At 39.2% G+C, this 137037-nt stretch overlaps 20 protein-coding genes and 2 long non-coding RNA genes across 36 annotated transcripts in view; 10 read left to right on the forward strand and 12 right to left on the reverse strand.

Annotated features, from left to right (window-relative positions):
* The first annotated feature begins 5976 nt into the window (after positions 1-5976).
* On the forward strand, positions 5977-12894 carry LOC116188343 (eukaryotic peptide chain release factor GTP-binding subunit ERF3A-like). 2 transcript variants are annotated; one of them, XM_031517629.1, is made up of 19 exons: positions 5977-6187; positions 6676-6717; positions 6856-6927; positions 7413-7466; positions 7609-7704; positions 8334-8445; positions 8668-8713; positions 8844-8915; positions 9193-9255; positions 9387-9541; positions 9657-9721; positions 10663-10813; positions 10985-11090; positions 11167-11302; positions 11422-11486; positions 11587-11751; positions 11904-11976; positions 12069-12141; positions 12266-12894. In XM_031517629.1, exons 1-18 carry the CDS (start codon positions 6184-6186, stop codon positions 12122-12124), a joined length of 1533 nt encoding a protein of 510 aa, XP_031373489.1. In that variant the 5' UTR covers positions 5977-6183; the 3' UTR covers positions 12125-12141; positions 12266-12894. The 2 variants fall into 2 exon arrangements, with proteins under 2 accessions (XP_031373489.1, XP_031373490.1); XM_031517630.1 differs by lacking the exons at positions 6676-6717; positions 6856-6927.
* Positions 12895-12961: 67 nt separating this feature from the next.
* Positions 12962-13817, reverse strand: LOC116188888 (probable glutathione S-transferase). Its single transcript, XM_031518346.1, has 2 exons — positions 13476-13817; positions 12962-13397 (listed from the first exon to the last, which is right to left on the reverse strand). Exons 1-2 carry the CDS (start codon positions 13815-13817, stop codon positions 13032-13034), a joined length of 708 nt encoding a protein of 235 aa, XP_031374206.1. The 3' UTR covers positions 12962-13031.
* A 2172-nt stretch (positions 13818-15989) lies between these two features.
* Positions 15990-21059, forward strand: LOC116187685 (cyclin-dependent kinase D-3-like). 2 transcript variants are annotated; one of them, XM_031516576.1, is made up of 8 exons: positions 15990-16354; positions 16706-17004; positions 17106-17214; positions 17704-17829; positions 18056-18291; positions 18552-18872; positions 20443-20583; positions 20668-21059. In XM_031516576.1, exons 1-7 carry the CDS (start codon positions 16250-16252, stop codon positions 20498-20500), a joined length of 1254 nt encoding a protein of 417 aa, XP_031372436.1. In that variant the 5' UTR covers positions 15990-16249; the 3' UTR covers positions 20501-20583; positions 20668-21059. The 2 variants fall into 2 exon arrangements, with proteins under 2 accessions (XP_031372436.1, XP_031372437.1); XM_031516577.1 differs by having other exon boundaries at positions 20693-21059.
* A 1205-nt stretch (positions 21060-22264) lies between these two features.
* LOC116187683 (protein DETOXIFICATION 16-like) lies at positions 22265-25593 on the reverse strand. 2 transcript variants are annotated; one of them, XM_031516574.1, is made up of 8 exons: positions 25115-25593; positions 23947-24491; positions 23766-23852; positions 23486-23542; positions 23164-23402; positions 22923-23041; positions 22705-22791; positions 22265-22606 (listed from the first exon to the last, which is right to left on the reverse strand). In XM_031516574.1, exons 1-8 carry the CDS (start codon positions 25577-25579, stop codon positions 22547-22549), a joined length of 1659 nt encoding a protein of 552 aa, XP_031372434.1. In that variant the 5' UTR covers positions 25580-25593; the 3' UTR covers positions 22265-22546. The 2 variants fall into 2 exon arrangements, with proteins under 2 accessions (XP_031372434.1, XP_031372435.1); XM_031516575.1 differs by lacking the exon at positions 25115-25593 and adding an exon at positions 24877-25098.
* Positions 25594-38000: 12407 nt separating this feature from the next.
* Positions 38001-40573, reverse strand: LOC116189526 (putative pentatricopeptide repeat-containing protein At1g77010, mitochondrial). Its single transcript, XM_031519219.1, has one exon. The coding sequence runs from the start codon at positions 40381-40383 to the stop codon at positions 38335-38337; it is 2049 nt and encodes a 682-aa protein (XP_031375079.1). The 5' UTR covers positions 40384-40573; the 3' UTR covers positions 38001-38334.
* A 5827-nt stretch (positions 40574-46400) lies between these two features.
* Positions 46401-49417, forward strand: LOC116187193 (beta-1,2-xylosyltransferase XYXT1-like). Of its 2 annotated transcripts, none has more exons than XM_031515824.1 (6): positions 46401-46705; positions 47189-47281; positions 47385-47429; positions 47522-47596; positions 47692-47754; positions 47858-49417. In XM_031515824.1, exons 1-6 carry the CDS (start codon positions 46567-46569, stop codon positions 49060-49062), a joined length of 1620 nt encoding a protein of 539 aa, XP_031371684.1. In that variant the 5' UTR covers positions 46401-46566; the 3' UTR covers positions 49063-49417. The 2 variants fall into 2 exon arrangements, with proteins under 2 accessions (XP_031371684.1, XP_031371685.1); XM_031515825.1 differs by having other exon boundaries at positions 47864-49417.
* Positions 49418-51393: 1976 nt separating this feature from the next.
* On the forward strand, positions 51394-53403 carry LOC116188235 (T-complex protein 1 subunit delta). Its single transcript, XM_031517452.1, has one exon. It carries the CDS (start codon positions 51564-51566, stop codon positions 53166-53168), a length of 1605 nt encoding a protein of 534 aa, XP_031373312.1. The 5' UTR covers positions 51394-51563; the 3' UTR covers positions 53169-53403.
* A 345-nt stretch (positions 53404-53748) lies between these two features.
* LOC116188236 (WAT1-related protein At3g18200) lies at positions 53749-56280 on the reverse strand. The gene is made up of 7 exons (XM_031517453.1): positions 55515-56280; positions 55284-55346; positions 55075-55191; positions 54741-54984; positions 54454-54612; positions 54210-54361; positions 53749-54029 (listed from the first exon to the last, which is right to left on the reverse strand). The coding sequence occupies exons 1-7, from the start codon at positions 55706-55708 to the stop codon at positions 53855-53857; spliced, it is 1104 nt and encodes a 367-aa protein (XP_031373313.1). The 5' UTR covers positions 55709-56280; the 3' UTR covers positions 53749-53854.
* Positions 56281-57742: 1462 nt separating this feature from the next.
* On the reverse strand, positions 57743-60618 carry LOC116189154 (probable protein phosphatase 2C 8). 2 transcript variants are annotated; one of them, XM_031518697.1, is made up of 10 exons: positions 60259-60618; positions 59931-60039; positions 59558-59594; positions 59407-59451; positions 59220-59272; positions 58966-59106; positions 58726-58809; positions 58488-58592; positions 58334-58381; positions 57743-58075 (listed from the first exon to the last, which is right to left on the reverse strand). In XM_031518697.1, exons 1-10 carry the CDS (start codon positions 60552-60554, stop codon positions 57965-57967), a joined length of 1029 nt encoding a protein of 342 aa, XP_031374557.1. In that variant the 5' UTR covers positions 60555-60618; the 3' UTR covers positions 57743-57964. The 2 variants fall into 2 exon arrangements, with proteins under 2 accessions (XP_031374557.1, XP_031374559.1); XM_031518699.1 differs by having other exon boundaries at positions 58488-58577; positions 60259-60617.
* A 930-nt stretch (positions 60619-61548) lies between these two features.
* Positions 61549-65619, forward strand: LOC116189362 (uncharacterized PKHD-type hydroxylase At1g22950). The gene is made up of 9 exons (XM_031518998.1): positions 61549-62081; positions 62739-62786; positions 63186-63362; positions 63467-63617; positions 63823-63909; positions 64145-64269; positions 64658-64776; positions 64853-64964; positions 65131-65619. The coding sequence occupies exons 1-9, from the start codon at positions 61758-61760 to the stop codon at positions 65164-65166; spliced, it is 1179 nt and encodes a 392-aa protein (XP_031374858.1). The 5' UTR covers positions 61549-61757; the 3' UTR covers positions 65167-65619.
* Positions 65620-66751: 1132 nt separating this feature from the next.
* On the forward strand, positions 66752-71969 carry LOC116187636 (nuclear poly(A) polymerase 1). Its single transcript, XM_031516492.1, has 13 exons — positions 66752-66933; positions 67026-67750; positions 67846-67923; positions 68087-68194; positions 68593-68655; positions 68749-68910; positions 69010-69123; positions 69393-69455; positions 69559-69888; positions 70261-70425; positions 70518-71360; positions 71482-71555; positions 71674-71969. Exons 2-13 carry the CDS (start codon positions 67634-67636, stop codon positions 71717-71719), a joined length of 2163 nt encoding a protein of 720 aa, XP_031372352.1. The 5' UTR covers positions 66752-66933; positions 67026-67633; the 3' UTR covers positions 71720-71969.
* An 831-nt stretch (positions 71970-72800) lies between these two features.
* Positions 72801-74687, forward strand: LOC116187637. The gene is made up of 2 exons (XM_031516494.1): positions 72801-73082; positions 73840-74687. Exons 1-2 carry the CDS (start codon positions 72921-72923, stop codon positions 74398-74400), a joined length of 723 nt encoding a protein of 240 aa, XP_031372354.1. The 5' UTR covers positions 72801-72920; the 3' UTR covers positions 74401-74687.
* Positions 74688-86434: 11747 nt separating this feature from the next.
* Positions 86435-89927, forward strand: LOC116187580 (UDP-N-acetylglucosamine--N-acetylmuramyl-(pentapeptide) pyrophosphoryl-undecaprenol N-acetylglucosamine transferase). Of its 2 annotated transcripts, XM_031516371.1 has the most exons (5): positions 86455-86816; positions 86917-87747; positions 88545-88653; positions 88792-88927; positions 89312-89927. In XM_031516371.1, exons 1-5 carry the CDS (start codon positions 86743-86745, stop codon positions 89425-89427), a joined length of 1266 nt encoding a protein of 421 aa, XP_031372231.1. In that variant the 5' UTR covers positions 86455-86742; the 3' UTR covers positions 89428-89927. The 2 variants fall into 2 exon arrangements, with proteins under 2 accessions (XP_031372232.1, XP_031372231.1); XM_031516372.1 differs by lacking the exon at positions 89312-89927 and having other exon boundaries at positions 86435-86816; positions 88750-88891.
* A 347-nt stretch (positions 89928-90274) lies between these two features.
* Positions 90275-92505, forward strand: LOC116187581. The gene is made up of 4 exons (XM_031516373.1): positions 90275-90612; positions 90708-91103; positions 91478-91889; positions 91992-92505. The coding sequence occupies exons 1-4, from the start codon at positions 90363-90365 to the stop codon at positions 92194-92196; spliced, it is 1263 nt and encodes a 420-aa protein (XP_031372233.1). The 5' UTR covers positions 90275-90362; the 3' UTR covers positions 92197-92505.
* An 80-nt stretch (positions 92506-92585) lies between these two features.
* Positions 92586-93899, reverse strand: LOC116187582 (reticulon-like protein B9). 4 transcript variants are annotated; one of them, XM_031516377.1, is made up of 5 exons: positions 93695-93890; positions 93429-93609; positions 93140-93320; positions 93011-93080; positions 92586-92930 (listed from the first exon to the last, which is right to left on the reverse strand). In XM_031516377.1, exons 1-5 carry the CDS (start codon positions 93798-93800, stop codon positions 92761-92763), a joined length of 708 nt encoding a protein of 235 aa, XP_031372237.1. In that variant the 5' UTR covers positions 93801-93890; the 3' UTR covers positions 92586-92760. The 4 variants fall into 4 exon arrangements, with proteins under 4 accessions (XP_031372237.1, XP_031372238.1, XP_031372234.1 ...); XM_031516378.1 differs by having other exon boundaries at positions 93179-93320; positions 93695-93881; XM_031516374.1 differs by having other exon boundaries at positions 93140-93609; positions 93695-93899.
* Positions 93900-96832: 2933 nt separating this feature from the next.
* On the forward strand, positions 96833-97434 carry LOC116188462 (non-specific lipid-transfer protein 2-like). Its single transcript, XM_031517842.1, has one exon. The coding sequence runs from the start codon at positions 96897-96899 to the stop codon at positions 97173-97175; it is 279 nt and encodes a 92-aa protein (XP_031373702.1). The 5' UTR covers positions 96833-96896; the 3' UTR covers positions 97176-97434.
* Positions 97330-102216, reverse strand: LOC116188461 (kinesin-like protein NACK1). 2 transcript variants are annotated; one of them, XM_031517839.1, is made up of 14 exons: positions 102059-102216; positions 101536-101788; positions 101347-101436; positions 101161-101261; positions 100901-101017; positions 100735-100816; positions 100568-100635; positions 100404-100463; positions 100193-100317; positions 99788-99986; positions 99599-99703; positions 98460-99509; positions 98043-98365; positions 97330-97944 (listed from the first exon to the last, which is right to left on the reverse strand). In XM_031517839.1, exons 2-14 carry the CDS (start codon positions 101771-101773, stop codon positions 97617-97619), a joined length of 2886 nt encoding a protein of 961 aa, XP_031373699.1. In that variant the 5' UTR covers positions 101774-101788; positions 102059-102216; the 3' UTR covers positions 97330-97616. The 2 variants fall into 2 exon arrangements, with proteins under 2 accessions (XP_031373699.1, XP_031373700.1); XM_031517840.1 differs by having other exon boundaries at positions 101536-101818; positions 102059-102197.
* Positions 102217-108103: 5887 nt separating this feature from the next.
* Positions 108104-111426, reverse strand: LOC116186992 (protein SAR DEFICIENT 1-like). 2 transcript variants are annotated; one of them, XM_031515560.1, is made up of 6 exons: positions 111084-111426; positions 110807-110882; positions 110073-110691; positions 109303-109463; positions 109017-109190; positions 108104-108640 (listed from the first exon to the last, which is right to left on the reverse strand). In XM_031515560.1, the coding sequence occupies exons 1-6, from the start codon at positions 111209-111211 to the stop codon at positions 108497-108499; spliced, it is 1302 nt and encodes a 433-aa protein (XP_031371420.1). In that variant the 5' UTR covers positions 111212-111426; the 3' UTR covers positions 108104-108496. The 2 variants fall into 2 exon arrangements, with proteins under 2 accessions (XP_031371420.1, XP_031371421.1); XM_031515561.1 differs by having other exon boundaries at positions 108498-108692; positions 111084-111423.
* A 7489-nt stretch (positions 111427-118915) lies between these two features.
* On the reverse strand, positions 118916-119946 carry LOC116188662. The gene is made up of 2 exons (XR_004152280.1): positions 119131-119946; positions 118916-119049 (listed from the first exon to the last, which is right to left on the reverse strand). It is a non-coding gene; the product is annotated as an uncharacterized LOC116188662 (long non-coding RNA).
* Positions 119947-120051: 105 nt separating this feature from the next.
* LOC116187027 (protein SAR DEFICIENT 1-like) lies at positions 120052-124257 on the reverse strand. Of its 4 annotated transcripts, XM_031515604.1 has the most exons (6): positions 123878-124254; positions 123607-123682; positions 122896-123514; positions 122122-122282; positions 121837-122009; positions 120929-121500 (listed from the first exon to the last, which is right to left on the reverse strand). In XM_031515604.1, exons 1-6 carry the CDS (start codon positions 124078-124080, stop codon positions 121479-121481), a joined length of 1254 nt encoding a protein of 417 aa, XP_031371464.1. In that variant the 5' UTR covers positions 124081-124254; the 3' UTR covers positions 120929-121478. The 4 variants fall into 4 exon arrangements, 3 of the variants coding, with proteins under 3 accessions (XP_031371464.1, XP_031371463.1, XP_031371465.1); XR_004151963.1 differs by adding an exon at positions 120052-120392 and having other exon boundaries at positions 121356-121500; positions 122896-124257; XM_031515603.1 differs by having other exon boundaries at positions 122896-124257.
* Positions 124258-130936: 6679 nt separating this feature from the next.
* LOC116187328 (protein SAR DEFICIENT 1-like) lies at positions 130937-134645 on the reverse strand. Its single transcript, XM_031515984.1, has 6 exons — positions 134400-134645; positions 134138-134213; positions 133419-134037; positions 132480-132640; positions 132228-132377; positions 130937-131403 (listed from the first exon to the last, which is right to left on the reverse strand). The coding sequence occupies exons 1-6, from the start codon at positions 134519-134521 to the stop codon at positions 131320-131322; spliced, it is 1212 nt and encodes a 403-aa protein (XP_031371844.1). The 5' UTR covers positions 134522-134645; the 3' UTR covers positions 130937-131319.
* A 1349-nt stretch (positions 134646-135994) lies between these two features.
* The window catches only part of LOC116189331, a 1347-nt gene continuing 304 nt past the window's right edge, over positions 135995-137037 (reverse strand). The window contains exons 1-2 of the long non-coding RNA XR_004152378.1: positions 136974-137037; positions 135995-136158 (exon numbers count right to left, since the gene is read on the reverse strand). The exon at positions 136974-137037 is cut by the window's right edge and continues 304 nt beyond it. This is a non-coding gene — a long non-coding RNA (uncharacterized LOC116189331). The remainder of the gene's footprint in view (positions 136159-136973) is intronic.

Here is a 137037-nt window from a genome sequence, read left to right on the forward strand (position 1 = left end):
AATTTTGTACAAATTCGTGCAATGCACTGATCTAATAATCTAATCTAATACATAATGTAAAGTAGAATTCATACATTAATTATGCGTTAATGTAATAAAATATAAATAATTAAGTTTATTTTCTATCAAAAGTCAATAAATTTTAATTTTTTCATCTAAGAAATGATTCGTATTAAAAAAACTTGAAAATTTTATTCAATAAATATAAGTTTTTGCTATAGAATTTGACTTTCTAAAATATATTAAAGAGACATTGTATATAGTTTTTTGCTCTTATTGATATTACATCAAATTTAGTATTTACATCAATAATAAAAATAATGAAGAAATTCATATCTATTATAATTTATTTATTTTGCCTTTACTTTCGTTATTGAAAATGTAAAATATTAATAATTTTATTAGCTAATTTACATATGAAAAATTATATGAATATCTACATAATTTTGCATAATAATTTCATGTAAGTATCTATGAATTGTTTAAAATTAAGTATCTATAATTATCATTAAAATGTAAACATTGATTAAAAGAGATTAATTTCATAATAGTTTATTATGTATATTTATCTGTATCTATTTATTTGTTATGCATATTTAAAAAGTTTAATTAATTAATTATATTTAATGGGTTTAGATTAGAAAAATATCTTGGTAAAGAAATTAAAAGTAATTTCTTCATCCATACGTTAATTTTAGATCCTTAAATTATGCATACAATCTTAAATTTTTTATTAAAATTACTGCAAAAAGAATTTATCAATAAAGCAATGCTTTGATTATAATATTCACCTTTTTAAAAAAATTAATATAAATTTGAATAGATTGAGTATATCACAAACTTGTGCATTGCACGGGTAATAGGTTAGTACATAAACGAGCATTAAATATATTAATATAAATTATTATTTTACTATTTTATGAAATGTTAACCAATTCTATTTTTGTTCTCTAGAAAATGATTCATCAAAAAAGCAAAATCTTGAATTTTTTTATAAATCGAGTAAATATAATTATGATTATAGAAGTTCGCCCTCCAAAAAATTTTAAGGAGATCTATTGAAATAAAATATTTTTAGGAGATGTTTTGTATAGGTTTTTTTGCCCTTCTTAATATTACTACAATTGAAGTATATATGTAGTTTTAAAATTGATAATGTAATAATTAATAAATTTATGTGTATTATAATTTTTTTGATTTCATAGTTCATTGCTGAAATTTTAAAATATTAATAATTTTTTAGTATCTAATTTGCATATGAAAGATTTTTTGAACATCTATTATATTTTCATTATGATATCTATCTATTTATCTATCTGTCTATATTTATCATGATACCCATTTAAAATTAGCATGAATAATTTTTTATTTAATTATGCAAATTATTTTATCTTCACTTGAAAATACATTGTGTTTATTAGAAAAATCACTTCATAAAGGAATAAAAAGTAAGCTTTTCATCATCATATTTTCCATATGTTAATTACATTATATGAAGTTACACATATATTTTTCAACTAGAGTATAAACTTATGAAAGAGCAAGCATTTCAATTATATTATCCAAATTTAAAGTGTTTTTTGATACAAAATTGAATCGTAGAAATAAACCAAAAGCATGTGCATCATATGGGTCGTATACTAGTTAATAAAGAATTATGGAAAAATGTGAGGAAAAACAAAGATTATCAGATAACTAATAAGAGCATAATTTACGTAAATAAAACGGGTTGAAGTATTCAGATTTGATCATGTTTAGTCAAAGGTACTTGAGCCATATATAGGCATTAGTGGGCCAAAAATTGGAAGCCCTAAATAGATTGATGTAAATAGGCCTTGGTGGATGGGGGCCTAAAGCGAATGCTTCACTCGCCTAGAATATGGGTCGACATTGTTCTTCGCGACTATTGCAGTTCCTTTCATCGCAACGGCATACTCTCAAGTTACTCTCCAAACTTAGTCAAAAATTGTAAATTATGATAAACATCGAGTTAGCAATAAAGGAGAAAATCAATAATATTAAATGCACTATTGCAAATGATTTAAGCCACCTTAAACTAACAAAACCCCAATCCCATTTAAACACGCTGACCGAAAACATCCCAAATGATTTTACGCCACCTTAGTCAATAACATCTAGCCATCCAATCCCGACATTTAATTAAACTGATCTCTCGGTCAAGGAAAAATTATTCACCCACTATTATTACATTTCTATCATAAGCATGAAAATAAAAGTGCAACACATGCACATATACTTTAGTGGGTGCTTTTGTACTTTTGGAAATCGACATATCGGAGTTTAGCAAAAAGTCGATTTTATGCAACTCAATGACAACTAAGAATTGATTTTATTCATACTGCAGTGCATAGGGATACTTCAAATCATTTTTTCGCATACAGCAATGCATCATCATACATGAAATCAATTTTCAATCGTCATGGAGCTGCATTAATAGATTTTCATCTCCCTTGCTCCAGCTCTTCAAATTCAAACTTGACGATTCTCACATGCTCACATTCCCACCAGATCATTAATCAATATAATTGATCCTGCAACTCAATCCATCATAATCTACATCATTGATCATGAACTTGGCACATTCTTCGAGTAGAGGCACCCAAAATCACACACATAGAGCCGAAAACACAGACATAAAGCTATTACTAGGACTCTAAAAGTTTTTAATCACAAACATCGAACTGAAAACATAGACACTGAGCTATTAAGACTCTCAGAGTTCTCGCATATAAGACATAGAGTCGAAAACACGGACATAAAGTTCTTGCATATAGAACATAGAGGTGAAAACACATATTTAAAGCTACTAGTACCATTAGAGTTCTCACATATGCTTCTCAAATTCTATGGTTATCGCATACTTGGTACTCGCACATAGGGTGCAATAGTGCTGCCTCTGAAAAATAAAAAAGATGAGATGAATAAAGCAATAACAAAGTTCAAGCAGTTAAGTGCTTCTCACGAGATCCTTCATGCAGTTAAGTTAGTTTATGGAATGGACAAAAGACAAACCTCAAGCAGACGTACCTTCATGCAGGTGCATGGGTCGATGTAGCATTGTTTTTTGTGTATTTGCAGAGTATGCGCATGAGTTGAAATAGAGCCTGATTGCGGCTTAAGCAATAGTCTGGCTCACAATGGCACAAGTCGAGAATGTAGGGCAAACCTCAGTGGAAACACAAACAGATCCTTTTTAAAGAAACCCAACAAGTTAGCAATATGGCTAATATAGAGTAGAGCGAAAATCAAGTCAAGCAATATTCTACAACTCGAAGAGCAATCCACCCGATTTTTAATCAATTCAACAATCTAAAGTCAAGTAATCCATATCATTAATCAATACAAAGGAGCAATAAACGAAAATCCACTAGATCATTAATCAATCTAATTGATTTTCAACCCACTATAATCTACATTATTGATCCTGAACTTGGTACATTCTTCAAGTAGAGGCACTTAAATCATAGACATAGAGCTGAAAACACAAACATAAAGCTACTACTGAAAACACAGACATAAAGCTACTACTAGGACTTAGAGTTCTCAATCACAAAAATGGAGCTCAAAACACTGACATAAAACTATTAGGATTCTCAGAGTTCTCGCATATAGGACATAGAATTGAAAACACAGGCATAAACTATTAGGACCCTCTGAGTTCTTGCATATGCTTCTCAAACTCTATGGTTACTGTATATTTGCACCCGCACATAGGGGTGCAATATTATTGCCTCTGAAAAATAAAAAAGATAAGATGAATCAAGCAATGATAAAGTTCAAGCACTCAAGTGCTTCTCAGGATGATATTTCATGTAGTCAAGTTAGTTATCGGAATGGACAAAAGACAAACCTAAAGCAGATGTACCATCATGCAGGTGCATAGGTCGATGTAGCATTGGTTTTTGGCACATTTGCAAAGTACGCGAGTGAAGATCGCCGCGTCCCTTCCGATGTAGTTGTCATACGCTCGCTGCAAACTGAGCGGGATCACGGCTTAAGCAATGGTCTGGGTCGCAACGGCACAAGTCGACGTTAAACACCTTTTGGTCCTTTTTAAAGAAGGGATAATAGCGCCATATAACCTAACGTTTGAAGGAATTCTTAGTTCTAGTCCAAACTTGATTTTTTACCCGAGATATCCCAACGTTGACGTATTGGTTTCAAATCTATCCCGACGCTAACTTTCCGTCCAAAATTGACGGAATTGCACACGTGGCACGTTAATTTTGTAACAAGTGTTGGGATAGATGTGAAATTAACGTGCCACGTGTGTAATTCCGTCAATTTTGGACGGAAAGTTAGCGTCGGGATAGATTTGAAACTAACACGTCAACATTGGGATATCTCAGGTAAAAAATCAAGTTTGAGCTAGAACTAAGAATTCATTCAAACGTCAGGCTATATGGCACTATTAACCATTTAAAGAAAGCCAACAAGTCAACAATATGGCTGATATGAAGTAGAGAAATAAATCAAATCAAGCAATATCCCGCAACTAAAAAAAAAATCACCGGATCATTAATCAATCCAACAATCTAAAAGTCAAGTATTTCATATCATTAATCAATCCAAAGCAGCAATAAACGAAAATCCACCATATGATTAATTAGATCCTACAACTCAATCCATCATAATCTAAATTGTTGATCATGAACTTGGCACATTCTTTAAGCAGAGACACTCAAATCACAGACATAGAGCTGAAAACACAGACATAAAAACTACTATTAGGACTAGAGTTCTCAATTACAAACATGGAGCTGAAAACACAGACACAAAGCTATTAGGACTCTTAGGGGCCGTTTGGATTCAGAGTTAAAGTTACTTTAATTTTGATTTTAATTGTGGAAAATGACAAATGAGATGCGATTATAAATTTGACTTGAGAAACGTGTGTTTTTGTTGTGCAGTGTGTTAAGTTAAAGTTAAAGTTAAAATTTTTGAATTAGGAAATGTATATTTTTGTTGTGTAGTGTGCTGAGTTAAAATTAAAGTTAAAGTTAAAATCAATTGTCTTTGAATCCAAACGGGACCTTAGAGTTCTCGCATATTTGACGTAGAGTTGAAATGAAAACACATACATAGAATTCTCACATATAAGTCATTGAGCTGAAAACACAGACACAAAGCTACTAGGACCTTCAGAGTTCTCACATATGCTTCTCAAACTCCACAGTTGCCGCATACTTGCACTCACACCATATATAATTAATTATATACATATAATGTAACTTTTATTTTCTATAATCAACTTTTCAATATAAATTTAACATCATAGGAGATTTGTATCGCAATAGTCTAATAATATATTAAATTTTTTGCTTATAAGTTTTAGTTTCGTTTATAGATTGTACAATTAACCTATCACTTGAAAATTAATTTTTTACAAATAAATTTTTTCAAATCGAGGGCAAAAATACCTACATAAATTAATTCAAGAAAGTTTCTTTGCTACTTTTTAATTTTTTAAATAGAAATAAAATTTTATAGATTATGACTTTTTTCTTACAAATGAATCCTTAAATTTTAATTTTTGATTTATCCTATGCCAGCATATCTAATATATATATATATATATATATATTTGAATAAAATTTTAAAGCTTAATATTTCAAAGAATTTCACGTAATATTTCATCTTACAGAATTATTATATTTCTAGTAAAAAGAAATTATAAAATATTTTCATTTAAATTCTCTCTATTTCAAAAAGTTTGTTTCATTAATTCATCATCATTTTATCATTATTATAACATAATAATATTATTATTACAAACTCTTATATGTCGGTAAGCGAAAAATTCTTTTTGGGACGTTTTACTATAATTATTAAGATTATAAAAAAGATTATAATGATTTTAAACGCACTACAATCTAATTAGAAATTCAAGATCTAATTCCTTTACAAAATTAATAATAATCCGCGGTAATAACGCCTAGTTGAAAATCGGTGCTCTCATGCACGCCTAGAAGACCAACCCGAACAGAGCTCCCGTTCACGGAAGTTCCGAGCGAGGGTTCTTCGGCTTCTAGAAGTAGAGTTTTGTACGTCTCGCACACAAGCTGCCCACCGTAATCATCATCCACGTCCCCCTCCTCCTTCCTCGCTACCAGCGGCTGAAAACCCTAGCTGTCCTTCACCTTCAGGTCTTCATCTTCCGCCATGGGTACGTCTCTCCGTCGCCGTCTCTATTAGCTTGTGCTCTTTCTCTCTCTTTCTATCTATCTTTTTTTTTTTGTGTGTGTGTTTTGGTGGTCCTATGGAGTCAATTGGGCGGTGGTTTTAACAGTTTTGATCTGAAATTGATGATCGCTGATGACATGGGAATCCTCGGATAGGTTATAGCTTCCGAGCTTGATGCCCTGCTGTTTGAGGTATCGGATGGATGTTTGGATTCAGCTACTGGATGAGGAATTTAGCTTAGTCGTGCCTGTTCAGCTCGATTATCGTGCTGTTTGAAGTATTTTACTCTTATGTAAGGATAGTAGTCAAGCACATAAGTTGTGTGGAACTTGAAAATCGGAACTCCGTCGTTTTTGCTGGACTAGATTCTCGTGAATGTTAAATAATGGAGCTAAATCTTGCTGGGATTTGTGATAACGCCTGGAAGTAGCTGGAATTAACTTTGTTAAGTTGCTTTCTCTTCAAACGTAGATCTCGAAGAAGAAATCCGCTCGCTGCAGCTTGACTCCGCAGGTACTTAGGGGGGGGGGGCGGAATTTCCTTTGCTTCAATTCTTTCATTTGTGGTGCAAAAACGAGATTGTGGATGTTTCTTTTTCCATTTTCCGTTTTCAATTGTTTTTTCCTGGATGTTTGGTTTGAGTCTTAGCAGAAGATTGTAATGGGGTGGTTGCTCCTGAAGATCCCAAGCCCGAATCAGAAAAGGTGGATGAAATTGATGAAGGTTCGTGATTGAATTGGTTGGCAGTGTTTTGTTGCATTCGGCTGTGCTGTTTTGAGCTTTTAACCCAATTTCATGGTTTGAGCTGAGGGAGGTTTAGTTATTCTGCATTTTCCTTTTATGAATATATCCAATTTATCTCATATAGTTTGTAGATGGTAGAAGAACACAGTTCATTATGCAGTACAGTCAGTACAATGTATCCATTGATTGTTGTCATTGGATGTGGGGACATCTCCTTGCTTCCGCCCTTTGCATATCTGTGTGTGAGAGAGAGCATGAGTGTGTCTTTATTTGTGCCTGTTTCTTTATCTTTTAGTTTTTTTTTTTTTTTTTTTTTTTTTTCCAAAAACTGAATCAGGTTATCAAGTGCTTTTTATCCTATACTTTTATCTTGTGAAACAATTGCCCTGTTTATTTATATGACATTTGGAAAAACCGCTCCCGAGAGAGCACATACTAAGGAGTTTGCCTCGGGGTTGTCTTAGGTATGAAGGAACAGATCGCTGCGACCTCACAGCCTGTCCACAGAGATTTAAAAGGTGCCGATTCGAAAATCCCCACTGTTTATTTTGTATATGGCTCTTCTAATCATCAGTATGCTTTTCTCCATGCGTAGAAAGGAATTTCTTTTGTTTTTCTTTAATTCAGTATGTAACACCTTGCTTGTACTTCTTTATATAGGGAAAGAAAAAGAAGTCATTCCTGCTGTTGATGTAGAAGATGACAAAGAGGAAGAGCAGAAGAGACATCTGAATGTTGTCTTTATCGGTCATGTTGGTCGGTCACTTAAATTCTAAGACTGATTTTCTGTCTGTTGATCCATGAGTAACTAATTTCTCATAGAAATTGCCAAATCATGGATTACTTGCAAGTTCTTTTCCTTTCTGCATCTCTCTGTTTCTCTTTTGTTGCTCATCTTTTGTACCATTGCAGCTTAATAAGAATTGCTTGCTGGATGTGTTGACTCTGAAACAACATTGGCCAATCTTTTACATGTCATGCGACTAGGCGCTGCCCAAAAAAAAAAATGGTGGTTAATAAGGGAAGCCCAGTAAACATTTACCTGTTGGAAACAAGAAAGTACTAATGAGACTGGGGGAAAAAAAATCTCAAGTTAGAATTCTTCCTGATACTAGATTTAGGTAAGATCAGTCTCATGAGTCAGATGAGATTGTTTTTACTGAAGCAATTGGCTCCCCCCATGGGATGCCAGTTGATTAGTCTTCATGACTTTCATTTTGATTTGGCTGGACATAAATTTTTAACAATCTTTGGGCAAACCAAATGTCCATGGCCCTCTGTGCTCAATTAGTTTCAGTGCATTTTTCCTTCTGTGTTCTGCTTTTTCCCCCAAAAGTGGGCTCTTATGTCTTATGTTCCATTTGTTCATCATATCTGGAGTGCAGATGCTGGAAAATCAACAACTGGTGGTCAGATACTCTTTCTTAGTGGTCAGGTCGATGATCGTACGATTCAAAAATATGAGAAAGAAGCGAAGGACAAAAGCAGAGAGAGTTGGTGAGCTTCATTTTTTTTCCCTTACTTTAAAGATAGAGATCTACTTTAGATATAAATAGCTTTATGTGTGAGTGCTACATAGCTTTATGCATCACTACTTGGAAGGTTGGCAATGCATGGAGATTGCTTTACCTCTTTCTGTCTCCTCTTATTTGTCTCTGCATGTTATGGCGATTCATTAGATGAATAGCTAACGCGACTAACCATTATCACTTTTTTCAGGTACATGGCATATATCATGGACACAAATGAAGAGGAGAGGGCTAAGGTATTAATCAGCTCTAATGCATCTTCTGTTTGGAAAACCTTTCGTTTTTTTTTTTTTGGTGTCCTAACTGTATATCAGTTAGATTTAATATGTATGAGTTTCCTGAAAAAATATATTTATGTGATTGCAGGGGAAAACAGTTGAAGTTGGAAGAGCACATTTTGAAACAGAGTCAACTAGATTTACCATTTTAGATGCACCGGTGAGTGAGAACTTCAGTCACGCTGTAGGAAGCTTTCTAAAGTCTGAAATCAGCCGCTTTTTCACTTTTAGATGTTCATTGTTAAAATCAAGTTACATTCTATGGAATAAAAAATCATTAATATATCTCTAATTGGGAAAAGTGAATGCTAAACTTGGAAACAGCAAGATGTCTGATATAATTCTGATTTGCTCATCAGTGTTTTTAAATGCTAACGACATTTTTATGCCCATTTTGTTTGAATCTTTCTTCATTTTTCTTCCTCTTACTTCTGTAGGGCCATAAGAGCTATGTTCCTAATATGATCAGTGGAGCATCCCAAGCAGATATTGGAGTACTTGTAAGCTGGTCTAATTTTATTATTTATTTGTCTTTTTCTATCTTCTGTCTGCAAAATGGACTACTCTCTCTATCTCTATCTCCCCCACCCCACCCACCCCCAGAGGCTGATTCGTGTCTGCATTTTTCCAGGTAATTTCTGCTAGAAAAGGTGAATTTGAGACTGGATATGAAAAAGGTGGACAGACTCGTGAACATGTCCAGCTTGCTAAAACGTTGGGTGTGTCAAAGCTGCTAGTTGTTGTAAATAAAATGGATGATCCCACTGTGAATTGGACAAAAGAAAGGTGATTCACATGCATGCACTCTCTCCACATCTTTCGAAATGTGGGCAACTTTGTTATGCTTTTTTGTTTAAAGCATGTTTCCATAATCTCTTGTTTCCGCCCTTTTTCCTCCCAGGTATGATGAAATTGAATCGAAAATGATCCCTTTCCTAAAGTCTTCCGGCTACAATGTGAAGAAAGGTAAGGGCGAACTACTTTTTAGTGTCTTAATGAAGTGCTTATGCAATATTTTATGGTTGCTGAGCCTCAAGAGATGCTTGCATTTATGTAATTTCAATTGAAGTGTTTACCAATTTTGCCTAGTTCTTTTCAGATGATACTGGTAAAATAGTATTAACCTTAGAGGATTAAATTCCTGGACTTTAATGTATATCAATTTTGTACATAAATATATCCTACTATAAAATTGATCCATCTCTCTATGGAAATAAAGTGGGCTCTTTATTTGAAAATCAGAAATGCTGGTCATACTAGCGCCCCCCCCCCCCCCCCCCCCCCCCCCCCCCCCCCCCCCCCCCCACTCTCTTTCAATAATATATATGCAGGAGTTTCTCTAGCTTTACCATTCGAGAACACGCAGATTAATATGATTCTATTTGCTGTGGTGATTGCCTTTTCTAGCTTATCTTGCTAAATAATAGCTGGCAAGGCTGTGTGAGGGACTAATATTCCACCCCCCACCCCCCTTCTATAAGTTGGGTTCAGAACCTTCAGAAAGCTTGATTTTATTCTCATTGTGGTTTCTGAATTTAAATTCATAGTAATAGGAAAGTTACCTCTTATCCTTTTTGGCCTTTTCCCTTTGGTAAATTGGACGTACAATCAATGGCCAGATATTTCATTGGTGCATATTTTAGCCATTGCTTCGTATGATATTCATTTAAAAGATTGCTTAGTGGGTCCCATACTCTCTAGTTCCCAAAACCAAATTTCTGCTCCGTTTGTCTTCTTTTTGTATGTTGGTATGATATTTGCAATGGTTGAATTGTTATCCCAAAAGCTGTCTGTTTCTGCTTGAGTGCGGATATTACTTTTCCTGGCTCCTCCTTTGTTTTTGTACAATTTTTGTTTGCGTGCAATATCTGATCTCTTTGGTGAATGGATTTAAATTTGAATTACAGATGTCCAATTTCTGCCAATATCTGGCTTAATGGGTACAAATATAAAAACGAAAGTCGACAAGGGTATTTGTCCCTGGTGGAATGGACCATGCCTTTTTGAAGCGCTTGATTCTGTTGAGATCCCTCCTCGAGACCCTAATGGTCCCTTCAGGTGTGATGATTTCTTGTCATTCTTTTTGCTGTTTCTCACTATTGTAGATGTTTTGGTAAATAGAGTGGTTCCTATTTTACTATTCTGTAGAACAGAAGAATCCCCACAATCTTCCTTATGTTGTAGCTATGTTAATGTTGTCTTTTTCATATTTGCATCTGTGCTTTGTAGGATGCCCATCATTGACAAGTTCAAAGATATGGGAACTGTTGTCATGGGCAAAGTCGAGTCTGGAAACCTAAGTGAAGGCGATTCCCTAGTTGTTATGCCAAACAAGGTGATTAAAGCTCTCCAAGAAAATCTCTGCTTCATTGATTTGCTTGTTCTGAAGAATATTTCCGCTCCTTTTGCAGGCTCAAGTGAAAGTGGTCGCTGTATATCGTGACGAGGATAAAGTTAGACGTGCAGGGCCAGGTGAAAATCTTCGGGTTAGAATATCAGGGATTGAGGAAGAGGACATGTTGTGTGGATTCGTCCTGTCTGGCATTGGTATGTGTCAAAACATCTATATGTATCATGCTGATTGAGAAGATTGAAGATTCACTAGACTCGATAGTAATTTGTTTAGGGAATTAACTGATTACATGTTTTCTTAAAAAATTCTGCAGCAAAACCGATTGCGGCAGTAACGGAGTTTATTGCCCAGTTGCAGATCCTTGAGTTGCTGGAAAATGTACGTCCTGTCAATAATCTTCCCATGTTTCTTTGTATACATCATATGAAATTTTTTTATAGTTGTGTGTGTAATGTACTGAAGTAGAGATCTGCTGCAGGCAATTTTCACTGCTGGCTATAAGGCTGTCTTACACATCCACGCTGTTGTTGAGGAGTGCGAGATCGTTGAGCTTAAGCAACAAATAGATCCGAAGACGAAGAAGCCGATGAAGAAGAAAGTTCTCTTCGTGAAGAACGGTGCTGTTGTTGTGTGCCGAATTCAGGTTAGTTCCTTAAATCTAACAGAAGGGTTGTTAACAGTTTTCCGTGATTCGCCTTACTCCGCTCCACTATAATCCAGCGACAATGAATTACTATTACTCCTACGTCATTGTTTTCCTGCGTCAGTAAATCAACCTTACTATGACATTGTTAGGTGAATAACATGATATGTGTGGAGAAATTCTCTGAGTTCCCGCAGCTGGGAAGATTCACTCTCCGTACAGAAGGTTATGAGAGATGGCCATCAATCTAGACTCAGTTGAAACTTTTCATTTGTCAAATGCTGTATACTGACATTTTGTATCACTCTTTTCCACAGGGAAAACAGTTGCAGTGGGGAAGGTCACCGATTTACCTTCAATTGCTAGAGTCTAAACAATTTTGGCTGATAGGTGCGGATTCCAAGAGAGCTCATTTTCTTTTCTCCTATGAATTGTCAGCCCTTTCTTTCCACTTCCGCCATGTTAGTCTTTATTCTCATTCAAGTCTTGTTTCCTTTTTCAATTTGACAAACAGAGCTTCCTGTGTAGACGAAAATCTCAGTGGCTGCAACGGGATGAAGGTTGTTACAGTGTCGTCCGAGTGTTGGAAACCTATCGAAATTGTCCATGGTAGAGCTTGTTATATTATTATGTTCATGATACGGTGCCGAGCACATACCTGAGAACCTGTCGTCTGAGTTTCCCATGGTTTGACCGGGTGGGGGGGTGGTAATGCCAAAGTCTTTCTTATAGAATTATTGATGATTGTTGCTCTCGGTCTGCCGAACTGACCTGTCATCGGATTCTTTTCTTCCTATTCAGTGCTTAGATAAGATATGCATGATCATAACTTGAGGTTTACGAGTCTATCGATACAGTTTTGCCATACTTCTTTGTTCTGATTATTGAGCACATTTTGCTTGCCAAGGTTTCATTTCTTTCTAGCAATTGGATTGTGGAGATGCATTGTGAATGTCTGCGAAAGAGACTGAAAGATTCGAGAAGTCCTTGTTTGATCGTGAGCCTCAGCGTTTATGTACTTTGGTGCTGCTTTCTGATTTGTTTTTCAGATTTCGGTTTTCCATTACCGAAAACATTGTTGTCTTTGGTTTTACTAGTTTGTATAAGAGAAACAAGCACACAGGTAAAATTTTCCTGTCTTCATCCATTAACATGAACGTCCAAACGGAACTATGGCACGTCTTATTCGATTCATAGAACAATGACTGCATAACTGAATTATTTAGGAAACTGTTTTCCTGGAAAATCTGGAACATAAAAACCAACTTAACGTTGTTGAGTCAAGGCTTGTTAGCCGCTAAGGATCGCAGGTAGCGAAGGCCTCCGCTCAGGTGGTTTACTATTTCCTCTCTTGGAGGAAGGGACTCCTTGATGACAGTGACATCGGCAAATTTCCGAGTCCACTCGTGGAGTGAGGGGAACTGCCCAGGATGGAGCAGCTTCATGCCTCCGACTTCCTCCATGACTCCAAGCCACAGCGGAAGCCACCCTGCGACAAGGTCCAGGTACCCGATCTGCTCTCCTCCGAAGAACTTTTTCCCCATGATATGTTCCTCAACAAGTGCAAGGGACTTGAGAGCAACCTCTATCGCCTTCTCCTTCTCCTCCCCTTCTGCCTTGCACGCATCCCAAGTCCCGAAAATGACCTAAGACCACAAAGAATAGGATGTGTTAAAGCTCGTCGAGCATGAAAGTAATAAGCGGATTGCACCCGTAACAAGTACCTTTTCGTCGAGAAACTTTGCCCAGAAACGGGCCTGAGCCCTCTCATAGGGCTCAATCGGGAGGAGACGAGGGCAGGCCTCCTCACTCCACGTTTCATCAATACACTCGAGTATGACCAAGGACTCGGAGACCGCAGTCTCACCGTGAAGCAGCACAGGGACCTTCTTGTGGACCGGGTTCGACTTCAGGAGCAGCTCACTCTTGTTCATGAGGTTCTCTTCGGTGTACTCATACTCCACGCCCTTGAGCTTAAGGGCCCACTCGACCCTCATGCAGAAGATGCTCGCCTTCGACCCGAGGATCTTCACCTGTGGATGGTGACGACAATGATCGCCTGCCATCTTCGTATTTGTTTTGATAGAAATGGTTGAGGCTCAGAACTTCTCCATTGAGTTTTTTTATAGTGTTTCATGGTAAACTCATTCACGGCATTGGCATTGCCATTGTCAAAGTAAAACTATAAACAAAGGGGGACGAATGAGTTACACTATTCGAATATTAAACGAAGATTGTGTTAATCTATTCTTGGGTTCTCACGATGAGCAATTTCGCTTCTCCTGCTCTCGGAATTTTCAGATCGGTGATCATTGTTTCAACCCTATAAAATTTCTTGATCGAAATCTACGGAAGCCGTAGGGTTATAAGGATACATGTACACTTTCATTCCTCTCGACCGAAATTAGTTCTTAAGTTGTAAGTTGGTTGAATATAAAGGAAACGAAGGAATAGGAGGGGGAGGGAGAGAAATTGTATTGGAGATTAGAATTTTCAAATATTCCCATGTAAAATCTTTCCCTCTCCATTTTCTTTTCCTAGTACATACTTAAATATATTTTAATCAATAAAAAAGAATGTAGTGCACTAATGTATGTATTAGCCTAACAATCAAGAGAGTTCATATTCGATATTTATTATAAGGCCATCAATATCCTTTTATTAGCCATTAACATTTTATTTCGTTGTACTAAATTAATAGAATAACCTTCTATCCTAAAAGATATCTAAATCAAATGTCAAAGTTATAAAGAGTTGATTAATAACGAATCCTTCTATAAAAAAAATAAAGAATTCATTCATTTGTTTGAATTTTCAAAGGTCCTTTATAATTAATGAGATTGGGAGAGAGCAGCCCTAGATTGACTGGGCATTTTGTCAAAACTAAAGTTTGTGCTAGCGATATATTACATGTTTCTATTATCAGAAGAAAATGTTACTAACAGCTACAAAGGTCTCGTAATTTAATATAAGGTAAATTTACTTTTTTTTATTGCTAAGAAAGAAAAATTGACATAACTAACAGGGATTAGTTCAAGCGGTTCGCCGCTTGTTCCACTTAAATAAGGTCTTAGGTCCAAATTCTTGTGAATGCAGAGAATTCACGCTGAAAGAACTTTATTCTTTAATGTCAATCCAGCTCGATTAGATTAATCACACTCAATTAGCTTTCGAATATTAGAGTTCACATCGAAAAGAAGAAGAAGAAGAAGAAAAACTGGCATCCATTGATCAGTTCATCGAGAGAGAAGGATGGAGAGGAGAAAAAAATGGAAAGTAGGTTTAATTATGTTCCCATACAAAATTCATTAATTAATCAATTAAAAATTTTCAAGAATGGGTAAATATGAAAAATAATTTTACAAAATATCTAATATATATATATATATATATATATATCAACTTTCAATCTATTTTTAGATATATTACGAATTTTGTTTTTTAAATGTATAATCACGAACTTTCATTTAACTCCCAAATCTATCAAAGCCTCATTTTCTTCAAATTTTCAGTTGACACACGTCGAAATATATCAAAAGAAAAAAAAAAGAAAGTACTTATACTAAAGCTTCTTTTTTATTTGAAAAAAAAATAAAACACCCCCCTTGATAGTACCGTGAGCGGATAATTGCTAGGGTTGGTGGCCTCACCAGTGGCCATCATCTCCCAGTTTTAGGTCTAAGGTTGTTGACGACCTTATCCAAAGGTCGGTGGCTACTGTTGAGATCACCACTCTAGAAATCACTCCCTCCCGGCAGTGCCGGAGTGGGCATCTTACTCTTTTTTTCTTTCTAAATACTATTTTCACGGGACAATGCCATGTTGACTAAAGACGGAAAAATCAATTATTACTTCAGTTATAAGACAAAAAAAAGAAAAGAAAAAGAAAGTAAAGCCGTGACGAGTCTCAAATAAAAATGGAAGTTCATTATTTTATATATTTGAAAAATAGTTCTTAATATATTCGAAAATAACGCGAAAGTTCTTACTTTTATTTTAGGCATAATTTATTCTTAAAAAAAGGGAGAAAAAAAAGCCCGAAAAGGCCATCTTGTTCTAGAAAGCCCATAGGTGGCCCAACAAGAGGGTCGTATGTGGAGGCTCAAAAGCCCATGAATTATTTCTCAGCCCATATTTAACGGCCCAGAATTATATGGTTCGGCCCATTGCAATCGAAAATATTTGCCAATTTATTTATTGGATTTTTTGGCATTGAATAATTAATTTAATGGATTGACAAAATAGACGTTGCCTTTGCTTTACTCTCTCTCTTCTCTTTCTTGTTGACGCTCTCTCAACCTCGCAGACACAGAGGCGCAGATATTCGCTTCACCTGAGCCTATCAATGGCTTCCTCGAGCCGTTAGCGCAAAAACCCATGTCCCAAAACCTCTTCTTTTGCCGGGTTTTCTCGAGGAAGTGGTAGAAGCGAAACCTCGAGAAATTCCGTCCTGTACAGTAGTTTCTTGGGGAGAGGTTGGAGAAAGCAATCGATAGGGATGACAGAGCTGGATCTGTCGAAGAAGGTCGCCGACAGGTACCTGAAGCGCGAGAAGCTCGGTGAAGGTACTTATGGGGTCGTTTACAAGGCAATCGACACCAAGGTGAGTTCTAAAAGATTCTTGCTTGAGGTTGTCTTTTGTCCTGATTCTGTTTATTTCTACTCGTCTGCTTCGACCTCGAGCTGGTTAGGGTTGTAGGAATTTGTGAGTGGGGATGAAGACTCCTCAATTGCTCTGTTTTCAGTGGAAGTGAGAGTTTATTAGACATTCCACGGTGAATGAAGGTTACTTATACTATAATGTAATGGACATATATGCATATTATTTGGTTCAGATGGTCTTTGTGTTCTTGAAGAATTTCACTTTCCACGTGAATGGACAGTGTCAGTTTTGAGTTTTCGGCTCATTCGTGATGGTTGTCTTAATACTGGAACTAAAAGATGGTACCTGCAGACTGGACAGGTGGTGGCAATAAAGAAGATTCGGATTGGGAAGCAAAAGGAAGGAGTAAATTTTACTGCCCTTAGAGAAATCAAGCTGCTTAAAGAGCTTAAAGATCCTAATATCATCGAGCTCATTGATGCCTTCCCTCACAAGGGCAACTTGCACCTCGTGTTTGAGTTCATGGAAACTGATCTTGAAGCCGTCATTCGTGATCGAAACATATTTCTTTCTCCTGCTGACATTAAGTCCTACCTTCAAATGACCCTTAAGGGGCTTGCAGTTTGCCATAAGAAATGGGTGTTGCACAGGTAATTCATTTCTATCTGTTTTGACGTAAGGCGAATTATCTGATTAGACCTCATAAGAGTATATTATCAAACTCTTCTCTTTTTTTGTGCTTTAATCACAGGGATATGAAGCCCAATAATTTGTTGATAGGACCCAATGGACATCTGAAACTAGCTGATTTTGGTTTGGCTCGAATTTTCGGGAGTCCAGAACGAAGGTTCACTCCGCAGGTATGATTTTGCTGCAGGCACCACGCTTTATGTGTTGCTAGTTTTTCCAATTTTATGGTGGTAATGGCGTCATTATATGGGTGAAATATCTCGAAGTTGTATGTTATGTTCGTATTGATACATGTTGAAAAAGGTATTTAAAGCACCTGGTCGGCTGGATCATCTGTTGTACTGTGAAATTCAACCAGCAGAAGATCAATAATGCCGTTGCTTATTTTATCTAGATCTTTTCAGATTCTCTGGTTACCTGCTTTATGAGTCAGTCTTCAAGCAACTTTCTGCTTGTTGTGAATGACTATTGAATGAAAGATTGACATGTTATAATGGGATATAATGATCGATGGTGATCTTCCCTTTTTCCCCCTTTGGCTAATCCGAGCACCTATGATGTTACAAGGGAATTTCTTTATTTCTTTAATCTTCTTGCGTATTTTCTGTCCGATAAACATGTGTCATTTCTTTAACTAGTTTTCTGTGTAAATATAATAGGTTTTTGCGCCGTGGTATAGAGCACCTGAGCTCCTGTTTGGGGCCAAACAATATGGTCCTGCTGTGGATGTTTGGGCTGCAGGTTGCATATTTGCAGAGCTACTCTTGCGAAGACCCTTTTTACAGGTGAATCTTGCGATTTCTATTCTTATGCTTTGCATCATGAGTGTGTTCAAATGTGAAATTAGTGCTTGCTTATTTCTTAACTTCATTATTTTGCTTTCCAACTTTTGGCCTCATAGCATATCTGCATGTCTGAGTGAGATCTATCTTGTCTACTTAATTTAAAAAGTGTGGGTTCGTTATCTTCCTTTAAATGCATGATTTATGTTGCTTTGAATTTATTGAGCAGGGGTCGAGCGATATCGATCAACTGGGAAAAATCTTTGCGGCTTTTGGGACTCCGACGTCTTCTCAATGGCCTGATTTAGTATGCCTACCCGATTATGTGGAATACCAGTATGTTCCAGCACCCCTGTTGCGTTCACTGTTCCCGATGGCAAGTGATGATGCTTTGGATTTGCTATCGAAGATGTTCACATACGACCCAAAATCTAGAATTTCGGTGCAACAGGCGCTAGAGCACAGGTATGTGGCAAGGACTTTGTAAGGTGTGACTAAGCCAAACTAGGCTCGAGCTACTTGGGTTTGACTAGAGAATTTTTTTTTTCAGTTTAATTTCTAAGCTTGAGCTGAGCATGCTCGGCTGGAGAGCCTCTCGAGCTTGATTGAGCTTCCCTTATGTTATTAAATGATCTTCTCTCTGGCTATGATTTGCCTAATACGCCATTGGAAAATCAACACTTATAGCTAATTTCTAGTCTTGTTCTTATCCTTTTGTCGTTTAGGTATTTTACATCTGCACCTTTGCCCACCAACCCAGAAAAGCTTCCGCGACCTGTGCCAAAGCGGGAGTCTGTGAATCCTAGAGTTTCTGAAATAAGCTCGAGAGAGGGCCCCACTGTTCTATCCCCTCCTAGGAAGTCAAGGAGGGTTATGCCCGAGCGAGAAGGAACTGAAGGAAGTGCTTATCAGAGCGATAAATATGGTGATCATGGGAATGATAAACTGGGCCCAGAAGATACCGGTGGTAGGAGCGACCAGGCTCCTATGTCGCTAGATTTTTCGATTTTTGCGGCTAGACCCCCAAATAGACCTACAATTAACAGGTAATTGGAAGTGCAGATTTCTGATTGGGAACTCTGTAATTTACATGGAAATGAAGTAATCAAGATCAATTTTTATTCTCTTCCACGTTTTTCTTTACACAACTACATCTTTTCTTGAGTTATATATGTGCTGTGTCCTTTTTATATGTGCAAGAAATCTTAAACTTTGATGGCGAAAACAGTAAGAAAAATTCCTTTCTAAGGGTGATATTAGAGAACTGGAGCATTGGAAGACTTCATTTCTCTTTTTCAAGATAAGAAAAGTAAGATTAAATTTCAATTTTGGAAAGACTTCACTATCCTTACTAAATCAACTTCAAATTGGATTCAGGACTACCTTGACCTTGGACTTTCAATGTTTCCATAACCTTTTGTCTTTCTCAGAGAGGAACCAAAATCGCTAAATGAGATAGTTCTAAGTCTCTAGCACATGGAAAGCCTATCAAGTTTTTCATATGGAGATGATTGTTTAGGCTAGCTGTATAGATATGAAAATGATCGTTTCAACTGCAGTTGTTCTAGACCATTTGCTAACAAAATAAATTTGCTACTTTTTCACAGCAATAGCCTTCATGTCTCATTTTCTAAGATGTTTTTTCTTTATCTGTAGCAGCTTGAGCTATCACATTCCCATTTGCATTGCAAATTTTATCCGTTCCGTTGCAAGGCTATGGGAAGCACACTTGTAGAGGGAACATAGTCTAGTGATGACATCTTGAGGTTACCCATTCCCAGTCGTCATATCAATATATAGAAAATGCTCAGTTTGGTAGGATCTTAGGCGACCTGTTTCTTTTTTCTATGTTTATAGTGCATGATCCTTTGGGTCATTTTGATGTCATATCTATGAGTTACTGGACCCGTTATTTCTGTGGTGTGATTTAGTGGAGATTGAGTCTTAACCAATTCTAAATGAAAATAGTGGAAGAGATTAAATGCTATGGGTGGACTAAGGGGCACGTGTAGATTGAGAAAAGTGCAGGTTCCATATGATTGCAAAATATTTTTCTAATCACGTGAAAGTTTTATTGGGTACTTATCCAAAAATAGAAAAGGTCTATGGAATCTCTTTTGGGTAACGTATATCGATAGGGGTTTTGCATCCCGTTGACCATTTTGGTCGCCACGTCTGATGACCATTATGATATTAGGAACGCTGGTACTACTTGATAGATGTATCATGTGTCTTTTGCGTGACGTCCTGTTTTGTTGATAGTGAACATTTTTTCAAGATCAATGAATCGATTGTGGAAATGCTTTTTATGAATTATAATCAAGGCTTTGGTGCCTTCTCTCTCTCTCTCTCTCTCTCTGTTTCCTTCTACATGATAAAAAAAATGTTAGACAAGTTATCGTGTTTCTGTAGAATGTACACTCATTTGGTGGGATGGCGTAGTCACTGTGCTCAGGATGCGCACAGCAGATGTCTTTCTATATTCAGAACAATATTTAATCGGACTCTGGCATTGATGTTTCTGTGAATCTCGACATTTTCCTATCTCATTTTTTTTGGTAGAGCTGTCTTGCTGGAGATTAATCCAATTCTCTCTCTCTGTGTCTCTCTTAACAGCGCGGACAGGACCCATCTGAAAAGGAAGCTAGATCTTGAATTCCAACATCCTGATTAATAGGGATCAATTAATTTGTTATAATTATGCAAAAGATTCGCCGATACTTCTAACGAACTATCGGCACTGCTCACATTTATGAGGTATGCAGACTTTGAGATTGCCAAACTTCATTCAGTATTAAATTGAGTTCCCTTTGTTGATTGATTTTCTGTTCTAAAATTTAGGACACTTCCATTCTTTATGAAGCAGAAGGCATTCGTCTTTTTTGGATTGGAGTATGGACTTGAATAATCGTGTACACACAGTGTGAAGCTAAGAGCTAAGCAGTGACTTCCTTTTCCATATTTTTGGTGACCTGCAAAACAAATCGGCGGAAACCCAAAACTGTTTCCTATATCATCTTGTCTGTCTTGTCATTATAGTATCGATGTTTGCAACTTAATTGGCTCAACTTTTCCTTTCTTAGTACCAATTAGGCTTCTATATAGTGTGAGCTATGTTTCACAGCTTTCACTTTGAAAGGGAGACAATGAGATTGCTTAATGACATTCAATGCCTTTGTTTCTTGACTGTACATTATGAGTGACTGCAATGAAAATTCGTTCTCTTATTTGCCTGCTGATATTGTCAAATTCTCTGATTCCGATCATTTAGTCGCCAGTCTCAATATTGAATTTGACTAGTTCAAGTTATATCTTGCAACTTAAGCCCTCTGTTCCGGGGGGTTGAAGCCTGCAGAATGCAGTGAATGGTAGGGAATGCAACTGGTGTTTTTCCCCGGTCGTCATGGCGAAAGCTTTTTCCTTATTCAATGGAAACCGAATCTGATAATTGTTGCTCCCAGTATGAACAGCAAGCTCAAGTTATAGGCTGTCTCAATAGAATCGAGCCGAGAATCAATAATTCTGAAACTCAGGAAACATCGGCAATGACTATGTTCCTCGATCCGGCAACCATGGAGTCTACTTCGGTGAACACTCTGTATTTCCAAGTAAGTAGATTTATGATGCTGCTTCTGCTGAGACTGAAGAATTGTGCTCTCTCCGTAGCCTTCTTTGCCCAAATACAGAAATTTTGACAAAAGGATTGAAAGATGTTCCGGAAGATGATTGGAAGTCTTACTTCCTGCTCCCAAATTGGTTCAAAGAGTGATGAGAAGAAGAGCGGACACTTGCACGGTGAGGGCGCATATCATCTCGAGCCACAGACCCTGTCCAAACATCTCTTCCAGTGAATCTTACCGACAATCGCTCGGGCTCGAAATAGTGTTGCATGGGAAAGAATCGATACTGATCTTTTACTTGGGTTTTAAGACGACACAAGGAGAAATAGATTTTCACCTTTCCGCTGAATTGAAACACGAAGCCCGGCAGGATTGCGCATGGAATCCCGACTAAGTAACACGCTCTGAGATTGACAAACACGCCTTGCTTTTGCGACCCGCAACCTCTAGCACCGCCTACGCCTACACCAAATTTGCTTTTCTCGTTACTTCCGTCGAAATCAAACAGAGATTGAACCCTCTGATTGAATGGAGTGATCATTTCCCTCGAGGGATCGGACTGATCTTGTTCGGACTTGAGCTAGAAAATCAAACCAGATCAAACTGGTTAAGTTGATGCATCTCTAATATATATGGTGAACTATAAGCACCCTGCACATTTACTAGGTATATACAGATTCCAATGCCGTGTAAAGAGTATGTTTCTCGTTTTTTTTCAACGACCATTACATCGAGTTCCCGTGCTGGTTATGTCCTGCTGTAAGAACAAGATACCGATATTCTCAATGAAGCAGAAGATGTCTGTTTTACTTGGATTGAAAAAGTATGGACGAAGTGATTGCGTGAATGCTGGTGAAGAAGAGGCAGAAGATAGCATTGATGTTTATATCCTGCATTTAAGAGAATCTAGGAAACATACTTGAAATCAATCCTAATGGATCGGCCCGAATCGAATTGTTCAGAGCCACTACCAGTCGATTAGCATGAACTTGCTGGAAGCAAAACAGGGGTCAGATGGATCTTATCGGCTCTAAAAATGAGAAATACACGAGCCTATTCGTCATTCTATCATTCAAGTTTTGCAGGTTCATTTGCTTGCTTCATGCCACTCCCTCCACCGGGACGACGGACTCATATACTCTCTCAATAGCCTTCTCTGCCTGCATAAAGGAGAAAATTTAGGCTAAAAGGGAACAGAAACAAAAGTACTTCGGTTGAGATTTTGTCGAATAAATTGGAAGGAAGAACCGAGCCTTACTTGTTGATCCCAGTTGGTACGAATGGTGATGAGAAGAAGTGAGAGCACTTGCACGATGAGGGCGCATATGATCCCAAGCCACAGTCCCTGCCCAAAACATTTGTCAAAGTGAAATTCCATAGAGGATCCCCCGGCGTCAAAATCACGTTATAAAAGAAAAAAATGATATGGATAGCGTTCTCTTCTCGTGTGCTAGAGAACATGAGAAGGAATCTCACCTTACCACCGACATGTAACACGAACGCCAGTAGAACTGCAGATGGAATCCCAACTATATAATATGATCCGAGATTCACATAAGCTCCAATCTTTTGCCACCCGCATCCTCTAGCAGTACCTGCTGAGAAAAGGACTGGTCATTTCACTCGAAACAGAATAATTCAAATTCAACTGCTGCCATTTCTCGGTATAGGGGAAAAGAAAGATGCAAGAAAATGAATGTCAGCGAGAGAAATGGACCTGATAGGACGCATTGGAGTCCATCTAGGAAGTTCGAGACTGCGAGAATTGGCATCATGACAGCAACGTATTTCACTACCTCTTCTTCACTGCTGTAAGCATAGCCCCATACGTTCCGTATCAATATTAGGATGGTTCCGAGCAAAATGCCCTCTGTAACAGCCATCCCTAGGACTACACGAACTGCCAAAATAGCAGCTTGAGGTTTCCCCTCCCCAAGCTCGTTTGAGACCCGGGTGCTGCAGATTAAACGTGGTTTAGAATTAGAAATATATGCATATCAAAGGAAATGTACAGTTTGTACATTGTTCAAAGTACTCACCTCACTGCACCGCTTAGGCCAAATGGTATCATCCAAACTGTTGCAGCAGTGTTGAGACTGCAGAAAGTTTTCGGTGCTTGTCAGGAATTCACAGATGGAATTGACAATGAAATGTAACAGAAGCAGATGGAATGAACAGAACGTAAAAACGTGTTATGGAAATCGGTCTCTTAGCAAGGAAAAGATCGAGCACTTCTCAGGGGCTTGGATTTTTACGGAAGCTGGTCTCTTAACAGGTTAAGAAAAATGAGTTTCGAGGTGAAAGCCAGACAAGATTAACCTGATGGAGAGCACCGAAGTCTCCAAAGTCGGATTAGGGAGGAGGCCTGAGAGCAGAACCATCATTTCAAATGACCACATCTCTAAGCTGCACAGAGAAGAACGCCCAAATCCGAGTAAATCTACAGCAGTAGCCACTGAAACGGCTACAATAATTTTATCTATGGATATTGAGACCTTACCACACCATAACCGCTGAAGGGATGGCCAGTCTGATGAAAGTAAGAACATTGTGCAGGGCTTCCTTAGAGAACCCGGTCCAAGTCTTCGAGCAAGAAGGAGAGAACTTCACATAAATCGCCATCAATAGCACATTCAACCAATAAGAGATAGAGTTTGCAACGGCAGCTCCTCTAAACCCGAGACCCGACTTGAAAACCAGAGCCCAGCAGATCAAGATATGGAGAAGAGTGACAACTCCCGAGCTTATCATCATTGGGAAGACGATGCTCTGCGTCTGCAAGAACTTCACAAGGCACTGGAGGAGGCCATAGGCGAAGAGACTCGGGATCATGAACCTGGCATAAGTTCCGGCTACTTGTGCTATCTCGGTTTCCTGGCCGACAGCGACTAGGATGGGCTCCGTGTTTGCCCAGATCACTGCGAGGGGCACACTGACAAGCAGTAGGATGGCCATGGCACGTTGCGTGTGGACCCCGAGCATGTGGTACTGCTTTGCCCCGTACGACTGGCCACAGAAAGTGTCCAATGCACTCGCCATCCCAGTCTAATGACAGTGGAAAAATTCGTCATACGAGTGGAAATCGAGCATCCAACATAACGAAATGATTGCTTTAAGCCGTATAAACATTTAACTGTTTAATTAATTGCACTGATCTACCAAATCCATAACTTCGAGTTCTGATACCATGTTATAACAGCCAACCTCGAGGGCTCGGTTCTCTATCCATAGAAACACCAAATGTTGCATTCTTAGCGTCTACAGAAACCTTAAATAACGAACTACAAATTGGCAGCAAACAAAGAGTTCAAAAGATTAAGAAATGAGGTTGCAAATTCAGGTCTAACATCATTGTTCGCAATAAACACCGAGGCTGTAAAGTATCGTAACTTCCAAGCCGTTCAAAAGACAGATGCTGCCGAAAGCTTACCGGTCGGAACACAACACAGTTATGCAATACTGACTGTGTTGTAAGGATAAATCCTACTTGAAGAGAATTACAGCAGGAAAACTTCCTTTCCCCGAACAAACACGAATAGGTTCCAATATTTATATCGATGGTGCGGTTTGTCATGTATCATGTAACCTAGCTGAAACACGCAGTGTCTGCAAGAGAGAAATGTCGCGGGTGGCCATTAACAGACAACAGATAGCAAAAGCCAACCCACCAGTAAGCTAAAGCCAGTGACGGATGCGAAGGAAGTGGCCATAGAAGCGCCGGAGAGGGGCAACTCCCCGAGATGGCCGACGAACATGACCGAGATCATCTGCAGGCAGTACAGCAAGAGGCTGACGGATATCAGAGGACCGGCGAGCCATAGTTGCTTCTTAATCTCCTCGAACACTTCCCCTCTCCCAACTAATAAACAGCAGACACCCTTCCCTGTCTCTGCCTTGCCATTTGACCCCAATGCTCTCAGGGCATCATCGTCTTCTTGATGTTGGATCAGTGGAGAGTGAAGAGAAGAACCCTTCTGCTCGTCACTCTCCATTATTGAGCTCATGGTTTGAGGAAGAGGAAGACAAATCAATACTGGCCTAAGGGACATGTCTATATATATATATAGATTGGAAGGATTCCCTTCCTTTTTGTCTTCTTCTTCTGCTGTCCATGAAATACTTACAGAGTCCATATCAACAGATTATCTTCCTAACCAGGAACTGCATTGGTGGCTTAGAAAGCTCTACCTGAACCAAGCCGAACTGAATCAAATCGAATCCGATCATCAAATGACATTTATATATGCGGATGCTGTAAACAAGAGCAGTTACCAGTCATCGCATGCATAAGGGGGGTTGGCGAGATTATCGTGGTTTGGGATTGTGAACATGCGAACGGGACTTCTCGACCGTTGTTTTAGCATATGATTGATCAATGATTTGGTGAAATAATCAAAGTTGGATTGGTGGTTCGGATGGTGCAACTCCTTCGGTTAAAAATCAAGATCGAGTCACCATGAAGCATGCGGGATCAGCGAATGTCGCGGGTCATCTGCACGTCCATGTGTGGCCGAACTTACTATCCCGTGCTAGCGGGGTATTCATAAGTATAAATTGTGTGACTAGTAGGGCGAAGTCCGATCCCCGGTTAAAGTAGTAATAAGTTAAAAAAGTGATGATAATTATTACGTGAAGGGCAAGATCTGGTGAGGCGGCTCATATTTGGCCTTACATGGGCAAGAAATGATCACATCCTTTGACTAGAAATGGAGAATATACATCTTCCAACAAATACGCTCTAATAATTATCGTATATGTCCCACCTCATGCAAAATATTCTTTCTTTACTTATCAGATTTTTGCAACCTTCTTCTCTTTGCTGTCTATCTCTGTCATTGTCTCAACACACACACATGATTATGAAATGTTTATGTTTATACAGTGTATATATACATCTTCACATTCAAATTGACAAATATATTTGATCAGTTCTGTATGAATATCGAAGATCAGTTAGTGAAAACTGTGTGCGCCGGATCTCCAGGTATTGTTAAGGGTTTCATTTCTTCTCAGAATAATTATTGAAATGAACTAAATTAGGAGATAGCTTGATTAAACCTTTGATTTTGCACATATGGTCATTATTACTTAGTAGTCAATTGTAAAGTCTTTTGGGCACTTGCCATGATGAAGCTCCTCAGAATCCACGTGTTTATGACAAAGATCTGCCCTTGATTTTGTCTTCATGCACAAACAACAAGACAAATATCATTTACTAAAAATCAATACCCTGATTAAGGACTTTTTTTTCCTGAATAATTAAAGAATATATATATATATGCACTAGTACTCATGCACCCGCTTCACGCGTGCGCGATTGCTTTCGGGTGTTTGAGTAAACTCGAATATTAGTTTAACAGTCCAAATCGTCGTTATCAAGCCTAGGAACAAACTGGTCTATAATTGAATTCCATGCATCAATAACTAAATCCATATGAAATTGAACAAACTAAAGAAATTGCTAGACAACAACGCGGCCATCTTAGTCGTAATGAATAAGTCGTGATGGTCGCGTTGTTATTTAGCAAGTTCTTTAATTTGTTCAATTCATATGGACTTGGTTATTACTATGTGAAATTCAGTAATGCAATGATTTGGACTTTTAATGTTACAATCGAGTTTGTTCCTAGGCCTGAAAGCAACGATTTGAACTGTTAAACTAATATTTGAGTTTGTTCAAACACCCGAAAGCAATCACGTCCGTGCATGAGGGCTAGTATTCATTAAAAAAAAATTGAATTAGAGGCTCCAGTGACAATAAAATAACCCGTCGTCCTCATATTTTTCTTTTTCATTGATGCACCATTGCCGAAGTTGATCAGCTGAGCAAAGTTTTTTTTTTTGTATAATAAAATAAACTGGGCGAAATTGATCGGCTGTGGAATATTGTCACTTCGCTCGTGCACAATTACTTACGCATTAGATGAAAAGCTCAAGTGTTGATATAACGTTTTAAATTGACATTTTAAGTTGTTTTAAAGTATTGGCCTAAATTAGCATTTATATATGAAATAGTTATAAGCCACACGTTGACCTATTACTGTAAGCTACTTGCGTTGAAGTGAGTTTTTTTCACTGTTTCGTAGAAATGTTTCGTGCAGTGCATAATTTAGAGCATGAGTTTAATAGCTCAATTGTGCGCACTATAAACTCTTTTTATCGTTTTGAACGGAATAATGAACTGCATTAGTAGTATTTGAGTACTTGATCAGATAGCACCATGATGATTATTGAGTCATGAATGGCTAAGAACTCCCATACACGATTTCGGAATCATCGCAAATAAGCAAAACTCATGTCTATACGCAGGAATAATCTCAAATAAGCTAAAACTCATCCTGCTTTCGTTCCGCTTTAAACAAAAAAGAGAAACATTTTCAAGGGGCATTGGGACATATGAAACCCAAACCCAACAACAAAAAATGAAACATCATCCATATAAGTCCAGTTATAAATCAGAGCAAGGTTCTATCAGCTGGCGAGATGAAAAGGATACATGGAAATCTTCCCATGTATGCCCCTTTTTCTTCCACTTTGTTTTTCTCGGTTTTCTTGTACAGGAACAAAGGTATTAGAATGTAATAATCACTTATGTGCAAAATCATATTAATCTTATTCAGCAAAAATAATAATAATCCTAAATGACCGGTGATCATTAAAACTGAATTTTTTGGCAGTGCACCTATGCTTTGAGATGGCACATCATGTCCTCGACATTGAGGGGAAAATTACTCGGGTGATATAAAACTTTTTATGCTGTAACGCGGACGGTATAAAATCTTTTTTTTTGTAACAATTTGATACAAAACGTATCAAATTATTTCAATCAAGTCCAACTCGTCAATTTTCGCCGACGCCGTGAAGACTTTCTGACGTGGTGCGTTACGCGACAAGCTGTATCATACGTAAGCTTAAATCTTTTAGCATGATATAACAAATGAGTATAAAACTTTATTAAGATATAATGAATTGGTACAAAACTTTATTAAAATGTAACAAATTGGTATAAAACTTTTGATGTAATGAAATGATACAAATAGCGGAACAAATGAAACAATGTTAAAGTAAATTAACCTGCTTTAAAGAAACTTGACAAGCACAATATGGATTGCTTTCCTTTTCAAAACAGCAACAACCCATGTAAACTCAGCAACAACATAGTATGGAATATCATATCTGTCTCTCACCATATTCAGTAAAGAACTCTCATAACTAAATGACCAAGAGTTATCAAGACAGTTATACCCAATCGTAATAATAAAAGGGGTAGATTATTTTTTCAAATCTCAACAAGAGGAACATTAAATAAAAAATATATTGCTCCCTTAAGGTCCTCTTATTCTGAAATAGTGTCCCCCTTTTGTTAAAGATTTAAAGAGCAATTGAAATTTGAAAAGAACAATCTGCCATTTTATTATTGCGATTGGGTGTAACTGTCTTGGTAACTCTTGGCCGTTTAATTATGAGAGTTCTTTACTGATTATAGTGAGAGGCAGATATTGTATTCCATATTGTGCCATTGTTGAGTTTACATGGATTGTTGCTGCTTTGAAAGGGAAATCAATCCATATTGTTATACTGAAGTTGCTTTAAAGTAGATTAACTTGCTTTAATATTGTCTCATTTGTTCCGCTATTTGATCATTTCGTTACATCTTAATAGAAGTCTTGTACCAATTTGTTACATCTTAATAAAGTTTTGTATCAATTTGTTACATCATGCTAAAAGATTTAAATTTACATACGATACGACTTGCTATGTCACATACCACGTCAGAAAGTCTTCACGGCGTCGGCGGAAATTAACGGATTGGATTGAAAATTGTTACAAAAAAAATTTATATCGTTCACGTTACAACTTAGAAAGTTTTGTATCACCCAAGTAATTTTTCCCGACATTGGGCATGCAGCGTTCTTCGTGAGACAGCTCATAATCACTTCGGGGCCGTTTGGATTCAGAGTTAAAGTTATTTTGATTTTGATTTTAATTGTAGAAAATGACAAATGAGATGTGATTATAAATTTTACTTGGAAAATGTGTATTTTTGTTGTGTAGTGTGTTGAGTTAAAGTTAAAGTTAAAGTTAAAGTTAAAATCAAATTTTTTTGAATCCAAATGGGCCGAATCATTTCTCATAGTACTGCGTAAGAGACCATTGGACACGTAAGGTTCAGAAATGGAAAGAAAGCGCATAAGCCACATTGGACGAGTGCAACTTTATTAGTAGAAAAGCAGAGTGTACAGGTCTTTCCAGTATATTCTTTGTGCTCTCATTCCATGAAGAAAGTTCAGAGTTATGCTAAGACAAAACAATATGGAATAAAGTATGTATCTGCAGATTGATGAGCATAAGAACAGTTTAGGGCCATCAAAGTTGAACTTATGCAGAAAGGACTACCGGAAGGTAACTTGCCTTTGATAGGAAAAAAAGGCACTGGGATCATATGCAATATGAGTGAAAATGTTTTTTACATACTAATTCGTTAATTTATAAAATCCACAACAAATAAGATAACAACATTAGCACTTTTTAGCACATTAGAACCTTCATAAAGATATGGAAGAATATTTACCGAAAGGTAGTGTACTGAAGCAATGGTGTCATCCTGGCGGTGAAGAGGCGGGTGTTGTTGTTGTATGGGCAGTGGAAGGCTGCCGGAGGAGGCCAAAGATGTGAAGTTACTCAACGACAGGTACTACCGGCTGTTGGGAGGAGGCCAGCGTCTGCTGTGAGGGATGGGATCTCAAAAATTCTAGACAGTAATTAGCACCTGGAACGAATAAATGTTAACGTTAGCACATAAAGAAAAACACGCTGACAAATTATCTTGCAAAATACAGTAAATAAATAATTATATATCCCGCACAATACCTTTATCCTCTCCACAGTTTAATAGCATTCCATTCTCTCCTTTGAACTAACCAGTTTCAAAGTAGATGTTAAAAAGCAAAAATTACAGATTAAGTGCAGCAAAGTGCAGTTAATACATGTAATAACAATAAAAACAATGAAGACTTTTAGCAATAGAACATGAATGCCAAATCACTCTCTAAATCGTTATTCTTCAGTCACTGAGACTCAGATAAGAGGTTCAAAAGTTTGCCGATGATGTGATATTTAATTACGCATCCGAGCAACCCCAATTCACTAATCCATAATGGTTATAGTTCAAAATTCAGTCGTGGAACTCCCGATCAACTCTCAAAAGAAACCATGTAGACAAAACTTATTAAGATAGCAAGCAATCAATCTGAAGAGAATGCTAAGGATTAACCGTTTATGAGAGGGGGAAAGTAACTGCAAGCACCCGCAGAAGATGCGAGCTGAAATTCATAACAGCCTTTAACCTTTTATCTCTTTTTTTTTTCGGTTGATAGGGGGCCGAAGCCCGAGGACAAAACAAAAAGCAAATATACAAATAACTAAATCGAACAAAGACGGGGTAAGGCAGCCCCAATAATATCTCCAGCAAGTAGAGCTCTAACTTCCGGCGGTGGAATATGTTGAATGTGTAACCCCAAGGGTAGGCTAAGTGACCATCGTGCCATCCAATCCGCTACAGAATTCTCTTCCCGATACTGATGACTGACTTCAACCTGCCAGTCACGCTCAAGCCACGAACGAATCTCCCGAACTATGGTTCTCAATTGTGGTGCTCTTGGCCCACTACCAGCGATGAGACGAGTGACTAATAAAGAGTCAACTTCCAATAAAACAAGCCGATAACCGAGCTCCCATGCCAGCTCCAATCCTGAAAGCACTCCCCATAACTCCGCCACTACTGCCGTTGCAATCCCAACATTTCTCGCAAAACCTGCGATCCAGACACCATCCTCCTTCCGAAGGACTCCTCCCGCTCCTGCTGGACCCGGATTCCCTTTCGAGGCTCCATCCGTGTTTAACTTGATCCACCCACGTGAAGGTCGATTCCAACCCACGAGTTGCCATTCCCTAACAGTTCTGCGAACTACAACCTGATCCTGCCATCCTACAGAGAAGGACTCGGCCGCCCGAAGAATGGACACATGCGCATCTTGCGGCCTAGAAAAGGTTTGGTCAAAAATTGACTTATTTCTCCACGACCACATAAGTCAGCAGCCCACGCCAAACACCACTGCCCATGAGATACCCTTCTGATTTTTTACCTTAATACTCAAATTTTGCACCAGCCAATTATTCAAAGGCACAGAGAAGAAGGATTGCCACATGGAGCGCGGTATTAGCTGCTTCCAGACCGCACAAGACAAAGAACAATCTCGTAGAACATGGAGAGTATTTTCCACAGCAATATTACAACTAGCACACAGCGAGGATGAAGCTAAATTTCTTTTTACCCGATGTTCATTTGTAAGCAATCGGTCATGCCCGGCGAGCCAGAGGAACGAACGGATCCTTTGTGGTCCATCCCACTGCCATATAATTTTCCACAAATTTTCTGGGTGTAGACTAGATCTCGGGCATAGTAACAAATACGCAGATGAGACCGAAAACGAGCCTGAAGCCTCCTTCGACCAAAACAAGAAGTCAGTCTCCATGCTAGCCTTCGGTGGCACCACCGCTGCTACCTTCAACATCGAAGAGTGATCCAACCAATTCGAGAATACGTTCCAATTCCAGCTGCCACTGACATCTACAAAATCCGCCACTGGTCGGCCTCGCAGATCTGCGGGCACCTCCCTTCGCGACAAATCTAATAACGGTCGACAATTAGGAATCCAACTGTCCTCCCAGAACCGGGCCCTATCACCACGATTGATGGCCCACGTAGCACCTTCTGAAACCTGATTCCAAGCCCGCGCAATTGCTTTCCATAGCCATGAATCTTGGGGCGAAATCTTTAACTTCAAACCCTCATCTACACGCCCCACATACTTCTGTGTAAGTACCCGTACCCAAAAAGCCTCCTTTTCAGTCAATAGACCCCAACCCAATTTAGCCAGAAATGCGTCGTTAGCCTGCCTGAGTCTTCGTAGTCCCAAGCCACCTTCGACCACAGGCCGTGTAAGGGTCTCCCAGCCTACCAAGTGAAGCTTCCTTTGATCGGCCAAGTGACCCCATATAAAATTCCTGCAAATACGTTCTAATTCATCACAGATTGATGCTGGGAATTTTAGAACCTGCATTGAATAATAAGGGATGGTTTGAATTACTGTTTGGGCAAGAGTGATCCTGCCTGCTAATGACAAAGATCTACTCTCCCATCCTTCTAATCTAGCTCGGACCCTCTTAATCACACTTTGAAAATGATCTCGAGTGACTCTCCCTACGATTAAAGGCACTCCCAAATATCGCCCTAACGAAGGCGCGACCACAAAACCACTGGCTTGCATGATTTGGGCTCGCAGATCAGGCGGGACATTTCGTGAGAAGAACAACGACGACTTAGCTGGACTGACCTTCTGCCCCGAAGCTGCACAAAATGCATCCAACACGTTCTTGATGACTTGTACTTGCTCCATCGAAGCCTCCGAGAAAAGCAACAGATCATCCACGAACATTAGGTGAGAAATTGGTGACCCATGCTTACCTGTTCGAATTGGTCTCCAAATCCCATCCCCTACTGCACTAGAAATCAAATGCGACAACCTCTCTATACAAAGGACAAAAATATAAGGAGAAAGAGGACAGCCTTGCCTGATTCCACGACCCATGTTGAAAGACTCCGTAAGCTCCCCATTCCACAGAACTTGCATCGAGGCCGTCGTAATACACTGTAGGATTACTCGTCTCAAATTCGAAGGGAACCCCGCAATAGCTAAGGTGTCACGAATGAAGTCCCAACTCAGTCTATCATAGGCCTTTTCAAAGTCAATCTTGATCGACATGAAGAGTTTTTTCCCTCGCATTCGGCTCATGGTATGAACCAGTTCTTGCGCAATGACAATGTTGTCTTGAATGTGTCTCCCAGGGACGAAGCTGACTTGATTCGGAGAGATCAAATCCGACATATAGCGTTGCAGCCTATTGGCGATCAATTTCGTTACAAGCTTGAAGGCAACATTACACAAGCTTATCGGTCGAAAGTTATGCAGCGTCTCTGGCTGAGGAATTTTTGAAATAAGCACCAATAGAGTATCGTTCACTTCAGCTATGGACCGTCTGTTCTCGAAGACATCCCGCACAAATTTAATGACTGCTTCAGAGATAACCGACCAATTCTTTTGGAAGAACACCGCTTGGAAGCCATCGGGACCCGGCGCCTTAAACGGATCCATATCAAAGAGAGCCCTGTAAACTTCTTCCGGTGTAATAGCTCTATCAAGATGCTGTAGCTTATCATGTAGAACAGCAGGAAAACCATTTAGTAAAGTAGTAGGCCGTATGTCATTAGATGCCACATATAGTCGCTGGAAGTGTCTAAGAGTCATACACTTCAACATAGCCTCGTCATTGATCCACTCCCCCTCGTCATTTCGTAGGATTTCAACTCGAATACGTCTACGCTTCTGGACTGCTTTGGCATGGAAATATTTTGTGTTTCGGTCTCCAAGCTTCACCCATTCCGATCGAGACTTTTGATACCACATGATTTCCTCTTGTGATAGCACCTCTTCCAGCTCAGCCGACAACTTTGCCTCGAGCCTCGATAAGAAAGGATTCGTTCCTCGCTGAAGTTTGGATTGTATCCCTAGAAGGCGAGCCATCAACTTCTCCTTTCTCCGATTAATCGAGCCGAACGTGTTTCGATTCCAAATTTGTAGCTGCTCTCGACAATAAGTTAGACCCCCAGGTAAATCAGTGACGTTGTGCCATGTTTCACGAACGAATCGGGGGAAGTCCTTGTGTAAATGCCAGGCAGCCATATAGCGGAAAGGTCTTCGCCCTTGATGACTGCCCCGAAAGCCAGTTGTATCAAGCAAGAGAGGATGATGGTCTGATTTCAGTCGGGGCAAAACACGAACACTACAATCAGTAAATGTCGTACGCCATTCCACATTACAGACCGCCCTATCCAACCTCTCAAAGACCCGTTCATACCCAATTTGTACAGGGCCGTGCCATGTGAAACGTGGTCCGCTACTCTCTAGATCCATTAGTCCGCAATTATCTAGTGCCTCTTGGAAGTGGGCTGCCGGGATTGGATTGAATGGAGCTCCGCCCTTCTTTTCTGACGCATCGAGAATCGTATTAAAGTCTCCCAATACAACCCATGGTCCTGTGATACCTGCTGAAATGGTTGAAAGACAACTCCAGAGATCTCTCCGATTCATTATAGAAGGACTAGCATACACGGCCGTAAACTCCCATGTGCGATCATTCTGAGAAATACGACAATGCAAAGCCTGTTCATGGCGGTCATGTACTGTCACCTGTACAACATTTGGTTGCCACCAGACCCAGATGCCTCCCGAAAAGCCTTGCGCCTCAACTCTTTCAACCGAATAATCCGAGAATTTCCGACATACAGCATCAGCTTTAGCTCCACTGATTCGTGGCTCAACTATTACCACAATATTCGGTCGGTGGTCACGAATCATCTCCTTCATGACCCGAACAAACCTGCTACTGCCTGCTCCACGACAATTCCAACAGAGGACACGCATTAAAAAATTAATGAATATAGGGTACTGAGGTTTAATACCTCAATTATCCTGAGGGCTTTGGCCCCTTTCCATGGAGTTATGCAATTCCTCCGTTAACCGAACTTGGTTAACTATTGTCCCCCCGACCTTCGTCGCATGTGTTGCCTCCTCGACAACCATAATTTCCTCCACTGTATTAGCCTCATGCGGCTCCGAACCAGTGTCCATTGGTGCCAAAAACAATTCAGCTTGAGATGCTGCTACCCCAAGGGTCGGAGACATAGAAGAACTTTATAATGGAGAAACCCCACTCACCATGGGATCTGGGGCCATATCTGCTGAAATACACCAATCCCCGCTTCTATCTTCTCCGCACTGGATTGAAGTGTCAGAAGTAGCTCGATCAGCACCTTTCGATACCTGGGTGAGCTGAAGCTGCGAGAAAGGGGGAACATTTCCGAAAATAGCTGATGGGTTGAGCTCAGGGGCTTGGCCCGATGGAGGAAACCCCTTAGCTATCTCAACTCGGGGTGTCGCCTCCCCAACTTGGAGGCCTGCAGACTGGGCATCCAAGGTCCTGCACGACCCTCATGAAAATAGTGACTTTGAGTTCCCACTGGGCTTTGCCGCTCGTACTTTTGCCTGAGGCCTAACAGCTACTGTTTTTGCTTTACCTTTAACAGCCTTAGAGGTTGAGGCCTGGGCCCTAGAGCCCACACCCTTAAATTGGAAATCTTGACAGCCTGTTGACTTCAACTCACCACTAGTCCTCACCGTAGACTTTCCTGCATCAGATCCAACCCGCTGTCCTCCTGCCACTTCCCTATCTGAAACCGCAGAATCCTCCTCCAACACACGAAATCGTGATCAATGGCCTTTATCCCGCCCACTTCCCTTTCCGTTACTATCACCCTCACCCTTGTTTCGCCGGGAATCGCGGGGCTTCTGTTTTGGCCGTTGGACAATCATCCATGGACCGGCCGCCGACTGCGTGGTCAGAGCTGGCGCGGGGACCGGCACTACAACTTTTGGTTGTACCTTTGCCAGGACAGATTCCTGCTCCGCCACTTGCTTAGCCAGCTCTACTCCTTCATTAGTTCTCGTCGACAATGGTGTCACCCGATTTTGTTGTACAAGCTTAGGACAAACTTCCTGACGATGACCATAACAGCCACACTGGAAGCACACCAGATGGATGCTCTCAAAAGCTGCCTTGTACTCTTCCCCATGGATTGTGAACCGGGACTTAAGCCTTTTGTTTAGATCTACTTCAACACAAAAGCGAGCAAAATTTCCAATTTCCGAGGAGGCCGTTTCACGATCTACTTTAACAATTCGTCCAATGTAATTACCTATCTCAGCAAGACTTTCATCGTTGTAGTATTCCATGGGAAATTCGGGGACACGAACCCACACCATTGCATGATCAATAGTCGCCTTTGAAGGGACGAAGTTAGGCCTCCATTGTTGGATTGTCAAATAGTGCCCGAGAATGGTCCAGGGGCCACCCGCTATAACTGCCTCACGGTCCGCCTTGTTTGAGAATCTCACCAAAAAGAAATCGCTTCCCAGGCTAATTAGCTTGAAAGACCTCTTCCACAGTTGTGTCAGCCTCTGCTTAAGATACTTGTACCCAACCCTTTGTCCCAATACCTTCACAATCAATGATCCCCACCATGGAGCGCGAAAACGTCTGAGTTGTTCCTTAGAAAACCTAATATTCGGGCAAAATTCAGAGCCCGGATCAGCTTCCTCTTCCTCGCTCGAAGGTTCTGGTATCTCCTCAGGCATTTCCATCGGTATCTCCTCTGCCGCCGGCATCTCAACACCTGCCTGTTTTACCCCCAGATTCCCCTCCCCAGTTGGTTCCTCTGATTCCATATCCATGTTGACCTCGCCATCTCCTGCCACGACGGCGCTATAGGATAGTTTTCGCTTCCCTTTATCATTAGCCAAACCCTTCTCTATCCCCTCTGTAGTGTCTGGTGTAATGCCCACCTGGCCAGCATTAACCTTTTATCTCTTGATATTTACTTGGGAAGAAAGCAAAAACAAATTTGATTGAATGAATCTCTACGTTCTGTCGTGCATGAATTAATAATAATAGTAAGGTTGCGCAGCCAAGATTTCTATGCGAATCCATAACATTGGTAAGATTATCACGTACAATGAGTTTCGCCATTCTCGTGCAGCCGAGACTGCCTAGTTGTTTTTCTTCTACGGTGGGAGGTAGCTACCGCATGGTCAGTGATGGCGGGCGACTCGGTTTTCCCATATCTTTACCGTTCGTCTATTCAATGGAATGTCTTACGGGAACCGACTGAACATCTTATCGTCTATTCAATGGAATGTCTTATGGGAACCGACTGAACATCTTATCGAAACCGAAACTTGCTCGACCAGAGCCTTTACATGAGTTTTCCATCTCAACGTATATTGATGGTATTAGGAAGTAATTTTCTTAAGACTGAGGGCGATATATGCTGTTTAATGAGAAACTATCATCTCTCTGTGCCCAAATTCTTCGAGTAGTAACCGACATATACCGATTTAAACGGTTCGGCATTTATTCCTCTTAAATAAGGTTACGTGTTTGATTCTTATGAACGAAGTAAACGGGACAGTTTTTACTCTTTCATGAACATACCCAGTTTGAACTGAATTAGTCGGGAATCTTTTGAACTTCCGGATACTAAGGCGAACTCTGAAAAAGAAGTGGTGGATCAAAAGGATCAGGCCCATCCAAAGACAAGGGCCCATAAGCACCAATTGAGTCCACTACAGAACATGGCTCCTCCTCTAGGCCCATGGGCCTATAAGAAATGGGGGAAATGAAAATTACACAGACGAGAAATCGAACGTTCGAAGTCGAGGGCAGTCCCACTACACAACAGCTATCATTACTCTTAACTACTGTTAGTTGGGACATTGTTTTCGAGACTGAATTACATTTTGACTAAATTATGTCAAGATGGGTCAGTAGAATGATTGATAGTCACCAGCACTCGTCCCTTTCAAATTAGGTGCTGTCGACACAAATGCTAAATATATATATATATATACATAAATTCAAGTATTAGAGATAAATTTACATTTAATTGACTATGTTACGTAATTGATCTGTGCTCCGATAGGGCTGTAAAGCAGCGCTACACAAGCATACTGTATTCTGCAGGCTCTCCATGCTTTGTTTGATCGAACCGACAAAATATATACAGAAATTGGCCTGTATCTCCAGAAAGATGCATTATGAGAGAAATTGTCAGCTCGATCCAACAGACGGCGAGCTTCCTCGGTTTTTGAGAATGTGAATGTAAATGTTAAGAATGTATATGGTATATTATCTGAGCAGAAGCCTCTCCGGTTCAACATTCAGCCCAGCTGAAACCCGGACTCTTCTGTATTCGCATCCCTTTCATCACATCTCTCACCATAGCCGATCTTTCCCAGTCCCCGGACTCTGCAAGCATGGCTGATAACTGGACGTAAGCGCTTGAGTTCTGCGGATCAAGCTCCATAATTCTCTCTGCCACCTTCTCCCCAAGAATTTTATCCCCGTTAACCCCACAACCCCTCAGCACTGATGACCACATAGTAGCATCTGCAGTAAAAGGCATTTGTTCTAGAAGACTCACCGCTTCGTGGAGCCTACCAGCACGAGATAAGAGATCCACCATGCAAGAGTAGTGCTCAAGTCCATGATCAATATAATAGTCCCGTTTCATCACATCAAACCATTTCTTTCCCTCTTCGACCAGTCCACAGTGATCACAGGCGGACAGGACTCCCGTGAAAGTAATGCCAGTGGGTCTCAAACCAGCACATGTCATTTCATTGAACAAACTCAAGGCTTTCATTCCGTGACCATTTGTGGCATACCCCATGAGCATTGTATTCCAAGGGACTTCATCGGATTTTGTCATTCCATTAAAAATCTTTCGCCCAATCTCGACAAAACCGCCCTTGCAGTAGAAATCAATGAGAGAGGTTGAAACAACTGAATCAGACTCGAGTCCAATGATGAAAGCTCTGCAGAAGATCTGCTCCCCAAGATTGAAAGCAGAAATACTAGCACAGGCACTCACTCCACTAGCAAGACTGAACTTATCCATTTTCAGGCCCAACCTATTCAACTCGCATAAAAGATCCAATGCTTCAATCGAACACCCGTTCTGAGCAAAGCCTGCGATCATTGAGTTCCAAGAAATCAAGCTCTTACAAGAGATTGAATCAAATACCCTTCTTGCGTCTTCGATTTTCCCAGAGCTGGAGTATGCAGTTATCATGGTATTCAGTAAGATGGTGTCATCGTAAGCTCCAAGCTCGCTAAAAAACTTGCAAGCATCGTTAGGGCTTCCGCATTTGTGATACATATCTATAAGAGCACTAGCAACAACAATGTCTTTCACGAACCCCATCTTGGTTCCATGAGAATGAACTTGTTTGCCCTGTTCGATGAAACCTTGACTGCTGCAGGCACCCAAGATAGTGGCCAGTGTAGAGGAGTCTTCGGAAACTGAAGTCTTACGCATTTGATTAAATAGAGCTAAGGCTTCGATTCCCTCATTATTATAGACATGGCCCGAAATTAGAGAATTCCACACGACTGCACATGGGTTAGTAGCCCTGTTAAAGATTCGTCTTGCCTCCCCCATCCTGCCCAAACCAGCGTACCCTGAGATGATTGCTGACAAAGAGAAGTCATCAGGATTATGCAAAGAGTTCACAACTCGAGTTGCACTATCCAAGTCTCTGCATTTCACGTACAAGTTTATAAGAGAACTAGCCAGTCCTGAGTCAAATTCGATACCAGAAGTAAAAGCACGAGCATGGATTTGCTTCCCGCTTTCAATATCTTCTCTATCTGTGCAAACTCTCAAAATCGTTGCAAAGACAAAGGAGTCAGCTTTTCTCCTTTCCATAGGATCGAAAATCATGTCCCTGAACAGCCTAACTGCCTCTCCATAGAACCCATTTCGCGCATAACCGTGAATTGTGGAATTCCACGTGACACCGTCTTTCCTGGGCATCTCATCGAACAAGGCTCGGGCATTAGCAAGATCGCCTGACTTGATAAAACCAGAAATAACTACATTCCACGAGAACTCATCCCTGTCTGGCATTGCTCTGAGCAGCTCCATCGAACCTGTCAAATCCCCTGATTTCGTGCACCCTTCTATGAGTGCATTCCAGGTGAAGCGGTTTCTGTGCGGCATTTCATCGAACACTCTGCGTGCTTCGATCATACCGTCGCACCGGACATACCATTGAAGGAGCCGGTTTGCAACCGTGACGGCTGAACTTAAGAGGCCATTCTTCAAGAGGAGGGGGTGGAGCTGCCCGACTTGACGGATTGAGGGCCGTGTGGTGCAGGACTGGAGTAGGCGGATACAGTAATGGAGATCTACGTCCATGGCAGTTTTCGCGCTATAGAGAAGACGAGTGGCCGATTCTACGGAGGTTGAGGAGGTGACAGTGGCCGGAACTGGCGGCAGCAGCCACTGTTCGTAGGACGCCGCCTCATTGGGGCGGTCGGATTGAGGCAGACAGAGGCGGCATTTGCCCGTTCACAGTTCGACCGTGGTGATTCCCGAAATGACGTGGCAAAATGAATCCTAAAACTTTTTAGATTTTGCTTTTTTAAGTTTTCATCCTAATTTTTTTTTTCAGTTCAATTTTATCCTCAATGTTACTCATTTTGTTCACTTTCATCCTACCATTTATTGGAAAACATTGACATAATGTAAAGCCATAGCGGTTTTCAAGTAGTTTGGTGCTTATTCCCGTTAAATAAGATTTCGGTTTCGAGTATTATAAATTGAGAAAATTTATACTGTGAAAGTTTTATCATTTAGTGAGGCGATCCGATTGAACTGGATTAGTAGAAATCCTTGAAACTTTCATATACCAAAGTGCATACTAAAAAAAAAAAAGAAACTTGAGAGGTCTTCAGGGCAAGGGGAATAGTTGGCAACCACCAACACCCTGTTCAAGGTCACCCGCCACCAATGACGAGTGGACCAAAATAAGATTCTAGATATGTGTTTGTAACTCGTTCCTAAATTATATATACAGTTGATCGAAAAATCAGGAAATAAGTATTGTTTTTTATTAATAAAGGTATTATGTGTAACGAATATATCACGTGGCACCGTGTTACTACACGTAAAAAAAATTGTTTTTCGTCACGAGTAGATTTTTCTTTTATACTATTTCTAAAAACCAACTGAGGAAGTGAAAAATCTTTTATTGACTTGTCCTGGTATGGATATAACACTTTCTCCTTTCGTTGAGCTTTCTATGGATATTTGCAAATGCATGCTAACACAGGAGATGCAACCAAACCTAGGAGGTCCTATTAAAACTGATATCCGGACAAGCAACCAAAGTATACGAGACACAAGAAATCAGTAACACTACAACACAAATGATCCATAGAAACATAAATTAGAGACGAAAAAGATCCATACAAACAACCCATTAATTATTTTGTTTTCAAATCTTCACTTTTAAAAACGAAAAGGATATATATCTCTGTACATTGTGTTATTTGTCTCTAAATCTTTACTTTCAGGAACAAATAAATTTATGTCTCTGTGTGATATATCATTTGTCTACAATTAATTAAAAAAATTGTTGACTTAAAAGGAATATGTTTAATGTATGAGCAACAAAGAATAATTTATATGCTCTTAAAGTGTATAAACGTATAGAGACTAATATAGAATTGGTAAATTAAATTTGAAACTTTATTTTTCAAATGTAAAAATTTACGAGTTAAGAAAAAAGAAGCGTATAATTAAATATTTTTACTTTATTCATTTCAATTTTTATCTCTTTCATCTTTTCTTTTAAGAACCATTTCTAGTATATATATTTTTCATCCGGTCTTCTCTTCAATGCAAGTATTTTTTCTCGTCATGCTTGACATGTTCCTCTTGATTCTTTCCCCTCATCGCCATATCTCTCTTCTCATTCTCTACTTTAATTCGATGACCACTCATCCAAAAAAAAAACAAAAAACAAAAGAAAAATCGACGACCATAAGAATTTCTGGCCTTTCCACTTGACGAATAAATTATGAAAATTCTATATAAAATTTTTCGATATAATTTCAAACAAAAGTCTGCCAAAAGTTTTCCTTTAAAAGGATAAACTCTCACAAAATATTTGATTAGGATAAATATTATTATTTCGTAAGTTACTTAAAAAAATCAAAACTTATAAATATAAAATATCAATGATTTATTTAGAATATAAATATTATTGTTAAACTGTAATAAATAATAAAAGTTACAGATTTAGACAAGTAAGGAGTATCGGTACATTAGATAAGGTGATGTTATATTCAAATGGAGGTTGAGGGTTCAAATCTCTCTGTTGTAGGATTAATTGCTTTGGTGGATTGAGTTGGTTTGTCTGATTTGGGACCCGCCACTCGATTCCGTAAAAAAAAAATATATATATATATATATATATATTTTAGAACTTTATATATAGAAGTAAAAGATATATTGAGATAGCTACATTTACTTCTAAAAAATATATAGAGATACTTTTTTTTTTGGTTAGTTACACCAGAGATACAAAAAGTTTGCAAATATAACACTTTGATGCGGCATGAATTTTTTATTAGGATTTAGTACAAGACATTCGAATTTGTAACAATCAGGTATTCTTCGTCATATGCCGTCTAATGCCGTCATGATTTGCTGACATGACTATCTGATGTGTCAAAATTCTAATTAAAATTATATTAAATATTAATAAAAAAATTTTAATTTGATAAACAAATTTGTATTTAATAAAAATAAAAAAGAACTGGAAACCTGATAAAAAAAATTTTCGTTCTTGCTCGTGCACCATGTCCCAAATCTCCGTCCATCATCTTCTTGATATTCCAATTTTCGTGGAAGTTGACCCCCCCAAAAAATGTTCCTTTCCAACAATTTCCACAGAGATTGTGGAAGTGGGTCGAGGCGGGAGATTCAAGAACAAGAAGCAGCGAGATGAATGGAACGGAAAAGAGATCTGGACGCGGTTGGGTGATTGAGATTCAGGAGGGTTTATCGGAACAATGTTTGGCGTAGTTTTAATTCTCGATTGTTTGGCTCATTGCTCGTCTTTACGTTGTTTTACCATGATACACAAGACATCCTATGAGGCGGACGTCGTGGCAACTCGAACTAAAGTCGATGTTTCAAAACAATAACGTACACATATTGTGTATTTAAACTCTAAGTGTTGTAGGTCCGACATACTCACTAGTCATGTACAAAGGTTGTAGGTATTCAAGTATGTCTTGGTCGAGTTGGAAGGCACCATCAAAAAAAAAAAACTAGGATAACATTGGCACTAATAACAATTTGTGATCCATGCAAGGACTATACTTGTTAATCACAAGCCAAAATACATATGAAGGGACCGCACAATTATTTTATATCAAACATATCTTAAGTGAACTGGATAAGTCGATGCCTGAATATAGATTAGTATCAGTCAATAAATTGATAATACCCGCAAATTTTATATGAAAAAAATAGAATCGTACAATCACGCCAATTATATATTCAATTTTTTAAAAGAGAATCCTCTACCCAAAAAAAGAGAATATTAGCTAGCGACTCACACGTAATCTTAAATATTTAATTATACACAAACTTGCAGAAAACAAATGTATATATCTATATACATAAATAAATATATGTATTCATCATAACATTCACGTCTTTCGTCAGATTTTTCGTCGGTGGAACTAAAATATATTCCATTTCTCTTCAGCTCGTCATCAAATCGGGAATAGTCAATTTCCTCCCTCAAAAATATTTAATTCATAAGTTCACCCAAAAAGAATCTAATTCATAAGAAATTTATTTTACTCAGAGCACGTCAGGAAGCCAAAATTAGCGGGAGAATCAGTCCTCGATTAATTAATTATGTAAACTCAAAAAATACAGTATTACTTACTCAAAATTTTTATAATTCTATCTATGAGGCGCACATATGTACCGTCACTCGACGGATTTATAGGAGTTTCAAAATTCACCGGAAACACATCGTGGCTCAAGAAGCCTATACTTGAGCAAATATTTAGATAGGCTAAGGGCATGCCGTATCACGGAAAAAAATTAATAATTCGCAATATTAACTACTGGTGTAAGAATTGGGAATTGGGTGTGACTTTGATTCTTCTTTAACAACCACTAGTTGACTTGTGTTGCTAACGAGAACCTGCCTTGCTTACAAACAAGTTATGTGTATAAGCTCCTACTGCATGCAATGATCTTTCTTGAATTATGCATCAACTCTGAAAAAGATATAATCAATTAACTAACTATATTAAATGATCGATGCAAAATGGAGGTCCATTGTTTCATGACCTTTCATTTTCCGCCCTTTAAAACGAGAGGTATCATGTTTTCTTCCGATTAATTTTTACAGTCCATGCGAAAGCTTTGTAAGCCCACAAGACAATTCAGTCTGTTCACGAACTGTGCAGACAACCCAATATTTGTGTATTTTTCCTGTATATTTTTTAGGGTGATTTGAATTTGAAATTTCATTAAAGAAGTCTTTCTTATAATCACCATGTAGTTGCTGTCCCTATTGGATTTTCATATTCATATTCAATTTTTTTCATAGAAAAAATTACTTGTCTCGTTTCAAAGAATAAAACATCCGCACCATAATCTTCTTCCTTTTGGATTCTCTCTCTCTCTCTTTTTTAATAATGAAATTGAGAAAATTTATAGATTCTTCTAAAATCGATTACCTAACCCTTACCGGGCCTGCTTAATTTATAAGAGCACATTTTTTCAAAAAGTTCATTAATTCAGTTGGGGGTCAAATGATTTCTGGTTAGGTGCTTACTTCCATTGAAAACAATTAAGGCTTTTCTATCACTAGCACGGTGGTTTAGTAATTAAGTATCAAGCGCTCCACTTGAACATCACGAGTTCGAACCTTACTGAGGACATAGAGCTCGCCACTATGTGGGTGTATTATGGGATGACGGTGGCTGACTCATAATACTTGATCCAGTGGGCCTTGAACTTAATTCACTAGTGTGTTGGTGGGGCTGTGGTAATCAAGTTGACTAAAGTCTCAGCGAGTTATGGCGAAAGGAACATTCCATGACGATTATCTTCCCTTAATTGGGGCAGCCACAGCGGGTTAATAACCTGACCTATCCTTTTATTTCAGCGAAAAAAAATTAAGGCTTTTCTTCTTTTTTTTTTTTCCTTTCTTAACTGCATCTAATTATATAGAATTATTATAGGATTTTTTTTTACTGGTAAAATTATCGGGAGGACCGTATAGGATTAACGAGTCAATTATTGTTACTATGATTATGATTATTACTTGCTTGGGGGTAACTAAGCATATCATTGAATTAATTATTAATCCTTGACAATATCCCTTCACCAACTATACATTTTCTTTTTTATTTAAAATAAACTGTCCTGACCTAAAAGGGCACATCAATTTTGAAGTTCACACGTATTGCTTTAGACGAATCCAATTCCTAAATAATTTTTTTTAAAAAAAAAAACTAACCCTTCAAGTTTAATTAAAAAAACATACGAACATCAATTTCCTACTCGTGATCATGCACCCCAGTCCCTACTTAAAAAGAAAAAACAAAAGGAATTGTTCAAATGTCATTTTCCACCAAATCGATCGATGACCCCTTTTGGCTCACCTTGTGGATTCTAGTTTTTCCAATGTTCATCTCGTTCATTTATTCACGGAACTCCGCTAACGATTCTTTAAGTAGCTCACCCGTGCTAATTTCATGCACGATTCCCCTGTGACATCATACGTAAATCAATTCGGTTTTGAATTTTAACGAGTCCCTTGTATTGTCATATCTTGCAGTGAGTCCGTTGGATGTGAAAAACGCGGACTTGTACCCGGGTGTTGCGGATTTTGACACGTGAATTCGACTATATTATTGCCCACCATCGATCCAAATGCCGTCCCGGACTCCTCCCGTACATAACACTCCTCATGTACAAGTCAGCCACGAGTTTGTTCCTTAATTAGCTTGCAACCAGTATAAACTATGTGTAGACTATGATGTGTCACAATGTATTGGAACTAATTGCGTTGAAAATCTCAGCTGATCAATGGCCAAGAGGTCAACACATCATTTGCTGGAACACAAATTCGATCGCTTGCCGGCATTTCCATCCTCAAAATGTGCATGACATTACCCTTCTTTTCTTAAATTTTCCATCCGATGGGATCACGAGATGTTCTCAGTTTATTTGTTGAAATTGAATATGGCTCGGATACCAAACTTAAACTTAATCATTGACAAGCGATGTTAGTTTGTCTCCACAGTCAACCAAGACGTCCCTTTCATATCCCTGAATTTCATAAGTCTTGCTAATATAAGAAAATCATATCTATCAACCCAATAGGCTTACAACCAAAACGTGAAGAGCAATAATTCCTAGCTCTGCTCTCACCCCCTTCTCTTTACAAAAATGGCACCAGAGCTCTTCTTCTGCCATTATAACAATTCTTGTAAGTAGAACATTTGTCCCCCTCCAAAAAAAAAAAGGGACAAGAAAGGAAGAAAGAAGAAGAAAATGTATGATACATTTCTGGCTAGGAGCTTCAGCAAGCATGAGCAGAAGAAGTTAGGATATGGAGCATTTGCTGCCTGTTTCCTCATTGCTTTGAGCTTCTGCACTGTCTTCAAGCCCTACTTGGGCCCTCTTCCCGTCCGTAAGTTCGTTTCGCCCTTCCATGTCTTCCCGTTTCGTTCGTGAAACAAGCAACTTCCTCATTTTCCAAGAAAGTTAGCCACCTTCTCTTTTCTTTCTCATTCCCATTTAAATGAAAAATGTAGGCACTGCATTTCGGGAAAAACGTTTTCGGTGTTTCATGAATTGCACGTAATTTTGTTTCTGCTCGACTAGGAAACTGATACTAAAAAACTTGATAATGCTTACACACCAGACGACAACTCGTACCAATGCAATACAGTCCTCACTCTCGTGGATTCGAGAAGTTAAATGGGCTTCTCTTTTATTTTCCTTTCCGGACAGGAAACAGAGAAATGAACAGTCTTCGACCTTTGAAGGAACTGTTTCCTAAAGGCTGGGTGATTTGCTTTCACTCGACACAGAAAACTGGAAACTGGAAAACATTCTGACGTCAAACACCTACTTGATGTTTCGCTGATGAATTTTTGGGGTTCCTTTGCAGTGAATTTGAGGTTGTCGATCATGGGAGCTGGTCATAAAATGCTTGCAGTTGAAGAAACAACAATCCCTTCTCATAAGCAAGAAACTGTCAGAGGTGAGCTGCTTCTTCCTCTTCCTCTTCATTTAATTTATTTTGTTTGTTAAAGTTTCCAAATTTCATTAATGCTTTTGTATTTTAATAAATCTTGTGGTCTCAGAAAATGTGACAGCAAGAGCCGAGTTGATGGTCGACAGTGGAAAATGTACTTGTCAAAACTCCCACTTTATGTCTCAGAAAATACTTCTATATGTTTATTGGCAAACTAACGAGCCTTTTTCATGTTCGGTTCTGCAGTTGAAGAAATCCTGACGATGAAACCAGTGGAAAGCGCGAGGATGATATGCAACACTACAGATTGCCGAGAAAAGGGTATTTGATTCGAATGCTGAACTTAACATAAAAAGATGTTTATTTTTTTGAAGTTGAACTAATATCTCTTATCGTCTTTCTGTTATGATGTGCAGCTGCAGAAAACGCAATGGTAAAGTCGGAGCCGGGATGCAATTCTACGAACTGCAGGGGACATGGTAATTTTTTTCCGACTTCGAACCCCATATCCATTCATCAATTTTCTCAAAAAATCTGTTATGTTGTCAGAAGTTTAACGGTTTTTGTTTATGATCTTTGTAGCTGCAGAAACCGTGGAAAAGGCAAAGGGAGTGAAACCATTGTGCAACATTACAGGGCCAAGAACTAACTTCTGTGACATGAAGGGCGACATCCGGATCCAACCGAGCTCCTCCTCTGTTTTCGTGGTTTCCTCGGAAATGGACGTATCACAAGAGAACCAAGATTCATGGAAGATTAAACCGTATGCGAGAAAAGAAGACAGGCAGGCGATGAGTTCTGTCAGAGAATGGTCGGTGAAATCAGTATCAGGTCGAGAAAACATCCCTCAGTGCACTCGGAACCACTCAGTTCCCGCAGTCCTTTTCTCCACCGGAGGGTACTCAGGGAACCATTTCCATGACTTCACCGACATTGTTGTCCCGCTCTACCTGACCTCAAGGCCGTTCGATGGGGAAGTCCAGTTTTTGATCACGAATATGCGTCCCTGGTGGATTAACAAGTTCAGGCAGATCCTAGAGAATTTATCTCGATACGAAATTCTTGATATCGACAGTGAGTCGGGAGAGGTGCATTGCTTCCCTAGCGTGGCCATGGGTCTCAAGCGTCATAAAGAGCTTAGCATCGACCCGTCTAGGTCCGCCCACACGATGAAGGACTTTAGGGAGTTCCTAAGAAAATCCTATTCTCTGAAGAGGAGATCAGCTATTAGGATAAGACAGGGGGAAAATAAAACCAAGCCCCGTCTCTTGATCGTGTCGAGGAAGCGGACACGGTCATTCACAAACATAGACAGGATCGCTAGAATGGCCCGGGGGCTGGGGTTTGATGCGGTGGTTGCAGAGCCGAGCATGAACGTTCAGAAAGTCGCGGAGCTCGTGAACTCGTGTGACGTAGTGATGGGAGTCCATGGGGCCGGGCTCACCAACATCCTGTTCCTTCCTGACAATGCAGTGCTCGTACAGATCGTGCCGCTCGGAAATGTGGAGTGGATCTCGAGGGCTTACTTCGGGGAGCCCTCGAAGAGCATGGACATAAGTTACTTGGAGTACAAGCTAAGCTTGAAGGAGAGCACCCTAATAGAACAGTTCCCACTTGATCATGTTGTGTTCAAGGACCCTTATGCATTCCATAAGGGCAATTGGCTAGCATTTAAGTCGGTTTACTTAGATAAACAAAACGTGAAGCTCGACGTGAAGCGGTTTAAGCCCACGCTACAAAAGGCCCTCGAGCTTCTTCTCGAGCATACGAACCGCTCCGTTAGGTAATTCTATACGTCACCGGTGCAAAGGACTTCTCCATCAACACGCTAGGGTTCCCTCCTTCTCTGTGCCGATCAAAGTCGTCGGATTCTCTTAGACATTGGCTTAGGCATAGTCACATTGCAAGATCCAGATGGCTGAGGTTATCATCCAAAAGATCCCGTCATGTTAGATTCGGATACCGGGTACATACTTGTATGTAAGAGGCGAGATATGTGTATCAAAATTAAAAGATTTCCGAACAAGGTGATCATAAGATGATTTATTTTTTTCCCCTCCATGTTTTTCTTGGTCGAGTTATACGGTGACTGTCGGTGGTTCAAAGATTTGATTATGAACTTGGAATTGACATTTGGGGAGAGGATTACTAAATTAATTTGCCTCCATTAGTACTCAAAAGATTCTTCCGTCGAGCTCCCTATTTTTTTTTTAAACAACAAAGACACGAGATGTTAATCTATTGATTAAAATTAATTCTCATGAAGTATTTTTGGCGAGTTTTGAAAGAAACTTTTGCATTGCAGATAAAGTCCATTTAAGACCAGCGCATCTTGTCAACTGAACTACACCTCGTCGTTATTCATTCATTTTATATAAATCTTATTTGTCAATTGTTAAATTAAATTAATATATACTTATCCCACTTTATTATCTTGCTCAAAGGGTTCCTGTTTGATTTATTTGTTCCTCGGTTTCGTACTCGTCCACGGTTGGTAAAATCTTGACTCTTCGAATTTTAATATATTGCATGATCGATATGTCTCTAAAATTGACATTAGATAGCTATAAAAAAAAGACTGCTATGTATGTGACCTGTGAGCATCTAGTGTGATTGTGATATATTGGGTACGCGGAACTTGAATTCAAACGATAACTGACTTCTTATTTTCGAAAAAAATTCCAGATAATTTAATGTGACAATTTGGTGAGACCGATACCCAACTTCCTAGTCCTGATAATTTCATGAACTATTGTACTGCACCGTCAAGCTAACTGCAATGGTAGAAATCAATGTTTGGCCACGTTGAACCGATTTAACTAATCAATTACGAATACGATTTCATACTTGAATTTACATAAATTAGAATTATTGCCAATTTGGCCTCAAATTCTTCCATTTGTTATGAGTTCTACTAACCCTAACATGCCCTATGTTTGACTATAAACTCGTGTTTAGTTTCCACAATATAATATATACTTTTCAATCTTTAATATTTTCTTTACGATTGTACCTGCCAATATCTACTCCCATTGTTTGCTTCTCCATCGGCAAGCCATTAATTAATTTGTTGATTTTTTTCTAATTAATTTTTTTTTCTCTTTTCTGGACGTGACGATAATACTAAATTAGTTACCTCAGGAATAAGCTATCCGTTATGCTCTATTTAATTTCATTTTCCGAAATAAGATAAAGAGTGATTGACAAAATTGATGACATTTTCATTTGATTATGATGTTTTGGTTAAAAAATTAAACGTGGAGCCACGATTGAACACAAGTGAGCTTCTAATTGGAAGATCAACAACAAATGAGAGGAACACCACTAATTGGCCGGCTAATATCAAAGAAAATATATTCTAAATGTGAATTATTGTCAATAAAAGGTAGAAAATACCTCTTAATCTTAAAGAAAAATCTTAACTTCGACCAGATTAGACATTACAAAGAAAAATCTTAACTCGTTTGCCTCAATATTGAAGTTTTTATGTACATATTTATAAGAATGCATGTACATATAGAGAGCCTTGAAGATGAAGTTGAAGAGTTCTTATTGGAATTTTCCGTCCTCTCGGAATCGACGCGATTCGTGAACTAAGCGGCTTAGTTGTTTGTATATACTCCGATCTCAAAATAATGGATGGCTCAGCACCGTACCCAATTTTAATCACCGAAATTTAGGCCCTTCTAATACTTCTTCCCGCCCGCCTGACTCGAGTGATTAGAATAATCAAAAACCAAATAATGAGTCTCACTGCCATATCTAAAGGGATTAATCTTTTAGAGCAGTTAGCATTTGTGATCTAGGCATTCGCATGGCATGAAACCACGAGTTCAAGATACGCATTTGCCTCGCTTATAATTGACCATTGACTAAGCGACCTTTTTCTGAATATATATATATATATATATATATATATATATATGTATGTATATATCTTTGAGGATAATATGGGCCAGGCCCAGAAAAAGGTACATACACATGGGCCGATGGCAAAACTGTTTGACGAAGGTCCAGTGGGCTTCAGCAGGCCTATCGAAATGGTCCAAAGTCAATATTCAATCTCGTTCCTAGGAGGGGTACTTTCGTCAATTGCTGCGCCTCCGAGATCTCCCTCCTCTCTCTCTCTCTCTCTCTCTCTCTCTCTCTAACCTGCTTTTCCAGAAACCTCCCAATTTTTCTCTCTCTAGGGTTTCTCAGTCCATTTCCACTTCCACACTCTGCTTCTGTTTCGCTTCACAGTCACCGAATCCCTCTGCCTCTCCTCCTCTTTCATCTCGTCATCGCCATGGCAGCTCCGGCGTTCTCCATGCCATCGTCGTCCTCGAAGACGGAGTCCTACGTCGACAACAAGCGCAAGGAGGACATCCGCCAGGCCAACATCGTCGCCGCGAGGACCGTAGCAGACGCCGTACGCACCAGCCTCGGCCCCAAGGGGATGGACAAGATGATCTCCACCGCCAGCGGTGAGGTCATCATCACCAACGACGGGGCCACGATCCTCAACAAGATGGAGGTCCTGCAGCCCGCTGCGAAGATGCTCGTTGAGCTCTCCAAGTCTCAGGATTCTGCCGCCGGTGATGGAACCACCACTGTCGTCGTCATTGCCGGGGCACTCCTCAAGCAGTGCCTCTCCCTCCTCTCCGCCGGAATTCATCCCACGGTAATCTCTGACTCACTTCACAAAGCCGCCATTAAAGCTGTTGATGTTCTGACTGCAATGGCTGTCCCTGTCGAGCTGAGCGACCGTGAATCGTTGATCAAGTCTGCTAGCACTTCCCTTAACAGCAAAGTTGTGAGTCAGTACTCGACGCTTTTAGCTCCTCTAGCTGTTGATGCAGTACTTTCTGTTGTGGATCCTGCAAAGCCTGATTTGGTCGATCTGAGGGATATTAAGATAGTGAAGAAGCTCGGCGGAACGGTCGATGACACTGAGCTAGTTAAGGGCTTGGTGTTTGATAAGAAGGTGAGCCATGCTGCTGGTGGACCAACTCGTGTTGAAAATGCTAAGATTGCCGTGATCCAGTTCCAGATTTCCCCACCCAAGACTGACATTGAGCAGAGCATCGTGGTTTCTGACTATACTCAGATGGATAGGATATTGAAAGAGGAGAGGAACTACATCTTGGGTATGATTAAGAAGATCAAGGCCACTGGGTGTAATGTGCTGTTGATTCAGAAGAGCATTTTGAGGGATGCTGTGACAGACCTATCTCTGCATTACCTTGCAAAGGCCAAGATTTTAGTTGTTAAGGACGTGGAGCGTGAGGACATTGAATTTATCACACAGACCTTGAATTGCTTGCCCATTGCAAATATTGAGCATTTCCGTGCTGAGAAGTTGGGGTACGCGGATCTTGTTGAGGAGTCATCATTGGGGGATGGGAAGATAGTGAAGATCACAGGCATTAAGGACATGGGTAGGACGACAACTGTTCTTGTTCGGGGATCAAACCAGCTGGTGATTGATGAGGCAGAGAGGAGCTTGCATGATGCTCTGTGTGTGGTTCGGTGTTTGGTCAGTAAGAGATTCTTGATTGCTGGTGGTGGGGCCCCAGAGATTGAGCTGTCAAGGCAACTGGGTGCCTGGGCAAAGGTGCTGCATGGGATGGAGGGATACTGTGTTCGGTCATTTGCCGAGGCCCTCGAGGTTATTCCTTATACTCTTGCTGAGAATGCAGGTTTAAACCCGATAGCAATCGTGACTGAGCTGAGGAATAGGCATGCACAAGGAGAGATCAATGCTGGCATTAATGTCAGGAAGGGACAGATCACCAACATCTTGGAGGAGAACGTAGTGCAGCCTCTCCTCGTGAGTACCAGCGCAATCACATTGGCTACAGAGTGCGTGCGTATGATTTTGAAGATTGATGATATTGTCACTGTGAGGTAGGCCTTACTTCGAGAGGAGATTATCTAGTCGAAGCTGAAGGAACCATATGTCTTTGTCGTTTACTGTCTCCTGTGTTATTTTGAATTGGCAATGTATGTGATCATTGGATGGTTTGTGGCTCGGAAATTTTGGAGTTGTCCTTATGCAGTATTTTGCTCTTGAATCTGAATGTTTACAAAGTTTTTAGATTGTTCTTAGATTATTAACTCTGCAATGCATTCTTATTCATTTGCTGCGTGATCTTTCTTATATGCACTTTTATGTTTAAAATGATGAGCAAAGTACATGTCTTATACTTCAATCTACTTTATGATATACTCAGTTAACGTGCCATTTGCACTGAAGATAAAACTTTCTCTCGCCTTGATCTGTATCGCTATGTGAGGATCTGTTTTGTTGGGCTCACTGAGACGAGTAGTCCATTTGAATATTCTCAGTTAAGACATAATCAGAATTTGCATATAGTCGAGTAGGCTTTCATTTCAAAGCATTTACATGCCGAAGCCTGCTTACATCTCGACTTCAAGAGCTTCTTGAAAAGGGAAAAACAGAAAAACCTTGTCAGCTAGATATACATGAGAATTAGAAACTGAGGCACATGGCGGCCTGCATTTTATCCTCCGTGGTGAATCAGTTGCTTAAGTTCATTTACTTAAGAGATAGATAGTATTGAAATGCAGAGGAAATCATGGAATATCTGCAGATAGAGAACCCGGGTCTTTCCCTCTGCTACATGTTTCATCGCCGAGGAGGGGCTTTGTCAGATTCTCTTCCTTCTCTTGGTCCCCTAGTCTTTTCTCATTGGATTTACCCCACATAACAGCATAGAGTCCTATCATGATCAGAATCGCCCCGATAATCCTGCGAGAGAAAGTAGATGGGAACCAGCTATATCAGTCTCACGAGAACCAGATCTAGTTAGTACTCATAACTGATTAGTTGGTAAATATTATTGTTTCCGAATTAGCTATAAGAAGTGGAATCCTGTTTGATTGCTCTCCTTTGTCATCTGGGACTGGCTGTCAAACTCTTTGGCCATACCTTCCAGAGTAGAGCTGATCTCCGAAAATGAGAGTTGCCATAGCTGCCACCAAAACTGTTTGCACTGGTTGGAAAGCAGCAACGAACACGGGCCCTCCTTTATGAATGCACCAGGTTTGGAGGTAGATCACAAATCCGGAAGAAACGACTCCCTGTGAAACTCATAATTAAGCTCTTTAGATCTTTACTTGGATTAACTTTTCCTTCGCATAAGGGAAGAGGATGAAGGTTTAAAGGATATTACAGCGTAGAGAATGGTAAACAACTCCTCTCCAGACTGTATCTTCCAATTTTCAAAGTCGGTTTCGACAAATGCTGCGATTACCAAGAACTGGAGTAGTCCAAAGAAACAGGTGAACGACGTGAGTGTGAGCTTTGCGGGATACTTTTTCAAGACTGGAGCCTGCAAAGTTTAAAGGGAAAGATTTAGAACTGTCTGCTCCGATGCGGTAAGCTTATTAAGGGGTTTTCCTTTTGGATAAGAAATTTCATTCTTTTTCTTGGTGCTTTTGGGAGTGATTATGGACCAACCTGAAGAACCATCCACCCTGCCCAGGACATGCAGTGTCCAACCAAATATATACAGCCCCACGACCAGTTCTGTGTCTTCGTTGCAGTCACATTGTCTCCAATACGGACTGTGTTGCCCTGTGTCCAAGTCTGGTGTAGTAGAGGACCTTTGAAGAGAGTGATAACAGTGGCTCCTCCTACACTAGCTATTGTTCCGACAACCTTTGGTAACCCATCTCTCCTTGCAATGTGAACGTGTTCTAGCCTACATAGACAGAGAACGAATTAGATGGAAGCTCAGAAGCTCTTTCTGTGAAGAAATGATGACAGGTTTAGGCTTCCGATTATGTTTTACCCTAGAGCAGAGGCCATAAGGAACGTGATTGCAGGAACGGAGTTCTGCATAGCAGAGGCGAAGGTCGGGGATGCATAGTACAGCCCCAAGAGGTAAAATCCTTGGTTTGCTGTGATCCTGTGTCATTGAGAAGCAGACCAAATCGGTCGTGTGCTGATACGATTTAAGTAAATTGGGGATGTCTTTTGTTTTTGAGAGCTTGGTCTTACCCGAGCAATGCGAGAAGAAAGAACTGAACCACTAAAGAGAAGGTAAGGGGAGGCCTGTCCTTCCTGTATGAGCAAAAATGAAGCAGTACTTGAAGTTAGATTACTCTACTCTGTGATCATAAAGAGTAGGAGTGTCTGGAGACTTGGGTTTTCTCAGTCGTAACGGAGGGATCTCAGTTATGAATTGAGATCCTCGTGGTCTCTATTTGTTAAATAAAGAGATAGACTTACTTCTCCAAGAAATAGGCTGCAGGACTGAGCAAGAGTAGGGCGATGATGTTCCTGTAAACCGGGTAGACGACTTTGCTGACACCGATGTTGAGTGCGAGTCGGGAGACAATGTGGAACCCGGCAAAGCAGAACTGGAGCGTGAGCAATGCAAGGAGGAACTTCATCCTACCTGAGATAAGATAATCTTTCGCCATCCCTTTCTCTGTCTTTCACTTCTTGCTTCGGGATAGTGGTGATGACTGTAGAGTTATTCGATCCTTCTAGCTCTATCACTACTTGCTTTGGGATAGCGATGAAGACTGCTGTGTTCGATGCCGAGGTATGTGCTTTATATTAGTGCATGCATGGTGGTAGTTACTAAGCTTTATATTATATGTTAAGACGAATCATTGAATTATCAGTCTCTGAAATTGCTTGGTCTGACTGATTGATGCGTTCTGTTGGGGGAGACACTGCTGAGGTAGTGTAACATGTTAGACAGGCAATCTCTTCTCTTCATCATGTTGGTTCTAAGTAACACGGGGTTGAACAAATCTTAGTCCAGCTCGGAGTCTCTGCTCTCTTTTCTGTCGATTTTGATGTGATGGGCAGGGTTACCTGCATACTGCAGGAAACCGTGAAACCCGGTATTCTCTTACATTATGGCTGATTGATTTCGACTCAGTGACATATGAATTATGTGAAGATAATGGTGAGATATCATCGATCTGCATGTGATTGGTATGATTGGGCCATAAACAATATCTCTAATGATTAGTGATTTGGAGGAGAACGAGAAGCAGGCAAGAACAGCAGGGAGTCACATGCCGAGGTTTAGCTGAAGTCACAGGAATGGATGGGTTCACAGATGCTGATATTGTCTTGCGTATAAATGTTTTATCTATTGTGTGGTTGGCCATGGTCCATTTTCAAATCCGATTCCGTGGGTCGATGAGATCTCGTAGACTAAGCTTAGAAGTAATTCAAGATCTGATATGAAGGGAGGGAACAAACAGGTCATGGACATTCAGTGGAGGGTCCTGAGTCCCGACTCTCGCTGTACCTTCCGGGTCACCGCATCTTGAGCTGGTAAACACGAACACTTAAGCGCCTGAGCTTAACTAATATAACGTTATTGCTAGGCCGATTGAGCGCTGATGTATACGAGACAAAATAATTGATGACGATAAGGACAGCGTTGATGATTGAACTTAGATTCCGTGGAGTAGACAACAAAAATTGATGGACAGTGAATCTGTTGCATTCATGAACAACCAATCTATCAATTTGATTGCATTCATTCAATTCACGATGAAGAATTTCTCTTTTAAAAAGCCGCAATTTGGAAGAAGCAATTAAAATATTCCATCTTCAGTCTAGTCTCTCATTGGATTCGAGACAACTCTCTGCTCTTCTTTTGTTTTTTAATTTGCGTAATTATAAGAAGATAATGGGGGCATTTCAGAAGATAATATAGAGCAGTGACGCCTGCAGTTGTGCCTTGTGATCAAGACATTGTGCCTTGTGATCAAGACATTTTAGGTTGTATATTTATTGAGAATTATTCATATCGCTTTATATTAATTATTATGATTTTTATTTTATTATATTAGATTAATTAATCTTTCCAGTAACCGAAAAATGGGGGCATTTTCTTTTAATGGAGAGATGATTAGGAGCATAATGGGCACCTCTCAGATCTCATTGGGTTCTTTGACCAATCCCAAATTATTTTGCTGTGAGAGGCTAAAAGATTATTAATAAAAACAAAAGAAAAATAAGGATTCCTAAGGCACTTGATCGACTAGAAAATGGTATTGAAAGAGATTAAAATTGAAATTTGATAGATACGATCAACTGTTTAGCCGGATCGGAATGCTTGGGTTCAGAAAGCGGGAAGTTATCCGGTCTACTTCCTGGAGCGTTCACGAACTCGTCGGAAAACTACTGGATCAAAGTTGGCCTTTGATCCAGCCTTGAGGCTTAGCGTTTTGGTGAAGTTGTATGATGTAGAGGCGAATGGAGCCGCCCATCTACAGACCAACTTTTTGGTGTAGCTGCAGCAAAGACAGGTCGTTCTGCGGCTAATGGCTAATGGCTAATGGCAATCCCGACGTTTATATGGAATCAGAGGACCGTTTAGACTCCTGATTAAATATATGCAACCAAGCTTAGGGATTGGGTTTCTGTCATGAACCGTTGCGGAATGCAAACAAAGCATGCTACAGGAGTATTTGATGTCATCCACGTACAGTACAAGAAAAACCGCTACATATATCAAGTTTCTTGTTCAACAATTACATGACAAACTGCTGTCCACCCTATCAAGACCAACTAATCGGTACGCATAAAATTCGGCAAACAGCCCTTCACGGAATCCTAATAAAAGTGTCTTGGCTCAGTAAACAACATCAACAGTCTCAACCAAATGCTTACAGTTCTCAGCCGCTGTTGTGACTAAACGGTTTGAATTACTTCTCCCTGAAGGATATGACAATTGCAGTGCAATTGTCTTTACAACGCCTTTCACGAACAGCTTCCTTCACCAGGCGGCGGGTGACCACTGCAACAGACAAGCCCTCCTGATATACACCGATGACCAAAAATTTAGTACTGATAGTGCTTGATAGAGTAAATAAATGAAATGAAATGGACGTTTGAGGTCCCATCGTTCTCATAAATAAATGTAATCTAGATTACTTGAGTTTTATGACAGAATTATTTTCTTGAAATTTCCCAAAGCCACACCAACTCAACATTTCGGGACACATCTAAATGAGAATCAAGTTCTAGAGCCAAAAAGGACTGGTTATGAGAAGTAAGAGGAAGATTGCATTAACCTTCAATAACTTGTGAACAAATTCAACTGCATCACTGGGTCCGAAAACCTGAAACAACTCTTTCGACTGTCAGCAGGTTCCACAAGGTACACTTTTGGAGTGTGAAGTGAAATAGATTTCACAGTTTGAAAGTTGAAACGAAAAAAAAACAAACCCCCCATAGGCCATCGCAACCGAGGATGATGAAGTGTTCTCTTCCCGTAATGTCGAAAGAGTGAACATCTGGCGTTGCAACAACTCCAAACTGCAAGTCATTATTCTGATATATGAGCCATGAGTGAAGTTGGTAAGTCGACAGAGGAGGTTTTTTTGGTAGAAAGTTCCCTTCAAGATGCATGGAGACAATCCTGGCACAGTTAAAAATTATGCTAGTTAATGATAAAACAGAAGACCTTCTTAAACTGGCGATCTCCAAAGGCCCGAGAAACCTCGAGGCGCCCCTGCAGTCGTCCATTGGAACTCACAGTGCCACCCGCCTGAAATGAAATCATATGCAGGAGAAAGAGGACTAGATTAGATTTCGTTCATAAATTGAAGTTGAAGAAATCATTTTCCAAAACAGAAATAGGATACGTTGAAGCTTCTATAAGGCTATCTAAGCACCAAGTAAAATCCATGCATACAATCATCACCTTTTGTATGCGAGCACGCTCTTGTGGGTAGATGGCCTTGTGTTCCCTTGTCAAAACAATGGCCTTCAGAGGACTTTCTCCATCCACGGCAGATGATCGTGCTAATACTGCTTTTGCATCACCGATGTTAGCAATGAAAACCTGGGCAAATGCAGTGGCCGCTCATCTGTGAAAGCTATTTGAAACGAATGTATACAGATATGCAATCAGTAAAAGGACTGGTCTTTTTCAAACCAACTGTTTTATTAACTTACGGTCTTCCCTAGTACCCACACGCATACAGCAGTTGCACCATCCTGCCACCCCCCTAGGAAGGAAGCAAAAAGTCGGCTAATGTAGGTTATCGATCAGTTATACACCTAAGCTTCTGTGAACTTCCCGATCAGTAACCGTAAAGAGAAGACATGCACACCCAATCAAGAAAAGATATTTCAACAGTACCTGCAGTGCTTTCTAGAAGAAGGGCCTCATCAGTTTTCCGGAATCCTACGTAGAAAAGGGTATTATCAAGATTCAAGAGGAGCTTCCAACAAAATCCGGTAATATGAGCCAACCGGCCGAGCAGAAGGTCAAATAAGGGATGAATTCATACCATCAAGTATAGCCTTTTTGGCAGCCTTAACGTCCATCTGCACCATCATAAAAGGTCACGGCATGTAGATGTTTTTCAGCTAGGGATGCGGGATTAAAAAGCACAGGACGGCAGCAGTGAAAACTCGAAAGCTGATCCCAGAAAATGGATAAAAACGATAATTTCTTTTTCTGTATTGTAAACAGAGACAAGTAGGGCTAATCCTTTTGCAGGTAAATCCTTAACTACTTTTCGTAGGTGAAACCTTAACTAAGCATTTTGATCCAAAGGCGCAAGAACCGAACTTCAGCATGTAAAATGAAGCGCTGAAACAGATAAGCAACGAAACGTTATATCACAGGCAGAGTCAGGAAACTAGCAATAGCAAACACACCAACTCACGTGGTAAGCCTGCCGAAAGAACATTCGAGTGCAAGTTCTTCTGGGCATACTCTGCAGCTAATCGACCTCCATGCCCATCATACACCGCAAAATGTGCGCACCTGAACAGGGAAAGAACCAAAAACCAATCAAATTTCCGCCAAACCAACGCTGTGGAGCAGCAAATAATAACGATCGACCGGCGAATGACAGATTGGAAAGAAGTTTCAGGCTTTTCAGCTTTCGATTGAAGCAGCTTAAGCTTGCAGATGAAATTTCTGGTGATTGATGCAAAGAACGAAAAGCAATGAATCGAGATGTGGGAGTAGACTTGGACGAACCTCAATTTCCCAGGATAATCCGAGCTCGCGTCGGGGAGCACGATCCAAGCATCTTCCATGGAGTGCCTTGAACCCTTGTCCTCAGCCGCATCGGCCTCAATCTCGAACTCCTTCTCCATCTTCTCCTCTGCATTCTCCGAGATTAAGCTCTCGCCGGCAGTTCTCGGCTTCTTCGCCGCCGAGTCGGGGCCGTCCAAGTCCCCACCTTCCCTCTTGAGGTTCGTTTCGGACTTCCCAGCGCCATTCTCGCCGCCGGAGCACTCCGTCTCCCTGTCCGAGCTTATCGTGTCGGTCATCGTCTCGATCTGCGGAAGGGCTGTCGGAATAATGACCCGAGCAGAGAGTGGGAACAGATGAGACGACCATCCGAAGATAGGGAAGGAAAAAAGAAACGTTTCTTCATGTCAAGTACAGTGCTCATCAATGGAAAACGTTTCTTCATTTAATTTTTTATTAACAGAATTTTAAATAAAATTTGTTATCCCAAATAATATAATTTTTTATAGATAATAATATAAAGAAAAAAAAATTAACCTTAGCAAGTAGCTCGCGTAGTTCAAGGGTTTAGACACCAAAGCCCGATCGGCATTCGGGGACTCGCTCATCACAGAGCTCCGGATTAGCCGTTCCAAAATTGATAAGCTACTAAATATATAAATCAAGTTTTAGATAGAGACATCCTAAAGCACTGCATTAGTTTATGTACAATAAGGCAACGTATAGATAACCAGTATAATCCGTACTATCCTGCTCGAGGAAATCAGAACTTTTAACTCGTCACACTAACAATCATCATAATTCAAGGGTACGTTACTAAAAGTTACCAAACGTATATGTAATTAGAAGATGATTAGTTAAATGCACGTGAAAACATCTCACGACGCCCGTACGAAGGCAATGACATTTAAATCGGAGCATCCAGTTTTTTGCATAGTTATACAAACCAGTGACGCAACCAATTCAATGGTAGTGTTTGTGATAAATTATTACTGTACAAGACAATTTTATAGTTTCAGCTAATCATATTACTTACGAATTAAATTGACCATGAAATGTTTTAATCCTGGCTTAGAATATGCTCTTCAAAATTCTTACATAATTTTTCAGCGTCTTTCCATTCTAATTTTAGAAATGAAGTGAAATTATCTTTTTTATTATCATTAATTTGTGTAATTTGAGCATTATTAATTATTAGTAATTGGTCCAGGCGCGTGTATTGCACCTTCCGGTTCAGAACTATTACCAGTAACAGTAAAAACTGAGCTGAACAGAACGGAACGGCCCCCCAACCTTTCCCTTCCTTCCTTCCATAAGAAAACTGCCAGTTCCTCCCTCCCTCCCTCCCTCTCTCACTCGCACAGAAACCCTAAGCTGAACCACTCCGAGCCCTCTTCCACGTCCTCCGCACATTGATGTCGGAACCCTAATTCCTTCCTGCCCGGCAATGTCTTCCACCCCGTAATCTCCTCTTCCCCGCGCCGTGTCTCCCCGCACCAGCCATGTCCCTCCACGCCGGCGCCGGCGACCGCCCTGCAGCTGCGGGGGGCGGCAACGGCGTGGTCCCCGGAGGGGAGCCGAGCAAGCCGGCCGTGGGGCCTGTGGCGGCGGCGATGCTGACGAGCCAGCATCGGCTGAGGCTGAACCCTAACAAGGACCACAAGCCCGACAGCTACGAGGATCTCCAACTGGACTTCACCCCCGCGATCTTCAGCTCCCTGGAGCGGTACCTGCCCCCTGGCATGCTCGGCGTTAACAGGGATGATAAGGTGAAGTTCATGAGGGAGATTCTGCTCAAGTACTTGCCCCACGGAGAGCGCAACCGGGTACGAAATCACACACCCTCTCCATTACAGACTGCGGATTTCAGCTTAATTTCGTTAGAAGAGGACGTTTTGTGGTTCAATTCCAGTGATCAACGTCAATGCAGTTAGACGGAATCCTGAAACCTATGCTGCAGTATGCAGAATTTAGAATTCAAAGGGTCGACGTTGTTGATACCATTGCTCAAAACTGGCCGCTTCAATGGCTTTTTTCTATCTTTCGATTCGAATGTCGTAAAAATGGGACGAATTAGGGTTTCCTTCCAACGGTTGTCTCCAAGCTCAGAAATGGCAGGTTTCTATGTGCGAAGTTACAATTTTGCCCTCCACTCATTAATTGACTTGCTTGCGGCCTATGGAGCGGGAAGCTTAATCGTTTCAGCTCGGGATTCATTTAGTGGCAGGAAATTTCTGCTTTAATGTTCTCGTTTAGTGCATAGAGACTGCTTTCATGTTGTGAGTTTCGATTTTTACTAGAATTTGTAGCACCTGAATTGCGTTTTTTTTTTGTATGGCGCACTCTGTTCTGGGCTTTGAGATATGTGTATTTTGTTTCGTGGGATTACTTTCAAAACCAAGTTTTGGAGTTCATTGTGATTGCTTAAAGTTAATCCCAAGGTTTTAATTTATTTAGTTTCGGTTCTGCTTGTCTCTTTTCAGGCTCAGAGACATAGAGACTATAGGCAGAAGATAATATCGAATTATCAGGTATTTTTTGCCATGACTCCTGAACCTTTTCCCTTGATATCTTTGCATTTTCAGTTCGATTCCTCTCTTTTGAAATGTTTAAGCTGCTTCATACTGATAAATTCTCGTTCGTATGAGAAAATGTTTTCCTCTATTTCTTAATTATGATTGTTATGATCTTCTATTCTGTTCTTTTGGAAGCGAGGAAAGGGAATATCATTGACCTTGTTTAAGATTCTCCCCCTCTCATGGACAACCTTTTTAGGTGAAACTTCGATTTGCTGATGAACTCTTCATGTTTTGAGAGGTTCTGAGGCTTCGTTTGCATATAATTTGGTCCATGGATGGCTTAATTTTATTCTTTTCGTTTATGTGAACAAACTGGAATTAAGACTGATGTGGCATCTAAATTGCATGCAGCCTTTACACCGCGAGATCTACACGTTGCATGCAGCGACTTTTTTTGTCCCATCGTTTCTTAAAGCATTCACTGATAGTACCGAGGAGAGCTTCAGAAATATAATGTCTGAACCCTCTCCTGGTATCTTTACATTTGAAATGTTCCAGCCACGCTTCTGTGATTTGGTACTATCTGAGGTATCACCTGTTCTTCAGTTTTTCCCTGTTCCTTTTTAATCATTACACATTATTAGGTTTTTTATTCCCTCATTGCTTACTATGTTAGGTTTGATACTTCCTAGGTGGAAAATTTTGAGAAGTGGGTGAATGAAGCGAAATTTAGGATCATGCGGCCAAATACGATGAATAAATATGGTGCTGTTCTTGATGATTTTGGCTTTGAGACCATGCTTGACAGGCTGCTGGAGGGGTTTGTACGTCCCATGTCAAGAGGTTTGTCTAATTTTTATTCCCTCCTCATTTATGTTTGGAAGAAGCCGTATGTTACACCATATTTTATTAAATAGATATCTGTGTTATCTATGTCTAAGTCTTAAATAAAATAGATGAGATTGGGACCCATCGGATCTAAACAATGTTGATATCTCCTCTCACTTTCATTTTACCATTAGGCGCCATATGTTTTCTTTTCCTGCAGTATTCTTTCCTGAAGTCGGTGGAGCAACTCTAGATTCGCATCATGGTTTTGTCGTCGAGTATGGGAAAGATAGGGATGTCGACTTGGGTGAGAGCTACACCTCAGCCATTCATTTCAGCTCAGACACTTGTCTATATTTATGCTGTTTGGTTTCTTGTCCTCTGGCTGCCAGAATATTATTTTTTCTCTGTTTATTTTTACGTGGATTTTGTTCTCTATTTTGCTTTAATCCTCGTCGATATCTTTTATTATGCAGCTGTAGTGGCTTGTTTCTCCCTCCCTTTATTTCCGCCTTAGAATTTCTTTTGTGAACTTTTTATAGGTTTCCATGTGGATGACTCTGAAGTGACTTTGAACGTGTGCTTGGGTAAGCAATTTTCTGGCGGAGAGCTGTTCTTTCGGGGCACTCGATGTGATAAACATGTAAACACGGGAAGTCAATCTGAGGTATGATAAAATGAACAATCCTTGCAGTGCCAAAGGGCAAAGCTGACATTTTACTGTATTTCCTTTACTCTTCCTACTGCTAGGCAAGTATCTGTTTCAAACCAAAAAAGTGCAACCCGCTTTGATTGGTGTCGATATTTTTCTGATAAAGTTTTCCAATTTATAATTTATTTAAATGTTCGTTCAAATGAAAGCAATTTTCTTTTCTATGCTGTTCATTGCAATGGCCATATGAAGATAAAAGTTAATATTTGAGCCCTTGCCTATGCTAATTACACGATACATCAGCATCTCTATCTGAGCATGTGGGAGTACTTTGCAGTTTGCATATTTGGCCCTTTCAGATGTCATATCATTGACCTGATGATGTGATACTTCCACTAAATAGGAGATATTCGACTATACCCATGTTCCTGGTCGAGCTGTACTTCATCGGGGTCGTCATCGACACGGTGCTAGAGCCACGACTTCTGGTCATAGGATCAACTTACTGTTGTGGTGTAGGAGGTACTTCTTTTCTGCTCGCGCATCTTAATTGGCTGTTATGGGTTTGTTTTCTTACCTCCGGTTTCCTTTATTGCAGCTCAATCTTTAGAGAGATGAAGAAGTATCAGAAGGATTTCTCGACTTGGTGTGGTGAGTGCTTGCGCGAGAAGAAAGAGAGGCAACGCCAAACGATAGCTGTTTCTAAATCTGTAAGTAATTGGTAATCTTTGGTTCACACTCAGTTGTGATAATTCCCAGGCCCCCTCCTTTCGGCTGATCCCGGAGATACCACTCTCTTCCAGTCCTCATGGACATCTGAAAATGCTCATTAGATTGACGATGCGACAGTCATGTTTTTTGTATCGGTTTCTGCAGGAATTGCTCAGAAATGAAGGCGAATCACTGGGCTAATGATCTTTCCTGTCAAAATCAATGCTCCTTAATACATACAAGTAATTAGTGGTAAATTTCGTTCCGAATAGGCGACCCGCATCCGGGATGTGCTGGAGTTCACTCGGGGCTTCACCTAGATGACAATTTGGTGTATGTAGAAAATTACATCTATATATATATATTTAATAAGTGGAGAATTTTTGTGGCAATCACAGCTTAGAATTTTTAGGGACCAATTTCCATTTGGCAAAAAGACACGATCCTCTTGACCAAAAAAACAAAAACAAAAACAAAAACAAAAAGAGACGATCAATTAGGTGATTTTTCCTCTTCAGGAGGTGTTTAGTGTACTAACCAGACATTTTCTCCTTGAATTTTCCTCTTTTTTTTTGTTCCTTTTTTTTTTCCAAGTGAGACATGCTCCTTGTTTATGGAATCTGTAATATATGTATTTGGATTTTCATTTATTTTTCTCTTTTTTCCTGGAATTATTGTTCTCAATTATGTTCTACGCAAACTCGGGATATTTTGCTGAGTCGGGCATGTGCCCATAGAGTAGCCCTCCGATCTGGCAAGTCACTACGCTGAAAGAGACTCGAACATGATCGAAGGCTGCGAAAGTTGCCGCAGCCTCAGCAGCCCGGTTCATCATGAGATCGTCTTTTCTGGGCCAAACCGTCAATGTTTCTTTCAATCCGGTGTTTTCTTTCAACGTTCGATCGTCTTTGCGCTTTGGATACCTTACACGAGGTATGTTACTACATATGTAAGTATCAAAGCAGATATATATCCCGAATATTGCAGAATATTGCTACAATGTCTGATTTGATTCTTATACGCATCTTTTTCTCGCGATTGTATCGGTGCACGGTAAGTCAGTTTGACAAACTTTACATGACAAAAAGTCAGTTTGACAAACTTTTCATGACAAATAAATCGATCCAATGGCATACGTGCGGACGGAGCGAGCGGGGCCTCGTATTTTTAGATGGATCGGATAATTTTTTTGATATTATTAGAATTTTATATAATTATTAAGAAAAGGGGAAAATAAAATACAACCCACTCCGTGTTTTTTATTTTTATATTTAGAGTTATTGTGTGAGATATCTCATGATATCATTCGTTTTTTAAATCTATCATATGATTTAAAAATTATTCAAAAAGATCCATTATTTATATTTGGTTTTAAATTTATCATGACATTAATTTTTCCATCAATATTTAATGGCGTTACCTGCATGAAATATAAGTGGGTCCATTTTTACCACTGCAGTCCTTTGTTCATATAGATTTGAGAAAAAAAATTAAAATCATAGAATAGATTTAAAAATAAAATAAAATCATAGAATAAGTTTGGAATTCATATTTTACTGATGAATAAATTGATGGCGTGATAAATTGTGAATAATATATTAATCATAAGTTTTTTTTGAATAATTTAAAATATGAAATATATTTAGAAAATGGATAATATCATGAAATATTTGACCTAATAATTTCTTTATTTATTTATTTTTTCTTTTCCTTAAAAATAAATAAAAAAATAATATATATCTTTATATATTTTGCTGGGGGATATATATATATATATACATCTTTATATATTTTGCTGTCTCCCCCCATTCTCTCTGCCCTTCTTTCACTGTTCCTTCCGAGAAATCGAATCCCAAAGAGAACTGCCAGAAAGCAGCAGCAGCGGAAGAAGATAGCAACGAAAAAACTGCTCCGCGGCCGATCGCCATCGCCGCAGTCAATGATCGATCGCCATACCCTAAACAGACCGTAATAAGCTTCTCCTTCCTCAACCCCTCTCTCTCCCCCCCCCCCCCCCGGGCGCCGCAGAAATCTCACGAGTTCTTCTTTTTCTTCTTCAGCTGATTGTTTCAGGGTCGATCGTGCTTGAAGAGATACGAAGCTCGACAGGGAAAGAGAAACTGCCCCCCCACCGCAATCCCAAACGGCCGGGAATTATTTTTTGCTGCTTTTCACCGCCCCCTCTCTCGTCGTGGTTTCTCCACCTGGGTCATCCGTTACTCGCTTATGCTGGAAAGGGGGAAACTGTTGTATGTAGTTGCCTGATGAGTGATTGATTCATAAAGGGGAAACTTTTTATTCTCTGGGGTTTGGAGTTTTGACATTGTTATATGGCTTTGATTTTGGTTCGAGGGTTCTCTTCCAAAGTTTCCTCCTTTTTCGATTTCTGATGTTCTGGGCTGCTCAATTGTCAATGGATTCTTACTACCAGTAGTTCATTCTTTTGAATTTCTTTTTTTTTTTCTGTTCGTTTATTATTGTTTGATCATTCCTAAAAGGGAAAAAAAAAAGGACAACTTGTGCTATCGGTGATACAATATATCTGTGCCTACTATATCCATCTTGGCCTCCCCAACAAAATTAACAAAAGAAGTGCAAAAAAAAAAAAAAAAGCAGCAAGAACTAGGGCGAAAAGTGTAAAGAAAAACAACTTGTGGGATTTTTGCGAATGGGGACCCCGGGATTAGGCAATCGTGGCAGCGGGCAACGGTTAGGCATCACCGAGCCGATTTCTTTGAGTGGACCGACCGAGTACGATGTGATAAAGACCAGCGAGCTCGAAAAGGTTTACTCTTTTTCACTCCTTTTTTCCTCTGGCAGTGAATGATGTTAATCTGTATCTTGAGGTCCGCTGAATTTGAGCATTTTGGATGGTTTTAGTTTCTGCAAGATGCTGGGCTGTATGAGAGTCAAGAGGACGCTGTGAATAGAGAGGAAGTTCTCGGAAGACTAGACCAGGTTGGATTTTCTGATAATGGTTTCTGTTGGATTGGGGAATTCCAGTATTTCGAATGTTATGTTTGTGTTCTTCCTCTGTTTCTTTCAAGCGCTTCTCTCGTCTTATTTAGCAACGACGAAAGGTGCAGGACTTCATGGTATCTAGATATTTCTGTTGTGACAGATAGTAAAGAAATGGGCAAAATCAATAAGCCGTGCTAAGGGGCTGAACGAGCAGCTTGTGCAAGAAGCAAATGCGAAAATTTTCACCTTTGGTTCCTACCGTCTCGGGGTACGAGAACCTCCTTGCTGTTTTTTCTGAAATTTGTCGCATTTGTCTGAATCATCTTTTATTTTGTAATGGTCATAGCATAAATAGTCAATAAAAAGCTGGTGCCCTTCACATTGGCTGGCGTTAAATTTTCTGAGAATAGTGTTTGTACGAGGTCCTCTACTTCAGTTTTTCCTTGGAGTTTGCTAACTATCAGTTTGGATATTTTAGCTTGTACTACTAATTTGGTCGATTAGATTTGCATAAGAAGCCTATTGATGAGCCTCATTTAATTTGAAACTTTTCACAAATATTAGCAAGATAATGTACTGTTTCTAATATCATGATGGGATATATCCAGTATCAGATATGCTTGACATATTATGGAGATTTACAAGCAATTCAATCTTTTTCCCCAGGTTCATGGCCCTGGTGCAGATATAGACACACTCTGCGTGGGACCTAGACATGCAACACGAGAAGTGTGTTTCTCCTCTTCTTGAATATCGCTCTCTTTGCTTTTGATGTTCTTGCTGTTTAAAGTACTAAGAAGCGCTAATGTGGAACAATTGCAGGAAGACTTCTTTGGTGAGCTTCATAGGATGTTGTCAGAAATGAGTGAAGTCTCGGAGCTGCACCCTGTACCTGATGCCCATGTCCCAGTCTTGAAGTTCAAGTTCAGCGGTGTTTCTATCGATCTTCTTTATGCAAAACTCTCTCTCTGGGTTATTCCCGAAGTTAGTGATATGCTCATAACCCATAATACTCAATTAGTATTGATCTGATCCGATACGTGTGTTATTGATTTTTGTTTTTTAAATGTATATTCTTTTCAGGATTTGGATATCTCGCAAGATTCAATATTACAGAATGCGGACGATCAGACTGTTCGTAGTCTTAATGGTTGTAGAGTTACTGACCAAATTTTGCGATTGGTTCCCAATATCCAGGTTCCTTTTTTTTTCAGTTCTAGAGAACTGGGAGTTTCTTCTAGTTTTTCAGTTTTCTCTTCTTGACAGGCTAACTCGCCAAGGAAAACCCATATTGAATTGCACTTTAAATGGATCATGAAATTTCTTGTAGACTTGCAATTTAGGAGGCTTTTGCCTATTTGTTTTTCAAGAAACTAAAAACTGGACAAGTTTTCCCTTCTTTAGAATCTGCTAGTGTCTATTCTTCAGTCAAATGTGCATCTAACTATGTCCTCTTTGAATTTCAGAACTTCCGGACGACTCTAAGATGCATGAGATTCTGGGCGAAGAGGCGTGGTGTTTATTCAAATGTAAACAAAGATGATTTCTCTTTCACAAGTTCAGTTCAGTCAGAGAATTCATTTCAGTCCGAGAATAATGATCATCTTCATGTCTCTTCGCTCTCTGCAACAGGTTGCAGGCTTTCTCGGTGGTATAAACTGGGCACTGCTTGTTGCTCGAATATGCCAGCTGTATCCCAATGCTCTGCCCAACATGCTCGTCTCCCGTTTCTTTATGGTCTATACACAGTGGCGGTGGCCCAACCCCGTCATGCTGTGCAACATCGAAGAGGGCTCTCTGGGCCTACAGATTTGGGATCCCCGAAGAAACCCCAAGGACCGGTACCATCTGATGCCCATAATTACTCCCGCATACCCGTGCATGAATTCCAGCTACAATGTCTCTGCGAGCACCTTGCGTATTATGTTCGAGGAGTTTCAAAGGGGAAATGATATATGTGAGGTATAGATTTTGCCCCTGCTACCTACTTGTTTCCGGAGAGCTGGAAATGAGTTTCAGTTGTCTTTTCTTCCCTGCCTCTACATCATTAATGGATAGATCAAAGGAAAAATGTTCTAGATTGCATATAAGATATTTAGGAAGCCAGCATGTCTTCTGAAGTGCTATCCGATATATTCGTTTTCTTTTTCCTGCTCCTTCATGATATCTTCTGTGTCTTGTCTCTCGTGTTTTTCCTTTTCTTTCTTCAAGGTGATACATTATATATGAATCTCTTGATTTCCTGAATCTTCACAATGATTTATGGAGAGTTATGTAAAATTACCTGAATATTTCTATAAGCATGGATTGATGATATATTTGTTGGTGTTGCAGGCTATGGAGGCAAATAAAGCTGATTGGAACACTCTGTTTGAGCCGTACGCTTTCTTCGAGGCGTACAAGAATTATCTGCAGATAGATATCTCTGCTGCAAATGCCGACGACTTGAGAAGCTGGAAAGGCTGGGTCGAGTCTCGCCTCCGACAGCTCACGTTGAAGGTCAAAAAAATCTCCCATCTTCTCTTTCCCTTAACGATATTTCTTAAATATACCAAATAATTTACAGGCAGCTTACCTGCTAAATTATGCAGATCGAGCGGCACACTTTTAACATGCTCCAGTGCCACCCGCACCCGGGTGAATTTACGGACAAGTCAAGGCCTTTCCACTGTTCTTATTTCATGGGTTTGCAGAGGAAACAAGGGGTTCCTGTAAATGAAGGAGAGCAGTTCGATATAAGACTTACAGTGGAGGAATTTAAGAAAGCTGTGAATATGTACACGGTGTGGAAACCTGGGATGGAGATCTGCGTGACCCATGTGAGGAGGAAGAACATTCCGAACTATGTATTTCCTGGTGGTGTCCGCCCCCCTCGGCCGAAAAACACCTGGGACATGAGACGAGCTGCAGAACTAAGGTTAGAGAGATCGCCCGAATCAAAAGCTATTCTTAATGGTTCAGCAGAAGACGGGAAGAAGAGAAAGAGAGAGGAGGATGCAGACCCCAATTCCGGAAATCCAAAGCATGCTGCTGTTCAACTTTCATCAAGTGTAGAAGCTGCAGAAGTAAGCCTTACTACTGCGAGCACTGCGAGCTCATCTTATACCAAGGGTTACGATTTACATGATAGTGGGATTGGAGAATCGGGTACAAAGAAGAACGAGTATGAAGGTTCTGCGAGCTCGAAAGAAGCAGAGAATCTTGCAATCGAGAAGGTTGCTTCGGTCCCATATGTGGGGGCACAGGCCTCAGTTGAGGAGCTCGATGAGCTTGAAGACGAACTTGTTTGTAAGGACCAATCGAAAGAAATTCCGAAGGTTGCAATAGCCAGCAGTTTTGTGTCCCCGAATGCAGGTGTAACGTCGGCGGGTTCGGGCAATGGAAGCAGCCCTTCGACTGATTTACATGCAGGCTCGGTTTTGGATGAGCTAGAGGTGTTGTTCGCTGATTTCTTTGGCATATGTATTTCAGATTATATGCACTTCTTTCGTTTTGTTTGCCTGCTCCGCAGCTTCGAACTTATTTCTTCTTTCATCTTTTCCTTTTTTTTGAAAGCCTGCTGAACTTACGGCACTGACACCTATCACAAACCCTCAGGCTCCTCCAGTGCAAGGGAAACCTCTTATCAGGTAAACCCCCTCTGTTATTATTGGCAGGAAAATTTTCACATGGTTCTGTGCGGTTCGCAAATAACGATTTTTGGCAATAGAGTGGCCTTACCAGATGTTTGTCAAATTCGGTTTGCAGATTGAGTTTAACGTCCGTGGCCAAAGCTACCGGAAAGAGTGCGTGACGAAAATAACCCGAGTGTCAGAACCATGCGGGGTAATTGCAGAAGAGCTGCTCAAATCTTCAACGTGGGCGATTAAGCCTCTGACGAGTGAATAAAAGCGGACTGTCTGAGATCTTCCTATGTATAATGTTTAATGTTAATGTAAAAACTGAAATTTTGTTTTGATCACTCTCCTCAGATTGTCAAATAATGGGAAGTCATCATTTATGTTCAATTTTAAGCAAATCCCAGATTTTTATTTTATTGTCGCTACCTGGTCGTAAATGTTGTCGATATATTATTTTTCATTTTGTTGTTTACGTGTGGCTCTGGGCCTTAGGATCGTCCCACGAGTTCGAAAAAATATTAGGTGAGTAATTAGAATGAGTAAGAATAATTAAAAAGTCAGTTTGTTTAAGTATTTTGATTGATTATTATTTAGTCAAGTGAATAAGTACCTTTTAGAGTTACAAGATTTGGTTTCAAGCTCCCCTCAAGTTACAAGACTTGGTTTCAAGCTCTCGAGACAGAATGTCACTGTACTGAATCTCATTATCGAATTCCTTCTGGCATGATCTTCATCAACGAACAGTCTATAACGGGATCTTTACGTTGTTATTTTTCCTTGTCTTAGCGTGTGAAGTAATGAATTCATGCATGTGGAAGCTGCGTCTATAGTCAACTAATAGCTGAACATCCAATAAGAACCGGACGACAAAACAGATCATGGATGTCCCTTTCGAATAACAATCGAACATAAAAACAGAACCATGGCACGAACATAATCTCCGGGTTCCCCTTCCCCGCCGATGCCTTCGGGTTTGCAACACGAGTTGGCGCCGGATATGATTCGTTTTGAAACCTGATAACCGCGATCGGCCAATAAGCTGAAAACACCGACTAATGCCATAGCTTATGCATCGACGAAACAAACGTAAATTGTGTCAACCTATTATTGATCCGAGATAACGTGTTTGGTATCCGGTATCGGATCAAGCCGTTAATTGATGACATGGCATGTCAGATGTTTCGTCACGTGGATTAATCAATCGACTATAATGATAAGAGTACATCGAAGCATGTTCATATTCTTAAAATCTGAACAGTGGGAAAAGCGATCAATTATGCAGAGAGTGAGGGAGGAGGAGAAGGAGAGGAAAGTTAGATCAAGAGAGGGAAGTCGAGAGAGAGAGAGAGAGAGAGAGAGAGAGAGGACCGGAGAATGGAGGAGGAGAGGGTGGACTACGTGGCGGTGCCGGTGGGGCTGGCGATGCTGCTGATATACCACGGCTGGCTCCTCCTCACCGTCCTCCGCAACCCTCGCCGGACCGTCATTGGCCTCAACGCCGAATCCCGGCACCAGTGGGTCCACTCCCTCATGGCCGTACGCGTCCTCTCAACCCATCTCTCTGTTTCTTTTAGCGTTCATGAGCTTGATTGATTCGCTGATGATCCGAAGTAGTTCCTCAGCTTTCTGATTATAGCGATACGTAATGTTCCGCCATGAAAATCGAAGCTTCCCGATGCTTAGGGTTCAAGTTTGAAGCGTTAAGTTCTGAAATGGCATAGATGAGCTGATCACGAGCGAGTAGGGCCAGTAGGTAGTTTCACTCTGTTGCCTTTACGAGTTGCGAACAACAAAATCGATACTTTGACGCCTCCCACTGCGATCCTGCGCGATGAGATGATAGATTTTTTCAATTAGAATTGAATCGAAAGGCAGAGTCTGCTGGTTAGATTTCAGGATTCATGTGACTTCATATTATGAATGGTGGCGATGGAAGTTCCGGGTGAGTAGAATGAATAATGATGCAAATTCTCACAGTTGTGGTGGAATCCCGTTTTCTTTCCGTTCCAATGTACCAAACGGGACCATTTAGCCCTTCGTTCGATCTGTTTCCCCTGTACTGACCAAGACCGACCCTGTGTTTCGCTCACTTCTGATGCGACAGTTCACCCGATATAGAACAATAATATGCCAACAAAGTTCAGATTGGGACCACCTTATGTTAGAGTGAATGCCCATATCTGAGCTCAAATTTGTTGAGCACGAAGATTATGACTCTGAAAACAGTTTCTCCATGCTGTAATTCTCTGATGGTGACTGACACCAATTTTATCATTTCCTAACTTCTGCGCAGGATCCCCTCAAGAATGGAGTTTTGGCGGTTCAAACAATCCGAAACAACATCATGGCATCCACACTTTTGGCTACGACGGCTATTACTCTCAGCTCACTGATCAGTGTCTTCGTCAGCAGCACATCAAGCTCCACGTCTTCTCAGCTAGTCTATGGGAACACGACCCCTCTCCTCACTTCAGTGAAATACTTCTCCATCTTAGTATGCTTCCTCGTGGCCTTCCTCTGCAACGTCCAGTCAATTCGGTACTACGCCCATGTGAGCTTCTTGGTCACCCTTCCCACCTCAATGGGCAAAAGAGACTCAATCGAATATGTTGCGAGGAACTTGAACCGGGGGAGCTACTTCTGGTCCTTTGGGTTGCGAGCATTCTATGTTTCGTTCCCCCTTTTCCTCTGGATCTTCGGTCCCATTCCCATGCTTGTGTGCAGCTGCGTGATGGCCTTTACCCTCTATTTCTTGGATACAACGACGAGTTTCACAAGGCAGCTTCATACATGCTCGATGAGGCAGGAAGTGAAGCCTGAGGATCAGGAGCCAGTCACTCCTAGCCTGCCGTAAGTTCGTAGGTGACATGTCAATGTTTCTTTTGTACAAGAATTGCTTCAGTCAGGTATGCTCGATGTCTGTAATCCAATGGGAGCAGTGAGGCTACTGATTAATGTATCTGATCTACTCTTCGTAGCGTCTCTTCTTACCTGTTTGCAACCCAGTTAGAGTGATCAGTAGATTAATTGTACAGCGTCTTAAATCAGGCTTTGGCTTTGATGGTGTAATATTAAGCAATCGCTCGAAACATTAAATAAAGCTAGTTCTTGAAACCTTTATCGGTTTCATATTCACCTTAATTACAATGGAATGAGGCTAGTACGTCTTTCTTCAGTGGAAATAAGACTGATGAAAGGCCTGAAAGCCACTCATTTCACAGATTTCCTTGACTCGACTCGACTCTTCCTCGATAACACTAGACTGTTCTGTCATTCTTCTATGCTGTTTTAATTTCTCTCTCGACTCACCAGTCACCAATTATATATTTGTAGATCATCTGCCTAATCCTAACTTCTCCTTCTGTTACTTCTTCATGACGTATATAGGCCACAACTAGGGCTGCTGGAAAAACATCCGGAAAACCAGAAAACCAAACCAAAACTGAGCGGAATATCCGAATATCTGAACATGTGGTTTGGTTAGTGGTTGGTTTTTCTTGAAAATTTTGGATGTGGTGTGGTTTTCGGTATTTAGAGTGAAAAACTGAAAAATAACCAAACCAAACCGGGATATTATATATGTTGTATTTTTCTCTATATTTGTCTTACAGTATTTATATACTTTACTTTTTAGTTTGGATGATTGAAGGATTTATCTTATTGAAAGCTTGATGAAGGTATTTGCACTCTTTCTTATGATTATTTGTATGTAATAGATCAATGAATAATCTGATTTTTTTTCTTTCAATTGACTCTGTAGGATGTTGGCCAGATAATGAAGCTTTAAGATTTGATGGTCTTTATTATGGAAGGCATTTTACTTTTGATTTAGAATTATAGCTGATTGATTGTTTAGTAGGACAAGTTATTTTGTATGTGTATCTCGTTATGAAATTGACGGATTATAATGGATAATTGAAAAATTTATCGAATTTATGTTAAAGATGTGATTATGCGGTCAACCAAACAGAAAAAATTGAATTTTGTGATTTGACTTAATTTTAAAAAATATGATTTGGATGTGGATATGATTTTTATTTTTTATAAAACCGTATTTATGGATTGATTACGGTTTAAGTCAAAAACCGCACCAAATCGAAACCGAACTCCCCCAGTTACAACGTTGTAAATACCAATTTGAACTGCCCGTCACATGAGTCCTCGATAAATCTCATGTAAGAAAGGAATCGAGGAGAGTGCAATCTCAGCCAGACCTATAGAGACATACGCATAGAGAGGTTTGCTTTGATTCGATGTGATCAACTACAAAAGTTGGAATTTGGTCAAATACGATTCATAGATCTGCCCCAGGATCTATGAAAATGGAATCATGAAATTTACCTTGCTTTCTAGTTGTGGTCATTGCGGTAATTTTAACTCCTTTTGTCAGTGGGGGCCGAAGGGATCCAACTTCTGACAGTTGACTTTTGTGTTTTCTAGTTGGGACGGTTGGCTATGTCAAAAGTCAATCCCCCTATCATTACATTATTCTCCCATCGGTACGGTAATTTCACTGTTCCCACTTTAACCCTCCTACAAAAGTCAACCGACTCGTACTAACATGACTTCTTCCTTCTCTCCTTTTCGTTCATAGAGGGATTGCATCCAATCTCAACCACATCCATCGACACACCCTCAAAAAGAATCATCTCCAATTTCTTGACTTTACGCCCTGGAAATCCGAGCATCTAAGCCAAAGGGTTACTTCCAAGGCAATGTCAGTTGACATTCATCCAAAAGTACACATTTTGACTAGATACAAGTTCTTATGCATATTGCATCTTTTAACTTTACAACTCGAGGAATCTTAGCGTTTATAAGTTTACCGTATATTTCGCCGACTCAAGGCGAGATTGGATCGATACCATGATCAGGTGGTTATTGGAACCTCTCTAGCAGTCTCCATAACATTGGCCAAGGGTCCGGATGATGAATTCCTCCTTGTTCCATCAATCCCAGTTCATGGTACTTAGCTGATACAACCTCATGTGTCAAGTGGAAAGCCAAATTGCTGAAAGATGACTGGGTGAATGGACACACAGAATCGAGATATGATTCGAAGAAGAAAAGAGGCTTGTGGACCACATGGAGAGAACAAATAAGTTATTGGCCAATTGGAGGTCGCGCTCAATCGAGTCCAGCAGTACATTTTACTGGATAAGCTTCAATGATCAATTCTCTTTCTTGTTCTCTTTATAGTACTATTCCTCCTAGTCCTTTTATATTCCATGTCCGGCTAGTGGACTTGCAGACTTGACAATGACGAATGACTTAGATTCCTAAACTAAGGAAGGGCCAATTAGCTACAATTCCTTTTTCCTTTTTTTTTTTGGAGGGGTTATTGACCAAAAAAAAACCCTAAATCTTTCACATTTTAATGATTTTAGCATAACTTTTTTTATTTCACTCAAAAAATCACAAACTATCAATTTAATAACGATGTTAGCATGGGTCATAATCTCCGTTAATTTTAACGAAAATTGCTAAAGTGTACATCAATGTGTCAGGTGTTGCACAGTGAGTGGTCGATATTTTTAAATGAAAATAATTCTGAAAAATTTTTTAAAAAAGAAAAAAAGTCGAAGGGAAGAAAGGAGGAGGTGGCTGGCAGTGGGGGCATCGGGGCCGGCTGCCACCCCCCAGTTGGGGTCGTTGATGACCCCCTTTTGGGGGTAGGTGGTTGGAGTCGAGGCCTCGACCTGCCGGAATCGAAGAACCCCCGGCCAGCAACAAGAGAGGTCCTCGGTGACCCTAATTGAAGGGGTAGTGGCCTGCGTCGAGGCACCACCAACGACCCCAATTGGGGGGTGGTGGCTACATCAAGGCGCTAGCGACGACCCCAATTGAGGGCGGTCTTTCCTTCGATTTTTTTTTCATTTTTGTTTTTTATTTGTCAGAATTATTTTTATTAGAAAAAATATCGGCCACTCACCGTGCGACACATGGCACTCTTGTGTATACTTCAGTCATTTCCATTGAAATTAACGACGATATTGATCCCGTACTGACATTGTTATTAAATCGATAATTTGTGATTTTTTTTGTGGAGAAAAAAAGTTCGTGCTAAAATCGTTGAAATATGAAAAGTTTATAACTTTTTATTATTATTATTATTAACCCTTTTTGTTATGAAATATAGGATTGGAGTACGAAATATTCCTCTATTTTGTACTTCCCGACCCTCTGTAAGTCATTACGGTAAGAATCACACCACAAAAAATTAATCTGACAACATATAAATATCTATAGGGGATAGATGTCCTGCAATTTTAAACACAAGCTCACCGAAAGGCGTGTCATACGGTATGAGATCTGTTAGTTGAATATTAGTTCGTTAATTGTAGTTTTAACATCAGATATTATTGGCATTCTTTTTTTTTCCCCCCTTGACTTGGTTTTCGGAACAGATCCAACAGTGAAGAAGCTCGAACTCGTATATGATTTCAAAATCGAAGATAATTAAAACGGGAAGAGAAGTGGGATTGTAAGTGATGAGGGTGTTGTAGTGACGGATAGATGGGCCCTTCTGACACGTACGTCGCAAATTTCGTGCGGTAGGCAGAATTGTAAAAATGGAAACTCTCGTCATTGTACGGCCCATTCATATTTGGAAACTTTCATAATTGGATTTCTCTCTCCTCTCATTGCCATGGAAAACCGTTTCCATTTATCAACGGAAAAATTGAGAGAAATCATCGAAAATTGAACAAAAAATGAAAAAGAGAAAAAACGAAGGAATTGGGCCTTTTGGTTTCACAAAAATTTTTAATTTTACTCCACTTATCTTCAATTTAATAACACAATTATTACTTTTTCATTTTTCTTCAATTTTTTTAACTATTCAATTCAATTTTTAATGTTAAATTCTCTCAATTATTTATTACTTTTTTTCACAATTTAACAACACAATCATTATTTTCTCTCAGCTATCTATTATCTTTTCATACTTTTTCTCATAATTCAACAATATAATCATTACAAACCAAATAGAACTAATACTCAACTCTAAAACCAAATACAATATTAAAGTTTCTGATATTGAATGTCGAGAGTGCTCACAAACTTACAGGAGAAGTCAATTGATGCACGCAGCAAGTTAATTTCAACTATGATTGTAACAGAACTGAATGGCAATAGCGTATCAATATATATGAGGCGATCTTCACTCGTAAAATTAGAACCATGTCTGCATATATATATCTATGGATTGAACTTTCTTAATCTGGGTAATTCCGGTCAAGCTCTGTCATGGAAGACCCAGATAAGTAAACTTTTGCATGTGCTTGTTATGTGCCGAGTAATTTCATGCAATTAGGCAATAATGCACTTCAGTTCAGATCATACAAGCTTCGAAAGCAAAAGGAGATTGAGTAAACAATTAATGTTCTATGGCTAGTTCATCATTTACCAGATTTCATTACTCTATGTAGTGGTCTATAGGCTGGATATTAGTATATCACTGTCCGTGAAGGAACAGAAAACTTGGGAATATTCATACATATATAAGTGGCAAGGGCGACGATCAATCTCAATCGTGGTAGATGCAGAGATGCATCAAGGAGAAGGAAGCATGTCAGTTGTTTGAGTTGATCTAAATGTGGGTTTGAAAGCCCGAACTTTGTACATATGTAATTTTGGTAATTAACACACAACATTAGTATATGTCATTGTTATTTTCACGTTAAGCGGTGAAACATTAGCCTCGGACATGTTACAAACAAATTGAATTACAAGAGGTGAAATCTTTACATGGATAACACCAGCAAGAAGGCTGGATTTCAGTCTTTTCTCTTCGTTGCCCAGTTGGTCTTATATATGGGTCAGAATAGAAAGGATATATATAATCAAATGATCACTATACTATTCTATCACTGGAATAGTATAGTATATGGGATGGTCTGGGACTCTGCATTGGTATGAGGCACGATCGGTTTCCGTTCTGTTCGTCCAAAACATTTCGGTTTCTGTGCACACAAAATGAGGAAAAAAAGGGGTAAAGAGGAAAGAAGAGGAACAACAATATGTGTACCTCCTTCGTCCACAACATTTCATCTCTCTGCCCACTAGAGCAAGTGGCATCTGCACTCTTCCTTGTATTGTAGGAATCAACCATCTTATATCAAATTGCAGTATACATATACATTTATATATGCACGTCAGCGCAACTTCAAATTCAAGCACCTACCTTAATTGCATTTTATGATGAGATTGATCACCAGAAAGACGGCCTAATAGAATACACCAGCAAAAGATTAACTGAGCTAGCTCTACACGAGATCAACTAAAGGGGTCTTGTTTTGTGCGGCTTGTGATGATATTACTCCATTTATTGATTGAAATTAATTATAATCCCAACAACATATAGTATAAGATCAGCAATTTCTGAACTTCCCATTTTCATGAAATGATTGAGCAAAAGAACATCCAATTAATTACCTGAAGGAGCATGCGAGCCAATTATAGTCTCTTCAGTTTTCATTAATTCCAAAAGATAGTGGGGGAGATCAGTAAAACTAGACCAAAGATAGCAAAAACACAGATAACGGATAACCAAACAAGGCCGAGAACTTGCCGGCCAAAAAATCAAAGCTCTTAAAAGCACTGTCGAGTTCATCCTAACTCACAGCATCCGGTGCCAACAAAAACTAAGTAGCAGATAGAGGAGTAGTTAATTTCATGACTCGACTCAATTTGCATCTTATTAAATGATTTCTAACATAAAGCTCAATCATCAATCCAAATTAAAATATATGGAAACTTGTGTATATTAAAACACAGAAAGATCGGAAGACTTACCTATACAACCGTAGAAGTAAGAAAGGAAAACTAAGGAAGAGGAGAGAAGCTAGAGGATTTTGAATGATCAAAAGGGGGCATAGATAGACTGAAGAAGGTGATGACAGAAGAATAGAGAGCACAAAGGAAAAGAGATGCTAGCTTGAATATTTAGCAAGTCCTCATCTGTGCTCTCTATCTTCTGTCAACAGCTATCATTAGCTTATGATAGATACATCACCAATATATATATAGCCAGTGCATATGCCCCCTTCAGCTCCCTTCAAATCCCTAGCTAGCTAGCTCACCCTCTAGCCCTAGCTGGCTCCTGACATGCATACGGGTGAGATTTTGACATTTGGGGACCCTAATTAGGCTGAGAGGTACAAGAAGGTAGTTATATAGGAAAAGGGACAGGGAAGGTTTCTTTATTAGGAAAGGAAACAGGGCGTTGAGTTGAGGGTTTGTTTGGTCTCTCATTGATTGGGCCTTTGCGGGGGAGAGAGATAGAGAAAGAAAGGGATATGACTGTATCAACCCCCACCCATGCCTCCTATTTATAGGGTTTTTAGTTAACAAAATGGAGTGTCCCTCTAGTACTGAAAGTGATGACTTTTTCTGGGAATTTCTATGGTCAAAATGCCCCATGAGCTTGGTAGTTTTTGTTATAAATTAAGAACAATTATGACAAATTACTTGAGTGATCTACGTTCATTTTCCTATTTGTTGCGATTTAATTGGTATTTTTGCATGTCTTGTGACAAGGTGGACCACCAAAAAATTTCTATTTACCAAGGAATATATAATAGCCCTAAAAGTACTATTTTTTTTTCCTTTTTTTTTTAATCTTTTAGATTTTCATATGATACCTGCACACATCTTCAATAAAACTTGCTCTTACCTTATAATGAATGATGTTAATTCCTATGCCAGTTTGAGTAGGTATTATATAGTCTTTCCATGGTTCATCAATCTTAATTTTGGCGAACTGCAAGAGGTGCAATGCACGCGTTACTATTTTCATAGGCAACGGTGGATCTTGGAATTCAAAGTGAGTCGTTATAGAGATTGTATTAATGTTCACTGATAAATAATATATATGGGTAGAACGATTAGACTGATCTTTTATATTTGATTGATACGAAAGGTCGAAATCTTCAACTCCTGTAGATGAATATGTCTCTTACTTAAACAGTTAATGCACGTAGTGTTGTGCACTCTGTTGTTGAATATCTCTAGACCTTGTAACTTTTATGCTTATTGCATCCCAGTCGTTTTACAGTACAATGAAAGATAAGAGTCTTACGGCTATCTGATAAAGTTCGAATGGCATCTATATAATGTATGTCTGTACAACTGACAATATATTAAAATATATAATAATAGCTTGCATGTTCAATGTCGGGGACCGACTGATGAATTTGTTACTTTGGGGAAAGGAATGAGTATCTTTAATTTGATCACCAATTTCATCCATATCTATATGTAAATATAGACATATTATGTCATATCTATGCAACGCAACTTGCCAAGGAGCATGGGGAGAAAGAGGAAACATCCAAAGCATCCCTCAACACACATCCCTTATCTTCTTCCCATTCTGTTTTTGGGTTCTCTTCTCTCAGTTGTCACTAATCATGGCCCTGTCAAAGAAATTGGACCTGTGGGGCTTACCATATTGGCACACGTGTTGACCCCCCACTCCCTGTCTTCCCCATATTATGGGACCCAATCGACATTGATTTTATTGACTGCAGAATTATCAAGAGCATCTTTAGCTTTATCGAGTTAACCCTAGAAAAATCTTGAGAAGGCATCTACACTTTCTTCGCTCATCACTTCTCATATATACCTATATATATATATATATATATATATATATATACCGAATGACTTGATGTTGAACCACAAGGTGTAGCTTCAATTATCGATGAATAAACCACCCCTGAGCGAACTTTGTTAGTAGTACTGAGTTGGGATGACCCTAGATGTAATATAATTTCGTAACTAAAAGCATTTCTTGACTAATAAGCAAAATGATGCATGAGCAGAGATTATTAACTAATCTTGATTATTAATAATGTGAAGACACCTCTCCTGTGTCGCCACAAGATTAAAAGGACTTCACAATAATTCACATTTTATTAATTTACCTAATGCTAAATCATCTTAGACAATATATATACATTGACGATGCACTATTGTCTGAGGCTACACTTTTGTTTCAGTATTGCCTATACAAAATAGAGAAACGACCGCGATGCATACTATATAGAGGCTTTCGTATATACGTACAAACATCACTGACATATTTTTGTACGTTAGGCATCAAATATCCGATGGAGTAAGATGACAAACGGAAAAGCTAGTAGCATCTTAATAAAGGGGATTATGACAAGAACTGAGAAAAAGTATCGATCCCAATAAGGGATGGGGTCCGTGCGTATGGGGAGAGAATATTTTTTCTTCGATATATTGAATTTGGTCGTTTGCTTTTCCCTTTTGGGTTAGGGATGGGGATATTTGTATGTGTGAAGTGACGCAATAGAGGGTTTTGATTGGACAAATTGGGGCACTCTCAAGGAATATAATTTCGCATCTTAGATAATTTCTGCTCCTCCTTCTTTGACCAAATGGTTCAAAATCAAACTTAAATTAGAGTGTGTGTTTGAATATGCACGCTCCCACTCAAAGATAGATAAATATATAGAATGATAGATATAGGTTTTTTTTTTTTTCATTACAAGGGAGGTTCGTAGACTTAATATATATAATAATAAATTAAAAATTCTAATAATTAATATAAATATGTACGGATACTCCCGCGAAATATTGAACCTAGAACTTATTGGCTATCAAACAAAGGCGTGTCCCACTGAACTACACCCTCTTTTGATATATATGGGTAGCTTTCCATGCACGCTAGACTCACATGTGCAAAGAACAAAGAATTATAGCTTTCATTTGGGTCGGGCGATAAGCATAAAATGATCGCCCTTTCTTACACGACAGTTCTAGCATCGATTCATTGTATACGTGTGATCTAATACAGTGAATGGTTAGTTTCAACGGGTTATGATTAAACACATTTGTCGTGTGAATGAAATCCTAATATGACTATGAGAGAAAGAAAAACCAAACTTTTTTTCTTTTTGCTTGGTGAAAGAAAACCAGACTTAAGGGGCGTGAAGTCTAAAGTTCACATAAAGATTGTAGTATTTGGATTACGCTTATTATATCTTTATTATTAATACACAACACACACCCTAGCTAGCTATAAGACTTATCTCCAACACGACCCCAAACCAATTAAAATGATTACTCTTTCTTACACGGTAGTTCTAGCATTGATTCAGTGTATACGCATATATATGTCAATTTTCACGGGTTTTATTGATTCAGTGTATACGTGTAATCCAATAAAGTGAATGTCAATTTAGACAGGTTATAACTGAACACATCTTGTCAATAAAACCCTAATAAGAGTACTCCAAACAAAAACGAAACTGGAGTTAAAGTGCATGAAGCCTATAGTTCACATAAAGATTATAGTATTCGGATTATGCTTATTGTATCTTAATAAGTAGACAGTAATACAACAAACGCTCTATAGCTAGCTATAAAATCATATCTAACCCAATCCAAAAGATATTAAAGAAGAATTCTTTCATGCCATATATATGGAGTCCATATATGTATATATATATATATATATATATTTATCTTTATAATATGATTTTTAATTTTTGGAGAAAAGATAAAATCAATAATTAAAATATTAATAATGTGGAGCAACTGATGGGAAGGAGTCTCTGGTGGGAAGAAATGCCTCCACAAGTTTGTATGTTGGGAGGTGGGGTTGGGCTCTGCACTATTATTCCATGTTCTCCGGCTTTCTCCTCTATCCCATCTTCTGTGCCAAACATATACACACACATACATATACATATACATGATCTCAGAATATATATCATCCTATTGCTTTAAATATTCTGCATAAACAAATATATCTGAGCAAGTTTCTTTCTCTTTATTCAGAAAGAAAACATATATATATATATATATATTATATATATATCTATTCTAAGTTTTATACATATATACACGCACATATATTTGGAGCAAATAAAATCATTCAGGAAATAATTAGTCACTGCTTATTCCTCTACTAACAAAATTTAATAAATCGTATTCATCTAATGAATCTGTTGGTGGAACCATCGATCTTAAGTGCATAAGCTAGCTAAGACTACGCGGATCAGATTTACATAGTCTAACATACACTGCCACAGAAAAATGCATATATACTATTCAATTTCCATTGGACTTATACGGATTCGGACTCATATCCACTTAACAAGTCAAGTTGATAAGTGATGGTACCCAAGTTATATATTAATCCATGAATTTTTTTTTCTTTTCCGATATGAGATTTTTATCCCATTTTACTCCTCAACATCCGTCCTCACGTGCAACATGTGGTCATTTGACGATACGTTGTCACGTGCCCTTAATCACCCGCCCTCAACAATTGACTTCGAGCTGAGCTCCTCTTCCGTGCTCGGGCTGTGGGGGGCTAACACGATGCGCTCTTTTTTGTTGCACTCGGACATACTGGGTCTGGCGTGGTGTGGGTGCGCACACTCGCATAGGTACGCATACGCATAACCTAGGCTCTGATACCATATTGAATTTCCATTGACCTTATACGGGCTCGGGCTCATATACACTTAAAAGCTCAAACTGATAAGTGGTGATACGCAAGTCATATATTAATCCATTGATTTTCTTTTTCTTTTCCGATGTGAGATTTTTATCCCATTTTACTGCTCAACATATACAAAGAATCCACAGTGACGAACGGTCTACTGCACTGGCATTGACTCGAACATGTTTCGCGTCAGACCAAATAGTTCAAGAATATCTAACACGACTGAAAAGCATATACAGGAAGATCTGTATAGTCGAGACCAAGAACCATGTTTATCAATGATCTTTATAAATATATGCATTTTATTCATCATCAGTTGCGACAAAAATCATTGGACATTAACTAAGCTTAATACTTACATACCCTTAATCAGATGACTTATTGTAAGTTCGATCATATACGCACCTAATTACTTATTGTTTCCCGAAATTTATGAAGGTTTATCTAGGCTGGCAAATAGTAATTAATGAATTATACGTATAATCCTACACAAATGTCACATGAGCTGAACGAGGAAAACATATATCATAGCGAGATTTTTGTAGTTCACAAATGGTTTAGTCCTACATATATGCATGCATATCCCAAACTATGTCAGATTATCGATATCACTAACGTAATATAAATACCGAAGTGGTAGGGCAAGAAGATTCGGGATCAATTAAAACACTATATATTTTTCGATTTATCATCTTAAAAGTGACATGATTCAGTGGACGTACATATGAATGAGTACATCTTTATGTTGCAGTACACCTTGATGAGTAGTACATACTTTATGTCCATGTTAGTAAACGTTTCTTCTGATTCAATGGGCCCAGCTCCTATGAATCCTCGCACGGCCCAAATTCAGGTAAGCCCACTGGATCAGCCCAAACAATTCAATCCAAATCCAGCAAGCCCATTGGCCACAGAGGAGAAGAAGAAGAGCCGAGCCGAGCCGAGCCGTCTCACAGTGGCCAGTTTCGCTGCCGAGCCGTCTCACCATGACGAGTCCGGTCCTTTTGTTCGCATTCTGGTTGAATGTGACTACTCTATATGAATAAATCAAATGGACCACAGAGAAATAATATTGGGCTGGAGTTTCTATATATGATATACCTTATCCCCTCTTGTCAGTATCGTGACCTGCATTTTTTTTTTTTTTGTAAGTTGGGGGAGTCGAGTCGAGTGAGCTTGTCGTGGTCAGTTTCGCCACTGCATAGTGGTCCCAAATGATAAAAAGTTCGAAATCGAGCTCCCTCTATGGACCAATCTCTTTTGTGCTAAAACTCACTTCCAAACTTGAACTACAGTAAATTTCGGAACTTCCTCGTACTCTTCCCGTCCCATCTCCCGACTATCATAACTGCATCGATGGTCCGCCCCACGTTCGACTGCCTCCGAGCACACATGGTGTGGTAGAGGATAGACCAAAAAGTGGAGGAGCCCAAAGAAATATCCGCAGCACCATTGCCCCCATCAATCCATCTCCTTCTGAACCTTGGTTTGTCACTTTCCATCTTCCCTGCTAACCGCTAAACCTCAAAAACGTTACCCGACAGTACAGTTTCTGTCCAATGGCATCAGTAGTCAATTGTTTATTGAGATGTATGGGTGTGAACGTGACATGAATGACACACAACCTCAGCCAGCATAGACAGGGTCGCGACTCTTCCTCCCGATGCCTCTTCTTTCCCCCCTGCACTCACTGAGCTCCCACCTTCATTAATGGCTTCCCTCTCTCATGTCTCCATCTTCTCCGCAGCCGCCAACCTCTGCCTTCCTCCTGTCTCCTCCCACAGGCAAACTCTCTCTCTCTCCATAATCTCTTCCTGAACTGGCGGAGCAGATGAACAGTAGCTGACAAAGTTCCCTTCTTTTTTTTTTTGGTGGGTTTTGCAGGGCACGAAGAGTCCCATGTTGCCTTCCCACGAACCAGCAACCCAATGAGCCGGCGACCGACCTCCGGGTGGTATTCGCTGGGGGCGGCACCGGGGGCCACATCTACCCGGCTATCGCTATAGCTGACGAGCTCAAGAACAAGAGCCCCGAAACCCTGATCCTCTTCGTGGGCACACCGAAGAGCATGGAGAGCGCCGCCGTACGATCCGCTGGCTACAATTTCGCCTCAATCCGGTCCCCCCCGCTGGCCCGTCCCTTGTTCTCCCCGAAAAATCTGTTCTTGCCCCTCCGTTTGGTCAAATCCTTGATCAGAAGTTACAAAATCCTCCGGGAGTTCGAGCCGCAGATCGTGGTGGGCACGGGGGGTTACGTCTCGTTCCCTCTCTGCCTCGCCGCGGCTCTTAAAGGGATCACCCTTGTGATTCAAGAGCAGAACGCGTTCCCTGGGATCGCGAATTGGGTTCTCTCATACTTTGCGAATCTTGTTTTTGTGGCGTTTAATTCGACACTGAATTCCTTTCCGAAGCACAAGTGTCTGGTGTGCGGGAACCCGATAAGGCTTTCGTTGAAGCGGGACATTTCAAAGGCGGAGGCTCGGTCATATTTCTTCCCAAAACTGGAAGAGAGCGAGAGGGCAGCGCCAGGGGCGAAGGTGGTGTTGGTTCTTGGAGGGTCTATTGGGGCAAACTCAATTAACATTGCAATGCTGAATCTGTACTATGAGATACTGATGGAGAATGAGAACTTGTTCATCATATGGCAAACAGGTGTAGAGTCTTTCAATGAGATGGACAGCCTCGTCAGAAATCATCCGCATTTGTTAGTGCGACCGTAAGTACTTGATTCAGCAGCTCAGCTAAGCTAGGATCCTTTGCAGTTGAGGATCCTCGATGCTGGTGAATTTGTCTCTATAAGTTGTCCACAACAAGTCTTGTTGAACACAGCTTAGAGTAGTTTGTCAACAACAATTTATGGAGAGTACTAGACCGAAACGAAGGATCGTCAGTGACAATTGAGCTTTTTCCTGTTTCGTAAGACTGCGTGCTGTCTTCGCTTTCATAAAAGGGCTAAGTTTATGCGAAAGTTGGGTACGTCACTTGGGAGACATGAAAGTTCCTATGGAACATGTGCTATTCACATCATTGTAGTTGGTTGGATCCTTTTGCCATTCAGTGTTTATAGTTTCGAGTGATAGGTGCAACTGGTGAAATTCGTCTTGCCCTCTAGGTTTCACTGCATGAACTGGATATTATGATCGCTGACTAAATTTAATGATTCTTTACGGTAATATCTCTGAAGGGGTAACTCTTGCTTTTTATTGGAGTGCACCGACTGATATTTATGCAATACACTTGCTTCACTTCGAGTTTTAAAAGGAGCCTCTGTTGGATAGAAAACTTACTAGTTAAGTTGCAAGCAAGCATATCTACAAAGTTCTTTAAAATGTTGTTGGTTTAGTAGTGATTCGGAAATGTTTGGGAAAGTACTTGTAATATAATATTCTTTAGTTCATTTGGGTTAATTCTTGAATGTGACAGCCTGAGGGAATTTTAGTGTTTCCTCTAATTCCATTTGTTCCTGAATTTTCTTGTCATCAGAATAGCTTATGAGGCTCTCTATTCGTGAAGGTTCTTGAAATCCATGGACTTGGCCTATGCAGCTGCGGATCTTCTTGTTTCTAGGGCCGGTGCTATGACATGCTCTGAAATCTTGGCCACCGGAAAACCTGCTATTTTGGTATAGCGCAATGTTCTTGAAACAAGTTTTTACACTTCTCTGGTTATAAAGTTAGCAAGAGTCATGATTTTTTTACTAGTTTATTTTATTGACTAGGCGGGACAGACCGAAACTGACTCTGTTTCTCCGGCATTTTAGATACCATCACCAAACGTTGCAGAGGGACATCAGTTCAGAAATGCATCTCTAATGGCTGATTTAGCCGGTTCCAGGATCATAAGGGAAGATGAGCTTGACTCTATCACCCTAAAATCCGCAATTGAGGAGCTTCTAGGTATGCTGCCAATATCGTGAAGGAAAAAAAACTGTGGAAGCACAACTACGAGTTGAAATTACTTATCGCAAGCCATAATTCTTCTGTACATACTTTAAATACTGGCAAAGGAGTACGAATCTTCTGTAACAGGAAGCTAGTATCTTTGTTACTTGGCATCCTTAGCAGTATGGACGTTTTCAACTTAAAAGGAATTGCGATTTTTCACCAAATGTTCAAATTTGATTCATACCAATTTCACCAAAATTGGGTTTTACCGAGACGTGATTTGTCACTCGTGTCCATTCAATGTTGGAGGCATCGTTACCTTCTCGCTTTTCTATTTGATTAAGTACGAGATCTGCCTGCTCTCTTGTTTCCTCTCATTTCTTCATTTGTCTGCAGGGAATGAGGATCAGTTGACAGTTATGTCGGAGAGGGCTTTGAAGGCTGCCAAGCCCAATGCATCAGCAGAAATTGTAGAGCGGATTCTCTCTCTAGTGACCTCCTCAGCAAACTAGTGGCTCGAAGTTCGTCATAAATGACGAAGTTCAGTCTCCAACCCACAGACAAACTTCCCTTTCCCATGAACTTCAATGCAGCATCCGCAACATTTGCAGCAGAAAAAAGATCTTCATTTGGTCATCACCATTTCCCGCGAGGAGGATTATTGACTCTGGGAATTATATCGTTATTCTTGTTGGATCAGTGATTTGTGTCCAACCATTCTTGGTTCATACGAAAGAACATATGTCCTAAGAGGAAGGCTCGCAATAGAAAGGAAGAGTGCACACGAAATGTACTCACCTTGATGATCTTTTTGCATTTTTATGTTTGCTTCGGCTTTGTTCACTTAAAGTAACCGGTTTTCTGGATGTTGGTCTAGTTTTGCTTTTTTGGGTGGCTTATGTTCTCATTTTAATCATTCCCCGACCCCGGTTCGATGTCATACAAGTGAGGTTGTCATTAAGGGGCTCTCGAGTCTCGACCATTTACTAAAGCAATCATGAACTTTAACTTAGAAATCTTATATACCGTCAATTTGGATCTATTTTTCTGCCAACTGTTTACCATTCCGAGCCATGACCGGACCAAATGGACAGATACTCGTAGTTCAGTCCAAGTCGAGGCTTGACTCGAGCAATGGCAACTAAATCAAAGTACTGAATCGCCAATGTAGATGAAGAAGAAGAGCAGGAAGAAAGACTCAGATGTTAAGATAGGATTTCAGGGCCCTAATTGGGCCATATTGGGCTGGACCAGCTCGTATTTTCTTAGTGGGCCAAGCCCAGGATATATGGGCAGCGCTTCTCTCGTCAGGCCCACTAACTGTGCAACAGCTCGCTCCTCGTCATCGTCATCGCCTCCTCCTGCTGCTTCCATGGAGCTTTGAGCTTCTTCAGCTCAGTCAAGCTTGAAACCCTCCTTCCTTAAACCCTAACGACTGAACCTCGCAATGAATCGGGCGCTGCTCAGAAATGCGTCCCTCTGTGCTCGCCGGCTGCTTGGCTCTCCGGCCGCCATAAAGCCGAGCCCCAGTGCCCCACTTGTCGCCCCGCGAGCTGATTGGACTCTTCCCCGACTCAGATTCTTCTCCTCCGAGAACGATTCCAACACTGAATCCCCTACCGGTGCTGCAGAGACGGACTTGGCGTCGGCTGAGGAGAAAGATGCGTCCATCAATGTGCCCGACGTCAGTAACAAAGGTTAAACTTTTCTGCTGTTGCTGAAATTTTCTCTCGTTAAGCTTCGGTTTTGGATGCTTTCTTCCGGGTATGAACTGCGCTTTCCCCCTTTGTAGAACTGAAAATGAGGATAGAGAAGTACTTCAAGGGAGACGAGGAAGCTCTCCCGTCCATCCTCGAGGCAATTTTGCAGAGGAGGTGGACGAAGAAGCACGAGGAGACTGATGAGGAGCTGCTGGAGGAGTTAGAGATGCAGCCGCTCGACGATGTTAGGGATTCGGAGTTCGAATCGGATCTCGAGGCGTTGTACTCAACGGACGAGGAGATTGATGATCTGTACAGCGCAAGGGACATTGTGGTGAACAGAATGGCTAAAGACCAGTACTTCAATATGGATGACAAGAAGTGGGACGAGATGATCGAGGAGGCGGTCAAGCACGGGTACTTGCAGGATACCAAAGAGTGCGAGCAAATCCTCGAGGACATGCTTTCTTGGGATAAGCTTCTTCCCGGTAAAACCCGATTTCAGACGTTCCATTTACCGAATTCTTTTGGTTGTGATTCAGAATCTGAAGTAATTCGAAAGCTAATTCTCATGAGTTATTAGAGAGAAGTTCACAAACGTAGAAAAAGTGAGAGAATTGGACGTATGATCTCTATAGCTTCGCCCCGAGTCAATCCTTTTGATGATGATATGGTCTAGCATACTTTGTTTCTAGTTAAAAGTTGGAGCTAAGCAACTAGTATTTGGATCGCTGATTGTCTATTTCGTTTGTGACTTGGTGTTTGCATTTTGCAAGCACATAATACGGTGTGATTGATGAGAGAGATTATAATTTATCGTAGATTTGTTGCTGTGCTTCTCTGAGTCAAACCATTTGTCCAGATGACTTGAAGAAAGAGGTTGAAGCGAAGTTCAATGAGTTGGGGGAATTGTGCGAGAACGGGGAGTGCCAACCGGAAGAAGCTTTCGAGCAGTTCAAGACTTTTGAGGATGAGATGTTGTTAAAATACGCAGATATGATGGAGGAGCAAGGACCTCCACAGTTTGACGATGCTGCACCCGATAAAGAGAAAGAATCGGATGACCCCCCAGGAGAGGGACCAATTCTCCGATGGCAAACCCGTGTGGTGTTTGCCCCAGGTGGTGACGCGTGGCATCCCAAGAATCGGAAGGTTAAAATGTCTGTCACTGTTAAGGAGCTTGGGCTTTCGAAACACCAGTTTCGGCGGCTGAGAGAGCTGGTTGGGAAACGATACCATCCTGGGAGAGATGAGCTTACTATTACTAGTGAAAGGTACAGCGTAATAGTGGGGTCTTAGTTCATTTTTCTTGCGTTCTCAAGTTGATCAAATCGAGGTAGTTGATCCTAAAAACTTATGTCGTTTTTATCCAATAGGTTCGAGCATCGGGAAGAAAACAGGAAGGATTGCCTTCGGACGCTTCTATCACTTATTGAAGAAGCAGGGAAAGCTAACAAGCTCGTAGAGGATGCTCGTACTTCATATGTCAAGGACAGGCTCAGAGCTAACCCAGCATTCATGCAAAGGTTGCAAGCCAAAACCACAAGAATGAAAGCATTCAGTAGTGCAGCACCGGCATGAGATTGATTCTCTGTAGCTCTTCAGGTTTTCTATCCTCCAGCACTCAGATTTTTCCACACTCAATGCCTTCTATTTTCTCTTAAAGAAACAATTTTTTTGTTTCGAATTGCGACTTACTCACAGTTAGGAGCAAAATTATTTTCATGAAGTATGTTCGGTCCAACCTGCAAATAGAGCAAGTCTTGCCTTGTTACTGTTATTCCTGAGGAGATAACTGGGCAAGTTTTCCATTTAGTGGAATGTGTACCAAGTCGAGTGTGATACGGTCTTAAACAATCGAGATTGTTATCCTCGTATTAAATTTAATCATCTGCAGACCGAACATCTTGTTTTAGAAAGGTTAGATTGTTCTTCTGAATCTACTATAGAGAGTCATCTGCTCTGGACGATTTTAGACAATCCAAAAGAGTCCATCTTCATGCATTACATTATTCTTTCAACATTCCTTTTCATCAGAGGGAAACCTGTTTCCAGTGAGAGCTCTGCTATATACCCTTCACATATTTGTAAACTGTACAAATGAACACAAAAGTGACTTCACGACCCCGTACAACTATTCCTGAATCATTTGGTCTTCTTTTCTTTCACTGGCCCTCTCGGTATCTTGTTGAGGAATTGTTTGTCGAACCTCCTGTAGAGCCTCTTGACCTCCCTAGCCATTCTTCCGACGAGATGATCCACTTCTTCCTCATACCGATCATACAGGAACGGCAATGTTTGCATGCACAGAAATCCTAGTTTGACACACCAATTTAGAACATCTCAACCCGGACATCGGCATCAATACCATGAAAAAGGCTAGATATTCTCTTACCCAGGTAAAGGAGATTCAAGAAGCTGAAGCAGCTTCCAATTACTGACAGTATGTATAGAACAAAGATTGCCTGTAAATTAGAAATTTAGTCAGCTTGATTTGCAGGAAATGACGTGTATTAAGCCTTACATGTGTTGTCGAGACTTGGAAGCATTGTTTGAGGGATACCAGTGCGAAAAGGACGACATCTCTTCCGCAGGCAATGTCAAGTAGCTTTGCCAAGAACTGGTTGAATCTTGCATGAAAGGTCCGAGCAATCTCGTTGAACATCGAACCTTCTAGGATTAGTTTCGGGATGTTAGGAGGTTCCCTGACAGAAAAATGATAGACCTGTAAGAAACAGATAAAGTTCGATATGCAGGTCGATAAGGTGATGATTATGCAGTTCTTTGGGAAAGAGGATTTGGGAGACAGGAACCGGTGGAAGATTTCGGCGACGGTGCGCCATATGAACATCACGAGCATCGCTGTGATCGAGGTGTGGCAGACGAGAGTCACGAAGTTGTATTCGACAACCTCGAACATGAACCATATCAGGGTTGTCCCCGCCAAAAGTGCGGCCGACACGTTTATGTTCCTCCATAGCAGCAAATCTGCCACTGCAAAATCACAATGTTTGGGTTAGTTAGAGCCATTCTTCTGGTTTATAGAATGTGATATCCTTGACAGGCATAGACTAGTCACCTCTTCCTCCACCGAGGACCTCATGCATTGACCTCTCATGGCCGATCCACTTCTTATGTGGCACGAAGTCTACGTCAGAATCATCAGATGAGTAAATTGGCGGCATGGCTATGACGGGGTTGTTGAGGTCGATCGATTTGTGTGTTGTGGTTTCTACGACTCGATAAAATTCGACTCATTATATTAACACCATTGACGGATCCTAAGCTTGGCAGGAAAGCAATGATAATGTCAAATAAACAAGAAAGGAATGCCTTATGGTTCCCATGGTTCCCACTTAGCTTTGCATGCCCGCCACCATTGAAAGCTTGATTCTTTCTTGTTGCCGAGCCTTCGCACTAATGGGCCTAACCTGGGTCCTGCAAGCCCGATGGGCCAACAATTGTCCGAACCTCACTCTGGCCCATGGGCCAACTTGTAATTTGAAAGGCCTGTCTACCGAATATTTTTTTTCCTGGTATTTTCGCATAATATATGAATCAACAGTAGATAGTGAATCCAAGCACAAACTCTCGAATGCTACCACCCATATCGACCCTTACAGATTCGGGCAGGACAGGCACCGAGAGAATGGCCCGGGATGGACCATCAACAACGACGTAATCGCTAACTGAGGAGATGTTAGACGGTACATTAGTGTTTGAACAAGTCTTGAAAAAAAACAAAAATCATACCATCAAGAAAAGAAGAAAAGATAAATCAGACTCATCAGAGGAGGAGTGCCTGTATTATTGATAGGGCCCACACCCAATGAAATTTTGGCAATGTGAATGAACTTACATCTATTGGACCACTAGGTATGAGTGGACAAAGTGATCCAACTTCCATTTATAGGGAAAATGTGTCACACTGTTTGTCCCAAAATTATTTGTACCGGTTTAATTATATTCATCTGTAGGCAATTCTCTCTATACACATAATACGACGCGACATATCGATCATATTGCGTTACAAATCTCATCCGAAAACATGCAATGCACTGGCATTGCCATGTTTGGGGTTCCTTCCTGACATAAATACCAGACAACATGGTCCCTCTTCTCAGTGTAGTAGGCGTATCGAAAAGTAAGGCTTTTCCGACGTACCCGTGCTTCAGTATGCGGTAGGAAAGTGTATATCATGAAGCATGATGAAGGGCTATGATTGCAAATGCATTACATATACAAGTGAGGGAGGGGCGAGGGCATTGATGATTTATGATTGCCAATTGCATGATTGCAAATGCATTACATATTCATGTGCAAGGGTCAATCTATGATTACAACCTCTTGTATTATATATATGTGTATATTTATAGATATTATGTATATATTCAAAACATATTTTCAACGGCACAGGGAAAAGCATCACCGAAAGCAAGCAGCAGTCCAAAAGACTTCCTCCATGCTTTCAAATCGGGAGAGAGAGAGAGATATTTGCAATGAAAATGGCCACTTCTTAATTATATGGTTTTGCCACAATCATAATGACACCAATAATCGCATGGCTGTCACTAGAAAAAAGCTAAGCTAGTAGCTAGTATCCTTCAAGCGCTTGGTAAGATTCAACTTCTGTATCGAGATTGATGAAGAGTACATTGAAAATTTAAGTCTGTTTGGTTTTCGAGTTAGATAATGATCCAATTTAATTTAATTTAATTTTATGCAATGATTATAAGTGTTGATAAATATATTAATGATAATATATATATATATGTATATAGATATGAAAGTAGATAAAAAATTTATTATTAAAAAATTAATATTTATATATATATGTGAAAGTAAATGAAAAATTATTATAAAAGATTGACTATAAAAATGATTAGAAAAAAAATATAAGAGAATTTATTATTAAATTAGAGAAAAAGATAATAGAGTAATGATTGTGTTGTTGAATTTGTAAAGAATAGAGTTGAATTTGATTGAGTAAGTTATTTTACTTAAAAACCAAACAAAGCCTAAGTTTTTATCACTTATTTTCGTATTTCTAACACAATTTTCACCAATTCCAATACAAATGTATATATTCCTGCGGGAATGGAATATAATACTCATTTTTTCACTGCACTTCATTTTCTTATTAGTATCTCTTACATAAATTGAAAATGACATTATCACATTATCATCGTTTTTCTTCATTTTGATGGAATAAACATTCCCTCACTTAAGAATGGGAATGATCATTCCCTCATTTCATGCTATATATTGTGAACTATCATATATGTTCTTTTAATTTATATATCTAAAAATATATATAATACGATATCTTGATAAAAAAATCTAATATTATAATTATATTCTTTTATTTTGTGATAGCCATTAAAGAAAATCACATTTTTTAATTCAATAATATTACATTTTTCTATATAATATACATTCATTTTCTTTTCATTCCATTTTGGCTTATCGAACAAGACCTAATGTCACCGGATATTTTCCCCTCCGTTCGAATCTTTTCTATTATCCGAGAATCCGGATTCCAAGGCTAGTGTTCATCCCCCAACAACAACCTAGTATGTAGAAGCCACTGTCATGTCATGTGTGGCTTTTCCTGTAGGTGGAAATCATAGACCACAATTAATCACCACCTACTAGTCTCTTGTTCTTTGCAGGTGTAAATGGGATCTCTCTCAAATCAGACGACTTTTCTCGTCCTTTTCTCAGACGGTGCTTTAATCTCTCTGATCAACACTATGTAATAGTATGAAAAACACATCAACACTACGTGATAGTATGAAAAACAGATGATTTCTCTCTTTCCTTTCTCGAATGGTTCTTTAATCTCTATGAATCGTCAGATCAACACTTAATAGTACCAAAAATATATGACTTTCCTCGTCTCTTAGTCCCTTTGAACCTGTCGGTATAGGACTAAAGACCATTTGAAAAAGGTACGGCAAAATTTTTCCATAAATTAATATTCAAATGTCACTACTAAAAATGAGATGGATCACACAATTCTCAAAGCAATCTATCTTTCTTCCGCATGCTCTATCCATTGCGGGGATGCAATCATTAGTCTCAATCAGTGGCAAGCCACGGTTCTTTTAATGTCTGTCTTTCCATCTAATCTTTACCCCAACACAAACAATTCACACTCTGCAGTAAAAGACCACTTCCCCTTTCACCGTTCCTCATCCTATAAATAGATGCATACATTCATTCCCACAAACAGCAAGCAAAGCTGCAGTGATCATCAAACCATAGGAAGATCAGTGAGGATGAAGGCCGCATACATCGTGGTGTTCTTACTTGTGCTGCTTGCAGCCGAACAAGCAGAGATAGCCGAGGGGGTGACCTGCAAGCCCACCGAGCTCAGCTCCTGTGTGAGTGCGATCACGTCCTCGACCCCTCCGTCGAAGCTCTGCTGCAGCAAGATCAGGGAGCAGAAGCCCTGCCTCTGCCAGTACCTCAAGAACCCGAAGCTCAAGAAGTTTGTCAACACCCCTAATGCCAGGAAAGTCGCCCAGACCTGCGGGACTCCCTTCCCCAGGTGCTAAGTAGTAGTAGTATGACATATAAGAGAGCCTCCACTTATCGACGAGTGACTTGTTCGTCATACTACTTCGCGTGGTTTGCTTACGATTATCGTATGGTCTAGTTATGATGAAAATAACTTCAAGGTCATGTATTCGGGATCTAGTGTGTTCGTCGTAATGTACTAAGTATCAGTATTCCATATGTCTGTCAAAGGCCTTCTTCAGTTGTGGGAATTGTTCTTCAGAATGAAATAGAAATCCATTAGATAATGGAATGAAAGAATCATTTCTATTTATTTCAACATAAATTATATGGTAGAACGGTATCAAAAGCCGTCGTCCAGAGCGCGATCTCTATCCTCCTCACCACCTCTCTCAAGAGTGAGAACTCGTCGGAGAGCTCCGTCCGAGTTCTTTTACATTTTGTCAAAGAAAACAGACTTACTTTACAGTTTGGGGATATCACAAGTGAAGCAGGTTCGAGATCGGGTTCCATCCCATGATCCATGGTCTCTTATCCGATGGAAGAACAAAATTCAGCTCGAACATCTCCTTGGTCATGTTCCCGCTCCCGCAAAACCCGACAAGCTTTGCCACGATCTCGGCGCTCTCGTGTATATGCTGGGGATCGTGAGGATCCGCCCACAGCTTGCTTATGAACTGCAGCTTCCTCTGCTTCCCCTCGAGTGGGACATCCCATTTGAGGTACAAAGCTTCCCTCTCCTCTGCCGTTAGACGCGACGTCAGCCTCTTCGCCAGAAACTCGCGTTCCCGTCTCAACGCTCTAATGCTGAAAATCATAAAGGTCATGAGATCAATCATCTCAGCTACCTGCATGTATATTTCTTAATGCAAAGAGATGGAGAGCCACGGAGGGAGAGCACAAACCTTGATGATAGTGAGATCACAGGTTCATCACCAACACGAGCCGGGCTCGCATTTCCGAGTTCTGTGAGGTGCTGCTGCAACCAAGTCAAACGCCGCAGCTCAACCTCCATATAGATTTGATCCGCTGGATCCCCCTTAAATAACAAATAGAACTGCGTCCTATGAATTATCGACACAAAGCACATGTCCCATAACTCGATGATTTGCTGCCGCTGCTCCTTGAATGCCACGCTCCACGGGACCTTCGGCTCGTCGGCCTCGTTGTTGATCTCATCACCATCTAGATTGTAGCCGGCTGCTTCATTTGCTTCCAGCTCAAGCACCTGTGAGGTAGGGTTATGCAAAGTAAGAGAGAGTTTCGGTTATTGATGAATAGAAAACCGAAGAACGACAAAGTTCGATATTATGAACTTGAACCTGACAAACAAGTAGCTGTTTCTGGTATTGTAGTTTGGCGACGCGTTCTTTCAGCTCGGTAACATATGCTCGGATGCTTCTCACGTTCTCTTCAGCTGCAGTTTGGAACATCTGCTGCATTTTCTTCATGTTTACTGAGCTTGATCTTCGATACCCTGTATGCCCTCCTTCCTTGGCTTGGACTTCTCCTCCTTCACTTTTCGTGGGTGTCTCTTTCTCGGAGTCGTGCATAGCATCATTTGCAGCAACATCAATGTTATTCTCCGGGGCTCTATTTTCTATATCAATCTCTGCAACTTGATGAGGAGTGGAAAGAGGAGAGCAAGGAGACATTATGAAATTTGATCGATTGCAGCTATTACTTGCTGCCAAAGGAAGTAACTTCTTCTTCTTCGGCTGATTCTTGGGCTTGAGAGTCGATTCGCTGTTCGAGTTCTGAATGCTTGGAAGAGACATCACCAGCTTGTCTATTGACTTCTGCACATTCTCGAGCTGCTCTTCGAGGTCCGCAATTGTGCTGCCCTGGGAATGAAGCCTCGTTATCTCGTCCTTCAGGTTGGCACTCACACTTTTATTAGTAGGGATCATATTCTCGACTTCAACTTCCTTCGGTTTCGACCTGACTGCACACATCTCCCTTATTTCTGCTTGCAGCTTAGCAATTGTCTCAGCTGCATCCTGGTTTCCTTGCCTGTGGCACGTCACTTCCTTCTGCAGCACCTCCAAGGCCCGGTTTGCTTCCTCTCTGAGCTGGTCCTGGAGATGCTCAAGCTTGCGAATCTCGTGCATTAGTGTAAAGGGCGCTGTGGATGACTGCCTCATTGACATTCTTAGGCTCATGTTCCTCGGTCGATCATTGCTGACCAGCTCCTTGCCTCCATTCGATAATGGCGTACTGGCAAAAGAAAGGCATTTCTTCACAGGTGGGTGGGATGATGCTGCAAGTGCATTTGAACCCTGCTGGTCCTCTTGAAGTTTCCTTCGCAACTCATCCGCCTGTGATTGTGCAAGATCTCTCTGGCGTTTTAGTTCTTCGATCTCCATTTCCATCTGGTTATATTTGACAATATTCGTGAGCGAGGCAGGAATTATATATTGTTTGTAAGGAAATTGGAATGAAAAAATTTGGTCTCATTCACCTGTTGGATCTTTAGGTCCTTCGATGGCTCAGGAGTTCGCAGCACAGCTTCCAACCGGGCAACTTCTTTCTGCAGATGCTTCACTAGTTGCTTATCTGAGACAACCTATAAAAATATAAAAAAAAGATTAGCATTCAGCTATTCGGACAATTCACCGACTCTAACTGAAGTGACAAGGTAAAGCAGTACCATGTTCACTTGAGCATTATTAGTTACTTCCTTTGCTCGGGTTGCAAAGTAAAGAGTGTTTCGAGATTGATCAACATGGGTCAGCGCAGGGCTCAGAGTACAGATGATTGCCGTCCGTGCATTTCCTCCTAGAGAGTGCTGCAAAATGCGTGTGAGCTTTGAATCTCGGTACGGTATGTGGCCACTCCTTTTTCCGACACTGCCACGTAAACAGTTAAAGCTTAGTCCTCATAATAAACTAGTGAACCTCAGTCCCTGCACTATATGTATTATCTAGCCTGAAAGTGCAGAACTCATCAACATAGCGAGACTCGAATGAAATGACATCATTACAATCTCAAGGGTATCAAGAAAAATTCTTGACAATCATTACACCGAAGCCAAAAGAACTTCGGTAACTCTTACCTGAGCTTTCTAATTACTGTAGTCAAAGTCATCAAACTGAGGTTGATATGGCAGCCTTCCCTGAGCCGAGCACCGTCTGCGTGCGTCTGAGAAGCCCTTTCACTTCCAGCAAGATCCACAAAGTTCTGCAAAACATGAAATCCACTATCACAATCTTCACACACACGTCTTTCTCATTGTAAGACAACATGGTCGGAACAACCGTACTCACCAGGCTTGCAACAAACGATCTCACACAATCGGAATTCTCACGGAGAGTGCTCTCAATTGTCTGTTCCGGTTGAATTATGAAACGCAACAAAGTTATTTTCTGTGAAAATATGGCATCACAGTATCTCAACGAAAGCATGAGCATCCAGCATTATTTCAACGTACCAGCCTTATAATCTGATGTGACCGGGAACTCGTATCATTCAAAGCAGTTTCTCCGACTTGTCTTTGAGCTATCCAATAATAGATTAATAGACCAATCAGTAATCCAATTATTATAAATAATAAAGCAGAACAGATCATAAAGCCGGTAGGCGGCTTCGTTTTATTACCTTCACAAATGCTTATCAAATGTCTTAGGTGCTGGTCATCATTTGCCTTCTCCTCGACCAACTTCTCAACAACAGTTCCTTTCTGTTCCATGTAGATGCCGTGTTAGCAAACCGATTATATGTATAAAGTTTCAGAAGTTAAAGCAAATTAATGGACTTTTTGTACCTCAGGATCATCGAGAAGTTTAAGATTACGCCCAGATTCAGAATTTAACAAATCGCGGACGTTCTCATTATAAATCTCTAGCCCGGAGATCTTTATCGTAAAGTCTCTCTCTGGTGTCTGCAAATGGTTAGAAAAGCATCAACACAATTAAATTTCTCAAAATGACTTCAACCCATATCCCTACAAAATCGAACCATCTGAAGTAAGCAGTGCAATCATAGTTCGATAAACAGAACATACAAATGGAAACCAAGCCTTACATTCATAATATGTTTATATATGTCGTGAACCGCTTTCTCGGTTATGCCCCTCATTGTGTATGTCTTCCCGCTGCTAGTTTGACCGTAGGCAAATATCGTCGCTGCAAAGATCGAACAAGCCCAGTTATGCGTGAGCAAACTCTATTCATGTGTTTACTGGGAATGCTCCATGGAGCAAGCGATTACCATTTATGCCCATCAAAGCAGACAAAGCTACATTCTTGACTCCTTCCTCGTACACGGATTCCGTCAAACTAGAAGGACCAAAGACCCTGTCTGAAAGAACAATGAAATCAACCCAATTAAAGTCCGAACTACAGACAGCACTTGGAGGAAAACAGTAATTAAAGAGGTTCTTAGAGGCTGTTATAGTACCGAATGTGAACGAAGCCGGTTGAGTCACGCGTTCCTGAGACGGTGGTTTGTACACGATCGTATAGTCATCGACACACTCCCATGCCAACTGATCCTTAGCTAGCTGCTCCCTCTTGTTCAGTGGCCGTAACCGGACTGTAACCACGATTTTCTCTTCTCTAGATCTCGTCCCACCAGGGGTTGACACCGGTGTCCTATCTATTTTCGAAGATGGTGTCCCGGGAGTTCTGATCGTCATCGCAACCCCTGACAACTGATCAAAACAGAACAACAATGCCAAGCCCTGAGAAGCTAAACCGAGAAATTGTCACCGACGTAAATGAGGACTGTTAATCTTAATTCTGTCCCGAAAGCTTCATTCGAGGTAAAAATCCATGCTCCTGCCATACAATTTTCACCTACTAGGTAGGTAGCTAATGGGAACTGACTAATCCGACAATGTGAGTACAGGAATTGGACTGGATCGAGAAAAAGTCGATCTTTTCAACATACTGATATAAAAAGAAAGAAATCTCGGGCACACCTGAAGAGAGCCCGAATGAAAAAAACCGACCGAACCAGCGTTCGACCGTGCAGACTGTTGAGGTCAGGAGAGAGAACTCGAGAGGGAGATAGAGAGATTGTGAAGCTCTGGAAAATGGAGAATGATCAAACGGTGCTCTTTTGCAAGGGCCTTGTGAGAGGAAAGGGGAGAGAGAGAGATTTGAATTGAGAGTGGGCCAGTCCAACGGCTAGTTTTGATTTCTCTCTTTTCTTTTCTTTTTTTTTTTGAAAATTAAAAATTTACACATCGGCAGCGTGAGATAATCGCCAGCGAAAACGGGGCCCACGGCTAGAGCGAGCCTCAACGGACTGGTGATTTAAAAAAAATTTAATATATCTTTTTATATTATTGGTCTTTCCGACCGAAAAGACAAAAAAAGTAAAAGGCAACAGTGCATACATATAATTGCCGCAGAGCCCCTCGGTATACGGCTTTTTATGAACTCAGTACATAAAAAAACGATTACTGAATTTTAGTATGTATATACTCTTTTTACATTTCCTTTTTTTTTTTTTCGGTGTTTACCTTCGTGTCTGAAAGTCTAACGGAGTCCAACTAATCTGGTTCGATCTGGGCAGAACCACTAAGGGATAAAACTCTCACAATTAAAGATTTTTTCTATTTGTAATACTCGATTCCAAAACATTACTTAACTTAAAAGAAATAAGCGTCGAACCTTTTAAATCAATTATTAATGATGATTTCCTAGTCTTTGTCTATCCGGACAAAAGCGCGAAGATAATATTCTTTGCATTTTAAGTTCCTTTTAGTACTTAAAGAAAAAAAAAAATAGAACTCCTTGATTGAACACAGATTTATAGGTAAAATAATATGACGGATATAATTAATTAGTAAAACGCTTCTTCTTTTTTTTCATTAGAAGAAGAAATACATATGATGGGTATTTCCCTCTGAAATACAACATCTCTATACCTATCTCCCTTAGTACAACATCTATATAGTATATACCGGGAAGGACTGATAGCACACATACGCGTACATATAAGTCGGTCGTACATAATTTCGCTATAACTGAAATGACCCACAGACGGATAATAATGTGTATGTATACATATATATATATATATATAGATAGATAGGTATGTTGCCAACTTGCCATTTGATATGGCAGTTAGTTGAATCTCGACTAATTCGTATCACATATACATGTGTATTTGATCATCGATCACTCCCCAAAAATGAACACATGTTTGATTATCCACCGATGCACACCGAACATCTATCTTTGAGGACAGTTGCCTAAAGCTTCGTCGACCCCAGAAAAAGGCTTCACGCTTCACGATCCAAACTTCATATTCATTGATCAATTTTTGCACCTTGTCCCAGTTGGGGTTAAGGCACTCTTCACCAGTTCGTCAATGTACGTCTGTCCAATGCTAGGGAAATTGCTAATTAATTACATATGGTGAGTGAGTGTGTGTGCAATTCCAGCTTTCCATGATTAAATAGGAGTCATCACACACATAGACATGCACATATGTATATGTATATGTGTGTGCGTGTGTGTGTGTATATAAAGACATATACAAAAATCTAATTGGACAGACTAAAAGAGAGGGTAGAGGAATGCATATACATATACATTGCCCATGTGATGATGATGATGATGTTAACGTAATCTAGCTACCACTTCATTGTAAATACAGATGTGCCCTTTTTTTTATTAAAAATAATTAACCTTTTCGACGAGACTAGTCGATTATGTATCGATACATATCAGCCCATCAATCTACGTGCTCAAAACACAACATATCAGATCCAAATTAAATCAATGAATCACCCAATGCCTGAAAGATATTGCGCTCGTGCACCAATCTCACATGTCTTGGGGTGTTTCAAACTTGCTTCCCAATTTTTCTTGAAACCCATCATCTATAAGATATAAAGCAATCAATCCGTTTATATTTCAATCGTGATTTCGAATCATTATGACGATACAATATCAAAACAGGACAAAAAAAGTCTTGCACGGTTTCGACACCTACAGAGGCAAAGTTCTTGTGGAGCTTTCCTCCTCTGCCAATTTTCTTAGGCCTCCATATATCTCATCTTCTAAATTTTGGGGGGTATAATTCTTCTTGGAAGCTTTAGAGGGCAAAAATAGAGAAAAGAAAAATCATAGTCATTGGAAGCTCGTAAATATGGTCAATAAACAATAAGTTGCTTCCTGAAATAAATATGCTAGGATGAATCTTTTCCTAATGTATAAATAAACTCAACTATACACACACATACATACATACATATATATATATATATATATTTATGTAAGTTTTTTTTTTCTCCTGTCCACGTCTATATATATATATATATAAAGTTGTATCATGAAAATAAATATGGGTATAAAAGTAATCTTTTAAATAGTAAGAGGAACCGAATAAATAAATAAATCAGTAGCAGAATTTATAATTATACAATTGGTTAAGTAGTTAAATTGCAGGTTTAAGAGCCAGGCCCACTTATCACCTTCGCACCACTTTGAATTGTTATCATATATAAATAAAGTTGAAGAGATTTATAACAGATCTCATAATATTTCATCGCCTTGTAATTTATCAGGGACGTTATTGGCAAATATATAGATATAAACCTCTTCTTTTTTATATAGAGGAAAGTTAAGCAGGGTCTCATTTGACCTAATATCATCTAAATATTACATCATGTTAGGTGGTCGGAAATTGTATTACGTGCCCATTTCACTCTGTAAAATTAAATTAGGACCCTTAATTAATTATCAAAAGGAAAAGTATAGTTTTAGTCTTGTATATTTTAATTTTTTTAAATTTTCGTCCTTTTTATTTTTATTTTTATTTTTAAATTTTCGTCCTGTAAGTTTAAATACTTTTTTGTTTGGTTCATCCCGTGACTAACGCCGTTAGATATTGCTGAGTTGAAGCCACCTAGCTGCCACATATGATAGCCATGCCACATCAATATTAGAAAAAAGAGAAATCAACTGGGAAAAAAAAACCAGTGGTATAAAAAGGGGGAGAAATCAATTGGGCTTTTTCACCATAGCCGTTGTGTTTTCGACTTTGCACAGCCAGAACCCGAACGCCAACACCAGTTGTTGTGAATTGTGATGTTCTTTTTCGGCTCCGATACGATGGAGGATTATGATTCTCCTCTGGATGTTGCAACATTTCTGTGCCAAAAAGAAAATGAAAAATGCAATAGTAATTTTGATCATCAGTAACTCTAAACAAAGATCCGCAATTGGATGCAAAGAAAAAAGAATGAGACACAGATCGGCAGAAGAAGATGGGTGACTGAGATATCGAACGACCGGAAACACTTATTTTCGAGCTCTTTTCCGTTGATCCTCTGGGATGAGGAGGCGGCCTGTGTTAATATAACATAAAGCAGTGGTCTCCCAACTAGAATTTTGACATTTTCCGACTTGACCATCAACTGAACAACATATTATCTTAATTTTAATGGCAACCAATCGGCCGGTGACAGAAAAATGACAACTATTGTCCTCTTTCTTTTTTTGTTTTTTTTGATGAATACTATTGTCGTCTTTCATTTCACATAGAAAAGCAACAAAAAAAAGAAAAAAAAAAGAAAAAGGATTAAAATAAAAAAGTATTCAAACCTAGATATACGAAAATAGGAAAGTACTTAGAATTAGAGGCTTACCGGATCCTCTTTTTGATAGTTCATCATTGATGAATCGAATCCAGCAATTACTTATTGCACTTGAACTGAAAATATTAAAGTATTATTTCAAATCAAGAAAATTTAAGCAAGCACAACACAAGCAAGCAGAAGATTAAAATTTAAGCCGGGTAATCAATCGATCAATTGGCTAGTGAGCAGTTATGTAATACATGCAATTAATTAGCTCTGAACATAATTGAAGGCTTGGTTGATTAAGTACATATATCAGGATTTAGGCTAGAAAAGGCCAGAAGTTGAAGTGCCCCCGGCGGCTAAGTAGGAAATCGTTCAATATAAGCCTAATAAATAAGGAATCTAACCCCAAGAGATTTGGCCTAATGATTAAGATGCGTTTAAATTTGCACTCGATCCTAGGTTCGAATCCCCTTGGGATCACTGGAGCACTTTTGGCGTGATTACCCGCTCTGTGCGCCGCTGAGGGTTCACAGAGCCTCGAAAATTAGTCGGACGAAACTTGAACATCCCGGATTAACAAAGAATAAATAAATAAATAAATAATAAGGAATGATTAAAGTGCAATGGAAGTGCCCCATATAACTGCTACATCCGGGTCAGTATATAATAATGGTTCAACACAAGATGGAAGGACGGGGAGACTCCCATACCTTAACTATATCCGGATTAGTATATAAGACAAAAAGGCGATCTCCTCCGTTCGAACATGTTGCATATCGGACCTCTTTACAAATCACTTGCCTGAACCTTTGACTTGAGGACCAAGTCGTCGACACCACCACCACTGGAGAATACGGATACATTATTTATGGTACGGGCGAAGAGTTGCCCCTCGTGACAGTGGATCGCTTGGGGTTGATCATGATCGGCAGCAACCGTATTCTCCGACGACGCCCATCGAACAGGCCATGGCTGTTCCTCTGGAATGTTCCGGTAGTCTAGGAATCCCATATTCATGAGGCTATCCATCACGCAAATGTTGCCACTCCTCTCCTCGCCGGCTGCATCTACAATCCGTCGCCCAATGCGCGATAATGAAGTGTCTTTATTAGTAGTTTGTTTGATCCTGAAGTCAGCAAGAACTACTTTCGTTGAGCTTCTTGACCCTTCGCAGACAGTTGATATCGCTGCATCTTTGTTGCATTTCTGACCTCTGTATCATCTAAACATACAGATTGTTTCACCATGCCTGTCTCTAGGTCCCACACTCCCATTCCGACATCCCCTCCAGTGTCCACTGATGTATATAGCTCAAGATTATCTCGTTGTCGTTCGGGTTCGTACACAGAGCGCTGAAAAATAGAGGCTTCTCGGACTTGACGTCCTCCAAGAACCAGCGGATCAATTCTTCGGTTACTGAGTTGAACAGCCCCATGTTCATGTGCTTCGATGTTGACACCAGGACATCCCGTGAATTTTCACACCAAAGGATATCTCTTACGCTGCTGCGGTTGTGGAGACATATCGGAGGATGCTCCTCCATATCCCAGTCGTGGTACGTATATACCATGTTGCCACGGGCGACGCAAAAACCCCCCCGCGGGGCTTGCATGGATCTTTGCCTTTGCCTTTCCCTTCTCGAGAAGGCACCACGGCTCGTCATCGAATGCGAGAGCCGTGGGAAATTCCCGTCCAGATTCCCCCTTACAGCTGCTCGGAGGTGGCCCTCGCGGCCGTAGAATTGGGCTTCTTTGTAGAGCAAATCCTTCAGGATTGCCTTCGGGGATGAGATCTCCTGTTCGAAGGAGATGGAGGAGGACATCAAAGCATGCGGGATGCCGGTCGATGAATAACTCGGTGCCGGCGTTGGTGTTGGGTTGGGCCTTCTTCCACCTATCTGCGAGCAGTGCGGAAAAGGAGGAGCGATACCAGAACTGGCCAGAGTCGTCATGGTCGTCTCGAATATCCATTGGCCTGAATCTGAATAATAATGATAATATAATTTCGGGGGGAAGTCGGAGCTTCCTAATTCTAAGATGATGATTATAATAAAATATATATACATACATCATAGTTGAAAACGACTCTATACGAATCCTCTTGTCATCATAGATAGATGGAAGCCAGCACTGGGCCGGGGTCCTCCCCCTTTCTTCTTCCTTTTTTTTTTTAATTTTCTAAAATATTTTTATTTTTAAAGATAAAAATGAATTATATTCTAAATTTCTTTTTTTAATTTTCTAACATTTTAATTTTCAACTAATTGAAAATTATCACATGGACAATTAATAACCATTTATGATATATTTTACATTGTTAAGTTCATATTAATAAATTCCTAACAATTATTAATAGATATGACTAAAATTATACTACGGAATAAACATATAGTACCGAAAAATTCAAATTAAAACTTATCTGAAGTTCAAAAAAATCCAAATCACTTCTGCTGCACTTTTCCTTATATATATATATATATATACACACATGTATCCATGGAAAAGTATTATACAAGAACATTGTCTTCACGTAATTTATACACGAGCCACCAAGGACCACACCTCTCTCTCTAGGGTTTCGGTGCATATTCTTCCCCACTGGATGGACCCACTTCATACATACATGTTTATGTATATGTATAGCCTAATAATATTAATTTTCTCACGTTGCCACAACATACCCCCTTCCTCTTAATACAACATCTATGTACATATCGGGGGAAAGGACTATATAACATACCTACACATATTCTTGCGTAAATTAAATGATCCACACGCAGATCATTCTGCACACTCACATATATGTATATATATGTTGCTACTTGTCATATGATATGGTAACGAGTTGAATCTTTGACCTCGTACCACATAGAGTTGTTGATCTCATCAATCGCTCCCCGTCATGAACACAATCAGCCCGATCATCTGCCACCATGGGTGCAAAGAACACCGTATCCGACAGCTGTCAAAGGGTTCGTTGACCAGAACAGGCATCACAGCTCGTCAACGTAGGCCTGTGCCGAGAGGATAGGAGATATTTCTACTTACATGGAGGGTGTGTGTGTAATAATATTCTAGCATATATGAAAATTAATGGCTTTGCCAATTCATCAGAGACACACGAGCACTATATACTTATATGTGTGTGTGTGTGCAAAAATCTAGCTGTAAAGATACAGAGAAGAGAGAGGAACATGCAAAACACAACATATTTTATATACGTAAATATATATATATATATATGTATGTATATGCACACGATCGATGCAATTTATGTAATCCAGCTAGCTACCACTTCAATGTTAATATAGATGGGTTATTTTTCACCCCTTTAATACCTTTTGGTAGAGACTGGCCGATTCTGTATTGGTGTACATGATCTGCCCGTCAATATTTGCGCTCAAAACGTTACATCTCGGATTCAAGATCACTGAATCACCAAACGCCTCGAAGATCTCACATGTCCTTGCGTGTTTCAAACTCGCTTCCAATTTTTTCTCGGAACCCATCATCTGTAAGATAAAACGATGATAGATCAATTCCTTGGTATATTTGATCCTGAATATTTTTGAATCGTTGTGAATGGAATAACACATTTACATATGATAATAGCTAATCGCCCACCCTTCGGAGCAGTTGAGGGTTGACAATGGACATCTTCAAGAAGTCTTGCACGGTTTTGACACCGGCAGAAGCCAACTTCTTGCTGAGATTTCCTTCTTTTCCAATTTTCTCAAGCCTCCACACTTCATCTTCCAATTTTGGTGGGTAATGCTTCTGGTAAGCTTTTCAAAGCGAAAAAAAAGATATAACTAAAAATCATAAACATGTACATGTGTATTGTACTGTATGCAATATTACTTGTGTGTATATATAATCTTTTCTGTGGACGTGGGTTCCTTAAACGACGAGACCAGATTAAGGGTTCCTATCGAATTAATTATATATGGGTCCCTAGACAAGGGTCCAGAAAAGAAAAGACAATAGATATTGATAGGACGGATTTAAACTCCTGTGGATAACGATTACATGATGCATAAGGTGTGTGGACAAAGGGCCAAAAATTGGACAGAACATATGAAAAGGTCAAGGGTCACCATCTGTGACGTTCTTTGGATAAGATTAAGATTTTTATTAACAATAAAAAAGCATCAGACAGAATATGGGAAATATCCACCATCTCCAACCGAGAAAATGAGGGGCAAGATATACTCGTTATGATTAAATAAAGACGACCAAAAACTATCGTAATCATCGATAAATTATTTCATGTGCAATTATCTGTAGAATATATAAAAGCTCTTCTTTTCGAAGATTTGATCATAATTATGAAATTACAAATTATTAGATAGATATACATATAAACGTTGTATGAATGATTTGGACGAACTTACATTTTCCACGATGGTCTCGAACGACAAAGGGTTCGGTCACGGCCTCCAGGATCCTGAATACACCGTGATAGCTTCCCGGGATGACTCGAACCCCGAGCCTGAACTTCCGGCACGGGATCCAGCTCGAGTTGTCCGTGAGCTGGAGTTGGGCAAAGGAGGTCATCAACAGCTCCCTGCTGCCATCATCGGGCCGGAGGGTGGCAGTCAAGTCTCCTGCCAGGAGCGGCCGTTTACCCACCCTTGCTCTTATGATGCTGTTCTCGAACTCCTCGGCTGTCCACACACCATCACCATCCGGGCGGAGAGGACGAAAGTCTCCATCAAGGACCATGATCTCGACCTTGATTGGGAACCGGAGGAATGTCGAAAGTGGGCCAACGGTGTCGATATTCAAGTCAGATCTGGGGTCGAGAAGGATGACTCGGACGGGGGAATTATCGTGGGACACAATCTCGTTCAGGGTGTAGATGGGGAGCTTGAGGGTTTTGGGGAAGAGGAGGTGGAGAGGGATGTTGACTGGCAGGGGCTCGGGTGCTTGGACTCGGAGTGACGGAGACCTTCTCAATGGGTGGCTCCCGGCTGCAGTCCGGCCTAGCCGTCCCTCTAGCTCTTCACTCACCTGAAGATGATTCGCAAGTATAATATGGAAGAAATTATCGAATGAAATCCGACGATGAACAGCTATTACAAATACCAACGAAAGATTGATGTGTTAAAGAACAATAAACGCGTACCGCTTTTCTGAGCATGGGTTCCATGGCTAACCAAAGCTTCTCCCGTCGATTGTGCTCCATAGCTTTTATAACAACACTGCCAAGATGGAAAACACAAAGAACGGGAATTTCCTTCCTCGAAGCAATTAAACCATATCGACCACAAGCGAAAACAAACGACTAGTATCAGCCAATTAGAAGAAGGAAGAGCATATGGTGCAACATGTAATAAGATCATCCGATCTGGGATATATATATATATATATATATAATATATCGATATTATGGTACCACTTACGAAGCGAAACTGGTCGTGGGTCGGTGGCGTTTCTCAGACGGTGCTGTCCGGTGAGGGTCCTGCAGATGGTGGCCAAAGCGGGAGGAAGACCCTTCGGAAGCAAGGCGTTTGCCGGCTGTATGGACCATCGAGCTTAGACTGAAGGGAGGCGAGGTGAAGATACACGTTACGGTTTGTAGAACACATGCCCATATATATAGTATAATTGATGCGGGGTTAGAGTTGAAGCTTCCCGGAAGATTAAGAGAAACATCGTGGAAGATCCCATCTCTAGCAAGTCAATGACCGATACTCTCATGATCTCTTCGATGGCAATAACATCGATCGAGCTACAATGGTATGTGCGTACGCGCCTTCAGGGTCGCTCAATAGATTCTTTAAACTGCTCATAAATTCTCTATCTAACTAAGTTGGTTATTGGCCCATAAAAATAAAAATAAAAAAGCTACTCGGTTAATTAATTAATGGTAGTGGAATGAACTAGCCAGCTTTTAATTAGAGAAAGCACGTGGCCTTAATCTGCATTTATGTTTTTATAATTATGACATCTTTCTGCGACGATGGACAACCGATACGATGGGAATATTCCTATAATTAATATGTATGGAATCGAGTATCTCAAAGTTGATATGAACCCTTGTTGAATGCAAGAAAGAGGGGATATAAATCAGAGGAAGGTCTGGTACAATCTCATAGCTCTCGACTTGAGATTAAGAGATCATGAATTCGATTTTTTTTATAAACTCTTATATTCGAAAATTCATTTGGATCCCGACTAATCCGATTAAATCTAATCAACTCACTAAAGAGTAAAATTCTCCATGAATGAATTTTTTTCATTTATATATTAGATTTCATCAGTAGAATTTTCTGTGCTCCTATATTTTTCCTCCCTAATTTATTCCTTTTTAGACACATGGAACAAATCAAATAAATGACTAATGTCATTCACCATTCTTTTCTTTTGGGCATCGCTATTGAATTTTTACGAAGTTTTAAGTCGCCTAAGATAAGATAAAGTAGCTCGGCCTTTTATCATTATGTTGGACTGCCTCGAACAACGTGATGTATCTTAAAATTCTCTTTAATTTATATCATCAATTTATTTTATTTTCCATATTTAATTTGATGCTAATAAAGGTTATTGAGGAAATGTTTGTGCAGTTTCCAAGAAAAGATTTCGTAAGAGCTAAATGGGGAAAAAAACGCGTCAATTACAAATATCGACAAAATAATTGAATTTGAAGCACATGTTAAAAAGGTTATTGTGAAAATGTTGGTACGGTCTCCCATATTTATAGAGCTAAAAGGGGAAAAAAATCCGTCAATTACAAATATCGACAAAATAATTGAATTTGAAGCATATGTTAAAAAGGTTACTGTGAAAAATGTTGGTGCCGTTTCCACATTTATAGGACTTGATTCAATTCTTCCTCATAGTGGATCTTACCAAATCTATAATATTACCTCAACAACTAGATTGATGTGCTGATAAGGTAGGACCACCTAATATTTTTTCATAATTACGACTTAATGTAAAGTTCAATAAAAAGACATAAAAATTTCATTGACGAGAATTATGCTCTACTCTTCATGATTTCATGTAGGCAACTTGTATTACTAGGTATACCAAACCCTCTTTCTTGAGTTCCATTTGTTCATAGATAGATCAAAGTAGCCGGATATTATTTCCATTACTTTTTTGTATGTTTTTGTCATTTAATAATAATTTTTCACTCATATTTTTTTATAATCATTTTATAATCGATTTACATTCACATCTATATATACATATTAATTTTTAAAATTTTTCATCTACTTTCACATTATATACACATATATAGACATATTCTCACGCATCAATGTAATTTATTAACACTTACGATCATTGTATAAAATAAAATAATTATTCAACTCGAAAAATAGACGCAAGCTAATATTGCCAGAAATAAATACCAAGTATTTTTGAAAACTTTCTATTGATAAATAGGGCAACTTAGAATTTACTTAAGCTGGCCTATAGGTCTGAGGTATGCGCAGGCTAGCTAGATTAGGAATTCGGCATTGTAAGTAAAAAATATTTGTTAATCATTAATTTTGATTTTTCTTTCCTCGTTGATAATCTTTTCTTCTCTTGATGGACCAATACATAGAGAAGAGTAAAGGTGAGAAAAAGGTCATGATTGTGTAATCGGAAAAGGAAGATAACGTTTGGAAACTTTGTCCAATATAGTTTTCCAAATTTCCTTTAGAATTTGTATATGGTTGATGCGTATATATGATGATAGAAAAATTTGAATATTCATCTTAAGTATATCTTAAGTATATCTCTTAGATCTTATGACTTCTTTCTTAATATATATTTTAACGTATTTAATGAGCTGCGATGTGTTATTATCATATTCAATATCATTCATCAATTGGTTAGAATATGAATGGTCACTCAATATAAAATCTATCATCTTATCGTGGCATGATTTGAAGTTTTATTCTCTCAACTTTTATATATTATATATAGCCGATCTCAATATAATTAAATTTTCAAATATCGATTATTGTTTTTCACGCACCGTCCACAACCTTAAACTTTAAGTCAATATTGACTCTCCTGTGAATGATTATATATTTTGTGTGTGTCTGAGAGAGAGAGAGAGAGAGATGGCACTTGCATCTCTCTACGTTCTCGTGTTGGCCATACATCAGATTGCCGCAAAAGACATCATCTAAATAATAGAAGAACAACAATTTCACCAAAAGAAAAAAAAAGGAAAAGAAAAAAGAAGGTGAACATTGATTTTTTTAATAATATAGAAGATTCAAATGAGGCGGTATACATGAAATTTTTGATATTTTTAATTTAATTACATGATTTGATATATGTAAGTTAGCTATTAATTTGTTTCATGTATAATTTAATTATTTTCGATGTCAGATCGGATAAAGGAAATTGATGGAATTCCACCGTCAAATTAATCGAGCACAAGATATAGAATAGACGACAAAGGTCCACATGCAACATGGAAGCTCAATTTTTTCTCGGAGCACATACACGTACACGTACATGTACATATACGCATTTATATTTGACATATATTAATGCTGAAAGACGTGATTGATTGATTGATTGAATTTTTCTTCCACTCCAATTCCTTTTCCTGCAGATTCGGTGAAGTACGAAATCCCTGTCATAAATTTGGGCAGACATCATTGGACTTACCCTACATATCACGCTCTTAAATTAATTAGTACTGCGTTTAATTTCATAATATAATTTTAAAATTAATTTTTAATTTTGAAAAAGAGTTATGTAAATAAGATTTATCATTTGATTTTGTATGAGTTATGTTATTTTGTTGTGAAAAAAAGTAGTATAAATGAGACTCACTCTTTGACTTTGTATGAATTATTTTGTTTTATTATTGATAGAATTAAATTAAAATTAAAATTTTAAAATTATATTCACAAACCAAACAAGTCATAAATCTCCTTAATTTAATGATCATAAGCTTGAGTCAATTATCATGCATCCATACTAATTTCCGGCTGCAAATGATCTAGCAAGCCCCCATATGAATACGAGCATCATGGTGTGAAATCTATTAACCAATCTTTTCTTTAATCTCAATTTTCCATGTTTGGGTTTTATTGCTATCCGAAGTCATCATTTTGTGACCCACATCCTGCCTCAAACTGATTCGCGGATAAGTTCAATTAAATATTACGATTAAATGGGTCTTTTCCTTAATCTCAATTTTCGATGATTTGGTTTTATTGCTATCTGAAGTCATCATGTTTTGACCCACGTCCTGCCTCAAAATGATCGGCGGATAAGTTCAATTAAATATTACGATTAAATGGAATATGATCGAGAGAGGACTCAGGATCGGATCTCCGGCCAGAAATTTTCTAATTTATATAGGTCTAACATTAATCGAGAGAGAGACACCTCTACGTGAGAACAAATGAGGCATGAATTCATATAAATTTACGATGAAAATCAAACATGTAATTTTTTGGTTAACAAGAGAGAGTACGCACTATCTTAATTTTTTTAAAAATTGGATACATGTTACTATACAATGCATTTACAGATATACGCAGCTTTATAATTTGCAATTTAGAAGGGAATGTCATCATCCCGACAAAGACATCTAAAATTGCTTGAATGCACCGACAATAAATAATCATAATTCTTTATCCTATGGAAAAGTTTTGTTTTTATTTGTTTGGCCATAATCGATCGAGCATGTCCTCGTAGCTATTACGGGACAGTATTTCTTGAAGGAGTAAACAAAAAGAATATGTAACATCAAATTATCTTTACAGGTCGATCTCATGCTTTACGCAGTAAAGATGCGATATACATGATAAAAGTGCGAAGTCAGTCATTAATTCTAAGCATTTGATAAAGCTACAACATTTAATTTCCATGATTAAAAATTTTGTAATTAGTCCATATATGATGGTATACGTAGTAATGGATGGCCCTTCATGAATATGAAAAGGTCTCTTATAGTGACCACTATATTATATAAGGTCTCGTAAATCAAGTGGCATTTGTTTATTAGCCTGCAAGTGAAAAGTCATTGATCAAACGTAATATGAGATTAAGGAGCATACGCCATACACATCGGTGATGATCCTCGTGTATATATATATGTACCCAGTTTAATGTGTCATCATGTGTCTGTGTACATACATCCGGCAAATCAATTTTTAGCAAGGCTTATGGAAATTGGGGTGCGGTTTCTAGGAAAAGATTATCAAGTTCCTTAGGCGTTCGCTAGAAATATCGTGATGGCAATTTTCAATGACAAACGAATTAATTTAACGAGCTGTTCAAATATATATATTATAGGGCTTGAATTCAATTCTAATTCCTCATTAAATGGAAGTTTGAAGAAATCACAAATTCATTCAAAGATAAGACTGGCTTCTCATGGGAGAATATTATTGAGAAGATCAACCAAATCAATCGGGTCAAATTAAGAAGAACACACACTTTGCCCTACAATTTATCTGGTCCACCCATATCGTCATCTTCTTCTGAAAATTACATGACCACATACAGCTTATTTATGCTTTGCTTCATTATTAATTTAATATAATTAAATGATTGTCAGCTTGTCAAAATTAAACGTGTTAGTCCAGGGAAAACAAAATTATAATTGGGTGTTTTATGCGTGTCCTTTTCTAAATTAATGGATGATCAATGTATCTATATGTCCTTTTTAAAATTAATGGATGATCAAGATATTGCGCATGTGCACCGGTCTCACATGTCTTGGCGGTGTTTCAAACTTGCTTCCCAATTTTTCTTGAAACGCATCATCTATAAGATATAAAGCAATCAATCAGTTTATATTTCAATCATGATTTCAAATCATTATGACCATACAATATCAAAACGGGACAATATATATGTGCACATATGATAGTAGTTAATCTCCCACACTTAGGAGGGTCCAAAAGTCTTGCACGGTTTCGACACCTACAGAGGCAAAGTTCTTGTAGAGCTTTCCTCATTGCCAATTTTCTTAAGCCTCCATATATTTCATCTTCTAAATTTTGGTGGGTATAGTGCTTCTTGGAAGCTTCAGAGGGCAAAAATAGAGAAAAGCAGGCGTGTTTGGTTTGTGGATGAAATTTTAGAATTACAATTCTAATTTAATTCTACCCACAACAAAACAAAATAACTCATACAAATTCAAAGAGTGGGCCTCATTTATACCACTTTTTTCCACAACAAAACAAAATAATTCATACAAAGTCAAAGGGTGGGTCCCATTTATACCACTATTTTTCAAAATCAAAATCTGATTTTAAAATCCTATTATGAAACCAAACGCAACAAAAAAATCATAGTCATAGGAAGCTCGTAAATAATTCTAAAGTCCATTTGATTTTAAGATCGATTTTTAAAATTTTAACTTTAATTTTAACTTTACTCACAACACAATAAAAGTCAACAACACAATTATTACTTTTTTTATTTTCTTCAATTTTTTTAACCATTCAATTCAAATTTTAATACTAAATTATCTCAACTATTAATTATTTTTTCACAATTTTCTCATAATTCAATAACATAATCATTATAATCCAATTAAAATCAAAATTCAATTCTACTTAACTCTAAAACCAAACACATAATAAAATTTTTATTAAAATATGGTCAATAAACAATAAGTTGCTTCCTGAAATAAATATGCTAGGATGAATCTTTCCCTGATGTTATAAATAAACTCAACTTCAACTGTGCATATATATATATATATATAATATTCTGTAAGTTTTTTTTTCTCCGGCTACACATCTGTATATATATATATATATATATATATAAAGTTGTATCATAACAATAAATATGGGTATAAAGATCATCTTCTAAATAGTAAGAGGAACCGAATAAATAAATAAATCAGTAATAGAATTATAATTATACAATTGGTTAAGTAGTTAAATTGCAGGTTTAAGAGCCAGGCCCACTTTATCACCCCCTTTGAATTCACGTACCGGCGACCTCTCTAGTTATCATATATAAATAAAGTTGAAGAGATTTATAACAGATCTCATAATATTTCATCACCGTGTAATTTATCAGGGACATTATTGGTATATATATATATTAACCTCTTTTTTTTTTATAGAGGAAAGTTAAGCAGGGTCTCATTTGACCTAATATCATCTAAATATTACATCAAGTATGTTAGGTGGTCGGAAATTGTATTACGTGCCCATTTTACTCTGTAAAATTAGATTAGGACCCTTAATTAATTATCAAAAGGGAAAAGTATAGTTTTAATCTTGTAGGTTTGAGTTCTTTTATATTTTCATCTTTTACGTTTAGATATTTTTCTGTTTTGCTCATTCATGACTAAACCCGTTAGATATTACTGAGTTGGAGCCACCTAGCGGCAACGTACGATAGTCATGTCACATCAATATTAGAAAAAGAAGAAGCAACTGGAGAAAAGGAAAAAAAAAGAAAAAAAAAACCAGTGGTATAAAGAGGGGAAGAAATCAATTGGGCCTTTTCACCATAGCCATTGAGTTCGACTTTGCACGGCCAGAACCCGAACGCCAACACTAGCTGTTGTGAATTGTGATGTTCTTTGTCGGCTCCGATACGATGGAGGATTATGATTCTCCTCTGGATGTTGCTACATTTCTGTGCCAAAAAGAAAATGAAAAATGCAATAGTAATTTTGATCATCAGTAACTCTTAACAAAGATCTGCAATTGGATGCAAAGAAAGGAAGAATGAGACGCAGATCGGCAGAGGAAGATGGGTGACTGAGATATCGAACGACCAGAAACACTTATTTTCGAGCTCTTTTCCGTTGATCCTCTGGGATAAGGAGGCGGCCTGTGTTAATACAACATAAAGCAGTGCTCTCCCGACTAGAATTTGGACATTTTCCAACTTGACCATCAACTGAACAACATATTATCTTAATTTTAATGGCAACCAATCGGCCGATGACAGAAAAATGACAACTAGTGTCCTCTTTCATTTCACATAGAAAAACAACAAAAAAAAGAAAAAAAAAGAAAAAAGAAAAATATTCAAACCTACATGACAAAAATAGAAAAGTATTCAGAATTAAAGGCTTACCAAATCCTCTTTTTAATAGTTCATCATTGACGAATCGAATCCAGCAATTACATATTGCACTTGAATTGAGAATACTAAAGTATTATTTCAAATCAAGAAAATTTAAGCAAGCACAACACAAGCAAGCGGAAGCTTAAAATTTAAGCAGGGTAATCAATCGATCAATCGGTTAGTGAGTAGTTATGTAATACATGCAATTAATTAGCTCCGAACATAATTGAAGGCTTGGTTGATTAAATATATATATCAAGATTTAGGCTAGAAAAGGCCAGAAGTTGAAGTGCCCCCGGCGGCTAAGTAGGAAATCGTTCAATCTAAGCCTAACTGAGGACCGGGAGACTCCCATACCTTAACTACTGAAGTGCCCCCGGCGGCTAAGTAGGAAATCGTTCAATCTAAGCCTAACTGAGGACCGGGAGACTCCCATACCTTAACTACATCCGGATTAGTATATAAGAAAAAAAGGTGATCTCCACCGATCGACATGTCGCATATCGGACCTTTACAATCACTTGCCCGAACCTTTGACGTGAGGACCAAGTCTTCGACACCACCACCACTGGAGAATACGGATCCATTATTTCTGGTATGGGCGAAGAGTTGCCCTTTATGATGGTGGATCGCATCGGGGTGATCATGATCGGCGGCAACCGTATTCTCCGACGACGCCCATCCAATGGGCCATGGCTGTTCCTTTGGAATGTTCCGGTAGTCTAGGAATCCCACATTCATGAGGCTATCCATCACATTCATGATTTTAAAGACTGCAAGGACTACTTTCATTGAGTGATCCCGCTTATTGACCCTTAGCAGACAGTTGATATCACTGCATCGTTGTTGCATTTCTGACCTCGGTATCATCTAAACATATAGAATGTTTCCCCGTGCCTGTCTCTAAGTCCCACACTCCCATTCCGATATACCCTCCAGTGTCCACTGATGTATAGCTCAGAGATTATCTCGTTGTCGTTCGGTTCATAGACAGGGACAGGGCGCTGAAAAATGGAGGCTTCCCGGACTTGACGTCCTCCGAGAACCAGCGGATCAATTCTTCGGTTACTGAGTTGAACAGCCCCATGTTCATGTGCTTCGATGTTGATACCACGACATCCCGTGAATTTTCACACCAAAGGATATCCCTTACGCTGCTGCGGTTGTGGAGACATATCGGAGGATGCTCCTCCATATCCCAGTCGTGGTACCTACATACCATATATTGCCGCGGGCGACGCAAAAGCGAGCGCCCGCCCTCCACCCCTCCCCCCCCCCCCCCCCCCCCCCAACAACGGCGGATCTTTGCCTTACTCGAGAAGGCACCACGGCTCGTCTCCGAATGCGAGAGCCGCGGGAAATTCCTGTCCAGATCCTCCCTTACCGCTGCTCGGAGGTGGCCCTCGAGGCCGTAGAATTGGGCTTCTTTGTAGAGCAAATCCTTCGGAATGCCTTCGGGGATGAGGAGATCTCCTGTTCGAAGCAGCTGGAGGACGACATCAAAGCACGCGGGATGCCGGCCGATGAATAACTCAGTGCCAGTGCCGGTGTTGGGTTGGGCGTTCTTCCACCTATCTGCGAGCAGTGCGGAAAAGAAGGAGGGATACCCAGCACTGGCCAGAGTCGTCATGGTCGTCTCGAATATCCTGCCGCCTACATTGAGTTTTACCCGATCCGCTGCTGCTTCCATTGGCCTGAATCTGAATAATAATGATAATATAAATTTCGGGGAGAGTCGGAGCTTCCTAATTCTAAGATGATGATTATAATTATACATATAATATATATATATATATATATGTAATAGTTGAAACCAACTCTGTACAAATCCTCTTGTCGTTATACATAGATAGAAGCCTACGCTATGGGTCTCGATTCCGATCACCATCCCTCGTTAGGATAGCCGAGGTCTTTCCCTTTTCGATTTTCTTTTCTAAAATATTTTTATTGTTAAAAATAATAATGAATTATATTTTAATTTTTTTTAAAGTTTTTAGCAAATAAAAAATTACCATGTAAACTTCTTATGCTGATTTCTGAATTTCTTTTTTTAAAATTTTTTAACGTTTTAATTTTTAACTAATAGAAAATTGTTATGTGAACAATTAACAGTCACCTATAATAAATTTGACATTGTGAAGTCCATATCAATAGATCCTTACGATTGTGAACAGATATTACTAAAAATGTAGTACGGAGCAAATATATAGGACTGAAAAATTCAAATTGAAACTTATACTACTTCTATTGCACTTCTCCATATATATATACACACACGCATACATACATGTATCCATGGAAAAGTATTATACGAGAACATTGTTTCCACGTAATTTATACAAGAGCCACCAAGGACCACACCTCTCCCTCTAGGGTTTCAGTGCATATTCTTCCCTACTGGGTGGACCCACTTCATACATACATGTTTATGTATATGTATATGTATAGTCTAATAATATTAATTTTCACACGTTGCCACAACATACCCCTTTCCTCTTAATACAACATCTATGTATATATCGGGATTCCGGGAAGGACTATATAACGTACCTACAAATATTCTTGTGTAAATTAAATGATCCATCCGCACACTCACATACATGTATATATATGTTGCTACTTGTCATATGATATGGTAACGAGTTGAATCTTTGACTTCGTACCACATGTAGTTGTTGATCTCATCAATCGCTCCCCGTCATGAACACATTTAGTCCGATCATCTGCCACCAGGGGGGCAACGAACACCGCATCCGACAGCTGTCCCCAGTTGCAGTGGGCACTTTTCACCAGCTCGTCAATGTATGCCTGTGCCGAGAGGATAGGAGATATTTCTGATTACATGGAGGGTGTATGTGTAATAATATTCCAGCATATATGAAAATTAATGGCTTTGCCAATTCATCACAGACACACGAGCACTATATACTTATATATATATATATGTGTGCGCGCGCGCGCGCAAAAATCTAACTGTAAAGAAACAGAGAAGAGAGAGGACATGCAAAACACAACATATTTTATATACGTAAATATATATATATATATATGTATGTACATGCACATGATCGATGCAATTTATATAATCCAGCTAGCTACCACTTCAATGTAATATAGATGTGTTATTTTTCACCCCTTTAATACCTTTGGAAGAGACTGGCCGATTCTGTATCGGTGTACATGATCTGCCCGTCAATATTTGCGCTCAAAACGTTACATATCGGATCCAAGATCACTGAATCACCAGACGCCTTGAAGATCTCACATGTCCTTGCGTGTTTCAAACTCACTTCCAATTTTTTCTCGGAACCCATCATCTGAAAGATAAATCGATGATAGATCAATTCCTTGGTATATTTGATCCTGAATATTTTTGAATCGTTGTGAATGGAATAACACATATACATATGATAATCGCTAATCGCCCACCCTTCGGAGCGGTTGAGGGTTGACAATGGACATCTTCAAGAAATCTTGCACGGTTATGACACCGGCAGAAGCCAACTTCATGCTGAGATTTCCTTCTTTTCCAATTTTCTCAAGCCTCCACACTTCATCTTCCAATTTTGGTGGGTAATGCTTCTCGTAAGCTTTACAAAGCCAAAAAAAAAAAAGATATAACTAAAATCATAAACATGTACATGTGTATTGCACTGTATGCAATATTACGTGTGCGTATATATATAGTCTTTTTTTGTGGACGTGGGTTCCTTAAATGACGAGACCAAATTAAGGGTTCCTATCGAATTAATGATATCTCGGTCCCTAGACAAAGCTCCAAAAAAGAAAAGACAATAGATATTGATAGGACGGATTTAATCTTGATGTAGTCGGTGCATAAGGTGCGGACAAGGGCCAAATATATATAGATGTATGAAATACTCATTTTCTTTTACGAAAGGTCAAAATTGGACTTGTGGGTTCACCATCTGTGACGTTCTTGGGGATAAGATTAAGTTTTTTATTAACAATAAAAAAGCATCAGACAGAATATGTGAAATATCCACCATCTCCAACTGAGAAAATGAGGGGCAAAATATACTCGTTATGATTAAATTAAGACGACCAAAAACTATCGTAATCATCGATAAATTATTTCATGTGCAATTATCAGTAGATATAATATACATATAAACGCGTGTGTATATTTGTAAAATTTGCTTTTTTGGGGGGGGGCGGGGGGAATGATTTGGACGAACTTACATTTTCCACGATGGTCTCGGACGACGAAGGGTTCGCTCACGGCCTCCTGGATCCTGACTACACCGGGATAGCTTCCTGGGATGACTCGAACCCCGAGCCTGAACTTCCGGCTTCGGATCCAGCTCGAGTTGTCCGTGAGCTGGAGCTGGGCAAAGGAGGTCATCAACAGCTCCCTGCTGCCATCATCGGGCCGGAGGGTGGCAGTCAAGTCTCCTGCCAGGAGCGGCCGTTTACCCACCCTTGCTCTTATGATGCTGTTCTCGAACTCCTCGGCTGTCCACACACCATCACCATCCGGGCGGAGAGGACGAAAGTCTCCATCAAGGACCATGATCTCGAGCTTGATTGGGAACCGGAGGAATGTCGAAAGTGGGCCAACGGTGTCGATATTCAAGTCAGATCTGGGGTCGAGAAGGACGACTCGGACGGGGGAATTATCGTGGGACACAATCTCGTTCAGGGTGAAGATGGGGAGCTTGAGGGTTTTGGGGAAGACGAGGTGGAGAGGGATGTTGACTGGCAGGGGCTCAGGTGCCTGGACTCGGAGTGACGGAGACCTTCTCAAGGGATGGCTCCCGGCTGCAGTAAGGCCTAGCCGTTCCTCTAACTCTTCACTCACCTGATGATGATTCGCAAGTATAATATGGAAGAAATTACGGAATGAAATCCGACAATGAAAGATTGATGTGTTAAAGAACAATAAACGCGGACCGCTTTTCTGAGCACGGGTTCCATGGCTGACCAAAACTTCTCCCGTTGATTGTGCTCCACAGCTTTTATAACAACACTGCCAAGACGGAAAACACAAAGAACAGGAATTTCCTTCCTCCAAGCAATTAAACCATATCGACCACAAGCGAAAACAAACGACTGGTATCAGCCAATTAGAAGAAGGAAGAGCATATGGTGCAACATGTAATAAGATCATCCGATCTGGGATATATACATATGTAATATATATCGATATTATGGTACCACTTACGAAGCGAAACTGGTCGTGGGTCGGTGGCGTTTCTCAGTCGGTGCAGTCTGGTGAGGGTCCTGCAGATGGTGGCCGAAGCGGGAGGAAGACCCTTCGGAAGCAGGGCGTTTGCCGGCTGTTTGGACCATCGAGCTTGGACTGAAGGGAGGCGACGGCAAGAAGTATAATTGATGAAGACGCACGTTACGGTTTGGTGAATACATAAACGTATATATAGTATAATTGATGCAGGGTTCGAGTTGAAGCTTCCCGGAAGATTAAGAGAAACATCGTGGAAGATCCTATCTCTAGCTGGTCGACCCATGCCAAGCAAGTCAAGGACCGATACTCTCATGATCTCTTCGACTCAGATAGCATTGATCGAGCTACAATGGTATGTATGTACGCGCCTTCAGTGTCGCTCAATAGATTCTTTAAGAGTGTGTTTGGATTGAGAGTTGAGTTGAGTTGAGTTTTGGTTTTAATTGATTTGTAATGATTGTATTGTTGAATTATAAGAAAAAGTGTGAAAAAGTAATAAATAATTGAGAGAATTTAATATTAAAAATTGAATTGAATGATTAAAAATATTTAAAAAATAAAAAAAAATAATGATTGTGATGTTAAATTGAAGATAAGTGGAGTTGAGTTGAGTTAAACTTTATTGCGAAAATAAACGCGTCCTAAACTGCATAAATTCTCTAACTACTCGGTTGGTTATTGGCCCATTTAAAAAAAAAAAGCTACTCGGTCAATTAATTAATGGTAGAGGAATGATCTGGCCAGCTTTAATTAGAGAAAGCACGTGCCCTTAATTTGCATTTATGTTTTATAATTATGACATCCTTCTGCGACGATAGACAACCGATCCGTTGGGAATATTTCTATAATTAATGTGTGTGGAATCGGATATCTAAGGGGCCGTTTGGATTCAGAATTAAAATTACTTTGATTTTGATTTTGATTGTGAAAAAAGACAAATGAGATGTGATTATAAATTTGACTTGGAAAACGTGTGTTTTTATTGTGTAGTGTGTTGAGTTAAAATTAAAGTTAAAATTTTTGAATTGGGAAATGTGTATTTTTGTTGTGTAGTGTGTTGAGTTAAAGTTAAAGTTAAAGTTAAAATCAATAGGTTGTGAATCCAAACGAAACCTAGTTGATATGAACACTTGTTGAATGCAAGAAAGAGGCGATATAAATGTGAGGAAGGTTTGGTACAATGTCGTTACTCTTGATTTGAGATTAAGAGGTTGCGAATAGATCGTTTGGATTCAAAGTTAAAGTTATTTTGATTTTAATTTTAATTTTGATTGTTAAAAAAGACAAATGAGATGTCATTATAAATTTGATTTGGAAAACGTATGTTTTTGTTGTGTAATGTGTTGAGTTAAAATTAAAGTTAAAATTTTTGAATTGAAAAATATATATTTTTATTATGTAGTATGTTGAGTTAAAGTTAAAATTAAAATTAAAATCAATTAATTCCGATCAACTCATTGAGCCGTGTCGGCCACTAAAGAGTAAATGTCTCTTTGAGTGAATTGTCTCTATTCATGAATTCGATTTCATCCGCAAAATTTTCTGTGCTCTTATATTTTTCTTCACTAATTTATTCTTTTATAGACACATAGGACCTTTATGATGGAAAGAAGATACTATTTGTACGCATATATATATGCATATATATATATATATATATATTCCTCAATCTACACTATTAAGCGAAAAGAGAGTTCAATTGAAACACTTCTAAACTATCCACACGACATCCAATAAAACTAAAGTATTACCGTTCCATTTGATTTTATAATCATATTTTTAAATTTTAAACTCTAACTTTAACTTTATTCACTACACAATAAAAATTAACAACACAATTATTATTTTTTTCAATTTTTTAACCATTCAATTCAATTTTTAATATTAAATTATATCAACTATCAATTACTTTTTTCACAATTCAACAATACAATCATTACTTTTTCTTAATTATTCATTACTTTTTCACACTTTTTTTCATAATTCAACAACACAATCATTACAACTCAATTAAAATCAAAATTCAACTCTATTTAATTCTAAAACCAAACACACAAACATATCTTTATAATTTATTTTAAAAAAGAAATCTTCTATACATTAGAAATATAGGAATTAGTCCTACCGAAAAAAGAAATATAGGAATTAGGTAGTGGAGTTTTTAATAATTTAATATTTTGAAATGATAATAAATTTTCTAATTTATGATTTATTTTTTAGAAACTTTTAAATTAGTGTTTCAGTTTAAACTCTTTATATAAGTTATTTTTTTCATAGTACTTTTTAAAATGTCAACAAAGGAGAATTTCACGTTTGATAATAAATTTATTTATTCTTAATTTTTTAGAGATCAACTACGTGAACAAAAAATGACTTAGGAAATTAATTTAACAATCAATTCTTTTGTTATTTTTTTTATAAGTGATGTTCTTTATTTATTTCATCTCAAAATATACAAAGCAAAATCTCACTCATCCAAAGATAAACAAAAAGCCAACGAACATAAAGGCTAGAACCAAAGAAAAACTTTGCAACTACATTACAAGGAACTGAAAGATCACCCTAATTCTCGACCCCCAACGCCAAAGCACGAGCATACCCCGAGTTTGCAAACTTGTTCTTTTGCTATTACATGTAAATGTATTTGAATTAGGAAATTTGAAATAATAATAATAATAATAAATTTCTAAATTATGTAATATTTTAAATTATATTGTTGCTCTATAAAATTTGTTAACTATTGTTTTTAGGCTTAATTAATTTTTGAGCAATATATAAGTTGAAAGTAATATATTGTGGGCTAATTTTTCCGTTGTTATTCAAAAGAGATAGATGTTCTAATGAAATCATCTTCCGCTGCAAACTGGGGAGAGTTCCACTAGTATATAACTATATATTAAGATAGATATGTAATTGTCAGGAATTTTTTGAGGTAGAAAGAAAATAGATTTTCATTATTTTTTTCGGAGAATTAGATTTTCATTATTTTACCCTTTATTATAGACGACGAAACAACTCGCAGCATATACAGTTGTTTATTAAGACGATTTCTCCAATTTCTTGGTTATTTCATGGAAGTTGCAACTCATCAGTTGTCTCCGTAATTATAACAAACGTATATAACCTTCACACAACTTTTGGAATTAAATAACGGAAAACATACGATATATATCAAGCTATTGGACCTTGCATATATAACGGGAGTTGGGATCTGATTATTGTACTCTCGTACTGTATTGTACGAAATCTATAAGCCTCCATATGTACATATAGTGTATGTCCAAGATTCAGTCGCCTATATATACAGAACTAAAATATGTGTCTGATAAGGTTCATTGAATAAAAAAAGAAAAGGTCCGACAACAATATTATTTCCGACGTTTATATATAATTTAATATATATTTTTTCAACCGGATAATTTTGTTTTTAATAAGTAACAATAGGATAACTTAATAAATTTAGTCATGTATAAAATAATTCTTTCAGCAACGGGTACAAGAAAAAGAATCGGTAGTTCCACTTAGTACGACATGGCCTTGCATTCCCATCATCAACCGTATCGATTATCTATCTCCTCCCTTTCCCTGCCATAAGAACTTGGGGTCTGTGCATATTACGGCGAAGGCAAGGCAGCGGCACGAATCTCTTGCTGAAAAACATTCTGAATATGTACAACCAAGTTTATTAGCTCATCCAACCTGCCACCTTTAATCGTCCCTTCAACTATGTACCTTGTCTCCTGTGCCTGGACAGCATTTCTTAGTCAGTAGTCTCTCTCCCGATCGGTCCGAATCGAGCAGGACAAAGAATCAATACGGTCCATGCAACATGGAAGATCAGATTTTCAACGCGTTCTTTATTAAATGCGCCTGATGATTAATTCATTTCCTCACATCCTTAATTTGACAAGTTTGACCCGCAACTCCATGTATATGCAATTATTTTGGGCAGACAATGAATGTTGGACTAAAATGATCATAAACTTCACCGCGGCAATTAAGTCATCAAAATATATGACTTCAGAGGGAAAAAATCTCATGCATATATAGTCAATTACGTTGGAAAACATTTTCTTTTTCAGGTTATAAATGGGAGGTCCACGGGTCTAATATAAGAAAATTTAAATTTGTAATAATTAGTTAATAAAGGAATACGAGAGTCTTGTCACAAAAATAAAATTTACAAACTCTTGATTGACAGGTAAAAGTATACGCGATTATTACATTCTCTTTCTTAATACTTATTTTGTTGTTATTAAAAAATAATTGGTCAGATATCAAATCAAATAATGACTAATGTCATTCACCATTCTTTTCTTTTGAACATCGCTAGTGAATTTTTACAAAGTTTTAAATCGCATATATATAAGATAAAGTAGCTGGCCTTTACTTGTGTTGACCGAATGCTCTTTGATTTATATCATCAATTTCTTTTATTTTCCCATATTTAATTTTATGATAATAAAGGTTATTATGGAAATGTTGGTGCGGTTTCTAAGAAAAGATTTCGTAAGAGCTAAAAGGGAAGAAAAACGCGTCGATTAAAAATATCGTCAAAATAATTGAATTTGAAGCATATATGTTAAAAAGGTTATTGTGAAAATGTTGGTGCGGTTTCCCATATTTCTAGAACTTGAATTCAATTCTTTCTCGTTAAAAGGGAGATCAAAGGAATCACAAATTAAGACCCCTTTTTTCAATATATAAGACTATATTTCATCCACAAATAAATAAATAAATAAATAAATATATATATATATATAAAGACTATGTAGCATATTTATTTTGAGTGAGAGACCACAAGGTGTGCTCAATGATATCGGTTAAGGTAAATATTCGGGTTTGGGCATCGACTTGCCTTGGTCATAAAACATCGACCAATTTTATGGATTTGGATTAAGGGCTCAGCCAATTGCCGCAAGTATTTGCATGGCCTAGTCGGATAAGGGAGTTGGAGGAGAAGTGATCACCAAATTATAATCCATAAATAAGTTCAATAATATTAACTTAAGGGCGGAATCTTTCACCCCAAATTAAAAGAAATTCTTCCATTATCGAACCAAAGGAGGGAAAAGGAAAAAAAAAACAGAATTTGGGTCAAGGAAAATTTACTTAGCTTCACCAATTGATACGGTCACCCGAAATGTCCACTTATAGGACTAGTCTACACATCCAATCGTATTTGCCATCAATGGTCAATTTTTTGCATTCGATTGACTACTCAATTATTAGACAAGAGCTTCTTTTGAAACGCACATGCACCCCACTTTAATGCTTCATTGATAACTAGTTAATAAGCACTTGTCGGTTTATTAAATTTGCTTTTTCTGTCCTCCTTTTGGATAGACTAGGATATATATATATATATATATACATATGAAATATTAGACAAACATAATGGCACTAACGTATATATTCAACACCGTGGAGCATGATATATACATAAGTGGTTAAAGTACAAAATTTGGCATTGGTACTATGTACCGATGCCAAAAGTCAATAACGATGGTATCACCATCCCATACAAGACCTTCTCCTTCTTTTCACTCTTTCACGTTAGGCGTTTTCATTCTCTCTCTCCACTTAAACACATTTACGATATCTCTTTCTTTATTTTTCCTCGTTTTCCATGATTCCCAATGAGATTGACATATATAGAAAGTATTCGACTGAATACAATCTTTTCCTGTGTATATATTAACATGCAAATAGTATAATATATTTTTCGAACAAAATAATTGGAGTCATTGTATAATTTATCTTATCATATGGCTTAATTTTATTAATAAAATACAAAATAATGCAAATATATATTAACATACACCTATAAAATTACAAATATACTGTACAACTATTTTTAGTGGATTTTCTATTTTTGCATGTATTGCAAGTTTACAAATTTGTAACTCATAAAATGAAAAATAATTTACGTAACATTGCACTTAAAAGAGTACATACAATTTTAAATTTGAAATTTACTTTAAATCCCACAGATCACGAACCGATACTTATTAAATGAAAGGGAGTTTAATGAAACTTGTAAAATTGACCCAAAATCTGAGTTCTTCAAAGATTCTGTGTTTTTGGACATAGAAACTATACAATCGTTTCCCGTTATGGTTTAGATCAGAAAAATATTGGTCAATGGTTGAAATACGTTTAACACGATTTTGGTACAACTTGTCCTTGGGAAAAAGATCAGATCTCACTCTATGTGATAAGACAAGATTATTGAAGAATTTTTTTTTTCATGTTTCCATCTGAATTATCCCCTCTTATATTACTCTTATCTATTAATGTTCGATCTCTTGGAATTGTGAGAGTAATGTCTCTCACAATTTTTATCTATCCAAAAAATTGGGAAGTTTCGTAAGTATAATATAAAATTAAGAATTTAAAAATATATAATAAGATTCACATGTATAATAAGTATGACCTTATTTGTATCTATACCTGTACTTATACTGTAATAAAGAGAGCATTTCATTCCTTTTTCTACTCTTGAAATTTAAATAAATATATGCGAAGAAATTACAATTTTAATCATTATAGGACTTCATTAACCAATTATGAAATAACAAATATGAAATTCTTTTTTGCCAATGTGCACCATGCTATTCGAAATCTCAATAGACCACGCGATTAATCTAGTTAGAGCAAAGTCGGTCCGCTAGGGGTTTACCTCTCTCAGCATAGATTTTCTCCATTTGCAAGACTCAAATACGAAACTTTACTCAAGTGAATCAAGTACCAAATAATTTGAATCAATTCACGTTAGTCCCTCTCTTTTTTCTTTTTTCGTTTCTCTCCATCTCTCCCTCTTTCCTCTCCAATATTCTCACATCTCTCCTCTCTCCTTCTTACACTATATTAAATTTTGAACACATTTTTCATCAATTATCAATTATAGTTTACTAAATATAGATTTGTCACAATGAATCGCTGAGTAATTTACCAAAAACTGTATGAAATATTAATCACGAACTGATGATATAATTAAATTTTAAGAAACATTTCATAAAATATCAGCACATAGCACCGGCAGTATCTATATAAATAGTATATTATATATATAAGTATTCCCATGGAAGCAATATACTATACAAGTAGAACATTGATTTCCACGTAATTTAAAGAGAGGAAAAGTGGCATATTTCTTCCCCGCAGGGTGACAACTTCGTAGACCCACTTATACAACATCTATATACCGAGGACTATATATAACACGTACGTACATATACGTGTTGTTGTATATGTATGTATATATATAATGTATTTCCCCGTAAATTAAATGACCCACAGACAGACTACATAGATGTATTATATATGGGTTCGACCATATATAATATATGTTGCCAACTTGCCAGTAGTGCGTCGAATCTTGACTTTGTACCAGAATAACTACTCGTGATTCATGAGCCTCAGTGTTCATATTGATATTCATCGATTTCTTTCACCTTGTCCCAGTTCAAGTAGGCAGTTTTCACCAATTCGTCAATGCACGCCTGTGTCAAAATTAGGAAAATTACTAATATTTAAACGGTGAAACGGGTGTGTAATCCCAATTTATATATAGTTTTGCCAAGTCATCTCTTACACACATGTATGGGAGATATAAAAAAAACCACATATATATATATATATATTTATATTTATTTATGCATATGATTTCACTACAAGAAAAAGGAGCTATGTTGACGCTAAGGACCTACGGAGACAAATTAAAACTGCAGTCGGTCATATGGCGATGCAATTGGCGAAGCAAAGAGAAGTGCACCGCTGATGGTGTCGTAAGTTCTGGACATGGCGCCAACCGCACAACAAAAGCGTCTCCAAGGATTATATCAATCCTTTGGGACGCGAAGTCTGTGTCTATTTAAATCTTAAATGACGCTTTAAATTGGCACCTCCTATAAGACATCGTTTATTAAGGAACAAATACTACTCATCAATGTCATACATGGTTTAAAGTGATATGGACATCACGCTGGGGACTTTATTCGATTATATATATATATATATATGAATAAGTTAGTTAGAAGGATTTTTAGCTAGACAATCGTGGATCAGTATCTAGTGTCAAGATTTAGCTAGTTAAAAGTTTTATTAACTAGCTTATTTTACTCTAAATATCGTCACTATCATCCATCATCATCACCTTTTTCTTCATCTCCTCCTCCTCTTTGTCGATTTTCATGCTATATCATCTTGATCTCATATAAAGCCAGATTGAAAATAGTAAAATAAAGACAAGTATGTTATTTAAACTTCAACTGCATGTGTATGTTACCATTATAACGAGGCTAGTCGATTCTGCATTGGCACATACCTGCCCATTAATGTGAGCGCTCACAACACGGCATATAGGATCCAAGATTACTGAATTACCGAACGCCTGGAAGATATAGCGCTTCTGCCCAACCTCACATGTCCCGGCGTGCTTCAAACTTGCCTTCCAATTTCTCTTGGAGCCCATCTTCTATAATAGTAAAAGCGATTGATCAATTTTTTTTTATCGTGATTTTGCATTATTATAACGATACATCAAAATGAAACAATACGATAATAGCAAATTGCCTACGCTTTGGAGAAGTTGAGGATAGACAACGGACATCTTCAAGAAGTCCCGCACGGTTTGGACACCAGCAGAGACCAAGTTTATGTGAAGAATTCCTCCTTTTCCGATTTTCTCAAGCCTCCACACTTCATCTTCTAATTTCGGTGGGTAATGCTTCTTGTAAGCTTTAGGGCGAGAAAAAATATTCGGTCATCGGAAACTCATTAATCGTCATAAATAATTTCAAAATATTAAATTATTTAATCAATACTACCCAAGATATATACATATATATATATTCGATAAGTTGCTTCCTGAAATAAATGACGACTTCTCTATGTCATGTGCACGTGTGTGTATATACTTCCATCAGTGGAGTTTTGTGTGTGCATTTATTGATATATATATATATATATACACACACACGTGTGTGTGTGATTTGTATACGTTACATATGTATGCAACACGACATACATATAAAATATTTGTGGACGAGGCTTCCTTAAACGAAAAGACAAAATTAGGGTTCCAATCAAATGATATGTTCTTTCCTAAACAATGCTCCAAAACAAATCCAACAAATGTCGAGGGGCCAATTTCAATTTGTGGATACCTAGATACAAATGTTATGCATGCGCCAGGTTAGACATGATCCTACTGAGGGGAATAATGCTCGTTTATTATTAAATGAAGACGACTAAGAACTATCATAATCATTGTTAAATGATTTCACAAGTAAGACATTACGTCCGAATAGATATATACAAAATCAAATAATATTAGATACTATATTTAAATAACTTGATAATTTAAATATACTTTGAGTCTTATAATTAATATCTTCTGAAGCCTTTTTTTTTTTTACAAGAAAATATCCGAGCATAAATCTGAAAACAATACACACACGTATATTCCCATATTTTTATGATTTGCAAGAAAATAGTATGATTTTGATGCACTTACATTCTCCACGATGGTCTCGAACGAGGAAGGCTTCAGTCACGGCTTCGCGGATTCTGATGGTGCCGCCATAGCTTCCCGGGATGACTCGAACACCCAGCCTGAACTTCCGGCTCCGGACCCAACTCGAATTGTCTGTGAGCTGGAGCTCACCAAAGGAGATCACCGCCAGGTCCCCACAGCTGCCATCACCCGGTCGGAGGGTGACAGCCAAGTCTCCAACTAGCAGCGGCCGCCTCCCCTCCCTTGCCTTGACGATACTGTTCTCAAACTCCTCCGCCGTCCACATACCATCACCATCTGGAAAATCTCCATCAAGGACCAGGATCTCGAGCTTCACCGGAAACGGGAGGGCGCTGAGTGGAATGGCGGTGGTGTTGACGGTCTGGTCAACTGTTGGGTTGGCAAGGAGGACTTGGACCGGGGAATCATCGTGAGAGATGATGCGGTTCATGGTGAAGATTGGCTGTTTGAGAGTTTTAGGGAAGACAAGGAGGAGAGGGATATTGACCGAAGGTGGCTCTGGTGCACGGGCGTGGACTTGGAGCGACGGAGACCAGCTCAGGTGGCGGCTGGCCGTGATGGTACTGAGGTCTAGCCTGCGCTTCACCTCTTCACCCACCTGATGATCCTCATACAGGAAATCGAACTAGTTGGTATGAGTTAATAGCACGAAGACAGAAGTATAATTTTAGAGTTTATTGCTATTGAAAGGTATATACCACTTTTCGGATCACGGGCTCCATGGCTGAGCAAAGCTTCTCCAGCTGATTTTGCTTCCAAGCTTCGAAGACGTCACTGCCAAGACAGGAAACTGATCGAAAAGGGGGTTTTCCTTTCTTCGAAAAGTTTGAACCGTATTGAACGCAAGCAAAAGCAATGAATCCAAGAAATTAATAATAAAGGAGCTAGGAAGATGCTGTAATAAGATCGGGGATTACTCATCGATAATATATGCAGATAAGTGTGACCATGAGCACTTACGAAACGAATCTAGTGGTGGGTCGGAGACGTTTCTCGGTTGGTGGTGGTGTATGATAATCAAGACCGTGGCCGGAGCCGGAGAAGGATCCAGAGAGAGCGGGGCGTTTGGCAGCGCTGGCCATTATAATTGGACTAAAGGGATGAGAGATCTATAATGGTGAATTAGGGTTTCTGGGGGGCTATATACACACACATTCATTTATGAGGAGAAGAAACTGGGAAAGAGGAAAGGGGGCAATTTGGGGTATTAGAAGCTTCATGGAAATAGCTAAAGAGAAACATCATCGAAAGATCCTTTCCCCCACTGATATCTTCCATGGCGATTACATCGAGCTAAGAGTGCATATATGGCTTGAATTTTATTGTGTTGAGATACTTCTTAATATTTTTATCGATGTTAAAGTATCGAGCTAATATTTTTATCTCTCAATTGGCAGATCTGGTTCGAACTAGATTAGATAGGATCATTTGACTTTTGAATACTATGATTCATACATGTTCGGACCACGAAATTCAAGTCCAAACCACGAGTGACTCACGTGCATTTCATCGGTGAAAAGACTTAATCCATAGCTCACGTTTAGTCTCGAACACCTGCACGAGGGGAGATCGAGGGTGGTGCTCGATTTCCTTCTCTAACACTCAAGTCAGTGTAAGTCATGAATATGGGAGGAAAATAATGAATCGTTGATCAACCTTAAAAACATGTAAAGTGCATGTATTTATAGAGAGTTTAGAGATAGATTGTGTTACCACCATAACGAGATATTCAATATATTCTTGTATCTTATATCACGATATATTAGAAAGTGTATCTTATCATTGTAAAAAATCCCTTATAATAACTCTTACTGACAAGTCCTCGCGAGTGGATCTCGATAGAAGGATTCGACATGTCCTGTGAATGACCGGATTGGATCTCGTTAGGCCTCGCTGTGGTCACTGGGCTTTTCTGACCGCATCGACTCGGAGCCCAAAATCGTGTCCCCAACAATAAATAAAGGGCTATCAGCTTCGTGTCAACTGACTAATGATATTGGTGGGACGATGAGAGATATTGCAACGAGACATAGAGGACAGAGCAGGTATTAGTCTTCAAATAATGTATGATGTGGGAGGATGGGCTGGAATTTTTTCCTTACTAAGATTCTTTTTGAAAACCGAGCCAAGTAGATTTCTCCTTCAATTTCAAAGCCACTCACTTGCTTTCTTATTTAGGTCAGCCAACATGATTTCAAAATGTTTTATTGCGTCGATTGACGTTATCTCGAACCTTATCTCCAGAAATCGGTCACAAACCTAGCTAATAACATGCATAGTTATTTGTTTGTTCACACATAAAAAAATATATATATATATACGTTCGATATGCATGCGTAGCATTGTGCATTATATTATATTAATTAGCGTTCCATCTAGATGGGAATGTGATAAAGAATTCCTTGTGTTTTCATTTCATTTTTTTTTCTTTTATTATAAAGAAATGTCCATAGTTATAACCAGTGTTACCAGAATCGGACCGGATATCGAACCGACCGAGGTATGGGCTCATGGGTGTATGGATTCAACCAAAATTCGATAGGTCGGACCGCATATTTAATTATAAAATAAATATATTATTATTATTTTAAGAAAATAATATAGAAAATTAGAATCGGTTTGTTTCCTCAAGAGTTCCTTTTGCTTCTTCTTTAGCCGTTTCTTTTCCTTCCTCCTTTCTGAATCAGTCATGTTTTTTTTCCCTTCTGGAGCTTTAATGCTGCACCAGAACCAAAAGAACAAGTTCAGAATCAGAATAGGCATGTCCACAAACCAAGAACCAACTGCTGCTCACAGGAGTAAAGATCAGAATTCAAATGCATTAAATTTGTCACGGTGGGATGATGATTATTCCCCTTGGACTAGGACGATAGAATCATGAAAATGCTAGAGTGTAAGGCAGTCAAGCACAGACATGGCACGTGGATAATAGGTTTAAAACTTCGAACAGATGATTATATAAGACCTTATTATGTAACAGCTCTTTCATGGTTTAGGCTTTAGCTGATAAGGCAGAATACAATAAATGAAGCAGCAGCTAATTTGACACACACAAAATATTTCACTCATTTTTTTTATGCTTGATAGTCTAGTTGACGCCTAAAACGCCAGAACAGAACTACCAATTCTTCATTCAAAGGAACAAACTTCACGGACAGAGAATCCTAAAAAGTTATAGAGAGAGAATTCTACGCGGTTCGAAGCAATCAACATTTCAAATAAAATAAATTCATCAATTACCTCAACCAGCAGGGCAACAGCTAATTTGACTCCCATAGGGAATATTTCACTCATTTTTTTCATGCTTAACAACAGTCTAGACTCTAGTAGACGCCTAAAACTCCAGAAGGCCCAGAACTACCAAATTACCAATTCTTCGTTCAAAAGGAACGAACTTCACAGATAGAAAATCTGCTAGGCGCGAATTGCTGCAGGTGATACTGAAATAGGAGGAGGAGGATGCAGAATCGCGGATTAACCTAACTTGACAAAGAGAAGTCGAGAAGAGACAGAAGGAGAAAATGAAGCTCGAACCTGTTGCAATCTTGCGTTACTCGAAGAAGAAGAGGAAGCTCGGCCTCGAACTGAAGTCACTGAT

The sequence above is a fragment of the Punica granatum genome, chromosome 8, assembly GCF_007655135.1.
Source record: "Punica granatum isolate Tunisia-2019 chromosome 8, ASM765513v2, whole genome shotgun sequence".
Classification (NCBI taxonomy): Eukaryota; Viridiplantae; Streptophyta; class Magnoliopsida; order Myrtales; family Lythraceae; genus Punica; species Punica granatum.

Coding starts and splice junctions, on each gene's coding strand:
- LOC116188343 (XM_031517629.1), top strand. Junction 8,714..8,843: donor ATGAAGAGGAGAGGGCTAAG/GTATTAATCAGC, acceptor ATGTGATTGCAG/GGGAAAACAGTTGAAGTTGG. Junction 9,722..10,662: donor CGGCTACAATGTGAAGAAAG/GTAAGGGCGAAC, acceptor TTTGAATTACAG/ATGTCCAATTTCTGCCAATA.
- LOC116188888 (XM_031518346.1), bottom strand. CDS start 13,817: ATGGCAGGCGATCATTGTCGTCACCATCCACAGGTGAAGATCCTCGGG. Junction 13,398..13,475: donor CAAAGTTTCTCGACGAAAAG/GTACTTGTTACG, acceptor TTGTGGTCTTAG/GTCATTTTCGGGACTTGGGA.
- LOC116187685 (XM_031516576.1), top strand. CDS start 16,250: ATGACAGAGCTGGATCTGTCGAAGAAGGTCGCCGACAGGTACCTGAAG. Junction 16,355..16,705: donor ACAAGGCAATCGACACCAAG/GTGAGTTCTAAA, acceptor TGGTACCTGCAG/ACTGGACAGGTGGTGGCAAT. Junction 18,292..18,551: donor CAACAGGCGCTAGAGCACAG/GTATGTGGCAAG, acceptor TTTGTCGTTTAG/GTATTTTACATCTGCACCTT.
- LOC116187683 (XM_031516574.1), bottom strand. CDS start 25,579: ATGGACTCTGTAAGTATTTCATGGACAGCAGAAGAAGAAGACAAAAAG. Junction 23,853..23,946: donor CCTTCAGCGGTTATGGTGTG/GTAAGGTCTCAA, acceptor TTCTCTGTGCAG/CTTAGAGATGTGGTCATTTG. Junction 23,042..23,163: donor ACTCCAATGCGTCCTATCAG/GTCCATTTCTCT, acceptor TTTTCTCAGCAG/GTACTGCTAGAGGATGCGGG.
- LOC116189526 (XM_031519219.1), bottom strand. CDS start 40,383: ATGGACGTAGATCTCCATTACTGTATCCGCCTACTCCAGTCCTGCACC.
- LOC116187193 (XM_031515824.1), top strand. CDS start 46,567: ATGTATGATACATTTCTGGCTAGGAGCTTCAGCAAGCATGAGCAGAAG. Junction 47,282..47,384: donor TAAGCAAGAAACTGTCAGAG/GTGAGCTGCTTC, acceptor TTGTGGTCTCAG/AAAATGTGACAGCAAGAGCC. Junction 47,755..47,857: donor TACGAACTGCAGGGGACATG/GTAATTTTTTTC, acceptor TGATCTTTGTAG/CTGCAGAAACCGTGGAAAAG.
- LOC116188235 (XM_031517452.1), top strand. CDS start 51,564: ATGGCAGCTCCGGCGTTCTCCATGCCATCGTCGTCCTCGAAGACGGAG.
- LOC116188236 (XM_031517453.1), bottom strand. CDS start 55,708: ATGGCGAAAGATTATCTTATCTCAGGTAGGATGAAGTTCCTCCTTGCA. Junction 55,347..55,514: donor GCAGCCTATTTCTTGGAGAA/GTAAGTCTATCT, acceptor TTGCTCATACAG/GAAGGACAGGCCTCCCCTTA. Junction 54,613..54,740: donor CAGGGTGGATGGTTCTTCAG/GTTGGTCCATAA, acceptor TAAACTTTGCAG/GCTCCAGTCTTGAAAAAGTA.
- LOC116189154 (XM_031518697.1), bottom strand. CDS start 60,554: ATGACCGACACGATAAGCTCGGACAGGGAGACGGAGTGCTCCGGCGGC. Junction 59,595..59,930: donor CAGGCTTACCACGTGAGTTG/GTGTGTTTGCTA, acceptor ATGATGGTGCAG/ATGGACGTTAAGGCTGCCAA. Junction 59,107..59,219: donor TGTGGGTACTAGGGAAGACC/GTAAGTTAATAA, acceptor GCATTTGCCCAG/GTTTTCATTGCTAACATCGG.
- LOC116189362 (XM_031518998.1), top strand. CDS start 61,758: ATGTCCCTCCACGCCGGCGCCGGCGACCGCCCTGCAGCTGCGGGGGGC. Junction 63,618..63,822: donor TGTACGTCCCATGTCAAGAG/GTTTGTCTAATT, acceptor CTTTTCCTGCAG/TATTCTTTCCTGAAGTCGGT. Junction 63,910..64,144: donor AGATAGGGATGTCGACTTGG/GTGAGAGCTACA, acceptor AACTTTTTATAG/GTTTCCATGTGGATGACTCT.
- LOC116187636 (XM_031516492.1), top strand. CDS start 67,634: ATGGGGACCCCGGGATTAGGCAATCGTGGCAGCGGGCAACGGTTAGGC. Junction 69,889..70,260: donor GGGGAAATGATATATGTGAG/GTATAGATTTTG, acceptor TTGGTGTTGCAG/GCTATGGAGGCAAATAAAGC. Junction 71,556..71,673: donor CAAGGGAAACCTCTTATCAG/GTAAACCCCCTC, acceptor TTCGGTTTGCAG/ATTGAGTTTAACGTCCGTGG.
- LOC116187637 (XM_031516494.1), top strand. CDS start 72,921: ATGGAGGAGGAGAGGGTGGACTACGTGGCGGTGCCGGTGGGGCTGGCG. Junction 73,083..73,839: donor GGGTCCACTCCCTCATGGCC/GTACGCGTCCTC, acceptor ACTTCTGCGCAG/GATCCCCTCAAGAATGGAGT.
- LOC116187580 (XM_031516371.1), top strand. CDS start 86,743: ATGGCTTCCCTCTCTCATGTCTCCATCTTCTCCGCAGCCGCCAACCTC. Junction 88,654..88,791: donor CCGGAAAACCTGCTATTTTG/GTATAGCGCAAT, acceptor CCGGCATTTTAG/ATACCATCACCAAACGTTGC. Junction 88,928..89,311: donor CGCAATTGAGGAGCTTCTAG/GTATGCTGCCAA, acceptor ATTTGTCTGCAG/GGAATGAGGATCAGTTGACA.
- LOC116187581 (XM_031516373.1), top strand. CDS start 90,363: ATGAATCGGGCGCTGCTCAGAAATGCGTCCCTCTGTGCTCGCCGGCTG. Junction 90,613..90,707: donor GCCCGACGTCAGTAACAAAG/GTTAAACTTTTC, acceptor CCCCCTTTGTAG/AACTGAAAATGAGGATAGAG. Junction 91,104..91,477: donor TTGGGATAAGCTTCTTCCCG/GTAAAACCCGAT, acceptor CCATTTGTCCAG/ATGACTTGAAGAAAGAGGTT.
- LOC116187582 (XM_031516374.1), bottom strand. CDS start 93,800: ATGCCGCCAATTTACTCATCTGATGATTCTGACGTAGACTTCGTGCCA. Junction 93,081..93,139: donor TCCAAGTCTCGACAACACAT/GTAAGGCTTAAT, acceptor TCTAATTTACAG/GCAATCTTTGTTCTATACAT. Junction 92,931..93,010: donor CTTGAATCTCCTTTACCTGG/GTAAGAGAATAT, acceptor GTGTCAAACTAG/GATTTCTGTGCATGCAAACA.
- LOC116188462 (XM_031517842.1), top strand. CDS start 96,897: ATGAAGGCCGCATACATCGTGGTGTTCTTACTTGTGCTGCTTGCAGCC.
- LOC116188461 (XM_031517839.1), bottom strand. CDS start 101,773: ATGACGATCAGAACTCCCGGGACACCATCTTCGAAAATAGATAGGACA. Junction 101,262..101,346: donor TGCTTTGATGGGCATAAATG/GTAATCGCTTGC, acceptor CGATCTTTGCAG/CGACGATATTTGCCTACGGT. Junction 99,510..99,598: donor AGGACCTAAAGATCCAACAG/GTGAATGAGACC, acceptor AAATATAACCAG/ATGGAAATGGAGATCGAAGA.
- LOC116186992 (XM_031515560.1), bottom strand. CDS start 111,211: ATGGTCCATACAGCCGGCAAACGCCTTGCTTCCGAAGGGTCTTCCTCC. Junction 110,692..110,806: donor AACCCATGCTCAGAAAAGCG/GTACGCGTTTAT, acceptor AATCATCTTCAG/GTGAGTGAAGAGCTAGAGGG. Junction 109,464..110,072: donor TCGAGACCATCGTGGAAAAT/GTAAGTTCGTCC, acceptor CGCTTTGAAAAG/CTTACCAGAAGCATTACCCA.
- LOC116187027 (XM_031515603.1), bottom strand. CDS start 123,823: ATGATCTTATTACATGTTGCACCATATGCTCTTCCTTCTTCTAATTGG. Junction 122,010..122,121: donor ACCCTCAACCGCTCCGAAGG/GTGGGCGATTAG, acceptor TTTATCTTTCAG/ATGATGGGTTCCGAGAAAAA. Junction 121,501..121,836: donor TCGGCCAGTCTCTTCCAAAG/GTATTAAAGGGG, acceptor CTCTCGGCACAG/GCATACATTGACGAGCTGGT.
- LOC116187328 (XM_031515984.1), bottom strand. CDS start 134,521: ATGGCCAGCGCTGCCAAACGCCCCGCTCTCTCTGGATCCTTCTCCGGC. Junction 132,641..133,418: donor TCGAGACCATCGTGGAGAAT/GTAAGTGCATCA, acceptor CTCGCCCTAAAG/CTTACAAGAAGCATTACCCA. Junction 132,378..132,479: donor ATCCTCAACTTCTCCAAAGC/GTAGGCAATTTG, acceptor TTACTATTATAG/AAGATGGGCTCCAAGAGAAA.